Here is a 144,179-nt window from a genome sequence, read left to right on the forward strand (position 1 = left end):
AACTACTTCATTTTCTGTGTCATCCTGCTTTGAAGATGTCCCTGAGGTGGTCTGATCATCTGAAGCAGAGGCTGGCTTGGTGTCATGATCCTCCCCCAGCTCTAGCTGAGTTTGTCTCAGTACACATGTTATGTGGACATAGGGTGCATGACAAGAAGGCAGCATAGCATTCTTTGTTCACACTTGGTCCTGGTCTGTCACAAGCCCAGGAAAGAGCCAGCATGATATTCGGAACACCTGGCTTTGGCTCTTGGCAACCATGTGAACCTGAGCAAGTCACTCTCCCCAGCTGTGCTTCCATCTACTCATCTGTTAATTGGTCCAACAAAGTAATTGTTCCAGAGGTGCCTTTGGCCCTAACATTCTGCAAGTTCACTGACAGCAGGCTGATTTCCTTGGCTCACAATGTCCCTTTAGGCTGGGCCTAGGACAAGATCAGCAAGGACTAAGCCAGGCCTGGAAACTATAAGCTCTCTCCTGGGCCTATGACAGCTGATTAATGGACATGACCTTGTTCTGGGATGGAACTTGAGGACAGCCAGGGAGGTGAGAATTCACAGGCACTAGAGAAGCAAACAGTTGTCCACAAAATCAGGGCCCAGCAAGGGTGTGGCCACTTTGGCTGCTGACAAACAGATAAACACAGCGACATAAATCAATCTTGCCTCTTAGACCTTCCCTTGAGGGAGCTACTGCCATGTCTTACACTGTGATGATTAGGTTAAGAATAAGCTATAGTGTAAATTTATGGTGGCTGCAAGTTCCCCATATTTTCCTGAAGAAGATTCCTTCACCAAACAGTCTCGCCTGTCCTGAGGCCCCAGGCTTAAGCCACATACACAAATCTTGATTTCATCAGAAGCTCTTTGTTCCCTCAGCTGCTCCTCCTTTTCCTCTGAATGCACACCCTTCCCTGGAAGTTTTATTGTTCCCCCACAGCCTAGTTTTCTCATGAGTTCCTTCCTGGGGAGCTGGGGCTTAGTCAGCCTCTTCTTATGGGAAATAGACCCTGACACCCACAAAAAAGCCCCCTTCTCTCTTCATGGTGTCTCTTTTTGTCATTAAAAAAAGAAAGACAATAAAAATCTCTCTTCCTCCTGGTGCTCTTTATAGATTTTCTCATTGAGAGAATTAAGAGCAGTCAAAGCCAAATCCATGGCTGCTTCTCTTTGAACAAATCATCTTGAAACTCTTTGCTCCTCAAGTGAAATATGATGATTGTTTGCTGCCAACACTAAACTCCCAGCGTAGGTTCCCATCATCTTCTCTGCAGTGCAGTCAGAGGAAAGGAGAAAAGCAGTTGGTGGTGTTTGAAGCTGCACGTTTCCACCCAACAGCCATATTCCTCTGATGTTTAAGGGGAAGGAGCTCCACACTAGGTTTCTGACTGGGCTCTGTAGAGGGCCTATACAATTGTTCCTTCTGGAAGCCATCCAGACCCAGAATGAGTAGAGATAATGAGCTTGCCATTCCTGGAAATATTTACAAAGAGGATGGCTGCTCCTCTATTATCTGATGAATTAGACTAAATGACCACTAAGTCCACTTCTGTTTGGAGTATCCTGAATCCAGGGTCCATTTGTCACTAGTCTTACAATGGTGTCTGAACAGCAGGTCCATCAAGGAAAAATCTGATGGGATATAGAGCCCAGGTACAGCCATCAGGAATGGGTAGGAAGAAACCCTCATGGCAGAGGATAGCTGTAATCCAGGTAGACGTGTCTAATCAAATTCTTTGCAGCCAGAAGAGAACTTCTCAGGGCAGTGGTAAACATTTCACAATATAACATGTAAAATGCAATAGGCACATTTTAGGCTTCCAGTACATACTGAAAACCAGCTTATACTGACATTAGTTTGATGACTGTGAGACATTAAATTATATTGGCGCATCCAAGGATCTGAGAGTCAGGAGAACTTGGTTGCTGTTCTTTTCCTCTGTGTCCTTTTTGAAAAGTTATTTTCCCATTCTATGCTTCAGTTGCCTCATTTGTAAAAATCTAGGATTGGTCTATATCTGCAGTCCCCAAAGAAGGTTCAAGGGAAACTAAGTCCTATTAGATACTTAACATGAAATTATATTATGGTATAATATGTTTAGAAACCCTGCATGTAACAATGTCCCTTAAAGAATGACAATGCTGATGTGCCTGTGAAAAGTTCCAAAAACTTCTGCAGTGAATACATCTATTTGTCTTTATTTAACCTTGTTTTTCTGGAATACATTTGAACACAGAAGTCTTTTATCCCAATACATACCTTTATCACCCAAGAAACCAATGCTCCTCAGCACACACTCTGGGAAATAGCGATCTAGATAATCTCTAGATAGTTTTTCTAACCCCTATGGCTCCGTAGTCCTAGGACATTATTTGCTGCTCTAATTAGCCAGAGAATCACCAATGTAAAGCTTTATCAAAATGTGCATGTGCAAGACCCATGCTGCCTGCATCCCTGGATTGCATCTCTGATTACCCTCTCTCTCTATGGGCTCTGCACACACTCTTTCCTCTGCCTAAAACACCTACCACATTTTTTGACTGGCTAACTCAACCTTCTCATCTCAGCCTCAGTGGTATTTTCTCTGGACTTCCATCTTCATTGCTCCGGTCTGGGATAGGTATACGTTGTATGTATCTTTTACTTTCCAAACCAAGTCTACAGGGGAATCAAAGCTCTGCGAAGGCTGGGGCCATGCATCTTGTGTTCTCCATTCTATCTCTAGTGCCTAGGAAAGTGTGAGACATATAGGAGGCCCTTGATTAATATGTATTTGAATGATTAGATATAAATCAAGTGACTTTTGGGACTGCTTTCTTAATTGGAATCGGGGGAGAGTGATGATCTCTTATGGGAAACTTATTTTTTCTTGTCCCAGTTAGGAAGTTACAGATAGGAAGACATCAGAGTTGTTCAAGACAGAACTGGCTGCCTCTGTAGGAGACAGTATCTCATAATTGAACACCTTTACCATAAACACAAAAGAGAACATCATCTATTGAAATTTTGACTTAAATGACTTTGACATCCTCTTCTAATGCAAAGAATCTATAATTTAATTCTTCTTTAATCAGCATTCTGTATAATTTACAGATCCCTATAAAATAAGGCCTATTTGGTTAAATGTCTGGTTTTTAAGAACAACTAAATTTAAACAATAACTAGTTTGCTAGCAGTCTATTACATTAACAATAGCAATCTAATGCATTAATAAAGTGAAGCTTAAATGCTAGAGTCAAGAAACAAACTATATTATACAGTTATCAATTATGATAGAGATTGTAACTTTTTAAAAGTTTGTGATATAATGTTCATTGAAAATATACAGACTCAAACTAGTATTATATAGACAGAATGATCACAACCTGGTTACATGCAGAAGAAAAAAGATGGGAAGGAAACAAACACAAAAGCAGAGTATTTGGGTAAGGACAATGGGATCAGAAGTAGTTTGTCTATTCTGTTTTTTAATTTGCTCCTGCAAAATTTGTCTCTTTTTAATGTGCTTGTCTTAACTGTAAATTTTTCATAGATAAAAATAAGACTGGAAACAACAGAAGATACGTTCTTTGGCTTTGCAAACTTTATCTTGATTTTTTTCCAGCTGAGGTTTTGGGACCTTGTTCAAAGATGACTGGACCACAAGAAAGAATAATTCTGGCCTCCCTCTTATTTCCAAGCTGTTTTGAAACGTCCTTCATAACAAGATAGAATGACAACATCACCTCCAAATTTAAATACTTCATTAAATCATTGACAACCCCTGAGGAACCCAAGGTGGAAACTAAGCTGAGGTTGAAAATTTGATGTGTTTGGCCTTTGTCTGCCCTCATTTTGGGGTTAAGTTGATTTTTTATTTATTTTTTGAGAGGATGAGGGGTAGGAGGGTGGCAGTTAGCCCAGGTCAGGAACCTTTATTCTTTGTCCTAAGATAAATCCCAAAAGCTATTACCAGGAAAAAGAAAAAAAGTTTCTGTTTGGCTTTTTGCTGTTCTGGCCATAAACAGCAGTCTGAGATCACGGGGGTTGTGGGTGCACAGGATTTAATCTCCACCAGGTTTTCTCCCCATAAACATCCTTTCAGCTGTCCTGGCCCAAGACATCTTTCCCTTTCTGAGGCTGACACCTAGTTCTCAATGGAGTGGCTTGCTGCAGCACTCTCAATGGACCCAACTACCTGGTCTGACCCTTCATGCCTGGAAAATTTCAGTTCATTCATGCTTGAGATATTTGGACCCAAGACAGTCTCTCACTTGGCAGTTAAATATAATTTGATGGAACAGTGAAGCCTGGCATAGTAGAAAGACTGTGGCTTTGGGGAGTCAGACAATCTAAGTTTGAGTCCCAGTGCCTCTGCTTGCAAACAATTTGACTTTGGTTAGACAAGTTACTTAACTTCCAGAAGGCTTCATTTCTTCTTGAGAAAATGGTATAATGATTTCTACCTGAAGGTTGTTTCGTAGATTGAAGAAAATATCAGATGCCTAATACAGTAAACCTGAGTTCCCATTCCTTTGGTAACTATAGTCACAGACTGAAGTGTTGAGCCACATTTTTGAATACCACTGAGGAACTAGACTGAGTCCTGAAGAAACCACCCAAGATGGTGAGACGTCTGGAACCCAGGTCCTATAAAGAACAAGTAAAACAACTGGGCACATTTGGTGTACAGAAGACCAGGGTGCTGTAATAACTGACTTCAAATCTGTGATTCACTCAAATCTGAAAAGGGGAATGACTTGTTCTGTCTTTATTTTTTCTTAGTTACTGAATAAATATTTGTTGGATGCCTTTGCTGTGCCAGATGCTGTGTTTATTACTGAGGATGAACTAGGGAACCGGAGATTTCCTACCTGCCTTGAGCTTGTGATCTAATTAGAAAGATGAACTTTGAATGAGCGATTTGAAGTATAATTGGTAATAAAAAGGGGAGAGGCAAGGGCACTGTGTGGTTTTATAATCTGTCAGAATTAGGACCAATAGATAGTAACTATAGGGATGTTGGTTTCAACATCATAACCCAAAGAGAATCATATTATTGGACAGTTTATGTACTTCACAAAGTTCCAAGTGAGGGATGATTGAAGACTGGAATCTCAGTCTTATTTTATTCCTCAACCATGCATTTGCTTAGAGGTGACACCTTTTTTTTAGATTTGCACAGAAGTACCATATAGTCTAGAAAAGGTTCTGAATTGAAATCTCCAAATGGTGACCCATGAAAATATCTGGACTCTAGACATTCTTTGTTGGTCTATATATATATATACACACACATATATATATACACATATATATATATATCTCACTGTTGTTTTTGTTTTTAGTTCAAACTAGTCAGATTTTATAAAGTTCAGGAGGTTTCACATTAGAACCTAGATTTCTGGGTCCTTTGGATAAATTGGGAAGTCTGATTACAGGGCCACATGTTTCTTCATGGAGAATATTAGCTGGAGATGATTGATCCCTGCTACCCTTAAAAAACTAGAGATGTCTTCCCCTTCTATTACCCCACTGCCTCAATCCTTTCATTCAAGTGATTTTTCTTCTCTGAGTCCTGGGTGTTTACATTTGCTATCCCTTCTCTTTTTGTGCCCAGAGCTGGAGGGAATGGGCTGCCCATTGAGGTGATGGATTTCATCCCTGGTGCTATTCAAGCAATGGCTGTGGGCTTCCAGTCAGGGATCCAGTGAAGTAGCCTCTTATACCAGGTAAGAATTTTGACTGACCTTGAAGTTTTGTAGGTACCTGAAACTCTTTGGATGATAGTCTATCCTTGGTCTCAGGACACACTCATTATGTATACAGTACCAAAGTATATGGATCAAAAGGAGCTTTCCTTTATATGTTTTTTATATGGCTATGCCAAACACCTGAATTTATTCAATAAACCTTTAGGGAGTTCCTGATTTGCGCCTAACACTGCATTACACAATATGGAAGTGCTCATTCCAGTCAGAGCCTGACACCAGCCAAATATTCACAAACGTAGTTTATTTTAGCTTTGTTATTCAGCCTACTAAATGACTGAATAATCAACTAACTAACTCGGTAATTGTTATGGGCTGAATTATGACCCCCAAAATTCACATGTTAAAGTCCTACCTGTATGACCTTACAATGTGACTGTGTTTGGAAATAGGGCCTTTAAAATGGTAATTAAGTTAAAATGAAGTCGTTGGGATGGGGCCTAATTCTATATAACTGGTGTCCTTATAGGAAGAGGAGGTTAGGACAGAGGGATGACCATGTGAGGATATAGCAAGAAGGTGGCTATCTCCAAGTCAAGGAGAGGGGTTTCAGAAGAAACCAAACCTGCCGACACCTTGATCTTGAATTTCTAGTCTCTAGAATTATGAGAAAATAAATTTCCATTACTTAAGCTACCCAGCCTAGGGTATTTTAGTGCAGCAGTTCTTGAAAACTAATATGCTAACAAACTAAGAAAGAAAAGTAAAAATCATATTTCCTGCCCTGGAAGAGCTGATATAATAAGAAGGGAGGCTTGACTTGTAAACATTTCCACCAATAGTCAGAATGATCTTACAGCGACAGCTGGATCACATTGCTTCCCTATTCTCAACCCTCTAGTGGCTTCTCCTTATACTTAAAATAAAAACCAAGCTGTGTCCTACAAAGATCCTAGTGTGACCCAGCATCTGCCTAATGGCTACCTCGTTTTGTGTTCCCCACCTCTCCTCATAACACATGCCCCCCTTTCCCTTTTCTGCTCCTCTCACAAGCCTAACAAGCACGCCAAGGTCTGAGAATGTTCTGCTTTTTCTACGTAGTTCAAGCCCTCTTCTCATCACTCCCTGCTAGGGCTGCAGGAAGGGGAGGCAGAGGAAGAAGGGGGAGGAATGTCAGTTTTCTAAGCTACAGATGCATAGGAGGCAATGTGCTTGGTGCTTTGCATACATTATCTGGAATATTAACCTCACTTAACAGATGAGAAAACTGAGGTTCAGAGAAGTCACAAAACCTAAGTAGGAAGAGTGGATTGTATTTGAACCTAAGTCTTCCTGGACTGGAATGCCCAGCCTGACCCTGCCTAGTCATGCTTCTTGGTCACCTGCTTGAGGGGATGTGGAGGGGCTTGTTGGCCTTTTTCTTACAACTGTGAAGTCTTTGTGTTAAACAAGCCCCTCTATAGGCTTTCTTGTTAAATGCACATGACCATTGACATCCCTCCCCTCCCCTCCTCTTTGCTGAACTTAATGAATAAAGCTGTTCTTTTATTTAACCTGGCATCTTCAGAAGAGTTTCTGCCTGCGGCTAGACCAAGAAGAAAGGAGATTGAGCAGAGCAAATGAAAGAGTAAAGGAGAGGAGACGCTGGGTAGGACACAAAGCTGAGGTGACTGAAGCAGCAGGAAGTAGGCAGGGCAAGAAGAATTGGGATTCATAGCCCTTGAATTTAGTCCCCAACTTCACTTATGGGGTAATGCTCCAAGTCACTCAGTCCCCCTGAACTTCAGCTGGAGAAGGGGAACAGGAATAATGCCTATCTTCCAGGAGCGTTCTGCATAAAACTGAAAGCACGGGTTAAAAAGTACTTTGCAAATTATAAGGTATCATAAAAATGAGAGGTGTTGATATTATTATAATTTATATTGTTATTTTCTAAAAATACTGAGGGTGAAAGGAACCTAAACTCAGTCCCTTTGACCAGAGACAAGGCTCAAAGATTTTGACTTGGTTATAGAGTCATTGTGACCTGAGTGGGGCCCAGTGCATGGAGTCCATGGGTACGGAAATTAAGCTTTATTCTAGCTAGGGTCAGTGTCCAAGGAGGTCCCAGCTGACAAAGCGAGCTATACCTTCTAAGCAGCCAGTAATGACCAAAATCCAGCAGGTACTGTCATTGAGGTCTGAAGTGATCATTCCAGTCAGAGCCTGACACCAGCCAATGAGCCAGGATGGTGATTCTGTTTCCCAAAGAGAGAGGTCAGAAAGAACTGGACAGTTGTTGGGCCGTAGCCAAATAAGCTGGTGTTTGAGGTAGGCTTAAATAACCAGTACACTGAATAAAATCTGAAGCCAAAGCCCAGTAAGATTGACGGCATACTGGGTAGTGTCCTCTAGGTGAAGAACTTGTTGCCTCAGCTGCTGAAAGTTTTGCTGGCAGAAGGTTCTTCAGTTGTTGGTCCTCTCATAGACTGCTCAAGGTACCCAGGATCACACCCTGCCCATGGATCCCATATTCAGTGATTGATCAGTGAAGGAGTATAAAGTCCTGGCTATCTTGACCCGACTAGGACAACCCTAAAGGGCCCTCCTATCTCCATAGCTTCCAGAGGGTGGTCTGAGGCTGTCCTGGGACTGCATCACAGCTAGACTTTTCCCTCTGCCCCTCCCTTTCACAGGTGTGGACCCCAAGGCCACTTCTCAATAAACACCCTATGTCCTAGACTCTGTCTTAGAGTCTGCTTTCTTGGGAATTCAACCTACAACAAATACCCGTTGGGATTTAAATAAATGTACAGATTGGTGGGAAAGTAGAGCCAGGGTTCCTCTCAGGAAGAGAGGACACCAAGTCAATGATGGCACGACTCATTCCAAGCCCAAGAGGCTGGTTCAGCAGCTGGGCAACTTTGGGTGTGGAGTGGAATTCTCAGTAAATGTATATGTGCAAGGCTCAGAAGACAGAAACAGACAGGAGCGAATGCACACAGATTCACCATCTCACACGCTCAGAGTTTCATGCATAGAAACCATGTAAGCCCAGGGCTGGAGATTATGTTTCAGAGTGCTAACTACTGAAGGCTAGGGCTTCTGGGCTGAGAGGGGTTGCAAATATTCCTTCTGAACTGCCAGGATGCAGGTGGACTAAACTTTGAATTGACGGAACTAAGATATCTCCAGGTGCCATATTAACTCCTTCTGATCAGAGCTACTAACAAGTAGCCTTATTATCAGCCAGACACTCTGCTAAGTACACACCATAGGTGATCTCACTTAATGCTCACAACAAGTCTATGGGGTAGTATGCTTCTGGTTTCCACTGTATGGATGCTGTGATTTGAATGCATGTGTCTCTACAGAATTCATTAGTTGGAGCTTAACCTCCAAGGTGATAGTATTAAGAGGTGGGGCCCATTGGAGGTGATTATGAATGAGATTGGTGTCCTTTTTTATAAGGCTCAAGTGGACTAGTCAGCTCTTCTGTCCCTTCCATACTGTGAGGACACTGTATCTGTTCTCTCTAGAGGATGCAGCAATAAGGTGCCATTTCAGAAGCAGAACACAAGCCCTCTTCAGACACTTGCCTTGATCTTGGACTTCCCAGCCTCTAGAACTGTGAGAAAAGAAAAAGAAATTCTGTTGTTTATAAACTACCTTGAGTATTTTGTCTTAGGCATTTTGTTGAAGCAGCAGAAATTGACTAAGACAACAGATGAAAAACATGAAGTTCAGAGAAGAAAAAGACTCACACTCAAGTACTCTTTTGCTTATACGGGACTTGTCCCATTAGACCCTTCAAGTTCGCATATAGTATCTTCATAAGAGGTTTCTTTATTGCCTTTATGCCTTGGAAGTGGCTAATGGAATTATTACAGGCATCAGGGCACCCTGGGTAATAAAGACATGGGCTTCCTTGGCTTTTGGACCCAATAGTTGTCATCCTGCCTGTCCAGAAAGAGATTGCATTTGGTTCTTTTTACATCATAGTAGCATAAGTCAAAGCCCTTATAAGAGGCAGTAAGTATATAAAAAAGGAAACAAGTTGGGGCAAAATTTAGTAGGCTTATCTGTTAGAATGAAATAAATAATTTTTAAATAAAATACTGAATGAATGGATAAATTTACTTGAGTTTAAATGAGTAAGAGGTTTGCTATATATGTGGGTGTGTGTGAATTATTGGTCTAACTCTGGTTCTCCACAAACTGTGAGATAAATCCAGGACAAATTTAATATCAAAGCAGTATTTGGTTTGAGCTCTCCCCCGATAACATTCATTCATTTGACAAAATTTTTATTAAAGTTCCTACTCTGTGTCAGGTGCAGCTCTAGATGATTGAAATGTATCAGTGAATAAGACAAAGAAAAGTCTCTACACTCAGGAACTTACATTCTAGCGTGTATGCATGGAGCAGGGGAGAGACGCCACATTAAAAATACACAAAATAAACAAATCCAATGAGATATTTTAGGAAATAAGAACTGTCAAGAGAAAACAAAAATAGAGCTGGGAATCAGGGATATGGTGTGGGAATTTTTTGTATTAAAAGGCACAGTCAGGGAGGGCTCATTAAGATGACATTGAGCAGAGACTTGAAAGAGGGGGAGGGTATGCACCACACAGATATCCAGGGAAAAGTGTCTCAGGCAGCAGGAACAGCCAGCGTCAAAGCCCTAAGGTGGGAGCATGTTGGGAGCATTCTAGTAAGGAAGCTAACCTGGCTGAGAGGAAGGGGGCAATCAGAAGATTAAGAGAACAAGCAGAAAGGTAACAACCGCAGGATCACGTAGTCCACACTGGCCTCTGTTAGCTCTTTGGCTTTTCCTCTGTGTGCTCTGGAGCCTGTGGAGGGTAATAGAATGGGGAGTGACATGATCTAATGTTTTAGAAGTATCCTTCCAGCTGCTGTGTTGAGACAGATGGCAGAAGTGCATGAGTCATAGGCATCGCTGTCCATCCTGGAGATGTTCCTCAATCAGAGAGGAGGGTCCACTCCTTCACTGCAAGCTTTTGGACTCTCATGGAGTTCTGGGGTTTCCGCAGGCTCGGGGTCCCTGGGGCCAGACTTCATCTGCAGGGATGGTCTGCTCCCTACCTATGGAAGCCACATTGCATAGTTTGCCCTTGTTCTCTGCAGACTCAGCTGCTGGCCCTTTCTCAGACTCCAGCGGATACCTCTGCTGGATTCTTGCTGCCTGTATCACAGGCATACTAAACTGAAACTACATACTAAACTGCATACTAAGCTGAAATAACTGACATTTCTGTCTGTCTTCCTAACTGATCTTGGAAATAGAAGCTTCCTTATTATTACTTTAATTTCAAACACAAAGTGTCTTATACAACTATGTATTCATTATGTGCTTGATAACTGGCCCTATTCATTAATGTATAGGGCCAATGGGCAAACATTACAGGACATTTGAGCCTATTGGAAAAAAATTATAACAGCCAGAGCTGTCCAACAATGGAAAAGGCTGCCTTCTAAGGTAGAGAACTCCCCATCGTCAGACAGTCCAAGCAGAGGCTAGGTAACAATTTGGCAGGGCTATTAAAGATGATACAGGGAGTGTTGAATTAGGTCTCCTGGAGCAGCATTCATTAATGAGGATCTGCGTAAGCTTCAGTTTAAGGATGCAGTAAAAATATAACATTTCATCTGTGTGTTCAGAGGTGAGCTTCAGGGATTGGGAACATCCTGTTCGGTAGTAAGGTCTTGGGGGTAATACACTTATCTCACACCTCTTCATACTGTAGGTCAGACCATTTGAGAAAGCTGCTGGAGTCAGAGAGGTGGAGATAAAAATTTGTTAAAAGCTGATGGGAGAAAATGGCTTGGATCTCTATCTCAGCTGGCTCCCTAATTCCAGTCCCCACAAACCGAACTTCTTGACCCATTTATGATGGATGGGCAGTCCCAGACCTTTCTGATAAAGACTCTAATGAGAGAAAACTTGAAGGGCAGATCCACACGTGCTGGTGTCCTTCTTCCTCATCTCATCTGCTTTGTGGGGAGCAATTCATGGGCTGAGGAAGGGGTCACAATTTCCCTACCTTGAAACTAAAATAGAAATTTGTTCCCTGCAATGAATAGTTGAGAATGGGGAGTCAGTGTACTGTTCTAGGCACCACAAATGCAACAAGACGGCACACCAGGCTCTAAAGTGGGGGCTGCTTGCTGGCCCCCCTTGCCCTGAGGCGGCTGAGTCCTGTGGAGGGTTAGCAGACAAGCGCTATGCTTCTGTTTGATGGGGGAGAAAGACTCTTACAACTGAAGCTTTTACTTTAAGATACAATAAAAGACACTGACATGCTGTGTAAGCATTGTTCCTGGCTGTAGTTATTCCAATTATTTTTTATGTTTTCTCCTTAAATGAGAAACATATCAGACACTAACTCAAACACGGAGATACCTATTTATGCTTCAGAACAAACAGTTTAAGGGCATTATATACAGATGTCTAAATATTTAGAAAGTGTCTGTTTATGGGAGCAAAATGAAAAGTACCTGTTTTCATTTGAAGGATTTTATGTGAAATTTGCATGTAACAAAAGACAGCCCCAGTGGCAAAGGGGTGTTAGAGATGAGAAGTGTGTGCAGGCGTGAAGTTGTGGAGGAGGGGGACACGGGAGCATTGTGGGGTGGGGGCTGTCCTTTGCACTGACCCAGAACTGGGGGGAACTGGCAAACTTGGGCTGGGGTGATGTTTCCCCTTTGGCTGGGGTGTAAATAAATTCCTTGAAGACATCAGAGTGTTTTAATGACCTAAAATGGGCTTCTGAACTCACAACTTTATCTTCTTATTAGACATTCTTCTTAGCCCCAAAGGGGCATTTGAAGAGTAATAGGATCCTGATCATTTTAGAAAAATGTAGTAAACTGGGGATTATTAGACTATCTGGGGATGCTGTGGGCATCATGGGAGTTTAGATGGAGGAATTGAGAGATCATCTAACTCTTTATCTGACATGGAAGCAGGCTTCAGCTCAATTTAAGAAAGAGCACAATGTGTGAAGACACTGCGTATGGTTTTGGGAAGTAGAGAGGTCTCTGTTGACCGAGGTGTTCTAAAATAAAAAGACCTTCTATCAGAGATGTTTTAGGAGATTAGCTAGATTGCAATTTTTCTCTGGCCTTTTTAGTCCTCATGATTCTGAGATTAGGTGATTCACAAGAGTTCCAAAGGCACTCTTCTTCCGCGACTTTGTTTCCTAGGGACGTACTGCCAGCCCTGCAACTCCTGGAGCTGGGGACTCCTCAGCAGCTGATTGAATCTGCACTGAGAAAGTCAGAGCTATTTCTTGAGTGATCAGGAGCAGAACCTCACTAACTGGAGAGGGGTTGACAGGAACAAAGCAGGTCCCTCTTGCCCCTTAGAGGAAATTGGTGGCTAGAGAAGCTACCAGAACTTGGGACCAAACAGGCTAGTCCTATACCAGGAAGCACCTAGTAAAAAGTCCTAGCTCAAAACCTGAGTTATCTAGAGGTGCCCTAGCTAATTGGAGGTGATGGGGAGGGCAGCACAGAAACTTGATGGTTAACACAAACCACCCCCAGGCCAGACCAATGGGGAGGCAACTTAGGAAAAACAGTGGACTCCTGAACTCAGTGCCTGGGAAATGACTCACAGATGAAGCTAATAAACAGAGACAATCAACATTAAGCCCCATTGGACTGGATTCTGAAGATGCTTGAGGACTTCCTGCCTTAGTCAGATTTGGTTTGGAACTGGGGCAGGGCCAGGCCTGCAGGTGGAAGCAACATCAGCCCCAGCTGTGGGTCCTTCTGACCTCTTTTTCTCTCTACCAGAGAACTGGCTATTTTTACCTGTCAATTGGTAAGGTTTTAGGGAGATTGAGTTCAATTGACATTTACTTTGTGCGTGTCTTCACACCCAGACCTAGAGATAAAAGAGACAGCCTCTGCACTAGAAGAGACAATGCCTCGTGGGGAGCAGGCCTTCTAAACAGCCAATTGCAGTGCAAAGTGGCAAGGGCTTATAATGGATTTGGATAAAGAGCTTGGGAGTCACGTAGAGGAAGAAGCCCATAAACATGCTATAGAACAGGCCCCTGACCATATGCTCATGAATGAATTAACAATCTGTTATTAGTTTTTCCTTTTTTGTGTGTTTTTTGGTTCAGAGAAGAATGGATAGAGAAAAGCATCATTACAAAAGGTGAAATTTGTGAATTTTATCCTGGCTTTCAACATTGAGTAGATGAAGAAGACAATTCCAGACAGAGGAAACTCCACAACGAATATCATGGAAATTTGAAAGAACACAGTGGGCTTGGGAAGAGGTGAGTTGTTTTGTATGGCTAAAAAGAGATGAGGCTAGAGAGAGTAGGTGAAGTGCAAGGATCTTGAACACAGTGTTAGGTAGTTTTGCTGTGTAGCAAGCAACCACAGGATTTCAGGACACAAAAAAAGCTAGCATTGATGTCTATCACATGCATTCACAAGGGGCTGGGATGGGTGTTTCAGGCTTGAGGTCAAGTTCAACTCTGTCCCACATATCTTACTGTGGGCCCAGGCTATCTGGTAGCAGTTTCCTGGGGTATGTTCTTCTCATGGAGCAGGTTGGAAGCTCTTAGAGGAGTAAGTGGAAATATATAATGTTACTCAAATTCTAGGCTCAGAACTTAGACACTGTTACTTCTACCAGTACAGAATCATGCCCCATGCCCAAGATGAATGGGGGCAAAAGAGCACTTTTCCAATAGAAGGTGATAGAGGGAGTGAGTTAAAATAGTTGTTTAACAATTCTCTTACCTGCCTTAAATACTATGCAATACTATTTTGTTTTGATTGTGGAAAAAATCGAGGATGTTACCAAGTCTTCTTTGTAGTTGAGATGGTTCCATTTTAATAGGAGTGTTCAGAAACACTCACCATAATGCAAGGGGACGTTTTATTCACACCTGAATGTAGTTAATATTCTTCACTTTGTTTACATATTGGAGTATCTGAAAGACGGGCACTGTGATTCATTTATCTCTATAGCTTCAACACTAAGCATAGCTTACAGCACACAGTAAGTGCTCATAACATTTGTTGAATAGAATGGCCTTACATTGTTCTCAATGTACGATTAAAATTTAATGGGCAATGAACATTTCTCTACCTCCATTGACAGTTCAATGTAAGGATGGGGTAATGAGTGAAGAGCAGACATGACCCACTTGAGGTGGGAATGAAAATGCTAATCAGAGAAGCCAACAGCAGTCGGAAGCAGGTGGCCCAAACCCCAGCTGCTATAGTCAAGAGGCCACTTGATGTCGAGAGCCAAGAAGGACTTTGAATAATGGGACTTCTTCCAGGTAACCGTGGATTTGAAAGATATGTATATATTTCTAATGATAATGACTGACATATATTGGGTGCCTCCTATATGCCTGACACAATCTTAAAATGTTGTATTTATTATTTCATTTAATTGATTCTTCCTTTGGTCCACAGTTATTAATGAGAGATATCATTGAAGAGAATCATAGTCTATTTCTATTGTACTAGAGTTGCATTTTTATGTGCTGGTTCAGTGGCAAACAGGGACAAAAGAGGCTCAAGCAATGTAAATACAATTGAGTATTGTAAGCACAGCTGATGAAGTCAGTAAAACTGAGCAATTGCCGATGAAAGACTGAGAATGCACTGCAAATAGTTTCAGTTCTCAAATAAAAACATGACCAGATCAGTGAACAACAAAGAATGAGGACAAAAGAATGAAGGAGCCAGAATGACTGATTCCCTCTCTGCCACTTTTGGTTCAGAATTCCATTGATAATTCTGGTGAGGAAGCACTTAGGTCTCAGGGATCCTGTACAGTGTATCTGGGCCTGCAGACCCTTGAGAGCAGGAATGTGATTGTTCACTTTTGATGCCCCAGAGCCTAGCATGGTGCTTGGCAAATAGTGCAAACTCAACATTCTTTAAAGACCTGAACTCTAGCCTATTATAGGGTGGAAAGAAGCTTAAGGAAATTTACCAACCTCTTGACCAAGTTTCCACAGACAATGCCTCTTTCTGTTCCTCTCTGTTAGAGATCTCAGTGGTGGAAGCACCATCATCCCAAGGAGACTTAGGGTAAGTAACTACTCTTCAGTTCTCTCCTTTAATATCTGAATATAATCTTTTCTCCATCCCTGTACCTGCGCTTCATATCTGGCCCAAGATCTTGGTCTGCAGGAAGCAGGCAGATGTCAAGAGGCCATTGAGCAAAGGCCTCTTGTGCTCTGAGTAGTGCTAAATTGTGGGGATGTGACTTTGAAGGCTGCCATGGGAATTACATGAGGCTGTGACCGGTGAATGGTACAAGCTTTCAACTCATTACCAGAAAGAGTATGCACTGGGGCCGGGTGCGGTGGCTCACGCCTGTAATCCCAGCACTTTGGGAGGCCAAGGCAGGCGGATCACAAGATCAGGAGATGGAGACCATCCTGGCTAACACGGTGAAACACCATCTCTACTAAAAATACAAACAATTAGCTGGGCGTGGTGGCACACACCTGTAGTTCCAGCTACTCGGGAGGTTGAGGCAGGAGAATTGCTTGAACCCGGGAGGCGAGGTTGCAGTGAGCCAAGGTTGTGCCACTGCACTCCAGCCTGGGCAACAGAGTGAGACTCCATCTCAAAGAAAAAAAAAGAAAAAAAGAGTATGCTTCGCTCCCAAGCCATCAGGAATTACCAAAGATTGTGCAAAAAACACCCCTCAATTTTTTAAAAAAATTTCCTTCTTAGATCTAGTTCTGTCAAGTTCACCTTGAATGGGGAGGAAAGGGAAGACTTTTCATATCTATCTCCCTAACCCAATTCCTATAATATATATAGTAGAAATTGGCTATTAGACTGAGTAATTTCTAAAGAAAGGGGGCTTATTTGGCTTGCAGTTCTACACGCTGTACAAGCACAGCACCAGCATCTGCTACTGGTGAGACTGTCTCACGTGGCCGTGTGAAGAGACCACCAAACAGGCTTTGTGTGAGCAACGTGGCTGTTTATTTCACCTGTGTGTAGGCGGGCTGAGTCCGAAAAGAGTCAGCAAAGGGTGGTGGATTATCATTAGTTCTTATAGGTTTTGGGATAGGGGTGGAGTTAAGAGCCATGTTTTGGGGGCAGGGGGTGGATCTCACAAAGTACATTCTCAAGGGTGGGGGAGATGATAAAGAAACTTCTTAAGGGTAGGGGAGATTACAAAGTACATTGATCAGTTAGGGTGGGGCAGAAACAAATCATAATGGTGGAATGTCATCAGTTAAGGCTATTTTCACTTCTGTGAATCTTCAGTTGCTTCAGGCCATCTAGATGCATACGTGCAGGTCACTGGGGATCTGATGGCATAGCTTGGGCTCAGAGGCCTGACAGAGACTTCAGGAAGCTTTTAGTCATGGTGGAAGCTGAAGGGGGAGCAAGTGTGTCCAACCTGCTCTCATGTGAACTATGAAAGTGAGAACTCATTACTATAGGCAGGGCATTTCATGAGGGATTTGCCTCCATGACCCAAATACCTCCCACCAGACTTCCACCTCCAACATTGGAGACTGTATTTCAATCTGAGATTTGATATCTGAACCACATCATGGGATTAGTGCCCTTATAAAAGAGGCCCAGGGTTGCTTGTTTGCCCCTTCCACCATGTGAGGCACATAGCAGGCACCATGTATGAGGAACAGACCTTTACCAGACTCCGAATTGGCTGGCACCTTGATCTTGGACTTCCCAGCATCCAGAAATGTGAGCAAAAAATTCTGTTGTTTATAAATTACCCAGCTTAAGGTACTTTATTGTTGCAGCCAAAATGGACTATGGCCCTCTGGGTGATGGATTATGATGCAAGCATCTCTACGGCATTATGCAGGCAGAAATAAAAGGGTGTAGAATTGTGTACAGTCTTCAGAGGAGAGGTGCCCTTTTTCACTCGTGTCCATGTAAAGAGACCACCAAACAGGCTTTGTGTGAGCAACAAAGCTGTTTATTTCACCTGGGTGTAGGCGGGCTGAGTCCGAAAAGAGAGTCAGTGAAGGGAGATAGGGGTGTGGCCGTTTTATAGGATTTGGGTATGTAGTGGAAAATTACAGTCAAAGGGGTTCTCTGGCGGGCACTGGCGGGTGGGGGGGGGGCACAAGGCACTCAGTGGGGGAGCTTTTGAGCCAGGATGAGCCAGGAGAAGGAATTTCACAAGGTAATGTCATCAGTGTAGGCAGAAACAGGCCATTTTCACTTCTTTTGTGATTCTTCAGTTACTTCAGGCCATCTGGATGTATACCTGCAGGTCACAGGGGATATGATGGCTTAGCTTGGGCTCAGAGGCCTGACACCCTTGAGTCCAGTTTAAAAATAAATGTCCATTTTCAACAGTCTGATGATAATATAAATTATTAAAAGGCAGGTAGAGGGAAGAGCATTTACACGGGCATGGAGGAATAATAGAAAATGACGCATTTGGGGGAGCTTGAAGTATCTCTATTTGGCTAGAGTGTATGATCTCTACATGAAGGCAAAACAGGAGACAAGTTTTTTTTGTGTGTGTGTGTGTTTTTTGTTTTTTTTTTTTTTTTGAGATGGAGTCTCACTCTGTTGCCCAGGCTAGAGTGTAGTGGCGTGATCTCGGCTCACTGCACCCTCTGCCTCCCGGGTTCAAGCAATGCTCCTGCCTCAGCCTCCTGAGTAGCTGGGATTACAGGCATGTGCCACCATGCCCGGATAATTGTTTTTGTATTTTTAGTAGAGACAGGGTTTCATCATGTTGGCCAGGCCGGTCTTGAACTCCTGACCTCAGGTGATTCACCAGCCTCCGCCTCCCAAAGTGCTGGGATTACAGGCATGAGCCACTGTGCCCAGCCAGGAGACAAGATTTAAAAGTAAGATAAACAGAGTCTGCCCTACATCTTGGGTAAATCATTTTCCATTTCTAACTTTTAATTAGTTCCTTTATATAACTGGACCAGAGTCCCTGCCTTCCCTGATTCCTAGGGCTTAGCTTTAGAGTTTATTTTAATTATTTTAGAGACAAAGTCTCACTATGTTGCCCAGGCTGGTCTCAAACCCCTGGCCTTCAGTGGTCCTCCCTCCTTGGTCTCCTGAAGCACTGGGGTTTCTGGCATGAGTCACCTTGCCTGGCAATTTTAGAATTATAAAGGGAGACAATATCAGCCAGATGGTGGAGTAGGAGGCTCCGTATTTTCTCTCTTCCTACAGATACATGGAATAAACAGCTACACATGGATCAATTTTCTGTGTGATAAATCTAGAATTACAAAGGTGAAGAAAGGGGCTCTTAAATATCATCTAGTCCACAGGTTTTAAACTGTGTTGCCAGGGCTTCTTTGGGGTCTTGGGGGTCAGCTGCCCTCAGGATGGGGGCCAAATAGGCTGAGATCCCTGTCTCCAGCTTCAGTCAGAGCAGCTGTGCTTTGCTTTGAGTATTGGGCTTCTGCATATGAATAAAGAAAAAAGATGAGGTTCTTTATGTTAAAGTTTGAAAAATCACTGGACTGGTCCAACCTTCCCACTTTGTAGATGAAGAAAATTGAGAGGCAGGAAAAGTAAGGAAATGACTTGCGTGGGGTCAAGAATGAGTCAATTAATGGGCTTTAAGAGGAGACTGGGCTTCCTATTATTGAAGACACATTTTCATGCTCATTTTCTTCTTCAGATCAATCAAGGTGTCCCCCTCCTTCTTCTTGGAGGAGTCAGGCTCCTGCCAGCCAGATCTTCCACAACACTTGAAAGACAAAGGATCAAAGTGAAAAAACAAATGCTAATGCTCCCAACCCTGCTGACCACCTACTGGGCCCAAGAGGTTCAAAGCTTCAAACCCTGGAGGAAAAGCCCAGCCCCCTCCTATCACCTGGGCTCTCTGCAGCTTCTAGGACAACTCTCCAGCTTCCCCTTCCACATGGCTTGCTAGAGCCACTCAGGCCTCCTGACACACTTAGTCCAAAGAGGCTCCCAGAAGGCTCTGACCCCTAAATAGTCCCCATACCAGGACGACTACGTGTTTGCCTGGGGTTAACTGTGGTGGATAACTGTTGCATCTGTTCAAAATATGTTTACAGGGTATAGGCAGAGAAAAGGATTGGTAAGTACACACACTTCAAACTGCTGAAGAATTTTGTGAAAGTGTTCTGTGTGTTTTTAGGCAAACCACTCCAGTTTTCTGGGTCTCAGCTTTCCACTTTTAGAAATGAACAGCTGGAGGAGTTATTTCGAAGGCCCTTATCGGCTGACAAATGCCGCTCAGCCTTGTTGTTTTCTATTCTCTTAAGACATTCTTTGAAGAGAGTTTTCCCGTGAGGAAAGTGCTTCAGAGAAGAAAATACACCAGGTATGTGTTCCTAGCGGAACACATGTTTAGGACAGTTAGGAGCGTAAGACATTGTAAAAGATGGAAAGAGAATGGGGACAGAAGACTCATGCTGAGTCTGCAGCAGGGATTTGCTGCTCCTTTTAAAGAATGTAAAGAGCCACTGTGCCAGGAGTTGGGCTCTGAGCCCTGTTGGGAATCCAGGGAGGCCCATGGTGGCTTGATCTGCAGCAGGCTCAAATTCACCCCATGCCTGGCCCCTGGGAACTCTGACACCCTTAGACTCCAGTAAAATTTGAGTAGGGATGCATTCCAAGATTAAGTAGCAAAGAGTGCAAAGTGAAAGATAGTGAGAGGGCACCACCTGTGCCTTGTGCTTTTGTAATTCCTGCTTTGAACCTTTCCCTTTTAATGGTAATTTAAAAACACAGGTAAGTAAGTCACTTTTATGTTGTCATTTCCAAGACCCTCCTCCAGGCAGGACTGATATATAGTGGGTCCACATACCAAATGGGTTGTTTACTCCATTTCTGACCTGATTAGTCAGTCCTGTGCAATACTGGATTGTTAAATATTTTGAATACCACTCAAAATTCTAGGACTTTTTACTTGGGGTTTTGGAGCAGAGAGACAGAAACCCTCAGGAAGACTTCTTTTCATCAAAATTCAACTAAGCACCTACCATGTGTCAGATTCTTAGACATGTCTGCAGTCCCCAAACATCAGGTCTGCTAGGTGTGGTGCTGTCAAGAAGGAGCTATGATTTCCCAGTATTATCAGATCCAGTAAAGAACTCAGTGAGAATAAAGGCTGTAGAACTAACCGCAACCAAGTCCTAGTGCTCCTTAGGCTGCAATAATGCCATCGCCCTATTGTCTTTTGGAGGGCAGGAAGTATTGGGCAGGAGGGAGAATGGAGGAGAAGCCCAATTGGGGTTATTATTTATATAGAATATAATTAAATTCTATAATTATATAGACTATATAGAATATATAAATTATATAGCATATAATTAAAAATTATTATTCTAAATAATTTTTTGCAATTATCTGAAAGGGAAAGGAATTGCAATAGCAGGGAATCAAATCCTCCTGACCTTTGCTTATCCGAAATTTCCTTCTTTACCTATTTTCTGAGAAGGAGGTTACCTCTTTCATGAAGTTTTGGTTTTCAGATTTTAGAATGGACTTCACTCTCTTTTTTGCTTCTATTGCTATTTGTAAGGTCAGCTACTACAGTCTCATAGCGCTTTACTATATTTATCTATTTAAAATACTGTCTTCCCCAGCCAGACCCAGATCTTCTCTAAGAAAGGACTGAGTCCATTTATCCTTTCCTTCTCAATGCCTAAGAGTGCCTGGTACATAATGGAGCTTTGTAAATACTTGTTAAATGAAAAAATGAATGACTAAGTGAAAATGAATGAATAAATAAACACATTCCTAGACTCTGACTCTCTGTAGGCATCACTAAATTATGTTGCCTATCTGGCTCCTGGTGGCATTTGTGTTCTAGCCCCTGCTGTAGGTGATAATTAATTAAAATTAGGATCAGCTGGAGTGTTAGGAAATCCTGAAATAGCAGTGGCTTAATAAGAATCAAAGTTTCTTTCTTTCTCATCGAAAGTCTGAAAGAAACAGCCAGGGTTTGCATGGTGTTCCATGGTTTGTTTCTATCTTGCTGTGCATGACCTCCACTGCTAAGGTCTTTTATGGTCCAAGATGATTACTCCAGCTCCAGCCATCACGTCTGTATTCCATCCTGCAGAAAGGAAGAAAGAAGGTAAAGAGCACGTTATCACTCTTTAAGGACACTGTTTAAAGTTGCACCTTCCATTTCTATGTAAATCCCATTGATTGTAACAGGATGAAGTCACATGGTCACACCTTGCTCAGAAGAGGTTGGAAGATACAGTTTTTGTTGTTAATAGCCACCGAAAATGTGGGAGTTTTATTACTATTGAAGAATGGTGATTGAAGAACAATACACAATGTCTGCTATAGTAACCACTTATGGTTTTTTTCTCTGTTTTTTGGCAAGAGAGTGGACGGATGAAATCAATAGTATAGAAAGATCAATATGGTGGCTGGAAGGAATAAGACATTAGAGAAAGAAGATACTGGAGTCAAGCAGACCAGTAGGAGGCAGTTTCACAAAAGTCTAGATAGATGAGATGAAATAGGACAGTAGCAGATAGGATGGGAGGGTAGATGCAGATTGGTAAAGCAGTTTGGTAGTGAACTAGTCAATGCCATGTGAATATCACTGGGGTGAGGAAAAAGAAGGAGTCTAGAATTAGGCTCCCTTTGTGATTGGTGCCCTCTGAAATGGAGCTGTCACTGATTGATTTGGGGAATTTCAGGAAGACCTCAGCAGGTGAGGTAGATAAGTACTGAGAGCAATGACTTTGATTTGGGACGCTTAAAGAGCTTAGCACTGACTGATTCAGGTAATCCCTAGAGATCTAGGTAACTCCCTAGAGTTTCCCAGAGTGCACCCCCAGAAGGAAACTCTAGGGGTTATTTGGATCAGTCAGTAAGAATGGACAGTTAGTCCAATTGGAATGAGTATAGTGGAGTAGGAAACACAGTTGGAGGGTGAGGGTAGGGTCATCTTCGTGTCTTCTCTCTGGTACTCGTGGTCATTGCCCTGTTAGAAGGGCCCTCATTATCGTAGGGGCTACCGACCAATTCTCAGAAGAGTTTGAAGACAGAAGTGATTTCAAATTCTCGCTAATTAAAATGGAGGCTATCAGCATGTGCCTGAAGTCCTGCTGCTGCTGCAGAGGAAGTAGGGAGGGGTTCTCAAATCCACAGCCAAGCCTCTAGGCATCATCCTGACTCCAGGGGGAGGTGCTGGGAAGCTGGGGAGGGGCAGCCACGTGCCAGCTGGCTGTGCCAAGTGAGGGAGCCACACGCCTGGGGTTCTGCCATGTGTTTGTTTATTTGGTTTGGCTGATGTAAAACATACACACACAGACTCACAGCCTTAGGGCCTGTGTGCAGAGCCCATGTTTAATCCTCAACTAAAATCAGGAACAGTGCAGGAAAAAAGAAGGAAGCCAAAATAGCAGAATACAACCAGGTAGCAGAGTTTGTTCATTCATTCATTCATTTATTCATTCACTCATTTAGCAAACGAATACCAGGCAGTATTCAAGGCACTGGGGCAATAACATGAATACAACATTTCCCCAAGGAGCTCCAAGACAGGGTCTGGGAACAGAGACAAGGGAAGAGGTCATTTTAGTACAAAGTGAAAGGTGCATGATACAGATTTATAGCACAGCTCTAATCTGGTCATTTCCTGGCTCAAAATCCGACAGGGCTCCCCTCATATCTAAGAGGCTTTCATAGGCACGATAATGACACCCTTAAGCCTTCACCCATGCTCCAAGTTCAGGGGAATTCAAGCAGCTCCGGGATCATGCTGCCTCTCACATCTCCTGACCTGCTCACGCTCTGTTTCTCCTGCTTGTTAGGGCCTTCTTTCTTCTGATCTTTGTTGCTTCCCACTCAGCCTTGAAGGTCAAGTGTCATCATCTCCCAGTGACCATCCTCTGAGTCCTCACTACATGCCCTGCAGCCTTTATTGCTGGCACTGCTCAACTGCTACTTTCACCTGCCCATCTCCCCTGTGGCCTGTGAGCAACTCCAGCAGAGATGGATCTTGTCCACGTGTGTATCCTGGCAGCTAATCGATGCCTGGCACAGAAACACTCTTAATAAATGCCTGTCCAAATGAACGGACATAATTTAGTGCCACTATGGATAGCCTCAATGTGCCATAATTAAAATACACTTGGATTCTGGAGTCAAACCCTGAGCTCTGTCACCTCCACCTTATTGTTCCCTTCTCTGAGCCTCAGTTTTCTTATTCTTCAGCTTAAGCTGATAGTATTTCTGAGTATGTCTTATATGAAAATGCTTTCTTTGGTGTGTGTTCACCTTTCTTTCTTTAATGGGATAAACATGGAGCATTTATTTATTACTTTTATGATTATCTTCCTAAGAAAAAGACAAGGCCCTGCTCTGAGGAGTGAAGACACAATCCAGCAGGCAGGAGGGATGGCTAAGTTCAGTCTTGAGAATTGCCCCTCATGGACACCCCAGGGTGCCCATCTCCAGGTTACCACCAGGTAATATGGCCTTTCAGGTCATTACAAAGATGCATTTGATAATATGAAAGAGTGAAAACATTCTATTCATCAAGTTTTCTTTCTTGACATGTAACATTTAAATATTTAGATGTATGGTGCTTGAGTCTCTAGTTAGCTTGGGCTGCGTTTTAGTAAGTTTTGGCTGCCACAACAAAATATCATAGATGGAGTAATTTATAAACAATACAAATTTATTCCTCATGGTTCTGGAGGCTATGAAGTTTAAGATCAAAGTGCTGGCTAATTTGGTTTTTGGCGAGAGCTCTCCTTGCTGTGGCCACACTTTTGCAGTGTCCTCACATGGCAGGGGGCAAGAGGGGAGTCTCTTTTTACAAGGATGCTAATCCCAACATGAGGGATGCATCCTCATAACCTAATTACCTCCCAAAAGCCCTGCTTCCAATTACCATCACATTAGGGATTAAGGAATAAACATATGACTTCTGGGGAACACAGCTTAGTCTGCAGCAGCCTGCCTTGGTATCCTTGCTCTAGGTGCCATAGACGTTAGGGATGGGCCTTGGATGATGGAAGTGCAGGGGAGTTAGCTTCCCATGGGGGGGATCCCTCGGACCAGTGAGAAAAGGGAAAGGGAAAAAGAAGGAGCCAAATGCATAAATACCCAGTTAAAAGAAAAAACTTTAGACAAATTAAACTTTACACAGTTTAATTGGGCAAAGAACGATTTGCGAATCGGCCAGCCCCCAGAACCAGAATAGGTTCAGAGCTACTCCACATGGTCGAATATTTATGGACAGAAAAAGGAAAGTGACCTAGCAAAACCAGAAGTGAGGTACAGAAACAGCTGGATTGGTTACAGCTGGGCCTTTGCCTTATTTGAACCTGCTTTGAACAGTCAGCTGCCTGCGGTTGGCTGAGACTCTGGTACTTGTTACAAGAGTAGGTTACAGTCTGTTTACACATTAAGTTAGTTTATGGTTCACTGTGTATGGAGAAACCTTTAGGCCAAACTTAAAATATGTATGGAGGCAGCTGTAAGGAAACTTAGTTCAGCAACTCCTTCCCTTCTCTCCCCTTCCCTTCTCCATTACCCTTAGAGGTGGTATCTCCTTGCAAATGATCTAGAGGAATTCCAAGTTCTGCAACTTACCTACCCAGCAAGCTGCTGTATCTCAGAAAGGATCATGGGGAGGTGGTGGCCAGCTGCTGTGCATCACATTGCGTCTTTTCTTGCCTCATTTCCCTTTTCAACTCATTCTCACCCTGGGCCTTACCCTCAAGGCCCTGGTTTTGCTTCTCCTAAATGTCAACACTTTAACCTTGGACTTTGCTTTCTAGAGGACTGAGAGTGAAGAAACTGCCTCTGTCACTCACTTGCTAGTTATGACTTTAAAGCAGGTTACTTGACCTCTTGTGCCTCAGTTTTCCCCTCTGTAAAACAGTGATAAATGATAATATCTCCCATAGAGAGTTTCTGTGAAGAGAAGACTAAATGAGTTATTAATATGTAAATTTACTGGCCCATAACTGTCAGGTTTTATAATTCTTCTTTCTTCAAGGATATTGTATTAGTTTGCTCAAGGCTGCCATAACAAACTACAGACTGGGTGGCTTAAACAACAGGAATTTATTTTCGCATAATTTTGGAGACTGGAAGTCCAAGGTCAAGGTGTTGACAGGGTTGGTTTCTTCTGAGGCCTCGCTCCTTGGCTTGCAGCTGGCTGTCTTCTCGCCATGTCTTCACATGGTCTTTTCTCGGTGTGTCCCCATTCCTGGTCCCTCTTTTCCTCTTCAAATTTCCTCTTCCTGTAAGGACACCAGTCAGATTGGAATAGAGCCCACCCTGAGGGCCTCTTTTTAACTTAATCACCTCTTTCAAAGCCCCATCTTTGAATACAGTCACATTCTAAAGTACTGAGTCTTCAACATATGAGTTTTGGAGGGACACCATTATAGCCCGGGACAGACACTCGTTAAGTGCTACCTCTGTGTAGGGTGACCAACTCAACCTCAACCAGGTTTGCCTTGGATTTTCTTTGTTTTAGTACAGAAATTCCGGCATCCCAAGGAATCCCTCGGTCCTGGGTAAGCCAGGAAGATTGGTCAGCCTAACCTCTTCCAGAAGCTTTACCCAAGTCTTTTGCAATATGTAAGGACTAGAGGAACTCAATATGTATCTAGAACTCCATCCTTCCCAGTGGACTTTGACAGCCATAACTTGCTTAATCCTCACTTCAGCCTCGTGAGATAGGTGGGGAAAGAAACAATATTCCAGTTACATAAAGGAAGAAATAGGCTCAGAAAGATTCATCTTGGCTCCCTTGGTCCTGTTTATCTTTCTCTGGGTTCTTTCATTACTAGGTGCTTCCAAGACCAAGATAACCAGGCAATCATAGTAGATGCATTAGTACATCTTTGCCCAAGGGACAAGAGGTAAGTAACCATGATGTATCAGTGAGTGAGTCCTGAAATTTCTCTTGTGCAATTTGAATTAAACAAATTACACAGATAATCAAACCTGTACTACTTGGGTAGCGGTGATAGGTGGGCCACAGCCTGGGCCTTAGAGCAAATGCCTCTGGCTGGAAAACTGAAGAGTGGGAGGGAAGCAGGGAGAGATGCAGGCTATGTTTGAGGATCTGCTCTGAAAGGCAGGGAGGGAAGCCATTGATTAGTGAGCTTTGTTTGATCTGCTCAAGGATCAAAGGGACAAATACCATGTGGGAAGATAAAAGTTGACCTGGAAACCCTGTGTCCCAGCCTGCTGGGATCCAGTCTGCCTTAGGCCCATGGCTCAGGCTGGAAGACTCTCATAGGAACCACGGGCAAGACTGCAAGCTCACTTTTTCCTCAATCTGACCCCTGACCCCTCCCTTACCCATTGCCTTTAAGAAGAGCTTTCTCCTATCTCTTGGGCACTCTCTGGGGTAAGGGGTGCTCAAGGGTAAAAGGGGGCCCAGAGATCAAGCATTATTTCTGGCCTTTGAAGAATATGGAGAAGTCACCAGATGATATGTGATGAATGCTGTGATTAAGCTGGGCTTGGAATACTGAAGGTATACCACTGAGAAATCCCTAAACCTACCCTGTGGGGCACAGAGGAAGGCAGCCAGCATATGTCTCAGGGAATAAATTGATAGAGGAGATGGTTTCTGGTTTTCCTTTGGGAGGAGGGAGAGGAGGAGCACATACACAAAGCTAAGGAGGTGATTAACAACATAGTACAGTAAGGACCAGCCAATATTAACTGAATTTCTAATCTGTGCCAGGACCTCCATCATCTCATGGAATCCCAATGGCATTAAATGAAGCAGCCTTGGGATTCTTCCATTTCATAATGGAATGAGAGAAATGAGGCTCACAGAGGTTTGATAACTTGCCTGAGGTCGTACAATTGACATACAGCAGAGCCGGAATGTGAACACAGATCTGCCTACTTGAAAACCTGGCTTCTCACCCATAAAGGTGTGGTTATATCCATGTTTTCGAAAGTTCCCTCTGGTTGCTGGGGGTAGACTGCAGGAGCTAGAAGTAGTGTCTGAGGAACCAGTTAGGACTGTATTGCAATAGTTTCAGATAGCTGGTATAGTTTCCTAACCCACAAGATCAGGTGTGCAAAACTGAAGCGAATTTTATATAAACTTGAACCCAAGTCCAGTGTTGACAGATATTTAATCTTAGTTCAGGGATTTCTCCATGTTTCACCACCTTGGCCTCTGTGACAAGCCTCTCTTCCTTCTCCTTGTAGTAGCATCTAAGTTCCACATGAGGAAGGGATTGTATAGCATCAAGTCATGGAATGAGGATGAATGAGAGTTACAGTTGAGGGTTGGCAAGGGCTATCATCTATTCACACTTTGACATCCAGGGCCTTCCTGGTCACTTTTTCACTAAGATCATCATGTGACCTTTTCATTTTCTAGACAGGGAGATCTAGACACTACTTTTTTGAGGACTCTCCAGCTATGCTTTTTGGGGAATACAATGGGTCTGAATTAGATCCTAAACCTAGATGTCTGAAGCAACTACACCTAACCTTACTGTTCTGTTCCCTGATAGCTAACAGGAGAATTCTGGAGGTTGCCATCTTTCCAGGCAGAAGATGGGCAGGGGAGCACAGGCTCTCTGTGTCCTCAGATCCTTGAAATAAAAGGGAGAACTATTTTCTACTTCCCACCCTTGGGCTCAGACTAGGCATGCAGGACACAGAGACCCCTCTCAGGGGTCCAAACAGGTATTCACTTGATTAATCTTCTGACTATCTGCCAATTCTACCAGCTCTTTAAACATTATGCTTTCTGTAAGTATTCTTTCCAGTCTATTGTTCAGGCTAGGATTTTGGCTGCTGCATCCGTAATTAATTTGCTCTTTGTATTTCTGTTATAGCTACCTTTCTCTGAGGCAATGGATGCTCAGGCTTTATGTTCTAGTTTTAATGGAGGAAAGACCATGGATGTGTAGAAATAATAATGGGAACAAAAGCACTGGAGTTAATGTTTCAAATTACTATTCTGTTAAACATACAGGATATCTGAAGGTCTGGATCATGGCAGTGGCAGTAGGGGAGGCAATGAGGGAGTAGATTAGAGAGAGCTTTGAGGATCAGAATCCAAATGTTTTGGCGATTGGTAAAGTCTGGAGGATAAAGAAGAGAGATGTTTTCTGTATCTCTTTCAGGTGTTGTTTAGCTTCACATGAATTTTATCACCTTGCCTAGAATCAGCCACCATCTAACAGGGTAGGCTGTGGCTGGGCCATATCATGTAGAACCGAATCAAGGGTACCAAATTATTGTGGACTTACCCAATATCTGGCCTCCTTTTGTTATTTACTTAGGCCGCTGACTTTTTCTGAAATTACTAGACACTAAAACCTGCTGAGGAATTTCATGTATATCAAGATGACTCAACCCAGAGTCCATTTCAAGGCTAGGATGCTAGAGGACCCCAACAATGGAGTAAGGAAGTGAAACAGATCAGCTCACATCCAAGTCCTTGCATGATCAATCCTGTAGTAGGACTGCTGCTCAGTTGGAACTCGTGACAGCCTGGAAGAGGAAAAGACAGCTCTAAGTATAGCAAGGAAACTGTTATGGAAAAGACCCAAATGTTAAAATGGTGGACATAGTAAAGTGTTTGTTCTACTTAGGGGAATCTAGATCCCCACATTTGGACCTCCACTGGAATCTCAGAAGAACAAGTGCCCGGGGGGCTTGTCACAGAGGCCAAGGTGGTGAATATCGGGCACATCACAGTCCCCAAGATGGGGTGAAGACTGAGATGCAGAGTAACAACTGAAATCCATTCACGGGAGCCATGTTTATCTTAAATCATTGACAGTGAGATGAGGATCATGTCAGCCTTCATACCTTTGATGATGATCCCAGGCTGCAACAGTGACACATAGAACTGGATTCAGTAACTAACTACAAATTCCATCAACCAGGGCTAGTAAAGTGAAAGGCAGAAATTGGGAGGAGGGGCTTCTTTCTTGCTTATAAAACTTTATTTGGTTGTGTTGAGTATGTGCATGTATGTATGAAATCCCATAAAGCAGTCTTCTTAGGAACAAACCAGCATGCCACAAAGTAGGAGATCTTTGGAGCACTGGCCTAAATGGGCAGAGAGCTCAAGGTACTCTGCTTTGTACATGGCATGATTTGTACCACCACCACTATCCCTATTTCAGAGCACTGTTGAATTGTTCCAAGCCCGGATTTCTACGTCAGTTACTTGTCTATAGGGCTTGACTAATAAAAGCTAGTTTCTGAAATCTGTTTTGGTTCTGGAATTTATTAGAGGGCTTTTTCTTCTCATTTTATTACTTGTTTTTATTGTCATTGGTATATTCTCTTTTATAGTGAAAACATTCACAGGCTGATTGAAGAGAAGATCTGAAATTATTAGGCAGCAAGCATACAAAGCCACTGCTTTATAAAGATAGTATCTTAAAGGCCTAATGTCTATAGTTTAATATAGCCTGGAGATGTTGGCTAAATCTTCCATCATGGAGCCCTCATGGGATCTGGAAGTCCTGTTTGAATTACTGATTTATCTTCCTTCAGGCCCAGTAAGTTGGTTTTCCACAGCTATAGGTTCCACAACCAACCCTGGATCAAAAAATTTGAAAAAATAATAATATAACAATAAATAATAATACACATAAAGAAGATAATACAACTATTTACATAGCATTTGCATTGTATTAGGTATTATAAGTAATCTAGAGGTGATTTAAAGTATATGAGAGAATGTGTGGGAGTTATATGCAAATACTATACCATTTTATATAAGGAACTTGAGTATGAACAAATTTCAGTGTCTGCAAGGGGGCCTGGAACCAATTTGCCATGGATGCCATTACACAAAGACTAATTAGGAACTTTTGCATGGATATGGCACCCTTGGCTATTTAGAAGTGACTTTGAGGTTGGTAGAGTACATTATTAACTTTTAACAAAAACCTCTTGAGGTAGATAGGGTGTATGGTAGTATCATTTTTATTTAACATAGAACAGTGAGGTCAAAGAGGACCAATGTTGCTTGCTGCAGGCCATGTCATTAGTCTCAACCATTTGTTCATTCATTTATCTCAAATATTATTGCTTGCCTAGCCTACCATGTTCCAGGCTCTGGGCTTGGTACTTACTATGATGAAAGAAACAAGATCCAGTACTGAGCTCAGCTGCTCACAGTCCAGTGAAGGATACAGACACACAAAAGAACATTATAAACCAATTAATTTATTCAACAAATATTTATTGAGATCTTACTCGATGTCTGGTACTGGGAACATAGCAACAAGTAGGTCAAAGTCCATGCTCTCCTTTTTGGGAGACACAGATAATAAATGATTATGTAATATGTTAGGTGGTGGTAAGTCCTATGAAGAAATGTCAGGTAGGAAAGGGGACAGAGTGTGGCAGGTGTGGAACTGTGGCATTTTAGATAAGCCAGAGAAGGCCTCTCAGATAAGGTGGCGTTTGGGAGAGAATCAAGTGCAAAGATCCTGAGGCAGGAGCGGGCCTTGTGTGTTGAAGGAACAGCAGGAAAGGCAGTGGGCCTGGAGGGGAACGAATGAAGGAGGACAAAGGAGGAGATGAAGGCATAGAAGGAGAAGAGGGCCAGGTCATGGAGAGTGGAGGTCCAGCAGGCATGGTAAGGACTTTGGATATTTTTCAAAAAAGATAGGAAGCCACAAAAAGATTTTGAGCGAAGAATTGACATGACTAAATGATGTTTTGACAGGGTTACCCTGTAACTGTGCTGTGAATAGACTGTGAAGGTCAGGAGCAGAAGTAGAGCAGCCAGTTTGGAGATTGTTGCAAATGGGCCAGGGGAGAGGTCATGGTGCCTGGTACCAGAGCGGTAGCCAAGGAGGCAATGAGAGATGAGGTTAGGGATAGTTCTGTGACACATTTACTGACGTTTGGGTATTGGCTGTGAGAAAAGGAGAGGAATACACAAAAACATGGGCACACTGAGGAAAGACGCTGCTGTTGGTCAAGTTAGGTGGGAGACAGTTTCTAAGTCTTTTAAGCTTTGGGTGCAGGAGGTTTATTGGGGTACATTCTCAGAAACAACACCTTTGAAGGAGCGAATGCAGTCCAGAGGGGAAGAAGTTGTGCTGTGATGCAGTCACAACAGAGGCTGCAGCTGATCCTACAGGAAGCTTGGGAACTGGGACAACCCTTTCTTATTGTCTCATTTAAGCAAAAGGGCCAGAAGTTTGTAGCCCCACATCAACCAGTCACTATTAACGGCACACTGCCCCAGGGATGGGGCATAACCATGGGTGAGGTGGCTTCTTTTTGCTGAGAGCGAGTGCTGGAGAGAGATTCTCCTGTGACTTCTTAGCACCCAATCCTATCAGCAGCCCAGGGGGTGAGAGCCTATGTCCTGAAAGGTGCCTGGGTGCCACACCACACACACACTGTCAACTGCAAATGCCCACTCCAGTCTAGGCAGGGAAGAGTCAGGGAGGACTTCCTGGAGGAGATGATACCTAGGCTGGTTTCAAAGCACCCCATGCTACTTTTCTTAGTTATGTGATTTTATTATGAGCAAGAAGGTGCTTAAACACTATCCTAACTCAAATACCCTAATTATGCTCATTTGTTAAATCTTCAATGAAACTGAACTCTGATGTTAATTGCCTTTTAAACTAAAGCATTTTCAGCTCCCCAAATTATAAATAAATCCCTCTGATTTACAGCTAGGCCATTATATATTTTTAAAAATGTACTGATTCAAAACATATAACTATTTTTAAAAATCTATTAATTCAGAGCATACAACTGAGGCAAAATTGATATTCCAATTGTTCAAATTTCTGGCAAACAAATATTCCTCAATAAACAGAATTCTAACATGCTGATATTTTTATTAGCTCTTATTGGCAGGAAATCCCTTCCAAGAGCTAACATAAATCCTGTTTGGTACAATTTGGGACATTTCCTCTAGATTTTTCTGCAGAGGAGTTGGAGAATGGCTAGCAGCCGGATCTATGTGATAGGCTATTCCTGCACTTAAAGTCTTTTTATTTGGATGATTCTCATCGTTTTGAGAGAAAAATGTTAGAGTTAGACCCTGGCAACTGGCAGAATATATTATAAAATATATGCCCCATGAATGAGCAGGCATGTATATGTGTGTGGCTACATATTTGCATCTGTAAGTATGTATAGTGCTGTGTGTATATATGCATACACGTGTATGTAGGCAAGTATGATGAGTATTAGGAGAATGTGTATATGAACATTTTTGCTTGTGTTTGTGTGAGAATCTTCATGTGTAGGGATACGTTTATAATGTATGTATGTCTGGGCAAGTGATTCAGGTGTGTGTATATATTGAGGTTTGTGCATGTGTGTGCATGAGAATAAAAACATGTGGGCATGTCAGCAGTTCTTCCCAGACACATGAAGTAATCAGATCTCATGGTTCCATGGCAAGAATGTAAATGCCAAGGTCAGGTTTCTTGCCTGTATCAACTTTACTCTAGTGATCTCGTTCCAAACATTTTCCTTAGGGGCCTCTCTAGTTCCTCCCTCTCTTCCCACCAGGGGTGCAGGCCCAGAGGGTCTCAGACATCTTCCCAGCCTTTGGAGTTGTGCTCTGATGTCTGCCCCAGGAGCCTTCGCTGTGGCAGTCTTGTCATGTTGGACTCTGCTGTCACTGCCAAAGTGACAATCGATGATCAGAACTGGAGCTGCCCAGAAACCCAACTTCTGTGCGGGGCCCTTTGATCTGCCCAGGCTTGGAATGGAGCAGAGTCTGGCACAGGTGCCTTTGATGAGGCCAGGCCAATGAGGGGGCTGTAGGCTGATCCCACCCAGTCCCCACAGCCTTTGATGCCCACCTGCCCTGCAAGGATCAGGCTACAGAAGCAGGCTAGTTGGAGTAGGAGCCAGCCGCACTACACTCTGCTCCTCAGCTTCGTGGAAAATCACCATCTGGGTGTTTGGCCTGGAGATGCTCGGATCTTGGGGCTGCAGAAGCCAATTCTTAGAAATATTGTTCTTGCAACCACCCATCTATCAATTCAGCTAGTATTTATGGAAAACTTACAGAGTCAGCAGAGCTGACAAGTTATTACATACACAGCCTTTCGAGTCAGAATGCTTGGATTAAATTTGGCCACTTATTAGTTGTTCCAACTTGGGCGAGTTAAATAACTTGCATGTGCCCCTCTGTGTCTCCATTTTCTCATCTGTTATGAGGTTGTTATGAAGACCAAATTAGATAGTGCAAATAAGGCGCCTGATACCTATTAAGACTCCACAAATGTATCTATTATTATTTCAGGGGGCCTGCATATTTGAGTGGAGAAGTCTTATCAGCTCTGAAGCCCTGACTTGGGTTCAAATCCCAGCTCCAGGTCCTGGCCCAGTCGTTTTCCAGTTAACTTATCTCATGGGGTTATTATGAGGAGTAAATGAGCAAATATATATAAAGTACTTAGAATAGTGTCTGGTACTGAGTAAGTGCTTCATCAAAGTTAGTTTTTAATAATGATAATGACTTGATACGAGGCTAACCTGGGCCAGAAGGTATGAAGTTCTTCGACTATCTCCGGAATAAATCTTCAATCTTTGATTGATTTATTTATTTATCTGAAAGATCAGATCTACTCCTATAATTTTGACTGCTATTCTCTGATTCCCAAATCCCAAATTCAATCATGCCACTTTCCTGCTTAAATTCCTCTAGTGGATTCCACTTTCCAGAGAATATTCCAAACCACTTAACGTAGCATTTGAGACTCTCTGCTATCTGTCCTCTGCTGATCTCCTCAGTGTTGTAACTCGTAACCCTTCCTGTTCCTACCTCCCATATCCACTGCCAAGCATACTGAGAATGCAGGCTCCATGCACCTTTATGTGCTTGTGCCCTCTACCTAGAATGCCCTTTCCTCCATTGCCTGTCTGTGAACTCCTTCTGTTCCTTCAAGACTCAGATCTCAGGTCCTTCCCACATAAAGCCTAAAGCCTTCTTTTTTCTTCTATCTTTTTTTTTTTTTTTTTTAACTATTCCCTGCCCAGTAGAGTTAGGTATTACTTCTTTTATGCTTCTGTCTTAGACTCAGGACATGCCTTGGCTTCTATGACATGGCAGGACACTTGCTGATCCACTTTCCTTATAGATTATGAGCTACCAGAATGGGATCTTGAACCATCCCACTCTAAATCAACAGCATTAAGCACAGGGCTTGGCACCTAGTAAACACTCCATAATCATCTGCTGAGCAGATTAACTCAAGCTATCTCTCCCGCTTCTCAGGTCCGCTGACCTCCCGGACAGCTTCCCCTTGGAATGTCATGGCTCCTCAAGTTCCACTGATACATGCCATTCCAATATCACTCTCCCTCACGCTGTTCCTCCTTAATTCAATGAATGCCACCATCCATCCATCCAATCTCCAGATATGGAAACTGGAGGGTCACTGGTAAAGTCCTTGCTCATAGTCATTACACACCCATCCCAAGCCATTTTGATGTCTTGGGACACCAAAAGCCCCAAGACATTTTTATTTGACCGCTTAAATGTTTCTTCTGTTTTTCCTTCTTCTCCATTTGCATCCCCATTTCCACTCTGGATGATGCCTATTGAAATCTTCTCACATTCCTCCAGGACTTGAAAAGTTTCCCATCATTTCCAGGATACCATCCAAGCTCCCTGGAGTCACTTGTATGGTCCTCCAGGATCTTACCCCGGCTTTATTCTCCACAGTTACATCTCCTCATTGCATCCAGTGCTCTTGTTATGCCAAACTCATTCTTCCAGAATATGCCAACTTTTACCCGCCACTAGCTCACTGGACAGTTGTTCCCTGGACTCCTTGGAATGCTGTTCTCCCACTTCCTCCCCTAGAATATGCTTCCTCTCCCTAGAAACTCAGCAAAAATGCCACCTCTGGACACCTTTCCAGACTATTCTCCTATATCCTCCTGCCATCTCCTGCTATGGCCACACTGAGACCATTGTTTCCTCCTGGGTGCTCTCACAGCTCTTAATGATCAGCTGACCATGCTGTACTGTATCTACTTATTTTAAAGAATGTGTTTATCCCCCGTCTAGACTAAGAGCCCTTTGAGAACAATTGTGTGAACTTAAGTTAGTAATTCTGTCTGACTCTTAGGTTCTTAATCTATCAAATGGGGATAATGTTAGCCATACCTTCTTGACAGGGCATTGTAAGGGTGAAATGACACAATGTGTGACAAGGGTCTGGGCTCATAAGAGGCACTCAGTAAACAAGCATATCTGTATGATCTTGCTGGCAGGAACAATACCTGTCATGAGAGAGTTCCAGAGATGAGAGCCCAGAGAGCACCCAGTCGCCCCAGCTGAGTTTTCAGCAGCTTAATGGTGCTTTCAAATAGACTTAGTGAAATGGCTCCATCAATTTCTTCAACTCTCTACAACTGAGTGACTTTGCACTTATTATCTTGCCTCTTTGTATCTCAGCTTCCTTGTTTGAAATATGGAGATAGTAATACTATACTTACCTCACAAGGAAGTTTGTTATGAGAATTTAATAAGATGCATGTAGGTATTTGTGTTAGCTATTGTTATTATTATTAATGAGTGAACATCGTGGAGCAGATGGATCTATGCTTGAATAATGCTTCATAAATAAATTATTAACATCTTAAAGGGGCTACTTAAAGATACAGGTATTTGAAGAGATGGAAACTGAGAGATTCAAAGCCAGTGGCAGTAATGGTTGCAAGGAGTTATAAAGGTGAACCATGAAATCCCAGTTCACAATGGAGAATTCCTACCCTGCTTGCAGGCTTGAAAACAGAGGGGTGAAATATGTAGCCATCAAGTAGCTCAAACCTAGAGAAGGTTAGGAAGACTTTTTTTAGTAATGCTAAAATGATGCTACCCACCTCCCTAATCCTGAAATTAGGGGTCAAACCTCACTTCCACTTCCTATTCTTAACCCCTCCCCTACCACAACACCCTGTGATGAACAAAGGGCCTCTGGGTGTTGGACCGTGCTCAAAAGCTCTGGCTGATGCTAGTCTTGCCTAGCCCTCAGCTCACCTAGCCAGCATCATGGTTAAATTCTGGGCATGGACGTGTCAGTCTGCATGGATCACATTAACAGCTATAAGGCTAAGACCTGGGGTAAGTAGGGGGAGTTACTTGGCCTTTTTCAATCTCTGTTTCCTAGCCTGTAAAATAGAGATATTATAAGGATCAACCTCATAAGGTTGCTATGAGGATTACATTATATAATGCATATAAAGATCACTGTTTGATATATAATAACTGTTCAATAAGTGCTAGCTCTTTTGATTAGTTGCCTGCCAGCTGCTACACAGTTTCTCCTGGAACCAACCAAAAACCTGCTGGTTCATATGTCAAAATACTTTCCCCCACTTCCTGTTAAGTGGGCCATAGTGTATCCTGAAGGCTATATCACTTCCAGCACCTCAATAGACCATGTCTCAAAGAAGAACAATGCCCAGGATCCACTTTCTGGCACCCAAGAGTTCCCAACACAGTCCTCACCTCCAGGTGTATCTTCAGTGACCTTCATTGCCACATCTGATGCCTCATCCCAACTGGGCTTTTCCCAGTGATCCTAGCCAGCCCTGCCCTTTCTTGTCCCTGGGCTCTCCTCACCTCACTTTGCTTTTCTCAAATTCCACCTCTTCTATGAAGCCCCTGTTGATTTTTCTTTTTCACTTTCTTTCTTTTCTTTCTTTCTTTCTTTTTTTTTTGACAGAGACTCGCTCTGTCACCCAGGCTGGAGGGCAATGGTGCGACCTTGGCTCACTGCAACCTCCACCTCCCAGTTCAAGCAATTCTCCTGCCTCAGCCACCCAACTAGCTGGCACTACAGGCACCCACCACCACACCCAGCTAATTTTTGTATTTTTAGTGGAGACGGGGTTTCACCATGTTGGCCAGGCTGGTCTTAAACTCCTGACCTCAGATGATCCACCCACCTCGGCCTCCCAGAGTGCTGGGATTACAGGTGTGAGTCACCATGCCTGGCTCCCCTGTTGATTTTTCTAATGAGAGGGAACCATTCTTTCCTTGGTCTCTTCCCACTTCACCTTTCAATGTGTATCTGATTCCTACTTCTTATCCTGGCCATCCACACTTACTGAATGCAAGCTTCCTCTGGGAAAAGATTTCAGTTTACTCATTGCTGTATCCCTGACATAGGTTCTAGCACACAGTAGGTTTTGACATATGACATTTTCCTTTTCATTATATACCCATCAAAGAGAATTTGTGAGCTGCCCACTTCCCCCAAAGTTCTCTGCTTTGAGAAAGATAAAGCTGTAGGGGATAGCAACAGCCACCTAGCTAATGTGGTACCTGGATATCTGGTCTCTCCCCAAGCAGAGCCTGAGAGAAGAACTTAGTTATAAGGAGATAATCCCAGTAAGCAGAGATTGGGGAGGAAAAGTCAATATAAAGGTATATTATTGAGGTTGCTGCTTTGGGCCTCAGGGGCTATATTCTGCTGCAGGCTTCTGAGTGGTGTCTAGACCACATCCCAGGATGACTCATCTGAGGGACAGGAAGCTGGATGATTTACCTCTCAGTTCCCATACCCCCTCAGTTTAGGTTTGCTCACTTGAGGTCAATAGTTCATCTGCGTTTCCAGGCTTTGCATATGTAAAGACCAAGTGACTTCTCACGGAGCAGATGAGGGCCCTAGATCCTCATGAAAGTGAATAGATGTGCAGCCCATGGTTGAGGTGGGGTCTGGTCAGTGTGAGGTGAGTCTGAGCTTGCATGGTGGTATTTGCTGAAGCTGTCCCTAAACTCAGAGGTGAGCTCAGAGGAGGTGACGTGGAACCCTGTTTTAGGTCAAGGTTCCTGGAAACAGACTGTAGGTGATATTGGACAGCGTTGTGAAGAATAACTCAGAGGATAAAGGAAGCAGAGTTGGACAGAGGCAGAAATTAAATGGTAATGCACTTGCAACAGGGGATCTGCCAATTCCAGAAGGATCCCTGGAGCTGGGATGGTCTTTCAGAGATGTTCCAAGTCAAGACAGGGTACCTTCACTTTGGTACCCTCACACCAACCAGTCATTGAATGTGTCTTGCTGTAGGGAGGGGGCATAAATTAGATTTTCCCTTCTACAAAAAGCAATTCCAAGGAAAGAAGCTCAGCAGAAGCCATCAGCATGTGACACTCTCAGCAGCTGGAGAAATAAGAGCTTTAGTCATGAAGCAGGGACCCAGTTGGTGCCCACAGAATCCACTGCAGACACCAAAGGCATCTCCAGACTCAATACACTTGGGGATTTTTAAGTAACTGTGATCATCTCTCTCTTCTTCCACCCATTTTAGATTTTCCTCACCTTTGGTAAACACTTCAGGTTGTTTGCCCTAAGCGATCTAGACAGTGATTTTGGTGATCTAGACTTTCATCTCAGAGGAGTCTGAGTCTTAGTGGTCTTGCTCTGGTTAGGCCTTGAATGCTGCCATTGTTGATTCACGATTTCCACTAGTTGTAGAAGAACCAAAAGACTCCCTTTGAACTTTCTGAGTTCTGGTCACATTCCTCTTTGCCCTCACTTTATAGCAGTAACCTAAGTGCCTCCAGCAGGTCCCATTCCTTTACTTCCTGCTCTCCCTGATGAGGAGCCCAAAGTGACCTGGTAGGAATCATAGTTTCAACTTTAGTGGAATACTTATTGTATCCTCTGGTGAAAATGCTCTTTCCCTGGGAAACAGAGCTATTAATCCAGCAGAAACTAAGGTTAGGGGGATGGGAAACACAAATACTGCAGGTGGGTCATGAGAGTGAGAGAGGATAATTCTACTTTCAAATTTGGTTCCTGGACTACAGGAACCAATAGTGGGCTAAGTCATGGCCCTAAAAGATATCAAGTTTTCATCTCTGGAATCAGAAAATGTAATCTTATATGGAAAAAGTGTCTTTGTAGATGTGGATTAAGTTAAGGATTTTGAGATGGAGAAATTACCCTGGATTATCTGAATGGATTCTAAATGTAATCAAAGCATCCTTAGAGAGGCAGAGATGCAGACAGAAGAGAAGGCAATGAGAAGCTCGTGGCAAACGTTGGAAAGATATGGCCACAAACCAAGAAAAGGTGGCAGGAACCAGGAAGATGAGAGAGGCAGGAAATGGATTTGCTTCTAGAGCTTCTGGGAGAGGCATGGTCTTGCCAACACCTTGACTTTGACTCAGTGATACTGATTTCAGACTTCTGGCCTCCAGAACTGTGAGAGAATAAATTTCTAAGTCACCAAGTTTATGGCAAGTTTTTACAGCAGCTGCGGGAAACTAATACAGAAACACAGCACAATATATTGCTGTTTGATTTATGCTGATACCACATACTAGAAAACAACAACCTTGCCCTTCAAGGTTTTACTCCAAACTGGTGCTTAGTTGAGTGTTTAATGGGCTCTTCCATTATTCCAGTAGACCTGTATTCACTGATTCATCACCAATATTTGTGAGAAAATACATCTTTATAGACATTTTGGCAACAACATTTCTGAGCCCACCAGATCTGAGGCTATGAGGACTAATATGAATTTATATAAGATGCCTCTCCCCCAAGGTTCAGAATGACCTTGCTAGGCTACAGGTAGACAAAGCGCAAATGAGACCTTGGGCCAGAATCTGTCTTCTACTTGGTTCACTTTCTCTGTAGAATGCTCAGATCAAGTGGGTTTCTGATTTTTTAGCTATAGAAACATGCCTGATGATAGCTGTTTCAGTTTTAGAAGTTTACACTTTGCATATGTTCTATTTTAAACTCAGATACCATGCTGAATTAAGAAGTAAAACATCTGAACCTCAGCAAGACCCTTTGTTTTCTCTTTTCCTTTCTTCCCTGCTACCCATCCCCCCCACCTCCCCACCATGTGGAAGGATCTTTATAGCTTAAACTTTCCTCTGCAAAGCAAAATGAGTCCATTTATTCTACCAGCCGACAAAGCCTGGGCCTGCCTTCCTCTGTAGCACAGAGTGCATGTCCTCCTTGGCAAGGAGAGAAAGAAAGGATATTGAATACTTTTATTCCCCGTCTGTTTGATAAAAAAGCATGTTTGTTTTTGTTCATAGATTTAAAGCCCAAAATGGGCCAGTACTGTAAATAAAACATGCAATCTCATTTGAAAAATTTATTATAAGGAATTTTGTTTATGATTTCATGTTCTCCAGTAATAATTAATTGGAGGTCTTCTGTGGTCCCCGCAGACCAACAATCATTCAGACGGTACAGAAAGGCGAGGATCCAACACAGCCTCTCTCCTGTCTCTAATCCATGGCCAAAGGAACCATCTCTGGTTTTGCTACCACTTTAGCCTATATCAAGGAAGTTAAATCCATAATATGACTTGCCTATTACAGTTTTTGGGGCATATTCACTGTCTGTGTGTGACGCTGATGTCAGAACACCCTCTTAGGAATCCCTCAGGTCAGGAAACTCTACCTTTAAACTGTACTGAGAGTTTGGATTATGGCTCACCTGACTTCTCAAGTGCTGAGAATGGAAGGTTGTTGAAACAGTTTGATCTAACAAAGGAAACACTCTTATATACACACATCCCTACCCACACAAATACAGCTGCCTCTCAAACAGTGAAGGAGTTGGGAGTGCTGACCCCCATACAGTCAAAAAATCTGTGTATAACTTTTGATGCCCCAGAACCTTAATACTAATAATCTACTGTTGACTGGAAGCCTTAATGATAAGATAAATAGTTGATTAAGACGTATTTTGTATGTTAAATTGTGTTCTTACAATAAGGCAAGCTAAAGAAAGAGAAACGTCATTAAGAAGATCATAAAGAAGAGAAAATCTATTTACTATTAATTAACTGGAAGTAGGTCTTCATAAAAATCTTAATCCTTGTCATCTTCATGTTGAATAGGCTGAGGAGGAGAAGGACGAGAAGGAATTGGTCTTGCTGTCTCAGGGTGGCAGAGGTGGAAGAAAATCCACCTATGAGAGGACCTGGGCAGTTCAAACCCATGTTGTTCAAGGGTGAACTATAATGATAAAAATAGTCCCAGTCATACAAATGATAATAACTAATGTTTATTGAGTATTTTTGATGGATTGGATAATGTACTAAGAGCTTTTCATATGAATTATCTCAGTCCTTACAACAGTTGCTTTAGTCAGTACAGGCTGGGTTGGGCTGTGTTAACAAACAATTTCAACATATGGTTTACCATGACAAGACTAATTTCTCTCTTTGTTCCCTGTTCATGGTGGATTGGTGGGGTCTGTGTTCCAAAGTTCTCAATCTGGGACTCAGGCAGCCAGTATCTGGAACATGGATGGCCTTAGTGGTAGAAGAAAGGAAAGTTCTAGAGGACCTCACATCAGCAGGTAAGTGGCACAGATGACTTCTGCTCACAACTTATTGGCCAGAAATAATCGCATGACGCTTCCTGCTCACAAAGGGGTCACCCCCTCCTTAACATAGTAGGTATAATCCTACTATGTTATAAACCTTATAAGGTAGGTACTTTTAAAAACATTGCTAATAGATTTACAGATGAGGAAACTGAGGAACAGAGAGGATATGTAACTTGTCCTAAGCCATGCATCTAGTAAGTGCTGGAGCCAAGATTGAGACTCAGGCAGTTTGATATTTTCCTGCCATGTGCACTCACACATGTGCATTCATATATACACACATTTAAACACATGCACTCACATGCACACTCATATCCCAGGGTACTGTGTAAGCGGCCAAATGCTGTTGGGTCAATGCATTCTGTATACGCATCCAGGAGTGAAAATAGAGTGGTGAATGTGAGCCAAAGTCCCTAGAGAGAATTGAAGGTCAAACAGGGAAACTATGTTTAGCCACTAAATCCAAAAGGAAGGATCAAGGCCAAGAAGAAAAAAACAAAAAACAAAAAAACAACTAAAAAGCAAGGGTCAAGAATAGGACAAACTGAAAGCGGAACATGGTTGGCAGCAAAGAGGAGCTGGTCAATGCTGGACACTGACCACAAAGAAGCCTTTGTGTTGCTGTAGCGTGGGTGGGCTTGGCTGAAAGGTCCAAGGAGGAAGCAGTGCATGACACATTCTCCCAAGGCTGCCTCTGCCAATCCGCATTTTCACTGGGGTGTGCATCCTTCCCAACATGCAGGAGGTGGGAAAGACCTCAAAGATGGAGTTGGAATCTTCTTTGGGAATCGGACTTGGCAGTGTTGTTACTCAAAGAGGTTCTCTGGCCCTGCCCCTTCATGTGAAACTGGCCTGACCCCTTTTCATAATGGATTTAGAGGCAGAAGCATCACTATGCCATGATTTCTTTTCTTTCTGGCTCTAATTCCTTGATCTCTTATTATTGATGCTAGTCCAATAATTTTTTGAGCTGTGTCTGGCAGGATTTTTCCTGTCTAAAAATGATTGAAAGAATTTAATGAAAGGACTATTTACAGTGGAGTGAGCAGGGTTGAGGCAACTCACAAGAGATGATAAGCACCCTGAGGCTGGCAGCTGTGGGATCCTGCCACTACCCCTAGGTCTGAAGGGGTAAAGGACAGGTGCACTTACCAGTCCTGGGCTGAGCTATGGCTTTAGGAGAGCATTTACTGATAGGGGTGAGGGCATCAGTAAAGAAACATGGCAAGGAGGGAGCTGGAAGAGTAAGTATTCAGACTTCTCCCTTTCCACCTCTGATCTGCTGATGAAGCACCCCACTGGCTGAACTCAACCAGAAGCCAAAGGAAAAAGTAATCTGAATAATGCCTCTATAAAGCCCATCTTTTCAGAATGTAGAGCAGGGTAGAAAAGGATGGAGAGGGGCAAAACTACTCAGGATATATGCTGTTCTTGAATCTTATGGTGCTTGGTTTCTAGTCTTGATGCTTCTGAGGAACCTTCTCCCATCAACTCACACTATTACCAGAATCTCCTGGGGTTACCCACTTCTATAACAGTAGCTGTGGTTCTTTGGCTGCTACTTTAGGGATTGTTGCTTACTCATCCATTTAGTAATTTGTTCAAAAACAAAATTTAGCACCAATTGTGAGCCAGGCCCTATTTTAGATTCTTGGGATCCCGCAGTGAATAGAACCAAGTGCCTGCTCTCATGGTGCTTACGTTCTGGTGAGGAAAACTGATAATAAACAAATTTACAAAGAGTGACGTTAGAGAATGCCAGCTAGGAAAATGGGGCAGGACAAGAAGGCAAAGAGTAATGGAAGCTGCTATGTTAGATGGGATTATCAGGAAAGTCCTCTCTGAAGAGGTGGCATGCTGAGTCACCACATACATGCACACAGGATTGCAGTAGCATGTGGTGCATACACTGTCTCTGTCATTTGGAAATTGCAATACTTTTGGGAACAAGGTATTACATTTTTAAAAAATGAAAAGACAAAGGATAATTAACAATTCAAGACCCAGTGCGGTGGCTCATGCCTGTAATCTGAACACTTCAGGAGGCCGAGGTGGGTGGATCATGAGGTGAGGAGTTCGAAACTAGCCTGCCCAGCATGGTGAAGCCCCATCTCTACTAAACATAAAAAAATGAGCTAGGCATGGTGGTGCACGTCTGTAGTCCCAACTACTCGGTAGGCTGAGGCAGGAGACTCGCTTGACCCTGGAAGGTTGCAGTGAGCCGAGATCATGCCACTGGACTCCAGCCTAGGCAACAGAGCAAGACTACGTCTCAAAAAAAAAAAAAAAAAAAAAAAATCAATTTAAAGGGGATTTTCCACAAGTTGAGAGAATGACTCAGGCATTCTTTAAGAACTTAGAGCTCAAAGGAGAAGTAATTACCTTAGACAGATCAGGGAAAGCTTCCTGGAGGAGACAGTGCTTTGTAGTTCAGTGATGGATAAGGTCATTGACGAGACAGAAAGGAGTAGGATAGTTTGGATGTTTGTCCCCTCCAAATCTCATGTTGAAATGTGATCCCCAGTGTTGGAGGTGGAACCTAGCGGGAGGTGTTTTGGTCATGGGGACAAATCCCTCATAAATAACATATTACCCTGCTTGTGGTAATGCGAGTGTTCTCACTCTATTAGTTACCTTGAGATCTGATTGTTTAAAAGGGCCTGGCCTCTCTTTTGCCTCCTCTCTCACTGTTTGACACATCTGCTCCCCTTTCCTTTAGTCATGAATAGAAGCTTCCTGAGGCCTCATTAGAAGCCTCAGATGCTGGTGCCATGCTTGTATAACCTGCAGAACTGTGAGCCAAATAACTTCTTTATAAATTACCCAGTCTCGGGTATTTCTCTGTAGCAATGCAAAACAGGCTAACAAAAATAGGGAGGACATTGGTGGTAGTAGGAGAAGCATGGCAGAGGGAGGTAGTTTGGTGGTTGGGAAGCCAGTGTGAGCAAAGTTGTAGAGATGACAGGGAGTTAGTGACAATGGGGGAGCACGTGGGAGAAAGTTAATGAATTTTGCAGGTTGCAGGCAAGAATTCTACAGATGCTTTGAATTACTCTCCAGCCAACTGGCAGCAAAATATTCTAGGATAACAGCTGATTTGGTAGAGGACCAGGCCTAGGTTGAAATTTTCTTGCTGCCTGAAACTTTCATGCAAGTTTCTCAACTTCCTTGAACTTCAGTTTATTGATCACTAAAGTTAGAAGAAAAACCTAATTGAGATGATATTGCCATGATTAGATGTGGAATATTTGGCACACTACTTAGCACACACTAAGCACTAAATGAATATTCTTCTTCTGCTTGGCCTAATCAATGAACATTAAAAGACAAGTTGCTTATCTGGAAAAAAAAAGAGCAATTAATTTTCAGGTAGGAAGCTGACTTTCATGGCAGTTATAAACACAGGCAATCTGCATTCAAAATTGGGTTTCTCCATTTTCCAGAGTGAACTGGGGTAAAATGGTAAGTAACCTCTTGGGGCTCCAGCGTTTTTTTAATTCATAAAATATGATGTTTGTAGTAGTTATTATAGCTTGTGAGGAGTCAATAAAACACTGAAGAGATAAGCAAGATCCCCAGTACAGAGTATATGTAGTTGGAGTGTCTTCATTGGATTAACTGTCACTTTTCACTCAGAATCATCTCAGCAGTGCTCTGATTCCCATCTGCACAGGGAGAGGGCTTCTATGCTGTGGCTGGGAAATGGTGGTTGGGGAGAGGATGTCAGATGTCTAGCTGTCATTCCTAAGATGTGAAAGGGAGATGTGTAGGTGTATTAGTCTGTTCTCACACTGCTGTAAAGAACTGCCTGAGACTGGGTGATTTATAAAGGAAAGAGGTTTAATCGACTTACAGTTCTGCAGGGTTGGAGAGGCCTCAGGAAACTTATAATCATGGTGGAAAGGGAAGCCAACATGTCCTTCTTCACATGGCAGCAGGAGAGAGAAACAAGTGCCCAGCATAGGGGGAAGCCCCTTTTGAAACCATCAGATCTCATGAGAACTAACTCACTATCACAAGAACAGGATGAGGGAAACCACCCCTATGATTCAATTATCTCCACCTGGTCCCTCCCACATGTGGGTGTTATGGGAACTACAATTCAAGATGAGATTTGGGTAGGGACACAGCCAAACCATATCAATAGGAGAGAAGAGTGTATGTGTGCAAGGGTGTGTAAACATAGCCCCATCCACTGCCTGAGCATTCCCATTCCTACCTCAGCCCTTACCCAGCCAACAAATTGCAGAGTTGGAAGCACCCTTGGGAAACCACTTGCTCACATTACAAAAATAGGATTCAGCAGAATTCCAGTGCACTGAGTTTGAGTACATAGAGGCATACAAGGTAAACACACCAATGTGCATTGGGGGGGTATGTGTGTGTGTGTGTTCACTTTAAAACACTACATGCTCCTTCACCCCAGGGTGCTTCTGCAGCCTGGCATGAGAATCTGACAGATCAAGAAAAGGGCAGTCTTGTCCAACTCAAAAATAGTATGTTTGCTGGACACAGCCCTACCCAGTAGCAACATTGCTTGGGTGAAGATCAATCACATTCCATTTTCAGAATGTATAAGCTTTAATTATTCAGGGAAGTTGCAAAAGCAAGAATAGTTCAAGCATTTCACATTAGTTTTGAAGCACAGTCAGAAATAGCTTTATCTCTAAGTACATATATATTTATCTCAGAATCTATGCCTCATCAGCATTTTTTAAATTAAAAAAGTATTTTATGAGGTGTAATTTATGTAGTAAATTATAAATTATTTACAATAAAATATACAGGTCTAAGTATTGAGTTTGACAAGTTTTGGCAATTGTGTACTCGTTAGTAACCACTACCCAAAGCAAAATATAGAACATTAGATCATCTCAGAAAGTTTCTTCATGGTTCTTTCCAGGCAATTCTTGCCTCCACTGGAGACAACTGCTGCTTTGACTTCTATCACTATAGATTAGTTTTGTTTATTCTTAGATGTCTTATCAGGGGAATACTACAATATGTATTTTTAACATTTGGCTTCTTTCACACAACGCATTTTTGAGAGTCATGTATGTTGTGCATATCAGTAGAGACTGTAAAACAATGATCCAATGTGGTACCATGTTATACTCCAACAAAGTATGAGAACTCCAGATGCTCCACACCCTCAGCAGGGCTCGGCATAGTCAGTCTTTTAAATTTTATTCATTCTAATGAGTATGTAGTGAAATCACATTATGGTTTGCCTTGTCATTTATTTGTTGAGTATCTTTTTGTATGTTTATTTGCCATCCATATTGATCTTTTGTAAAGGTATATTCAAATATTTTGCCATATTTTTACTGGTTTATTTATTTTTTATTATTTGCATTGTAGGAGTTCTTTATACATCCTGGATATCTATTCCTTTGTTAGATATATGTATTAGAAATATTTTCTCCTAGTCTCTGGCTTGCCTTTTCATTTTCTTCATAGTGTTTTTTAAATAACAGACATTTAATATTGATGAAGTCTGGGTTATATTTTCCTTCTGAAGTTCATACACTTTGTGTCTCATCTAAGAAATGTTGTTACCCCCAAGGTTTTAAATATTTTTCTCCTAAATTTTCTTCTAAAATGTTTATAATTTTCACTTTTAAATTTAGGTTACTGATTAATTTAGAGTTAGCCTTTGTGTATGGATTGAAGTGGGAGTTGAGATTCATTTTTTTCAACATTGATATCTAGTTGTTCAGCATCATTTGTAAACAGACGAAAAGACACTTTTCTTTCCCCCATTGAATTTACTTGGTAGTTCAGTTGAAAATTGATTGACAATATAAATATGGGTTTATTTCTTAACTATATATTTTGTTTCATTGGCCTATTTGCTGAAATAAATTATTATTTTGCCCAGGCCATACTGTCTTAACTACTGTAGGGTTACCATAAGTCTAAAAATCAGCTACTCTAAGTCCCCCAATTTTGTTTTTCCTTTTAAAAGCTTTTTTAGGCTATTTTAGAGCCTTTGAATTTCCATATGAATGCTAGAGTCTCCTTGTTAATTCCTTTAAAAAGGCTGCTCATACTTCAAATGAGATTACATTGAATCGAAAGATCAATATGAGGACTTAAACTTCTTAACAATATTGTATCTTTCAATCTATGAACATGGTATATATCTGTATTTATTCAGATTTTTATGATTTTATTGCCAAATATCTGTCCAAAATAATTTGTGGTTTTTAGTGTAGAGGTCTTGTATGCCTTTTGTTGAATTTTTTACTATAAGTTTGATGTCTTGCCATGCTACAGTAAACCTTAAAAATTATATTTCATTTTGTTTACTTCTTATACATAGAAATAAAATTGATTTTTGTATATGAACTTTGTATCCTGTAATTCTGCTAAATAGGTTTATTAGTTCCAGTAGTTTTGTTTGTAGATTTCATGTTTTCTATGTATACAATTATTGCACATGCAAATAAAAACAAGTTTACTTTTTTATTTTTAAACTTTACACTTTTAATTTTACTTCTTGCCTTATTACATCAGTTAGGCTTCCAGGATAAAATTAATTGAAGTAGTGAGAGCAGACATATATCATTGCTCTAATTCTGATATTAGGGCGAAAGTGGGCAATGCTTCACCATTAAGATGCTATTCATAGGTGTTTTACAGACTCATTTTATCATTGAAGAGGTTGTCTTCTGTTTCTAATTTGCTGGGAATTTTTTCATGAATGTGTGTTGAATTTTGTCAAATGCTTTTTCTGTGTCTATTGAGACAACATATGGTTTTTCTTCTTTAGTTTGTTTTTGTGGTGAATTATATTAATTTATTTTTGAATTTTACCTCTACTTTGAATTCGTAGGATAAATCCTACTTGATCATGGTGTAGTGTGCCTTTCACATATTGCTGGATTGGATTTGTAGTATTTTATTTAAAATGTTCGTGTTTATGTTTATGAGGAACATTTTTTAAAATTTTCTTGTAATATCTTTGTTTGGTTTGGGTCTCTATGTAATGCTGGCCTCATAAAAGAAGCTGATAATGTTCACTTCTCTGGAAGAATTTTTGCAAAATAGTTTTTCTGCATTCCTTAAATGTTTCATAGAATTCACCAGTAAAAGCCTCTGGAGTTTATGTTTACTTTGTGAAAAGTTTTTTTGTTTTGCTTTGTTTTTTGGTTTTTTTTTTTTTTTTTTTTTTTTTTTTTTTTTTTTTTTTTTTTTTTTGTGAAAGCAATTACTTTGATAGATATAGGGCAATTTATATTTTTCTATTTCATCTTGTGTCCATTTCTGTTTGTGTTATTTTGAATTTACTGGCATAAAGTTTTTCAGAACCTTCCTTTATTATCCTTTAAGATCTCTAGGATTTGTAGGGATATCTCCCCATACATTGATGAAATTGATTGTGATTTTTTTCACCTTTTCTTTAGTAGTCTTGTTAAGGAACGATCAATTATATCAAAGAACCAGAGTTTGTTGATTTTTCTGCTGTTTGAACGTTATCTATTTTATCAGTTTATTCTATTGTTTTACTTCTTTTCTTCTATTTATTTTGGGTTTAATTTGCTTTTCTTTATCTAGATACTCGAGGAGGAATCTTAGATCATTATTTTTACAACTTTCTTTATTCTTAATAGAGACTTTAAGTTTTTTCTTTTAAAATTAACATATAGTAAAATTGAACCTGCTTTTGCTGTACATTTCTATGAGTTTTAATACATGCACAGATTTGTATAACCACCACACCACCAGACACTAAACAGCCGCATCACACACCCCCAAAATTCCTTCATGCTTCCTTTTTGTAGTCACCCTCCTATGACTTCCAACTCCTGACAACCACTGATCTGTACTCCATCACTATACTTTTGTATTTTAGAGACTATCATGTAAATGAAATAATGCAGTCTGTAACCTGCTAAAACTGACTTCTTTTACTCAACATAATAATTTTAAGATTTATCTCAGTTTTTTCGTGTATCAATAGTTCATTTCTTTATATTGCTGAGTGATGTACCACAATTTGCTTATCCAATCACCTCTTGAAGGATATTTGGATTGTTTTTAGATTTGGTGATTATAAATAGAGCTTCTATAAACACGAACATATAGATTTGTGTGTAAATATAATTTTTTGCATGGTAAATAACTAGGAGTGGGACTCCTGGATCATAAGGTAAGTGCGTGTTTAACTTTATAAGAAACTGCCAAACCTTGCCACACCAAAATGGCTATGCCATTTTGGATTCCCACCAACAATATATGACAATTCCAGTTGCACTGAATCTTCACAAACACTTTGCATTGACAGAATTTTTTATTTTAGCTATTCTATTAGGTTTACCAGTGGAAACTCATCATGATTTTTATTTTTCATTTTCCTGATAATGATATTAAATATTTTTCATGTCATTTGTAATCCTCTTTCATGAAGTGCCTGTGTAGGTTTTTTGTCCATTTTAGAATTAATGTTTTTTGTTTTGTTTATCATTTGTTTTTCACCTTTTGTTTTATTTATATTTTGTTTTTCATCTTTTGTTTTATTTTCTGTTAAGTTTCAAATATTCTTTATAAAATCGACTTACAATGCCTTTGTCATATATGTGATTTACAAATATTTTTTCCTAGTCTGTGGTTTTACAGTATCTTTAACAGAGAAAAAGTATTTAAATTGGTGAAATTCTATTAACAATCTTTATTTTATATAATGAATGTTTGGGGTTATATCTAAAAATTCATCACCAAAACCAAAATCACACAGACTTTCCTTGACATTTTCTTCTAAAATTGTATAGTTTTATTTTTTTGCATTTAGATCTGTGATCCAATTCTAGGTAATTTTTCTGTAAGATGTGAGGTTTAAGTGTAAGTTTATTTGCAAATGGACTTGAAGTTGTTTCAATGCAATTTGTTGAAAAACTATCTTTTTTCCATTCTACCTTTTGCAACTTTGTCAAAAATAAGTTACCCATATTTATGTGGATCTATCTCTAGACTCTCTATGCAACTTAATTATCTTTGTGTCAGTTCCTATACTACATTGTCTTCATTACTGTAGCTTCATAGTAAATCTTAAAAAGAGATAGTGTGATTTCTCTAACACTTTTCTGTTTCAAAATTGTTCTGGCAGTTTTAGGTCTTTTGCATCCTGTATATATTTTAGTCTTAGCTTGCTTATAGTTACAAAAAATCCTGTTGGAATTTTTATTGGAATTGCATTAAATCTATTTATCCATTTTGAGACAATTGACATCCTACTATATTGAGTTCTCCCAATTCACGACCTTGGTGTGCCTACCTACTTATTTATGTTTTCTTCTATTTCTGTCATCAGTGTTCAGTAATTTTAAACACACAGATACTATATACATTGCTCGATTTATACCTAATTTTTCTTTTTTTGAGTTATTGAAAATGTTATTATCCTTATGACTTTGATTTATAATTGTTCATTGCTTATTGCCAGTGTATAAAAATTTGATTGATTTTTTGTTTGCCTTGTATATTGTGGATTGTTAAAGTCTTATATTAGTTCTTGAGTTCCAGAAGATCTTTTTCTTTTACTTTCTTTCTTCCCTTTAGGGGGAGATATGCTTATGTATCTTCAACATAGATGATAATATCACCTGTGGATAAGGATAGCTTTATTTCTTCCTTTCCAAACTGTGTGCCTTTTATTTATTTTTATTGCCTTATTTCACTGGTTAAGTCTTCCAAAGTGATACTGAATAAGAGTGGTGACAGTATACATCCCTCCTCTGTTCTCGATCATTGAGGAAAAGTGTTTAGTCTTTCACTATTGAGCATGATGGTAGCTGTAGGTTCTTTGTAAATGTCCTTTATATTGTTGAAGGAGTTTTCTTCTATTCCTAGTTAGTTGAGAGATTTTATCATAACTTGATGTTGAATGTTGTCAAATGTATAGATCATATAGGTTTTTTATTTAGAATATTAATATGGTGAATTATGTTATTTGAGGTTTAGATATTGGGCCAGTGCTGAATTCCCAGGATAAGTCCTCATTGGTCATGTTTAATAATTTATTTGAATTCAGTTCGATAATGTTATGTTGAAAATTTTTGCATTTTTGTTCATGAGAGGTTTTTGAGTTTTGAGTTTCTTTTCTTGTAATGTCTTTGGTTTTGGTGTCAGGGTAATATGGGCCTCACAAAATGAGTTGTAAATCTACCCTCCTCTTCTGTTTTTGAGGAAAAAAGCATGTAGAATTGGTACTATTTTTTCTTTAAATATTTGCTAGATGTGTTATTGAAATCATACATGCCTGAAGATTTCTTTTTTCAAAGATATTAGTGTAAATTCATATTTTTTAATAGTTATAGGACTACTTAAGTGATCTATTTCATCTTGGGTGAGCTTTGGTAATTTATGGTTTTCAAGAAATTGTTCTATTTTATCTAGGTTGTCAAATTTATATGGGTAGAGTAGTTGCTTTTAGAATACACTTATTAGCTTTTCAAAGTCTGTAGAGTCCGTTGTGATATCCTCTCTTTTACTTCTAATGTTGATAACTTGTAGTCTTTTAACGTTTTTTGTCAATGTTAGTAGAGGTGTATTAATTTTATTGCTCTTCCCAAAGAATAAGGTTTTTATTTCAAATCCTCTGTTGTTTTTCTAGTGTGAATTTTATTTATTTATGTTCTTATCTTTTATTTTGTTCTTCTGCTTGTCTTGGGGATTTTTTTCTTCTTTTTTTGCTCTTTTAGTAGCTTCTTAAAGTGGAAGCTTAGATTATTGACTTAAGATCTTTCTTCTTTGCTAATATAAGCATCCAATGCTCTAGACAACCCTCTAAGCAATGCTTTAGCTGTATCTCACAAATTTTGATATGTTGTATTTTCATTTTCAACCAGTTCAAAATATTTTTCATTTGTTCATGAGACTGCCTTTTTGACCCATGGATTTCTTTTAGAAGTGTATTATTTAATTTCTGAGGGTTTAGAGACTCTCTTGTTATCTTTCCGTTATAAATTTCAAGTTTAATTCAATTTTGGTCAGAAAATATACTTTGTATGATTTTAGTGCTTTTACATTTGTGAAAGTTTGCTTTATGACACAGAATATGGTCTATCTTGGTAAAAGATCCTTGTGCACTTGTGCTGTGGGGTGTAATGTTCTCTAAATGTCAGTTAGATCAAGCTAGTCTATGGTGTTATTTAGCACTTACATACCCTTGCTGATTTTCCATCTACTTGCTCTATCAATTATTGAAAGAAAAGTATTGATGTCTGTAACTACAATTGTGAATTTGTCTATAATTTCAGTTTAGTTCATTGTTGCTTCATATATTTTAAAGCTCTGTTGTCAGGTTTGTACACTTTGGGGATTATCATAACTTCTCAGTGAAATGACTCTTATATCATAGCATAATATCTTTCCATATCTCTTAATATTTTCTTTGCTTTGAAATCTATTTCTTCTGATACTGTTTAGCCATTCCAGCTTCCTTTTGACAAGTATTTATATGGTATGTCTTTTCCTATCTTTTTACATTTAACCTTTCTATATTACTATATATGAAGAGCTCTTTCATAAAAGTAGATTTTTGAAAAATCCATTCTGATGATCCCTGACTTTTAATTGGTGTGTTTAGAAAATTTGCATTTCATATAATTATTGATATGTTTGGATTTAGGCCTAACATATTATTATTTGTTTTCTATTTGTTCCTTCTGATTTATTTCCTCCTTTTCTCCTTCTTTTGAATAATTTGAAACATGCTCTCATTATTCCAATTTAACTCATTTCTTGTGTTTTTGACTATATAAGTTTGTCTATTTTTATTTAGTAGTTATTAAGGAATTTAAATATGCATACTTACCTTTCCATAGACTACTTTGAATGTTTTCTACTTCAAACGAAATGTAGAAACCTTGACACCATATAAGTTCCTTACCCTTTTCACTTATGTTGTACTTGTTCTGTATTATATCCACATGCATTGAAAGCCCCATCAGACAATTTTATGATCTTTGTTTTCAACCATCATATATTTTAAATAATTCAAGAGGAAGACAATTTACTTACCATTACTGTTGCTCTTCCTTTGTTTGGGATGTTCCAGGTTTGCTTCTGGTATCATTATCCTCTGTCCAAAGAACTATTTATATCAATTATTTTAGGGCAAGTCAAGTGGCAACAAATTCTCTCAGCTTTCGTTCATCTAAAGATGTCTTTATTCCTCCTTTATTCCTAATGGACATTCTCACTAGATGTAGAACTCTATGTTTACAGTTCCTTTCTCTCAGCAACTTGTAAGTGTTGTATTACTTCCTTCTGCTATGATACACATGTCAGAACCTTTGTTTTTAATCTTACATGTCCCTAGGGATCTATTTATTTTAATTAATTCATTCTTTTTTAGCTCTGTTTTTCAAGTTGGGTAATTTTTCAAGCTCACTGACTTTTTTCTTTGTGCTATTGATGCCATCTAGTGAGTTTTTGAATTTTGTTTAGCACATTTTCAGTTCTGAAACTTCCAGTTCTTCTTTGTGACTTATATTTCTTTTCTGAGAATTTTTGTCTTTCTACTTGGTTCAAGAGTACTCACCCTTAATTCTTGGAATATTTTTGTAATGGCTGCTTTATAGACTTTGATTATTTCAACATCCATGTTATCTCAGCAAGGGATTGTTTATCTATTCCCCTGTAACTTTAGATTTTCCTAGTTATTCATACATTGAACATTTTGGATTGTATCCTGCTCATTTTGAATATTATGTTATGAGAATCTAGGTCTTGAATAACACTATGGAGAAAGTGTTTATTTTAGGTTTATCAATCAGCTTGGTTGGGTTCAGGCCACAAGTTCCAAACAGGATTTTATGAGTTTTTGTGTTAATATGAGTTCTTTTTTTAAAGATCTTGCAATGATATTTGGATCTGTCCCGTGTGTGCAGCACTACCCAGTAACCTATCTGGATCTGGATGGTGGGCTATCCTATAGTTCAGTTCTTAAAGTCTTTGGTATTCTGTTTAAGGTCAGATGAACTCCCTCAAGGAGAATTCTGATTGATGGAGTCCACTTCCAGGATGACTGTGGAGGATGCCTGTATGTTCTGCACTGGAAAATGGTAAACCATTTGTGAGTCTATAGTGGTATTGCCCAGGTGGCATGTGGGACCTGGCTAATGTGGTACTGATTCCAAGTTTACTTTTTCTTAGCTGTCTAATTCAGACTCCCTCCTCAGCTTTTACACTTTGAAAATGCAGATATTATTTATCTAATAGGCATGTGGAACATATTAAATGGGATACATGATGTAAAGTGCCTAGTCTAGTGTGTGACACATTGGAAGATCTCAGTTACCGTTGAGAATTCATCTGACCTAGTGAAGAAGAGCTGGTATGTCAGTAGGCAGAAGTTAAGAACTAGTTCTGAATTGCTCCAATGCATTTCCTCTGCTTTTCTGTGGATATTGTTAGAATGGTAAAAGAGTCCTAGTCTTTCTATTCCCACTCCTTGCATCAGTCTGAATCACAACCACTGCACAGCTGCTGCTTCATAGAGTTGCAGTGGGAGCCACACTGTGCAAAAGGCATGCCAGGCAGCTTTTGAACTCTTTGGGTAACCACGGGCTGGAGCCCTAACACACAGCTCTGGGGAGTCCTTCAAGGCATCTTTCCATTTGAGATAAAGATGATGAACTCAGCCCTGTAAGTAAAGTCTTAATGGGAATCATGAGGGTCACAACACCAAAAAGTATTATCAATGACCCCAAGGTATTTTATGGCTGAATAAGAGCCAAAGGGATAGGATGAGGAGGAGAAACAGGTGTATGCGTGGTCCCTGTCTTGACTAATAAGTTAACTGGACTATAGAAAAGTAACTTGATGAAGACTGAGCACTATTCCTCTAGTTTCTGAATAATGATATACACTTAGAGATTATTAGAAACTGAATGGTCAGAAACATCCTTATTCTGGGCTTAAGTCAGACACTATTAACCAAACATGGCACTCTTCCCTTTTGAGCCTATTCATAGCCTCAGAACACTCCTCAACAGAACCATCAGAGATGAAGCTGAGAAGAAAGTTGTCATCCTGGGTCCAGACCAATACTTTAGCAAGAGAGAGGCAAAATTGGGATGAGAATCTAAATCTTGTAATCCCTAGTTATTTGCTCTTTTACTTTCAACACATTGTCTTTCTGTTTCTAAAACTCATAAATAATGGTGCTAATCCTACATGTTGGTAGGCACTTTACAGCTTCCAAAGGAATTGAGAACAGTTTCCATCTATTTTTTTATCAGAGATGTGCAGGGAAGACAAGGAAGCTCTAATCCAAATGATGAAAACACTTACGATTACTTTTGGTCTCAGGAAGACTTTCGGAATCATTGAAGAAGATACAAACCCTCTTCAATGAGAGATACGTTTCATGTGCTTATATAACTTTCACCATCCATACTGGACTTAATTTTTTATGCGTCAGTGTATACTTAGAAATGTAAGTGCATGTGTGTGCCCATGAGCGTGCATGGCTTTGTATGTATGTCAGATCTGTGATTCTTGCTCAGTGTGACATGTGCAGGTATCACGTCAACATGCATATTTTACATGGCGATCTATGTGAATACCACCAGCAGCATATGAGAGCACATATGCTGGTGTCTACACACATATGCATGTGAGAATATGTGGATTTGACCCACAGTGCTTGTCTCCGAAGCTATGGGTATAGGAAGTGTTGTGGCAGATGCCACCACGTTGCTTCTTGGCTGATTCCCCAGCCCTCATTAACACCCACAATTGCTGTACATTCTTCCTATCACTAGGCTGTCCCAGTATCTGGACGCCTGCCAATTAGAAGCTGAAACTCCTGACAGTATCCTGGGGATCCACATATCTGTCCCTGTCAGCCACTTAGAGAGCCAGGAATCCTTCCAGGGTCAGCAGGAGGGAATTCACAGAGTTTAGTCACTCCACATCTTAAGTGCCTCTTCAGCTGGGCCCTTTATTTGGCATCTTAAGCATCAGACTCCTGTGCCTATCTCAGCCCTACAGTGAGCCTGTACTAAGGAGGGGCTGAGCCATGGATGGCAGGCCAGCATTTGCCAGACTTGTCCTGGAGCCTGGGCCTCATTGCAGACAGAGATGTGACCCTGGTGATAGGCATGCCTTGCATGGGAGCAGCTAAGGAGGAATTTCTTCATCCAAAGGGCCTTTCCTCCCATTACTATTTCCAGTGCCTAATACATAGTTCTCAGTATATATGTCATAAATTACTGAGTGACTTACTGAAAATATATAGATAACATAAGCTGAGATAAAAGATGTGGCAACATTTAGGAACAGGGGCTGTTCTCTCTCTGATGTGCATGTTCTACTTGAGGCTGATAGAGTTGGATTTAAATGTGACCTGCTGTTTCATTCAGTTTAGCCTTGATTAAGCACCTTCTATGTGTCAAACACTGTGCCAGATACTCAAGAAGGGGTCCTTCCCCCTCAAAGAATGTCACAGTGTTTGGGGTTGGAGTGATGCCTAGTGAAGCACCCCAGAGTGAGTGGCTTACACGACAGAAATGTATTTTCTCATAGTTCTTGAGGCTGGAAAGTTGAGATTAAGGTGACAGCAGGATTGGTTTATACTGAGGGCCCTGAGGAAAGTGTCCGCTCCAGGCCTCTCTCCTTGATTTGAAGATGGGTCTTCCCCCTGTGACTCAACAGCATCCTCTGTCCCTGTCTGTGTTTAAATTTCCTCTTCTTATAAAAACGTCTGTCAGATTGGATTAGGACTGAGCCTAATAACCTCATTTTAACTTAATTATCTCTTAAAGACAATGTCTCCAAGTCTGGAGACTTCAACATAGGAATTTGGGAGGGGACACAATTCAGCCCATAATATAGCCCAGGTCTATATTATGAAAGATACCTTTCATGTGCTCATGTCTTTACTAAACATCACTTTCTCCATGAAGACTTTTGAGCTTTCTTGGATGGAATTTGATATACTCTCCTTGGAGCTACTGCTTGGACAACTGCTTTTCTGAATTTGTAGTAGTAGTTATGTGTTTAGACAAGTATCTTCCTTATTAGTCCAAGAACTTCCAAGGAGGCTGCAGGAGCTCAATACTCTAATACCTGGGGTAAACTTGGCATCTAGGAGTAAAGGAGAGCTCTGTTGTATGGGTGCATAGATAGATGGATGGAACTGATAAAAGTTGAAAAAGGAAAGACAGTACCCAGGGAACACATCTGGAGGATTTCATGGCACCAGTGATGAGAATAAGGGGGCAACAGAGAGGACAGTTTGGCACACCTTCTCAGAGAGATCCCCTGCACCAGAATTGATCCGCAAAGTTAATCCTGATGTGCAAAGCAGTCAGTAAGAAAAAAGTGTCCCCAAACCAGAGGTAACTCCTCCAATTAAGGGTGCATTGTTCTGGACTTCTCTAGCTTCAACAGGAGGATTGGTCTGATCGGCCCATGACTGCTGAGATCACCTGGCAGAACATCTCTCATCCTGTCCCAGGCGTAGCCCTCCTGTTGCCACGTTCCTTTCCTGGAACCAGTATGGGGGCAGTCCAACAAGGGTTTTTACATTTTAAAAACCAGAAGAGAGGTTGAAAATAGTCACTGATGCTCCTCCCCTTGGAATGAAGCCCTAAGTGTGTGAAGATTGTTACTGAGTGGTAGCCGCCTTTCCACACCCCACGTCCAGAATACTTCTCTGGTACAGCCAGGCTACCCAGTGGACCCAGTGGCTCTACTCCCCTACATTTCTGGGGTTGCTGTCTTCACTTTGCCTCCTCCTCGGAAGGTCTCAGGATCTAGGACAGGAGAAGTCCTGTCTGCACCCCACCACATCATGGGGCTAGTTTCCTTAGACTCTTGCCAGCCTTATCACACAAGACCTGGACTTCTTTCATGCCTGTTGCCTTCCTTCTGGCTGAAATTCCCAGAAACACCAGGCTTGGTACCCAATGCCATTCAATGCTCTCTACTCTACCCTTCTGAAGCTGCACCCTCATCCCTCATCCTGGTGGCTTCCTGCTGGGATGCCTGGCCCCAAATAGAATTGGAGCTGCTTCTTTCCGGTTAGGACACCTCCTGTGATTGCTTACTCCCTGAAAAGGTCCTGCTCCAGTTCTTCCTGAACACCTTCCCCTTGACCTGGGGCTCTCTGGGCCTGCTGAAGCCTGGGTTCAGGGGAAGGAGTGGATTGACAGTCGTGGAGTGTGACTTCAGGTGGCCCTGAAGTGTAGTGGCACCAGGAGCACCCTGGCACTGCTCTCAGTCCTGCCTAGGGACCTCCCTAGCAAATAGAACTCTGGGTCAGACAAAAGTCATTAGAAATCATGATGACATCCATACCTTGCCATGTCCCTGGCATAAAGGGCCTGGCTAAATACCTTTGCAAAGCTTGTATTGTGCTGTATCCTGCGCCGCCTTCCCAAACATCCCTGCACTATCAAATCTTTCTAGGGCCCTTTGTTGTGAAACCAAATATAGCACTACATTGTCTGGCCTTCCACCCATTCTGGCTGGATAAAGAGGCCCAGTCCCCAGACTGGGGGCACATGGCTTCAGGCGGCCTCTCAATGCTATCTCACCGCCACAGCCCACGCCAGGAGCCTGCGGCTCCCCCACCCACCCTCTCTGCTCCCGGGCCGGCGGCTGCTTCATTGATATGGTGTGTATTCTTTTCCATAGGTTCCCACGAGCATGTCACTAACCATTTCCTGGGCCTTATCACTGGGAGGAAAAAAAGGAGCGCCTTTGAAAAGTGGGAACAAAACATCAAGCCCCATTGTTGTGTGACTTCCCTGGCCACAATCTGGGCTCTCCATCGCTCGACACGCAGAGACTACAAACACAGCCTAATACAGATACTCCAATCGGCAATTTGAAGAGGACATTTATTGTTCTGTATCTGCAATCTCTGCTCTGCTTGTTTGTGTCTTTTAAATCATCCTTTTCATTTCTCTCTGTTGACTCAGAGCAAGTCAAAAGCCTCTAACGGCCGTAGTCACTGGGAAAGGCAACTGAGTCAATTTGCAAACTTTGATGTGCCTTCTTGTTCCTTGGGAACTCACAGTGGATACAGCCTTGTTCACCAAGTTCACTTTGTCCTTTTTCACCCCTCTTCTCTTCCTCACATTTTTTTTTTAACTTTTTCTCTTTCTTCCATTCTGTCTCAGTCTTTCCCTCTCTGATCCATTTGTTAACTCTCACTCCTTACCTAAATGATCAAGTAGCAGAGGGCACTTCTGGTTAATCTCTCAGAATGAATGAAAGGGGAGAGAGGACTTTATTCATATTGCCCTAAGGAGCCTACACTGAGGGAGGTTTCCCAGGGGCAGCACCTGAAGGAGCAAAACTTTCCCAAGCCAGTATCATTGCCTCTCTTGGGCTGGGCCTGTCAGTGAATTTCTATATCCTTCCAGCATAGTGATCTTTTCAAACATAAGATGCACATGATTCTAGACTATTTTATATGAGAAACTTCAGACGTGAACTAGTCAAAGCCCTTATTTTTATGGAGGAAGAGTCAGCAGACGCTCTGAGAGTATAGTGACTGGTTCAACACCATACAGTGACTTGGCGGTTGCCAGGACTAGAAACCAGGTCTACTCAGCTGCCTGACCATTGCCAGGAAATGCTGTGCCCTAGCTGTCTCTCGGAATCTCTCTGAGAGTCTTCATGATACATTCCCATTTTAGATGTCTATCTGAGATGGGGACTTAAAAGTCATCCATTTGTCCCACCCTAGGGATCACTAAGGAGCATTTCCTAGCATAGCACAAAATGGCTAAGAGCACAGACATTGCACACAGAAAACCCAGGCTAGAATCTTGGCTCTGCCATTTACTAGCTGTGTGAACCTGGGTAAGTCACTAAACCCCGCTGTGTCCCACATTCTTTATTTGCACAAGTAGAATTTGCCTCCTAGAGTCTTTGAGAATTAAGTGCATTCAATTATATATAGTGCCTGGTACATAGCACACACTGTACACACTTTTTAAATTTATTTTATTTTATTTTATTTATTTTATTTTTTTGAGATGGAGTTTCGTTCTTGTTGCCCAGGCTGGAGTGCATTAGTGTCATCTCAGCTGACTGCAACCTGCACCTCCCAGTTCAAGTGATTCTCTTGCCTCGGCTTCCCAAATAGCTGGGATTACAAGCATGAGCCATCACGCCCGGCTAATTTTGTATTTTTAGTAGAGACAGGGTTTCTCCATGTTGGCCAGGCTGGTCTTAAACTCCCGTGATCGGCCTGCCTTGGCCTCCCAAAGTGCTGGGATTACAGGTGTGAGCCACTGAGCCAGGCCACACTGTATAAATTTTAACTATTGACGAGTTCCCAGGAGTTCCCAGGAGAAAATCTTGTGTTAAAATCCATTTTTATATCAACCATACACCCATCTTGTTATCTTATAAATACTGACTTCTCAGAACTTTTCATACAGTAGAGTTCTTGTATATGCACACTCTAGTTGATTCCAAAGCTAGGACTCCTGCTCACCCTTGCAACATAGGCGCTTTGCCGGTAAACATGTATTTATCTGTTCAACGGTATATGTGGAACACATACTCTGTACTAGTCACTGTGCATACTCCTTGTCCCTGTGGTCAGGTGCAAGAGATAACATTAAACAAATAACCACACTAATAAATATGCAAGTACAAAGTGTGACATGAAGGAAAAGTAGAGAGTGTGATTAGAAGTTACATTAGGGGACCAGTTCTAAGTTGAGAGTTTAGGGAAGGCATCCCTGAGAGAGTGAAATTTAAGTTTAGGTTTAGAAGAATGACAGAAGGTAGCCAAGTCAGTAGCCAGAGAGCACCCGGGCAGAGGCAGGATGGGACCACCTGAAGACCTGACCAGGGATGAAAGGAAGGCTGGCATAAGGGGAGCACAGAGAGAAGAGGAAGGCCGAGAGGTCCACCGAGGGTACACTGATCACTCAAGGCTGCAACTGATTTTGGAATTTCCCCTTTTAAAGTCAGTACAAATACTTTAATAGTTTCTGAGTAGACTGTGGCTGGTGAGTTAGCCAACGGATAGAGCAAGGCAATTAGGAGTGCAAGAAAGAAGCTCTAGATCTAGTCCAGGTTAGAGAGAAGAGGAGCTTGGACTGGCATGATGGATGTGGAAATAGAGACAAAAACTCCAGGGATATTTTGAGTAGAATCTATAAAACTTGGTGATGATTAGACTATGGTGGGGAAGAGAGAGGTTTGAGTTAAGGATGCTTCTGAGATGAGCATCTGGACTCATGGAGCCTCCACCTACTGAAAAGGGGAAGCCTAGAGGGAGATTTGGGGATCAAGGGCTCTAGCTGTGTTTGAGATGCCAAGTAGGCAGTGGAATTCTTGAATCTGGAGCTCGGAGTAGCAGTCCAGGCTGGAGACATACATTTGGGTATTAATTACGTTTTATGCACTATGAATGAAAGACTGAATGAACAAAGTGATCATGCTAAGATCTGAACTCAGATTTGCCTGGCTTACAAGTTAATATTGTATGCACTATTCAATCACCTTCCAGTCAACTGAATTCAATTAAAATTTTGGTTTTTCCAGTATCCAGAGACTGTCAAGTCCAGGGGGAAATGTGATGAATGCCAAGTCCAGAGAGAAGGCTAGATTCTTAGAAGAATTCTTGAGAACAGGCAGAATCTGAGAGTGCCAAGGGCCAGGGGTTCTGGCATAACTTCTGGAGATGCATAGGAAGAAGCTAAGTCTTGGGGGATGTAGGGATCCTTCACACCCTCAAAGTTCACTAGGCCAAAACTCTCCTAGAGTAGACATTCATAAGATTGTTTTGAGATAGTTTGCTGGAAAGAACCTAATACAGTGCTGGGCACATAGAAGATGCTCAGTTGTCAGGCTGGACTACACTAGATGGGAAGAACAAACAATTCCAAAATCTCAGTGACTTAATAGAGTCCATATGAGTCAGGCAGTGTTCGGGAAGGCACTTTTCCAACAGTGACTCAGGGATCAGGGATATTTTCATCTTTCAACTCTGATTATCTCAACTGTCTTCACTTCTCCCACTGGCAAGAAACTGGAGAATTTACACCTGTTCTTACCAGCTTTGAACTGGAGGCAACACAAATGACTTCTACTCCCAGCCTGCTGATCTGGCAAGCATTCCAACATAGCTGCAAAGGAGGCTGGGCAAAGGGCTAGGGGAGCACGTAGAGATTCTGTGAGGCTTCGTTGTCTGTGCCTACTCAGCAAATGCTCGTGCTCTGTCCTTCTTCTGGTGAAAGGATGAAGCAAGGAAGACGACTGGAAGATCCAAGTGGGAGATGAGGTGGTCAAGGCTGAGGATGATGGGGTTGGAGCAGGAACCCTAGACCCTAGTCAGATCTTTGACTCTAAGAGCTAGGGTCAGAAATCTGTGCCTAGAACTTAGTCCGTTTCTAAGCATAAAAAATGTGTTTTCTCCTATTCTCTATGTTTGTCTCTCTCAACATTCTCATTGGAAAATACTGGAAAATAAAGGGGAGGGTAATTTTAATTTACTGTCACAGTCTGAGGTCTGTGCCCTCCAGTGACTTTTGCCACCCATGATTCATAAAGAAAGGATGTCTGAGAGATTGGGACAAGACCATTCCCTGACAGCCGGATCCTAAGGAGCCCACATCCAGGAAACTGCCCAGGGGCATCACCTGAAGGAGCAAAACCTTCCCAAGCCAGTATCATTGTCTCTCTCTTGGGCTGGGCCTGGCGATGAGTTTCTATATCCTTCCAGCATAGTGATCTTATCAAAGCAGATTAAAAATGAGAATGGGCCCATAAAACGTGCATTATGGGTTCTCGTAACCTCATAAAACCAGATAAATGTTCTGTTCCAGAGAACCCTAGATCGAGTTTACACTTCTCTCCCTCCCCATAATGGAATTATCAACAGCAGATAATTGAAGTTAAAAAACAAATCAGTAACTTGTAAAGTTCAACTCAGTGGATTGATTGTTTGGCCTCATGAGTTGCCTGGAGAAAAAGCAGATTATGCCAGAGACACCTGCCTTTCCTTGACCCCAAAGAGCTGCTCCATGTTTTCCATGAGGCATGAGGTTTGGATAAAAGGTACAGAAAGAAATCTGGGTTATTCTCTCTTTCCAGGTGGTCCGTCTACTCTGCCCATCTGCCCACTGACACCTGAGTCCCCAGCCCCAAGCTGAAGTGTTTTGATTCAGTTAGATATCAGGCTTGCTATGAATCTACCTCCGCGATTTGGACACTTTCCTGGGACTTGTCTTTGACTGAAAGAAGGGGGAGCTGACAATCATACAGCAGGTTCTCTGTCCCTGTCTCACCCATTTCAGCTCATCCTTCCCTTTCTGCTCTCAGGTAGGGAGGATTGAAGGTGCTGGTTTTGAACAATGGGCCTCATTATTTCTGTGCCCCAAGCTTGACAAGTGGTTATGCTCCAGCTGCACTCAAGTCATTGAATAAAAACTGTGCCCTCTGAGAATGGAGACTGTCCCCGGGATGGGAATCCTGCCTGGGCTTAACCAGTCCAACTACTGGGACTTCCACCCAAACCCTGCTTTCCAGTGAAAGCTCACTTTGCAGAAGACAGTTGCTTATTCCTGATGTTTGTTTGTTTGTCTGTTTGTTTTTGAGACAGAGTCTTACCCTGTCACCCAGGCTGGAGTGCAGTGATGTGATCTCGGCTCACTGCAGCCTCCACCTCCTGGGTTCAAGTGATTCTTGTGTCTTAGCCTCCCAAGTAGCTGGTACTACAAGCATGCACCACAACATCTGGCTAATTCTTGTATTTTTAGTAGAGACAGAGTTTTGCCATGTTGTCCTCAAGCCCCTGGCCTCAGGTGATCCACCTGCCTCAGCCTCCCAAAGTGCTGGGATTGTGAACCACCACTCCCGGTCTATTCCTGATGTTTGAATAAATCCTTCCATCAACCATCCTCTCTATGCTTATCCTAAGCCCTGACCCGAACTAGTTTGGTGCCCCTCACCCTACAGAACTCTGAGCCCCTATTATGGGCAGAGACAGTGAGGAAGGAAGATAACTCCTGTGAGGATTTTGGGTCTAGTTTCATGGCTTTCCTTTGGGCTGAGTGTGGCAGTTCAGCCAACATAGATGTCAGCCCAAGTTCCCCCACCAGGCTAGAGGAAGACACATTCTTCCCAAGCATAGTGTTTGTGCCCTCTGTACCCACTGTCCTGACTGTGGAGATGGGCAGGCCTCTCTTCTCACAAGAGCCTCTGTTCTCTCTCAGACCTAAAGCTTAGATAGCAACTGGAGGAAATATCCTCCATACCCGGCCATCCAACTGCAACCACAATCTCCAGATTGGTCCCTAGTCCTATAGCACTGCATGAAGACCACTGACTTATCTCCAGTTATACTTTATTGTCATTATTTGCTTGTACATCTGCTTCCTGACTAAACCATATGGGAATGTGAAAGCAAAGGCCAGCTTTGGCTTATCTTTGTTATCTCCAGTGCCTTACACAATGCCTGACACATAGTAAGTGCTCAATAAATATTTGTGGCATGAGTAACAATACTTACTTGTGTCTGCTTAGTTCAATTCTAAGCAGGCAAGAACTTTTGCAATGTGTTGTGATTGTTTTCCTGTAAACGGCACAGGGAGGCACTCTGACTCTGTGACCTCCTCAATGGGTTCTACAGTACAACTGAGACAGAATAAATGTCTGACTGCTCTGTTTTGACTGGTGACAAGAGTTGCAAGCTGATTAATACATTTAAAGTGGTGATCAATTTGTCTTATTCATATCCTCTTATCCTGATTGTAATGAGTAGATCTTTTAACATAATGAAAACTGCATATTTCACTCAAATTCACAGTTTTGCATTCCAGAGGAGTTGAAATGCTGTTCTTTATTTAATGTTAAAATGAAGTATAAGCTCTTGTCTTGGGAGGCCAGGAAAGGTGACAAGCTGTCTCTCCTCTTGAAGGCCAAATGTGTGGAATCAACTGAAACCTTTGAATTTGACTATGAAAATAGATTTCAGAACTGTGAAATGGGAAGGCACATCTATCTCTTGCCTGGTTTATGGGTACATCGGCCCTGAGTGGAGATCATCTAGTTTTGGCTTGAATACTCTCCGATGATAGAGGGCTCACCACTGCTCATTTTATTTTTCAAAGCCTCCAAGTGAAAAAATAGTTCTTATATCGGTTCAGCATTGACCCCCCTGTTGTTTCCATTTGTTTCTGTTTCTGTGGACTTACCTGCTTCTCTTCCTTCTTCTCTCCCTCCCTCCTTTTTTTTTCCATTTTAAACTTCTTATAGTTTTCCCTTAAAATGTCTAATATCATAATAACCTCTTATACTTTGCAAAAGCTTCGAACTTTACTTGTGCTTTTCACATAGCTTTGCAGTGGTTTTCTGTTGATTCTGTGGCATTGCTGCTTCTCTTGGAACAGCCTCTAAGAGTGGCCTCTCTGATCCACACACCTTTCTCCCTCACTCACTGCCATATATCTAGCACCCAGAACCTTGCCTGACACACAGTGAGCTCTCAGTCAATGGTCCTTCAATGGATGAATGAATGAATACATAAATTCATGGTGGTGCCTAGAAAGCATTTTATTGACTGTGACCCTGAAACCCTGTCCATGGTTGCTTGGTATCCCTCCACTAAACAGTCAGCATCACACAGGGGCAACATGGAAATGGAGACAAATATATTCCCACTGTCTTCTATGGTTGAACCTGTGTCAGAAAAGCTCAGGAGTTTTGAGGAGGCTGTGATTTTGCCAGGGGACCAAAGAAGTAGGGGAAATCTGAAAACAGAGGAAAAGAACAGCAGGTGCGCAGAGAGGAGTGGAGATGAGAAGCAGAGAAGGTGCAGAGGGCTTAGCAGCCCTGGCTTCCCGGGGTGCCTGAGGCCTAGCGCTGTCCCTGTCAGGGCTCCAGAAGATGACCTGGCCTCCTTCCCCAAATTCCCCTTTATTGCTCAAGCCAACTCAGAATAGTTTATTTACTTGCAACCAGACATGTCCAACTAAATACAGGTAGACACAAAGACGTCTGCTTCTTAGCCTTGGAAAGGAGGCTCTGAATGGTAAGAAACTCTCCCAAGGCCACAGGAACAGGAGTGGCAGAATCAGGTCCACAGCCAGTTTTCCAATTGAATCGTAACCCGATGCCCTCCCACTGTGCTTTGTTCTATGCAGTCACTGAAGCGCGTCCCTGGCCCTGGCTTGTGCTCTGCCCCTGCATCTTGCTTCTAACAAAAGAAAGAGTCACTTCTGGAGCAGCCAGATGTAGCAGAGCAGTGGGAACCCAAACCAAGAGGAATTCACTCTCCATAAATTATGCTTTAATAGATGTCAATTATTAATTCCTAAATAAATATTTGTTAATATTCAAAAGAGTTTGCCTACCAAGAAAAACTCAGGCTACACAGAATAATTAGTGCTTCTTACTGTGCGATGGATGCAGCCCATAATGATTTTTTTTCCCTGTTCTGCATCTTTATTTTTTCTGAAGTGTGAATGCCTGAGTATGCTGGGTTTCCTGCGGGGGTTGGCTGGCCCTCCTCTGAGCAGTCTTGGTTTGAGGTATGTGCACAGAAAGAATGCAAGGAGCTGAATGTTTCCACAGAAGCTGCCATACTGGCCAGTGGTTCTTTCTCTTTCTTCTTTGTAAAGGGAGATTTTAAGAAGAACTGAAGCTGAAACATGTCTAATGAGAGAAAGTTGTAGATTTAGCCAAAAATTGGCATGTGGGGAAGCCATTCAATTGAACAAAAATCTCATGTCATGTATCACAGTTTTGAGCACTGTGCTAGGGCTGGGTCAGCAGGCAAGGGTGGGAGTGGCCACAGAACAGAATAGACGTGTCTCCAGGGTTCAAGGAGTATTCAAGACTAATAGGAGAGAGCATCGTGCTAAGTTCTTTGCTCAGGGGAGAATGAAATTAGTCCACAAAAAGTTCAACAAAATGCCAGGGGTGGCTTGGAGAAGCTAGAAAACACATTAACCTGGGGACAAGGGAAAGGAGTGATTCATGAAAGGAAGTCAAATTTGAGTCAGAGCTTGAAGAATGGATACATTTTGATGGGGCAAAGATGGCTTTGGCATTTGAGTTTTGAGCAGGCATTCATTTGTTTTTTCATCCATTTAAGATACATTTATTTGGTGCAACTGGTAGGTGCCAGCCAGCCTGGTCTAGATGCTGGAGATTTATTTTTTAATTCAAAAAATCCTGTGTCTGTGAACTTAGAGTTTACAGTTCAGTGATATATATTAATAACAATGACACATATAATGTTACCTAATAATTTCACATAGAACATAAAAAATAATTGCAATGCAGTGAGACATGGATCCAATAGAATGACCACCTCCACTGGTGACATCAGAGAATTCTTCAAGTGGTGGAGACTCTTGGTATAAATCCCAAAGGAGTCATTTATCCAATTACTCATTCACAGCAAATATTTACTGAGTACCTACACATACCAGACACACTTTGTGTATCCGGATAGTACGATAAACAAAACAAAGTCTTTTTCTCATGATGTTTATATCCTAAAAGTTTAGCAAATGAGGGGAGGGAAAGCCATTCCTCTCAGAGAGAATAGAACCGTGATGTCCTGGGGTGAAGCTACAGTTAAAGTTGCACAAGGAAGGGGGTTGTCAGGAGGTGAGACTGGAGAAGGAATTAGGGGCCACATTTCAAAGGACCTTACAACTGGGCTAAACATTTAGAACTTTATCTACAGCCGATAAAAAAGGTTTGGTTAAAACAAAGTTAGAAGAAAGTGATGTTGAAGGCTCTGTGGAAGCTGGATTGGAGGAATATGAGGCTGGGGGCAAGACACCAGTTAGGAAGTGATTGCAATAGCCCAAAACACTCATGACAAGGGCCTGGATCAGTGTGGGGATAGAGCAAGGACGTGTTTAAATTGGAAGAGTGGCTCTTAGCTTTGTGTGTACATGTGTGTGTCCAAGCTTTTTGAGAATAAAATGGAAGCTTCTGCGCCCAGGAAAATGCTCATACTCACCTACACATATTATTTTGCAAGCAACTTCAAAGGGCATGAATTCCAGATTAAGAATCCCTGAGTTATAGGAAACAGTTGGGGTGAGTGGGGGTCAGGAGGTGTACACATAAAATAAGAGGCTACAGCAATGGTTTGGACATGAATCCAGTGCTATTCTAGTTCCCCTTTCAGAATCCACCTTCTTGGGTCCTTCTAACTGTCCACATCCCATGACTTGGGTGGCTCCTGGTCGACAGAAACTTTCAGCTACCCATGAACTTGCCTGTCCCTCATTCCTTCTAGACCAAGCTTGTGCCTGTCTCCATCACTCAGATGCCCACCAGAGTCAGAGGCCAAGGAGACAAGTTCCTTCCGGTCTTTTCAGTCCTGGGGGAAAGTTAGAGTATTCCTCAGTGGTGTCAGTACCTCATGGTCCAGATCAAAGAGCACCTCCTTATAAGATGCCAGAGTACTAGAGGTGGGAGGACCCTCAGACATCAACAAATCTTGTTCCTTCATTGCACACATGAGAAAGTTAAGGGACAGAGAGGGGAAGAAATTTTTCCAGAGCCATGCAGAGTAAATGGGTGAGCTGGAACTAGAGCTCTCACCTGCTAATACAATGTCTTTTGCCCCTCACAGAAGGTAATGGCTCCCTTCATTCTTCTAGAAAAGCAGCATGTGCCTTATTAATGGTACTGATTGCAGCCATGACCTGAACCAATATCAGTAGATAGCAAGCTCTGTCTATGAGTGTGTGCACACTCAAGAGTATTGAATGCAAACCATGACAGAGGAGAGATTGGATGCCTTTAGGTGCTCACCAGTTTTCTCTGCCTACATCACCATTCCATGTAGGGAAAATAACAGCCCATGCATTTATTTTTCCTGGGCTCCCAGATGCCTTTGCAGTACCACGAGGATGATGATACCCAATTCCCAGGGGTGTTGCATACACGAAAGGGGAAGAACACGTGAACAGACTCCCACTGCCCTCTCAGAAAACACTCTTTTCTGCTTTTCTTCTTGGCACCTCTTCCCACACTCACCTTAAATAGTGCTGTGGGAAGAGCTGGGGCTGGGGTAGGTCAAGTTAGTGGTCAGAGAAGAAGGCAGAGGCTGAGTTTTGCCTTTGTTGTGGCCTAGGGCAGCATCATTTTCCATATATTCTATCTCCACATAAACCCACACAGACACCTTTACAGGGTCATTCAGAACTGAAGTCAGAAAGAGCAGTAAGCAAAAGAAGATAGAACTGGGATGTCCCTGGCAGATGCCACAGGGATGGCAAGGCCCAAGCAGGCTGGCTGGGCCTGGACTTGTCAGGGAACATAGAGAAAATCATGTTTTTGCCAGACTGAGTGAGCAACTTGTAGTCACTGAGAGCCCTGGCCCTCACCAAGAGTTTTCCCAGGTTCATGGGTAGCCATGCTAGTGGGCAGGGACAAGAACTGGAACCTTCTTCCAGAGAAGTACAAATGCTGTCTACAGATGGGCAGAATCCAGAGAGGTGGGATCTGCATCCAAATCATAGGGAGTTGTGACTTCTGGGTGTCCCACATGGTCCCAATTACTTTGAGTCTGGATCATGGACCTGCACAGTGAGAGCTTGGGAGAGACACTGTTCAGGAGTCAGGTGGTAGCTTCTCACACAATGGCTGTGTGCATTTGGGAGAGTTAGACTCTCAAAGCCTCTGTTTCCCTAGTTTCTCCATCCACTGGATATGAACAATAATAGGTTCCACCTTGATGTTGGGCTGAGGAGTAAGTGAGATTAAGGAGAGCCTGTATTAGTGAGCAATCAAAAAGTCCACGACAAAAATTGGAGGGCAGGAGGGTAGACCCTCCTGAAGCCACCTGCTGTTGTCTTTGCCTGAACAATTGCCTGCATTCTTCTGCAGCCTTCTTCTTTTTTAAAGTAAACTTTTTAAGAAAGGAAAACATACATATAGAAAAGTGTGCAAATTGTAAGTTATAGTTTGATGAGTTTTCTAAAGTGAACACACCCATAAAACTGGCTCTCAGACGGAGAAAATGCCCCTCATGGGACTTTTAGGGCCATACCTATTCCCCTTTCTCACTCCTAGCATCATGGATTAGTACTGTTTGCTCTTGGAAATTTCTATAAATGGGATCATATAATATATATCCTTTTGTGTTTGGCTTCTTTCAATTAACGTTGCGTTTGTGAGATCCAGCCAAGTTGTTATATGGAGTTGTAATTTCTTTATTTTCATTGCATGTACTATTCTATTATAGGAACAAACCACAATTTATTTATGCATTTTATGGTTGACGGCCTTTTGGGTAGTGTCCAGCTTTTGACTATTATAAATAATGCTGCTAGACCGTTCTTATACATGACTTTTGATGAGCATATGTATGTTTTTCTGTTGGCTATAGATTAAATTGAATCAAATTAAGTTGACATTTTTGTAGATCAAAAATTCAAACACTGACAATTTAATATGGCTCAATCTAATACTTTGGAGTAAAAATGTTGGGCCATTAGGCATGTATAACATATGCAACTTTCATAGATACTGACAGTTTCCCAAAGTAATTGTAACAATGGACACTCCTACCAGTAGTGTGTAAGAGTTTCAATTTCTACAGTCTTTGAAACAAGGGGTACTCAGGTTCCTCTGCAGAGCCTTATGTACCCACTTCCTCTGTTCTGAAGGGTCATTTTGCAGAATGAATTTGCAGTATTCTCTGCATTTGCTTTCCCCTTGGGAAGGTCTTTTTGACAGTTCTAATCCTAACTGAGCCATGTTTTAGTGTATGAAGAATGTGGTTCCACATAGAACAAGCGTAACGCTGGCAGAAGGAATAAAATTGTGAGAACAAAGAACAAAGCTCATTCCCCTCCAGTGATAACCTTGAAGCACCTGAGTTTGAACGGTATTAAGAAGGGTGACTTCTCCTTATACCAATGGTTTTCAATCTGTCCCCAGACAGGCTATGGAAAGTAAGAGGACAGGAGCTAAGCCTCTTCTCTCTTGCCCAGATCCGAGGAAGCTAGATATTTCCAGGGTGTTGGTGTTGATCAGAATCCATCTGCCAAATGGAGGCAGAATGGGAGGCTCTTTCTCCTTGGGTCTGGCATGGCTGCTCTATCCATTAGCCACAGTAGACTGAGTGCCTAGGGTTGCAAACATTTAGAGGGCCTACAAAAATGTTGTAATTCTCTTAAAATCAGAGAATTTTAGGACATTGTAGGTCAAAGAAAATGCTTAAATTTATAATATTAGTATTTTCTTCTTTATATTAATGTAGTCATAAAATATAATTTGTTTATTTACTTATCTAAATGGAAGAAAGAACCCACAAAAATAAGAGTACCTAGGACCCACTAAGGTCATACTGTGACCCTGGGGCCTAAGCCACCTGCAGAGTGGATAATTCGAATTCATGGCACTTTCTGAGTTTAGTTCCCCTTCAGAATATCTTTTTGATAGTTCTATCCCTGTTTCACCATGCCTCGGGGTATAAAGAATCCTGTCTACATTTGAACCAGAGAGTAAAAGGAGAACACTGGGAAGTTCTTCATTTCACCTCGTTCCCAAAAGTAGGGTAAAGTCTAAGGGTTCCTTAGACCTACCTTCGGAATCAGTGTGAAATCTGAATCTTTAGACAGCATAGACATAACTCCCTTGGGGTGCAGGGCAAGGGGTCTGCTGAGGACAGGATTGTGTTCTCTAGCTCCCAAGAAGATCCCAATATGGGTATCTGGACCCTGGTCATGGCTAGACCTCAAGCCTGCTTTAGTTCCTGTTTGTTTACTCCTTTGTTCTTCCTCCTCCCGATATGCACATACCCAGAGTCTAATTTAGGGGCTGGAGACTGAGACATCAAGATCTTATTTCTTCCAAACATGTCTCTGTTGGGCTGGCCTTCAAGGAACTATCGAATGATGAATAGCTGTTTGCTAGCTGGAGGAATTTAGAAAGGACAAGCTATTTAAAGCTCTGTGAAGAGCAAACAGGTTGGGAATATATCTTTTATTAAATGGGGGGGAAAAGAATAATTTTGCAAAATACTAATGATGTAAAATATGAACAACATGAACCTGATCGATTTTATTTACATCTTTATGTTTGAATTAGAGAGAGAAATGGACAAGGAAAGAAGAAAAAAGCAGATGGTTGGATGCAGAATCAAGAAGAGAGGGTTCTACCAGTAGCTGTGCCACAAATTTGCTCCATGATCCATAAAAAAGCACCCAACCTCTCAGAATCTCAGTTCCTGTATCTGCAAAAGTAATGACTAGATTATCCTGGAGGTCTTTTTTAGCCTTCAAATTTTAACACACAGTAGGGGCTCCATCAGTAACTGCTGAGGTAGTGAGGGAATGCAGGATTGTGACTAGACCAATATTACACACGTGTGAAATCCAGCAACAGAGATGGTGAGCTCATCAACAATAGCAAGGAGGCTGGGAAGCAGAGCCCATCTGTAGACAGCATTTGTACTGCCATAAAAATAGCATAACAAGATTATATTGAAATATCCCACTATTTAACTTAATAATTTAAATGTTTGCCTAATGAGGTGGACTTGATTGGATTAGGGCATTCACAATTAATTTTGATAGATCACTTTACACATTAGAGGTGCATTCTTCTGAACCAGGAGGTGGAACGGAAGTGCAAAATGTTTACGTTCAAACGAGCATGTGATTTTGCAGAAAACATTAATCCCAGATCATGCACACTAAGTCAATTTCAGAAATGGCTTCTAGATATATTATTAGAAATTGCTCTTCAAATATAAAAAGCTTGTAATAGAGTTCTGTCCATTTTTCCTTTGGCTGATGGAAGTTGTTTTATAAATATGCCTATGATAGGATGTTTTCTTCATCCAAGCCTTTTGGTACTAATTGCAACTTTTTAAACACTGTAAGTAGTAGCTGTCATGAACACTTTGAATCCTATTACAAATATGTATTTCTGAACAATTTCACATTTAGGGGTGCATTCTTTCAACTATTTTTTGCTACTTTCCCCCCCTGTTTTTTAAAAAAGAGTTTGAATTGGAAACTGTGAATCCCCCTTTTTTGTTAAGGAAATAATTTTATTATGCAATAGAAAAATGGCATCAGCCCCCTCCTACATTCTCTCAAAAATTAAAGATCCAGGAGTGTTCACATCTGCCCCAGGAGTCAGGAATGAGCAGAGGCTAATGGCCTCTGGAAAGGTAAATTGGAATCAGGCCATAAAATCCATCCCAGAGTTCCAGGAAAAACACATTCCTCGATGCCATTGCTGTCAGATCAAAACTGCATCTCTGTTTTCTATCAGGAAATTATCTCATGTAGAGTGTCCATGGGCAAGGTGCTTCTTGAAGAATTCTTTGGGTCTCAAGCTACCCTTCTGAAAGATGGAGCTAAATCACCCACATCTCAAACCTGAGAAATGGAGGTCCTACATGTGGCAATGTTTAGTGAGAGAGCATGCAGTCATAAAAGCACTGGTTTGGGACCGAGTGACCATAGCTCAAATCCTGACTTTGCTCTTATTAGCTGGTTAACTTGGAGAAGGCACTAACCCTTTCTGAGACTCAAATTCATCATTTAGTAAATGGGGACAATCACACCTGATGGCGAGTGTTGTGAGAATCGAATGCTACATCCCCCAATGCATGATAGCAGCTCTACAAGTTTTAATTCCCGCCACTCCACACCCAGTCTCCTTCTCTGGTAGGGAAGCAGTCCAAAATTCAAGGCACCATTGCCATCTTGGTTTCCGCAAGTGCTCCTGACAAGTCTATGGCACTTAGGACATGGGGGCCCTGTTCTTCCTGGTCTTGGGAAACATGATGTCTGCTCTGAAGGCTCCAAGCCACCTTTGTTAGCAGAAGCACCTGAATCTTCCTCCCTTCTCCTCCTCTGAGGTCCAAGCTCTATAATGAGACTTCATTAAACTCACCCAATGTGAGGTTTCAGTGACCTTCATAATGAAATCCAAGTACTTTGCAAGGTGCTCCGATTTGAATACATTCCCCAAAAGTTCATGTGTTGGAACCTTAATTCTTAATGCAGCAGTGCTGCAATGTGGGGCCTTTAGATGGTCATTGGGTCATGAGGGTGGAGCCCTCCTGAATGGATTCTTGCCATTACCATGGGAGTGAAGTACAGATTGCTGTAAAAAGGGAGCTCTGGAGCATCGCGATGTCTTCCGCACCTGCTTGCTTTGCCCTTCTGCCTTTCCGCAACAGGATGACGCAGCAGCTTTCCACAGTTCAGTTACCCGTGGTAAACTGCGGTCCGAAAATATTAATTGGAAAATTCCAGAGATAAATAATTCACAAGTTTTAAATTGCATGCCGTTCTGAGCAGCATGATGAAATCTTGGCCCTGCCCGGGTCATGAACCATCTTCTGTGCAGTGCATACCCTACCTGCCCGACAGTCACTTAGTAGCCCTCTGGGTTATCAGACCGACTGTCACAGTGCTTGTGTTGAAATAACCCTTGTTTTACTTACAGTGCAATGCAACAAGATATTTTGAGAAAGAGTGATGACATTCACCTAATTTTTATTATATTGTTATTATTGTTCTATTTTATTATTAGTTGTTGCTAAACTCTTACTGTGTCTAATATATAAATTAAACTTTATCATAGGAATATGTATAGGAAAAATGTCTTTTATACAGGGTTTCGTACTATCCATGGATTCAGGCATTCTTGACGGAGAAGGGAGCACTACTGCATTCTGAACGCATGAACTCTCTCCAACCCGGGTGCTTTGCTTATTTTTGCTGAGGGCTCACTCATCCTGGGATGCCCTTTCCTCTATTCTGCAACTAGGAAAGTTCTTATATTTCAATATCTAGCTCAAATGTCTCCTCCTCCCTTGTGGGTATAGCCACCATGGCTTTTTCTGGTCCTCTTTGGGTTTGTAATCTGTCCTGACACAGATATTATTCTGATATTAAGGCATTACAGGCTCCCTCAGAAAACCTCCATGCCTTTCCATCTCTGTGTCCCTGGGATCCTCAGAAACCAGGCTGATTATAAAGCTCTTAAAATCCTCCCAAGAATCCTACTGAGTTAGGCACTATTATTGAAGAAATCAAGCTTCAGAGACACTAAGTAGCTTGTCTATAGTCACACAGCCAGTGGGTGTAGAACAAGGATTTGAACCTTGAGAACGTCACTTCCAAGTCTGTGCTCTTTCCACTGCTCTATAAGCCTCTCCATGATCTCCTTAAATCTCCCACCAACCCAGAAGGCAGGCAGGGAAGGCCTCTTTATAGAAGAGGGAACTGAGGCTGATGGAAATGGTCACTTCCGAAGGCTTCCTGACTCATTCTGGGAACTGACTAAAGTTCTGGGTTTCTGATTCCAAAACTGGGCCCCTGCACAGCCGCAGGCTCCTGTCAGTGACCTGCTGAGTCACCCGCTCCAGAAAGCCACCTGCAGCAGGGTAGGTGGAGCCTGGGCTATGGCAATACCTGACAAATTCATGTGCCTCTCAGGGCCCTTCTAAGCCCCCTCACCACAGAGGTGACGAGTAAATGACAAGGGGCATCTCTGCTCCCAAGGGATTCCAGTCACGCGAACTCCGCCAATTAAGGCTGGAACGATGTCATCTCCTGAAATAGCATTTTAATGAGTGATGGTTCTGGGATAAATTGTTATCTTGTGATCCCTCATTAGAGAGCTTAATTAGATCCATCATAAAACATATTGATCAATGGCACTGTGCAGGTCCACAGGACATTCACCGTCTGCTGGAACATTCCTGCTCACCCTTTGGCAGAGCCTGGTGGGACCAGTCCCTGGGTCCTAAGAGCTGCTTGGGTGCAAGTTCTTTTTGAGTACCTGGGCACCATTATCCTGGTTCTTTCCTTCCTCCCTTATTTTCTTTCACAAATATTTATTTTAGCACCGTCCGTGTGCCAGGCACTGTGCTGGCTGCTTATGCTTTAACTTAGTTTATCCTCATGAATATCTGTTATTTCCTTATTTTGAAAATGGTGAAACAAACACCCCAAGCTGTCAACTGGGTGTAGCCCCAACAAACTGAGTTATATTTCAGGTAACTTCTAGGGAGTGGCTAATGCAAGATGGACAAAAGTAAAACTGAAGGGAAGAGTAGACTTGATTAAACTCCTAATCCCTGCTGAGACTCTCTGCTGGGTGGTATATATATGTCACATTTAACCTTCATATCAATGGTGAGAATTTTCATCTTCATTTTATAGTTAAGAGAACCGAGTCTCAGAAATGTTACTTGCTCAAAGTAATACAGCCAGTGAATATCAGAGCTGGAATTAGAACATGGCTCCAGGAACCTCAAATCCAGACAGGTGTGGGTTCAAACTCCAGTGCTATTATATATGTGCTATATAATTGTGTAATTTCTCAAGTTACATAAACCTTCTGAATATCAGACTCTGCATCTATAATACTGAGGGTAATAACTGGACCCATCTCATACAGTTATTTTGAGGATTCAATGAAATAATGCCTGTCAAGCATTTAAATAGTATCTGACCCACCCTAAGTGTTCAGTAAAGATTTTTCACTGAACATCCCAATTGTTTCCCCTTGGAAAGAAGTGACCTGTTTCCTTATCTATAAAGTGAGTATAGTAACCCTTGCCCTTAAACAATTCATAGGAGAGCACTTTAAAAAAGGTAAAGTATTCAAACTGGTTGGTCACCTTCTGTATACCTGTGTGCTGGCAAAAACTGGAGTCAGCATCTATTTTATGGAAGTTTTTTTTTTTTTTATCTCAGCTTACTGCAAACTCTGCTTCCTGGGCTCAAGCCATCCTCCTACCTCAGCCTCCCGAGTAGCTGGGACCACAGGCACACGCCACCAAATCTGACTAATCTTTTGTATTTTTGGTAGAGATGGGGTTTCACCATGTTGCCCAGGCTGTTCTTAAACTCCTGAGCTCAAGCAATGCACCTGCCTCAGCTTCCCAAAGTGCTGGAATAACAGGCATGAGCCACTGAGCCCAGCCTGGAAGAATTTTAAATTATTATTTTTATTATTAAAATAATGCACTAGCACAATGGTGGTGGGGATGGGAAGATGGATCAAGAGAAAAAGGTGGGGGTGGGTAATAAAATCAGAGTATTGAGACTTCAGTGGAAGGTAGAGGTTACTTTGGTGGCCCAGGAAGTGGCCTGGGGAGTCTAACCAATGGGGCATGACTGCATTGATTCAAGGGTCTGGGCTCCACAGGGTGTGCGTGCAGTGATGGTATGTGCACATATCTGCATTGTGCATGTGTGTGTGTGTGTGTATGTGTGTTGAACATAATGCATATAGGATTGTAGAACTTTGCTATACAAAAGAAAGGACTCTGGAGACTCATCCATGGATTGTGCAAGCAGGTGTTTGTGTGTGTGTGTGTGTGTGTGTTTCTCCTTTTGTGTATTGAGGCCGGTTTCCACGAGAGGGTGACTTTTTTCACCTGTGTACACTTGGAGTTTTTTTCCTTTTTTATTATAGTAAATGTAGCTTGAAAGCTGGGGATAGCATAGCTTTTCCCTGAACACAGATCACATCACATAATTTTTCTTTCAGAGAAAAGTGCTGCAAAATAACCTGCAGATGGTGAGTCTCTTTCTCTTTCTGTCCTGCTCTTGCGTGCTCTCTCTGTCTATCTGACTCTTTGTTTTTCTCCGTCTGTCTCCATGTCTCTCTGTATCTCTGTCTCTGAGGCCCTATTTATAGCTTAAAATGCTTTCATATTTTAACACTTGGCATGTAAAATGCCCCCGTATTACACAACATAGCATGCATTCGGGTTTGTAATTAGATCATTGTTTCATCCCAAGTTCCACACATAATGATGCTGGACCTTGTTCCTTATTCCCTAGTACTACCTGCAAATACTGCCAGGTCTGGGTATCCTGCCCTTACCCCTTTCCCAGTTTTGTTTTTGCCAACTCCCAATGACAATCCTGCAACCTCACTGCTCCCTGCTCCCTTGCTGATCCTCTCCTGCAGCCTTCGCGATGGGTTCAGTGTTCCTCGGCGACGGCTCAGAGCAGCCCCTACCTCCTCTCCCTCTTTCTCTCTCTCTCTCTCTCTCTCTCTGGCATAGCCTGAACAATCGCTTCACTCTGTTAGCAAGGCCATCAGAATTTCTGAACACAGTCACAAAATTTACATCCCTCCAACTGTCCCAATATAAACACTACCCAGAGGAAAGGGAGGAAAGGTCTCTTTTCTCTAAAATAAGAAGATGCAATTTTTAAAAAAAAGAAAGTAGGGAGGAATCAATATTCATTTTTAACCAATCTGGACATGTGTTAGAGGATATTGCTGAGAACAATTAGGGATGTATGAGTGAGAGGTTTATTTCTCACTTGCTTGTCAGGTCAGAAGACAATCTGTTTATTTTCCTGCTACAATTTTATTCGATAAACTGAAAGGATGGGAGCTAGGAAAAAGGGTATGAACAGGATGTGTGCTATCAATTTGTCAAATAAATAATCGTCCTTGGAAACAACAGATTTTATTAATTAGACAGGATGGTGTATTATTACCATTAAAGTGTTATATTGCATTAATTTTTGTATTTTACTCGGCTACTAATTACTGTAAAAGATTTCGGGAATGAAGCAAAATAAAATCATGCCGCATTATAGATAATGTAAAGATAGCGTGAATTAATTTGTCGGCCGCTCCCCGCCTGCCTCCGGGAGACGAAGAGGCATGGAAGGGCCTCCGCTGCTCGGCTTGCCGGCCGCTCCAGAGCTCCGCACCAGCGCTGCTCCCGCCTTGTCGCAGGAGGCAGCTGTGAAGACCTGAGGTTCAAGACCTGGCTCAGCGGCGAACTTGCTTGGTACCCTTTGGCAAATCACTTCTCTGAGGCCTCGGTTTCCTCTTCTGTAAATGTAAACATCCCTTCTTTTTTTAACCTTACGGGGTGGTTATAAAGATCTAACGAATTCCCGAGAGTAAAAGTGCTTTCAAATGTCAGAGATGGGAAGACGGGTTGAGATCTAGTACAGTAAGAAGAGGCAGACAGAGGTGGGGGGCATCCAGTGTTCAGACCCTGCAGGGCCAGCTCTGGTCAGACTTAATGCTCAGAGACTGCCAGAGTCGGGGGCCCGGATAGTTAGGGCTTGGGGAGGGAATTAGGGCTCTCCAAGGCCATCCAGCGGTCGTCTCAGCCACCCCCTCACTGGGCAGTGCCTGGGAGTGGGGGCCCATGGCCACACCCTGGCTGAGCCGAGTTCCTCACTGTAAATGCAGACTAGAATACACCTCCGTTGTCCCCAGGTGCTCACACCAGGGAATCCCTCACTGGGTATTGGCACAGTGGAAAAAAGCACGATTCTCGTCAGACAGGACCGGGTTTTAATCCCTGCACAGCCACGCAAGAGCCATGTGGCCACAGCCAAGTCCCTTAACCTCTCTGAAGGGCAGTTTCTTCTTCAGTTTAAAAAAAAACAAAAAACAAAAACTTGTTTGCTCAGGAATAAAATTCCCACGCTGGGCACAAGTTCTGGCTAAGGAGGCGGCGGCTGGGCCCTCACGAGGGTGCCAGGGTCCCCAGGGCTCCCCATGACAGCACAGCCTCATGGGGACTAGGAGCCCCAGCAGAGCCCTCCCCGTCCAGCTCCATCCAGGCGCTGCCTCCCGGGTCCTCGCTGACCTCCGCTCGGGCAGAAGCCACCAAGTCCCAGGGCGGCCCCCAAGCCCCACCCCGGGGGCGCGGTTCTCCCTCGCTCGGCGGCCGAAGCCCAGCCACGTTTTTCTCCAGGCTGGGTCTCCGCAGCCAGGGCCGGACGAGGGCCATTTCTCACGACCCACTGCCACCTACTGTCCGCAGCGGAGAACTGCAGACCGAGCGCGGCAGGCCTCTGGGAAGCTGCCACCGGGAGGGGCCAGAGCCCCAGGCGGCGCTCAGGCCCCTTGGCCTGGAGCCCCAGTTCCCAATGTGTTACGGATACGTGTTGCAGCCCTGTGGGAACAACTCAGCTGGCCACCTGAAGCCCTGATGCTCTGGCTTGCACTATTACTGGGGTAACTGGACCCCTGGGGACACAGGAGCACTAGGGCAAGGGCCTCCCTCCCCATTCGGCTACAGTCCGCTTTAGAGGCCTGAAAATCCTGCCCGTGGGTTTGGAGGGCTGTCTCTGGCTGCTTGAACTGGACCTGATGTAGGGCTTCCAGAGACAATTGTCCCTGTTTCCAGTTTCCAGATTAGAACTTCGCCTGTCCTGCAAGTCTGACCTGAGCCTGAGCTGGGCCTGCCTTCAGCTTTCTCCCTATTCTCTGGATGCCTTATGTGACCTTCTCTTGGGGCATGGATCAGGCAGCCCTGCATAAAAGCATGGTCCCAAATCTTGACTTCTCCACTCACAAGCTGGCTGATCTGAGGTAAGTGACTCAGCCTTCTTGTGCCTAGTTTTCCTCATCTTTAAACCAGCAATATCAATAGTAACTTCCATATAGGGTTGTCATGAGGATAAAATGAGTGGATATATATACACACACATACACACACACAAAGGAATTAGAACAAGGCCTGGCACACAGTAAATGCCTTATACGTACATAGTAGTGCATTATCCAAACATTAGGGATTATCTGTGTCAGTGTTATCTGTGTGCCTGTCGCAAGACTTCCATTTGATTGTGAGCTCCGTAAGTGCAGAAATCATCTCTGATTCAGCCATGAATCCTCAGCTACTTGCACACAGAAGGTTGCAGTACCAGTTATCCATGCATTCATTCATGCATTTAATAAATATTTATTCTACTAAGTGCCAAGCACTCTGTCCCGGGTTTACAAATATTAAGAAAGACAAAGACCCTTCCCTCATGGAGCTTGTGTTGTTTGGAGAAGACAGAAAGAGAGCAAACAAGTAAGTTGATAAAATGGGTACATCTTGTAAAAGGTGCTAGAAAGAGAACAGCCAGACTCTTTGGAAGAGGATGATGGAGGAGGAGCGTGGAAGAGAGCTTTTGGATGGTCAGGGAAGGCATTGCTTCTAAAGGCCTCTGAAGAAGTGATAATTAAGCTGAAATTTAAATGAAAAGGAAGAAGCTGGTGGATGCCTGGGGTATAGGCCAAAGATGGACTGCAAAGGAGGAAACTTCCTAAGGTGATGGAAATGTAACAGTGGTTACCTAAGTATATTTATATAGTTGTCAAAACTCATCAAACTGAACCCTGAAAAGGAGTGAATTTTATTCATAAAAATTATGCTTCAGGATGGGCACAGTGGCTCATGCCTATAATCCCAGCACTTTGGGCCAACGTGGGTGGATCACCTGATGTCAGGCGTTCAAGACCAGCCTGGTTAACATGGTGAAACTTAGTCTCTACTGAAAATACAAAAAGTAGCCAGGCCTGGTGGTGTGTGCCTGTAATCCCAGCTACTTGGGAGACTGAGGCAGGAGAATCGCTTGACCCCGACAGGCAGAGGTTACAGTGAGCTGAGATCACACCATTACACTCCAGCCTGGGCAATAAGAGTGAAACTCCATCTCAATAATAATAATAATAATAATGCCTCAATAAAGCTGATTTAAAAATAAAAGGTGGTAGCCAAGTAAAAAATCAAGGAAGAGCATTCCAGACATTGCAAAGAAGAGCTGATGCTTAGCCTCTGAAGCAGGGAAAATCTTTTTGCATCCTGGGAAGGCCTGTATGGATGAAGCATGGTAAAGAAGAGGGAAGGTAGCAAGAGATGAGGCAAAACCATGACATGCTGGACTTGGTGAGGTTAGGATTTTATTCTGTGTGAATAGAAAAAGCCCTTGATTTGCTATCAAAAGTCCTAAACCCTGGTCTGGACTTTCTAGCTGTATTGTCTTGGATGAATCATTGAACTATTGTGAACATTTTTTAAATGTGTAAAATAGGACTACAAATGATATGCAGGGATCCCATCAAAGGGGGCTGCAGCCAGGGCTGACTATGAAGGCAGGCTGACTGACACCTGACACCTGGGGATATACCCACATACTTTTATTGGGCACTCAAAAGATTGCTTATTGAATTAAAATAGTACATGCCTGTACGGAGTAGAGACCTATGACCTTTCAAATAGCAGTTGGTGAGTGGTGGGGTGGAAGAATGGGAATTATTCCCATAATTAGGGCATTGACTAATTAGGGCATTGAGTCCTTCAGTGTGTCCTCACTTACCCAATACTTTTTTTCTCTCTTATAGGCAATTCTTCTTTTCCTTGGTCTCATAGCATGTGTCACAGTTTATTATTATGCATTTAAATTCTGTACATCTTTGTTCAGTGTCTGACTTTCTGTGGACTGCAAGTTCCATGAGGACCAGGACTGTGTCTGTTCTCTAAACCAATGTACCCCAGTATCTAACACTATCATTGGTACATAGGAGGCACTCAGTAAATACTACTTGAATGAATGAATGAATGAATGAATGAATGAATATAACCATTTATCCAAAGACAATTAACTATCCACAGTGCCCTTTCTGGTTCTTCCCAAATAATCCACCTTCTGCCCATTACCCTCTGGAAGCTCATCGCTTAAGCCTTCCTTTTTGGGTTTTCTCCATCATCCTCATTCTAAATTCAGCACTGACCAACCCCACAGAGTTTCTTTCTATTTTAATAAACATCTACACAAAATTAAGGAGATAAAGACTGGTGGTTGTGTTTGATTTCACACTGGTTTTGGCCTTGGATATTGTAAACTACCTTCACTTTAATTTGTTTTTCTGAAGTACATAGGGTTGAATCGACTATAATTCCCATTTTCCACATGAGGAGCCACACAGTTGACGAGATGGATTGACTCATCCCATGGCATAGCTAGGGAGTGGCAGGGACACAGATAAACCCCGGGTCCCATGGCTCTAAATTCCATGATCCTTTTCCCTGCAGGTTCCTCTGCTTGATGGTTCTATGTGCAATACATTTCTCCCTTCACACCTTAGGCACTGATGGTGCATGACAAACCGTGGTGATGGTTCTCCACTGAGAAAAGATGATAAAGTCTCTCAGAAGCAATACTCTTCTTACCGTATCTAATCCACTTCCAGTGGCCATCAGAGCAAATGGAGGACATTATAACACGATTACGTGCATAGATCCCAAGTAAGGCCTCTAGAGCCAGATCTGCCAGGTTTGCATATTGGCCTTGCCACCTTCCAGCCCTCCAACCTTGGGTGATTTATTTCAGGTCTCTGTGCTACAGGCTCTTCATCCTAAATTGGAGATAAGAATAGTGACTACCATATAGGGTTTCTGGGTGAATTAAATGAGTTAATACATGTAAAATGCTTGGAAAAGTGCTTATCCAATAGAAAGTGGCCAATTGATGTTGTCCTTCCTTCCTTCCCTCCCTCTCTTCATCCCTCCCTCCCTTCCTCTCCTTCCTTCCTTTCTTCCTTCCTTCCTTCCTTCTACCTTCCTTCCCTCCTCCCTCCCTCCTACCTTCCTTCCNTCCTTCCTTCCTTCCTTCTACCTTCCTTCCCTCCTCCCTCCCTCCTACCTTCCTTCCCTCCTTCCTTCCTTCTCTCCCTCCTTCCTTCCTCCCTCCTTCCTTCCTTCCTTCCTTCCCTCCTTCCTTCTTTCCCTCCTTCCTTCCTTCCCTCCTTCCTTCCTTTCTTCCTTCTCTTTCTGTATTTCTCTCTCCACTTCTTTCTCTGTTACTTTTTTTGTTCTTCTCTTTTCTTTTTACTCTCTTGCTCTATATTATTCTTCCTAAATTCCTGTCTCTTCTCTGAATGTAACTTCACAATAGTGCATTGATAAATATTTGCTGAACCAATACATAAATGAGTAAAGAAAAAGGAAAGGGAAGGAGGGAGCTGATGCCTGGCACAAGATGTGAAAAAGTGAGGATAGAACAAAACAAGATAATCTTGTGTTTTTATATGTTTGTTTTTAATCTTAATGTATGAGCTATAACAGGTAAGACATTCTCATCCTGTTTTACCATGGGAAAGTCAACCAACCTCTCTGCACCTCCCTTTCTGCATCTGTATGGGAGCAGCATTGAACTAAATAGTCCTTATGTTTTCTGTCTCTGAGTCTACAATTCCATCTATATGAAATGTGATGTTGACTTTTCCTAGCATTTGAAATGAGATGGGGAGGGGATGAAATGAGCCAAATGTACATTTCCAAATGAAACCTGTTTCACCTGTGGCACCCATACAAGACTTCACAGGTGAGTACTTGCTTTGATCTCACCCTGGTGTTGACTTCTATCTCCTACTCTGCCTCTTAATAGCAATGGGACTTTGAGCAAGACACTCAACATCTCCAAGCTTCCCTTTCCTCATCTTATTATGAGACTAAATGAGATAATGCATTGTAAGATGCTTAGCACAGTGATCAACATGTAGTAAATGTTCATTAAATTACCACTGATGTACATTGTTAAAGTGTATATATGACCTCAAGCCTTGACAAAACCCATTCTAAGGCCCAATGATGAGTTTCCTATTAGCTGGTATTTTGGGCATTTTATGATTAAGCATTCATCGAAAATCCACTATGTGTTAGAAATTGAACCTCATGATAGCATAGGGAAGTCAAGGTTCAAAGGATTACATGCATTTTTTCAGGTCCCAATATATTTCTCGTACTTTGCTATATTATGCCCTTTAGTCCTTCTAACAACCCTGTAGGTAAGTTTTGTTGGGGTTGCAGGAATGAATTGAACTCAGGAAGTTGAGAAGTAGAGCCTGCAGGGAGCAGGTGTGATGGGAATTCACAGGACTCAACCTGGACCACACCCAGCTCCTTCCCCTCTGTAAGCCACAGTCAGCAAATATTCTGATTGCACAGTGCCAAGGATGGGAGTGCTGTTGAGACGCTCATCAACCCTGCAGAGTGGGAAAAAATATGAGTACCTCCCTCATGAATTCTCAGTCCTTGCTTCTGGCTTCCTGTCCCTTCCCTTCTTTGACTTCTTCCACGCAAGGCTTGGGCATAAATAATGTACCTGAGCATGAATAAACACTGTGACTGGCTTCTCTCTCCCAGGGGATGTTTTGCTTTTGCAGCTGGATCTCTCATATCTTCTGGACCCAAACTCCAAGCCTCCACATTCTTACTTAATTAGAATCCAAAGGCCTTAACCCAGCACGTGGGCTCTTCCCCAGCCTCCCTCCCTCTCTCCCTCCCACCTGAGTCAACTTGCCTGTGGTTGTCTTCTCTTATTCCAGCCCGAAGACCCTGGTCTATTCGACCCCTCCTCATACTCCCCATCTCCAGGATTCTACTGATGCTGCTTGCTGCTTCTGCTGGAATACTTCACATACCCAAATACTGCCTCTATTTTAGGTCTCAGTTCAGAGATCACCTCCTCCAAGAAGGCCTCTGTGATTTTACAGCTGGAAATAGTTTCTCTCTCAGAGAAATCATTACAGCAGTGGTTCACAACTTTGAATATGAATTTTTGCACATGAATCAGCCCAGATATTTTGTTAAAATGCAGATTCACAGACAGTAGGTCGGGGATGGGGTCTGAGATTCTGCATTTCCAACTTGCCCACCCGTGATGTTTGCTGATGCTTCTGGTCTGTGAATTACCCATTGAGTAGCAAGTCATTGACCAATCTGGCTGTGTATCAGAATCACTTGACAAGCTTATTGAAACTGTGGATCCTGGGGCCAGAGGTTGATCCAGGTTTTGTGGGGCCTGAATTTATTCCATCTAGAGAGTCCTTTTAAAAGTATATATATAAAGTTATGAATAAGAAATTGCCACCTATTGTTCCAGCTGCTTGGGAAGCTGAGGTGGGAGGATCACTTGAACCTGGCAGGTAGAGGTTGCAGTGAGCTGAGATCGCGCCACCGCCCTCCAGGCTGGGCAAGAGAGCAAGAGCCTGTCTAAAAAAAAAGGAATTGCTGGATCTTCTCCCAGGTCCCTGGAAGGAGCTGTGCAAGTGAAGGGTCTTGACGTATAAACTTCACTAGCTGCAAGGTAAATCCATTTTTGCCTGGGGCCCACACAACAGCAGAATCTTGGAAGGCAGGAACTATATGTGTGTTTTGTTTTTAGAATTTCTCCAGGTTATTCATAGTGACCAATCCTAGACCTACCCCCACGCCACTTCTAGGAATAGAGCACTTGAACTCCTGTCCATCCACTTACCTCCCTCTATTCCTTCCATCTCCAAAGCTGCTGTGCCAGGCACTGGGATAGACCCCACAGAAACAAGGATCAAGGACAGGCAGGCTCCTCCCCTCAGCAAGCTCATGGTCTACTGGAAAACTGGTCACAGCTTCACAAAATGAACTCCTATCAGCTGTTCGTCCAAGTGCTGCAGGGATCAGAGGAGAGAACAAAACTCAGTCCTGATAAAAAGACAAGACTGGGAGGTCTCCCAGAGGGGCTGACATCGAGCGAGCTCTTACCAAATTACTGGGGCTTCTCCAAGCAGAGGGCACACTCTGTGCAAAGGCAGGGAGGCCTGAGAGAATATGTTCTCTTCAAGAACTAGCCAATCAAATCCATGTGTGGCAGAAGAGCAGGGCATATTTTGGGGGTTGGGGGCAGGGGGTAGGGCTGTGAGGAACGGGTATGGAGAGGTGGCTAGGCTCTCAGGAGTTGGGGCTCTTTGGGAGTGGATGGTGGGCAGTGGATGTTTTCAGGCAGGGGACTAGCATGATCAGGTCTTTTTTTTACACGTGCATGCATTACTTTCAACTTCCAACAATAACTAGTTCTTTCCATGACATCACATTATTAGATCCAGAGACCTTTATTTCTTTTTTAAAGACATCTTTAGTTCTTTAATGACTATTTCTTTTAAAGTAATTGTTGAATGTCAGATAGCCTGCAAAGTATTTTGATCTTATTTATTCCTCCTACAAACTCTGGGAGGCATAACGGATGATGTCTATTTAACAGATATATGAACTGAGGACAGGAAAGTTTAAGGGACTTGCCCAAGGTAACAGAAATAGAAAATCTGAAAAGCCTTAAGACCCATAGACAAGCATGGTGCCAGGCACACCGCAAGGACCAAAAATGTTCGGTGAATTAAGAGATGAATGCTGAGGTTAAAGAGTTTCACTTGTTAAGGCAATTTAGGGAAGCACATGCCAGGAAGTTTGAGGGATGTGAGGCCTCCTTTCTGTTTCCCTGGAAATCCCAGGTTCTTGCTCCTGGGGGAGAAAAATTCTTCCTAATATCCACGCATGTGCCCTCCTACCATTCCCTTCCAGAAGCCGTGCCTTCCTCATGCACTCTGCCTCAGTCAGAGAAAAGATACAGCAGAAGCACAGACTGTGGAACATAGTGAAGAAAGTTGTTTTGGTGATTTTATGTGATTGCATGGCAGGTGGATTTTAATAGGGCTTTTCGAAACCATTGCATTCAATACAATTCAATTCCATTATTCCAATTAGGACAAATGAACTTGACTTTAAAAATATTTAGTGAGTGCCTAATATTGCTACTGGCAAGTGATAGTGAGTGAGAATCCCCAGGATGCTGGAGGCCTCTGGAAACAGGAGTTGAACTTGACATAGATCCTTGATTTTAGTTTTCCCTCTGGAATACATTCTAATCTATAGCAAAATGTGGCTCCTCGTTCATGGCTGGGACCTTCAGCCATTTCCTCCAGTGAGTTCAGCCTCATTTCCCTGCTCTCCTTGCCAAAAATGATGATGGTCATGACGTTTCATAAGGAATGTGACAGTATTTTCTGGACTTGACAATAGTACAGGGTAAAAGAAAAGTTAGATCATTATGATTCTTCTCCTACAGAAGTTCAGAGAAGTTCAAAAACCTGCACAGTTAGGAAGTTGTGGCACTGGGGCCAGAACCCGATTTTCTAATGCCTGGTGGGGACAATTTCAATATGACATTATTGCTAGGTCACCAATCTGGCAGTTAATTAACATCTTTGTGATGATATGTTCACATGTTAGTCTCTCATCTGCTCACACTTGTCAGTGTTTTCTTTCCAAATAAGCTGTAAACAAGTTATAGGAAGGAAGCTATGATTTCACTCCTATTCTCTTATATGCCAAACACTGTGAGGTATCGTTATGGGGGGTACTAGGGTTACAATTACGAACAAAATAAATATACTTCCTGTCCTCTGACAGTGTATCATCTAACTGAATAACATATTTTATGACGTTTTGAATTTTTACTATGTCTTAAGTATTGCGTTCTCCACTTTACAGATGAGTACATTGAGATCCAGAAAGTAACCAGGAACTTGTCTAGAAGGGGAGAGCTGGGATTCCCACAGATTCCTGGATTTCTGCTTCCCAGAAGCTGGCCCAGGGCTGAGCCAACACAGTATGCTATGGCAGTTTAAACACATGGCTTTTGAAGTCAGACAGATTCAAATCTCAGCCCAGCTAATTACTTGTGTGATCTTAGACAGGCTGTTTCCCTTTAAACCTCAGTTTCTACATCTGTAAAGTAGGGGTCATGACAACTGGCTCCCAGTTATTTTGTTACATGGGTCAGTTGAAAATATGAAGAATGTGAGACTCTTAAATGAATACCTGGTGCAGCGCAAGGGCTCAATAAACAGTAGCTATTCTCACTATTACTATTAATCATTGGCAGACACAGCACCACTCTGCCTGCCGTTATGTGCACGGTGCTTTAGTAGTTTCTTTCCCCCTGAGTTGTTGAGAGTAAAATACTCTGTCCTCCCCGCTTCAGCTCCCCACATTCCAGAAACAGAGACCACTTACACAAGCAGCAACAGGGTCCATTTCTGTGACCAGTGGAGCCAATGGCCCACTCGTTGGAAACACCAGCAAGCAAAGTGTCAGGACTCAGAAGCCGCCAACAGGCTTCAGGACCCTGCCAAGCCCTCATGCCCACTCGAGCAGCCAGGGGGAGGGGGTGACTATGGCATAAACACACGTTTGCTTTCATTTGGCTTAGCTGACTGTGTGTTTTGTTAAACAAATTTAGGTTTGGAAAAGATTATTTTTGGTACACTGCTGCATAATTAGATGAATTTTCATGAGTTTATTCTTGAAATAAACTTTGAAATTGTCCGTGTTTTACTGTTTTTTAATCATCTGCAGATACTGTTTTTTGAGACTTAGCATGAAAAAAAAACCTTGTTACATATCAGTTTAATTTAGATTCAAATAAAATAATTTTTTGAATTTGCAGCAACAACAAGTCTGCGAAAGTGGTTGTAACTGGTGCTGAGTTGTTTGAGGATCAAGATAATTACAGTATAAAGGATAAGAGAGAATATAATATCCTGGCATCCAGTGCCTATTCAGCTAATCCCCAGCCCTTGACAGATGTTCAAACACAGTATTTTTAAAAGCTGACTTTTAAAAAAACAGGGCAATTCACTTATTAGATATAAACAACATGATAAGAAATTCAAAGTCTGACATCCATTACGAACCGTCCGTGTTGAGAAGCGTGAGAGACAAGGCAGAAAGTCAAATGCGCTGTGCTCATTGCTGTAATGGGTGTCCAAGCAGGGCTGGGATTGCAGAAAGACCAGGCCCCCACTTTGCCAGGGGCACAGGTTTCATCTGTACCAGCCCCCAAGAAGCAGAGGCCCAAAGGCAGCTTCGATGATGCTGTAAGCCTACGCAGCAGCCTTTCTGGCGGCTGCTTGAAGCCCAGGCTGCCAGCAGCCAGCACCAGGACAGTTTGGCCGGCTTTAAACAATAGCCACGTAGTGATAGGTGGTCCATAAAGATGGTCAGGCAGATAGAGGGTTAATGAGTGAGGAGTCTGTTGGCTCAAAGATCACTCTTGTCGCTGGCCTCTGACACTCCTCCACTCTCATTCATCAAACATACTACTGAGCCTGAGTATCTGTTGAGAATCAAGGCTGACTGCTAGCCTCTGGGTTCAGAGATGAATAAGACCTCATTCATGCCCTGCCTCCAAAATCCCACAGTGCAGCAAAGGAGATAAATTATATCCATCGACAACAACTACAATTATTATTATTATCATTATCATTATTAAACTTTGTTTATATGCTAAGCTTAATTCTAAGTGCTCTTCCTAATTCCCACAATAATCTTATGGAATAGGTGTTATTATTATGCCCATCTTACAGATGAGAAAGCTATGGCACCGAATGAATAAGTATGTGATGAAGTTATTTCTGACTGTGGCTGGTAGCAGTGGTGGAGGAGGAACCACAGAAGACTTTATGGAAAGGGTAGGGTTTGGATTGAGTCTGTATGGACAGTGGGGTTTGAAACGTGGAGATCCAGAAAAAGGACATTCAAGGCAGAGAGAACAATGGAGAGAGAAGAGCAAAAATATTATCTGGTGAAGTAAGATACCAAGCTGCACTGAGGATGGCATGAGATTGTCTTTTTTGCCTTCCTATTGGAAAGAAATTCTTTATAAAAAGCCCTTGGCACCCTGGGAAGCACAGGCTCAACTGTGGATGCTGATGCTTCTTCCCTTTCTGTCAAATATTTTTTCTGGGGTCCTTAAAACTGCCTCTGTAATAGCAGTGGTTCCAAGGTGGCCAAGTGCAGAGGTTCAGGGGAAACTCCAGCAGATGCTTCTCTCCTGGCCTGGACTTATATGTCCAGGCCCAGGAAGAGCCAGGCTTCAGCATCAGAGGGTGCCAGTACTGTGGATTATTCCAAGTGCAAGCACATTCAAAAGGCAGACCACCTGTTCCACTTGTCTCTTGGTTTTCATTGCATGCTTCAATGATACATATCATTTCACTACCGCTAATCTGTTTTTAGTATTATGTTAAGAATTACCTTATCCGCATAGTACTTTAATTAACTAATTTATTTATCTTTAGAGACAGAGTCTTGATCTTTCACCCAGGCTGGAGTGCAATGTTGTGATCATGGCTCACTGCAGCCTGGAACTCCTGGACTTAAGTGATCCTTCGCCTCAGCCTCCCAAGTAGTAGAGATTATAGGCACATACCACCATGCTCAGCTAAGTTTCCTTCCTTCCTTCCTTCCTTCCTTTTTCTTTTTCTTTTTTTTTTTTTTGAAACAGTGTCTCACTATGTTGCCCAGGCTGGTCTCCAACTCTTGACCTCAAACAATCTTCCTGCTCCCAAAGTGCTGGGACTACAGACGTAAGCCACCACGCCTGGATCAACTTTAAAACAATTGCTGAAAAGGATCTTCTTTCAGAAAATATTCCCTTTTCTCCCACCCCACCCATCCCCGACGTGCACACAGAGCACATCTTTCCATGAGGACATGCATGCAAGGCAAGGGAGAGGGGTCTGAAGATCATGCGAAGAGCCTGCTCTCCGTCCCCTGCTGCAGGGTGGCCAGGGCTGACACACTTAGAATTCAAATGGGCCCACCCTAGACTGGCTAGCTGTCATGGCCTCAGAGCCAAGGAGAAAGTGGTCAGCTGCTGGGTGTGACCTGTACTCCAGGAGTTTGCCAGACAAGTATTACTTGAGTATTTTCTAGAGACCAGATGTCAGCCACTCATGAGAGACAGTCTGTGTTGGGCTGTTTTAGCTCTTGCCCAAGAGGGCCATCAGGAGTGGGTGTGGGAGCATAAAGCAGGAAGAAAGGATTAACTTCTCTATCTCATGCTTACCCTGGGCTCCACCTCAAGGAAGCATGGGTCCCCACTCTGGTTTCAGCCACACACTCTCTTGGCAGCCTTCAGAAATGTACAAGGCTTCCAAAGAGCAGCCTCTTTCAAGGAACTTCTCAGCCCTGGCTTAGTTCTAGGGGAGGAGGTGAGCCTGGGCAGGGTGTGCCAGGGCTGTTCTCCTGCTCCTTCAGCTCCCCTGAGGTGGCCTCTACTCAGGATGTCCTCATGCTCCTGGGGATTCCTGAAACAACCACAGGATTCAAGGATGTGGAGCTGTGGTCATTGCCCTCTCACTCTTTACATGTTTATGACCAGACATCTCAGATTCTCTGAACTCAGGCTCAATTTCAAAAGCTTCATGCCTTTTCTCCCAATATAATAATATTAACTAGCCTTCATGGAGTGTTTTCCAGGTACCTGATGCTGCTCTAAGAATTTTACATATATTATCTAATTTAATTCTCACCCAATCTTAAGGTCTGTAAGATGAGATGCACCCATGTCCTGGGGCTAGTACATGCCTATCCTTCCCCACATTTAACAGAGATTTAATTAAGGATGAAGATCAAATGACAGACAGACTGAACAAATGAATGAATGATGGGAGGAAAGAAAGAAGGTCGCCAAGAACATGAAAAGAACCACTGAGCTGAAAGTGAAAGAAACACTCAGCCACTTACTAGTTGGGAGTGACTTTGAGCAAAATCTGTAAGCCTTAGTTTTCCCTTTGTAAAAAGGAGTTACTGGCACTAGAGTAAAGGAAGGTATAAGTTGTGAAAGTACTTTAATTTGTTTATAGTAAGTGCTCACTTGTTAAATGCATATATATATATATATATATATATATATTTTTTTTTTTTTTACCTAATACAGGGACAGATTCCACTCTTCTGTATGGCCTGTCTTGGGGAGGGCATCGGAATTCTTGGAAGCAATATAAACATTCTGATGTCTCCTTACACAAATAGAATTAGAACCACAGCTTTTGATTATCTTTTAAAATGTCTGTCCAGTCTGTGCTTGATCACCTTCAGTAACAGGGAGGTCACTACTTCTTGAGACATTTTAATCCATGGTTATGTCACACAGTCTTCATGGTTGACCAGTTGCTCTTTGCATTGTGCTGTCCTGACTGCCTCACTGGACAAGAAACAGAGCTTTCTTGTCCTGGGCTTCAGCTCTTCTCAAATTGGAATGGAAAAGTACAGATTCATAGAATGTCAGAGTTTAAAGAGACTTAGAAACCCCCTATTCTGGGTCTTTAATTCACAGGAAACCAGGAAATCTCTATGCGAGAGACAGCATTTCAATTGGTTGGTAAGTGGAAAATTCTTTATTCAGCCTTTGTCCAGAGTGTTGTACTGAATAATTTCTCCTTGGAATATATTAAGAGGAAAGGCACTTTGGCTTCATATGTATGTACAAGATGCCTATTTCAGAAATGAATTATTTCTCCTAAAACATGTTCTATGGTGATTGTGGTAGATTGTTGCAGTAATGGATTTGAATTGTTCACATCATCCTATACACCCTTGGGAAGTGCCCTTTATACTATTCTGGTGGCTATGTGACTTGCTTCGACCATTGTGATGCAAGAGGAAACTTGAGACGTGTTTGTGCATTGAGACATCCTTTCTTACTTCTCCCATAACCCCATGACTGCCTTCTCTAGCTTGATGAATGTTGCTCCGTGGCCCCACCAGTAGCCAGCTAATCCCCAGAAACAGAGCCACCTCACTGACTGGCAGTTAACTGCAGATACTTGAGTGAACCCATTTGAGACTAGCAGAAGAACTGCCCAGCTGAGCCCAGACCAAATTAGCAACCCTCAGAGTCATCAGCTAAATAAATGGTTATTGGTTTAAGCTAAATAAATGGTTGTTGGTTTAAGCCACTAAAGTTTGGGATGGTTTTTTATGCAGTCCTCCTCCAAATAAAAGCATATGGATCATTTCTCTAACTAGCCTGTCAGCTCAGAACAACCTTGTAACTGACAAAACCACTGGTCACAAAGTTTAAAGCTAAACAACGAAGAGTTCTTTTACTTGAGCTTTTACTTGAGTTTTTACTCTTCAGTTAGTAAAAATTTAACAACCATGTTAAATGCATCATTTAACAACAAGGATATATTCCGAGAAATGCATCAGTAGGTGATTTTATCATGGTAGGAATGTCATAGAATGTACTTAGACAAACCTAAATGGTATAGGCTACTACACACCTAGGCTATACGGTATGGCCTATGCTCCTGGGCTACAAACCTGTAGAGCCTGTTACCATACTGAATACTATAAGCAATTGTAACACAATGGTAAGTTTTGTGTACCTAAATATATCTAAACATAAAAAAGGTATAGTAAAAAATACAGTACTCTAATCTTATGGGACCACCATTGTATATGTGGTCCATCATTGACCAAACTGCAGTTATTCAATACATGACAGTACATGTCTATTCTGAGGTCCTGAGAGCTTGCTGAAGGTCACAGAGCCAGCTGGTCATCAGAGAAATCAGAATTTAAACCCAAGTAGGCCTGGTTCCAAAGTTTACACTCTAATCTTTTAAGGGAAGCCTACCAGATCTTTCTTCAGGGCCTTTATCTCCATAGAGCCTATGGGCTGTGCTCCTGACTTCCTTATGAAGCCTACTTTGCTACCACCACACAAGACTGGGACCCACCGTGATGGAGCTGTCACAGAAGGAAGGGGAAGAAGGAAATTATGCCATACTCTGCACTAATAATTATAATCACTAACACTGACCTCTAATTATTAACCACTAACTATGTGCTAGACATTCTTCTAGCCCCCTACGTGTATTATCTGATTGAACCCTCACCACAGTCAACTATAGGTATTACTAACCCCGTTTTACAAATATTTAACTAAAATGGCCCAGTAAATAAAGAGCAAGAATTTAAACCCAGGTCAACTGGCATTGGAGCCAAGATGTTCACTTCTGTGCTGTGCTGCTTCTTGACAGTGATCCTGGGGTTAAGAGATTTACTTAGGTGGGCTTCTGAAAACCAGGTAGTTGGAAAATCTGCAAGGTTATTTGCAGATACTGGAGCCAATGCTTCCTGCTCTGCGCCTGGGTTGCTTAGGGCAATGGAGAGTTTATTGCTTTTTTCTGTTCATTGTTTTTTAAACGGTCTCTGTATGTTCTAAAGACTGCTCCCCAAAGGCCGGAAGAGAAAACACAGTGGCCAGTCCTTGGTCCTCAGGGCCCCATAAAAGAATACAAGCATATCTCAACATATTTTTATCACTGTGGCAGTCGCTGTGCTAGGTCACCCCCGTATGGTGTTTTAGTTAGCATGTTCCTTGCCACTACCTTGAGACATCAGTGTGCTATCCCCATTTTACAGATCAAATTAATAATACACCTCAATTGATAGAACTCTGGATAAACTGTATTTTCATGTAATTGGTACTTTTCCAGGGTTGCAAAATAATTTAGCTCAGTAAACATTTTTCCAACAATTTTGTTTGCTTCATTCATTTACTTAGCAAACCCTTTTCCACAGAGGTAAAATCCCATTAATAGAAAACTCTAGGGATATCCAAATTGTTTTCTTGACAGAAATTCTGATAAGATGAGTAAGTGACTGCAATTCTTGTTACCAACCTGTGAGATCCTGTAATGTAAACAGGTGAAATGTCTTGGTCACAGAGTTCCACCGCCAGTTGAGTGAGTGGACCCTTTAACATCTGTGATTTACCATATGGATTCTCTAACCCCACCCCCAGAGTGTCTTCATTTTCTTGTTGCCCTTCAAGTTCTGTTGGTTTTGTTCAGATGTTTTTAATGAGTTTGTCCTGCGGCAGCCAGGGAATGGCTAACAAGTCTTCTGGGCCCTTAAAAACCCATTAGAATGTTATTTCTTACAAAGTGAAAAACTAACCTCATGCCAGATGCAAATAGGGCTCAAGCCATCAGAAATAAAGTTTGATTCTGAAGGAAAATTCCACTGAGACATGAAAGTTCTTCAGCTTGGGGAAAATAGTCTTTGATGTCTAGTCTGACTCGGCAGTCTAATATGATTATTAAGAGCATGAGTGTTGCAGAAGTTGGAATGGGTTCAAACCCAGTCTCTTTTCTCTTATATACTAGCTCAGTGATCTAGGGCATGTTGCTTAACCTCTCTGTGTTTCAATGATCTCACCTGAAAGACCTAGGAATAAAAATAATACTACATAAAACTATTGTAGGATTAAATAAGAAATTATAGGTATAGCAATTAAGATTATATTCAAGTATAATTACAAAAGCAACAGAAAAGTAACTTGAATTAGTAGAGGCTTATTCCTCCCTCATTTAAAATAATTTTAAAGATTGGCAATCCAGTATTGACAAGGCAGTTCCACAGTTGTCAGGAGTCTAAGGTTACCTCTACTTTTCTACTGCACCATTTTTAGCACTGGCTTTCATTCTCAAGGTCACCTCATGCACCTCATGGTTCAAAATGGCTGCCAGGTACCAACTCTCAGTCCACATTCTAGACCAGAAGCAGAAAGAAAGGTGGAGGGACAGAGGACATGAAGTCATATCTCTCACATGGTTATTTCAGGACATTTCCTGGTAGTTCCAACCAACACTTCCTCAGATCTTTTGGGTCCTCCTTAACTGCCAAGGAAATTGGGAAATGCTGATCTGTGGTTAGACATTCGCTACTCACAGTTAAAACTTGGGATTTTGTTTGTAAAGAAGGGGAGAATGGAAGTGGATAGTTAACTAGCAGTCTTAGCTGTACCACTCAAAGTACTTAAAACAGTGCCTGTTACATACTTAGCTGTAAATCTGTGCCTGAAATAGGAGGTAGCCTCTGTATTGAATTGAACACAGCCTTTGGAGTTCAGCAGACTTGAATTAAACCCTACCTCCATCCCTAACTGGGGATGACATCGTAAGCAACTTATTGAATTTACCGATGAGCCTCAGCATTCTTGGTTATCAAATGTAGTTGTATATATTGGCCTTTTAGGATTTCTGGGAAAATAAAGTGAGAATGAGTATTTAAAGGGCCTGGCACATAGTAGATGTTTAGTAAATGTAAGTTCCCCTCTCTATGTCACCCCATTAAGGCTTAGACTTTCAGTGCAAAACAAGGATCAGAAGAATAATCCCCACCCTGACCTGGGAAGTGGTCAGAAACCTCCCAGAAAATAAAGCCATGCTTTGCCTCTCAGCTGCCTGCTCTCTGCCCACAAAGTGCTAAAGTCAGTGAAGCCAACCCTGTAATCAAACAATACCAGATACTTTAATTATAGTTTTTTTGCCATGATCTGAATCACTGTTTTCATGTGCATTGCTGTGAATTAATCTCATAACAGTGGAACAGTGGTGTTAATTCCTTGATGCATAAAGAAGTGTTTTAGCTATGGAGATATTCCACAGAGAAGGGAATGGCATTCACATTTAATTAGCTCCTACTCTCTGCCAGGCACTGAGCTGAGTGCTTTGTAAACCTTATGTCATTTTTTTTTCACAATAACTCTGTTTGATAGCTATTACCCTCCCATTTTATAAGCGAAAGCAGAGAGACTCAGAAATGTTAAGCAGCCTGGCCAATGGCACAGTTTGTGCAAATCCCAGACCTGAGATTTGAACCCATGTTTGTCTAATTCCAAAGCTCATGCTCTTGTCATCATATCCTGCTATTTTGCTGCCTTCTCAGACCCCAGACCAACCAGTCTTTAGAACTGGACTATTGTGGCTGGGCGCAGTGGCTCACACCAGTAATCCTAGCACTTTGTGAGGCTATGGTGGGCGGATCACCTAAGGTCAGGAGTTTGAGACCAGCCATGCTGGCCAGCATGGCAAAACCCCGTCTCTACTAAAAATACCAAAATTAACTAGGCATGGTGGCATGTGCCTGTAGTCCCAGCTACTTGGGAGGCTGAGGCAGGAGAATCACTTGAATCCAGGAGGCGGAGGTTGCAGTGAGCCAAGATCATGTCTGTGCACTCCAGCCTGGGCAACAGAGTGAGACTCTGTCTCAAAAAAAAAAAAAAAAAAAAAAAAAGAATTGGACTATGGATCTAGCTGGTAGAAGAAAGAAAAGAAGACTGGGCTGCAATTTGGCTCAGTTCTTCTGAGTCCTGGTTCTGATCTCACAGCTCAGAGACCTCTGGTGAGATATTGTCTCTGGGGCTTCATTTTTCTTGTCTGTAAAATAGTTGGCATTGGGATTTAATGGGATGGTCTGTGATCTCCCTTGAACATCTGAGAGTCAACAATTATAGAGGGACGGTATCCACCCTCATATCTGTACGTTCCAGTAAATATTCTCAACTATACCTGACTTGTTGAAAATAAAGAAAAAATAAGATGTAGTCTCTATCTTAGGAAAGCTAAAGTGAAGTTAGGAGAAAGAGCAGCAGATTTTATGTAAATATATGAAAATACTTGGAGGTGCTTTCTAGAAAATAAATCCATCCTAAGGTCTATGTCAGAGGGTAGTAGGCTTCTTGTCCCTGTCAGAGATCCTATACATATGGCTGGATCGCCATATAATAATAGTGCTATTACAATATTGAGCTTTTAGGCAAAAGGATATCTGAGACCAAACACCCACCTAAAACATGGTCATTAGAATAGAACGAGAAGATACAGACATAGCCAAATTGAAAGTCCCCGTTCTGTCTTTCCCCCAATTCCAGTCCCTAGGGTCAACAAATATAGTGGACTTCCCTCCAAATCCCTTTTCAAGATACTGTCCTACTAATCACATGTCCTGAAATTTCTATTCAGCATGACCATCTTTCCATGGTGACTCCTAAATGACTGACTGACTTCATTCCTTTTACCAGCGACACGGTGTTCCACAAATGAAAGGGACAAAGTTCATTACTACAGATATATTTTATGCATCCTGTTCTTTGCTCATTCCTCTATCTCACCCTTATCTGCTAAAGATATTTTTAAAATTATTGGCTCAGATTAATTTTTAAGCTTATTTATGGTGCTGTTTTCTTAAACATCCACATACAGCTTTAAAAATAGACATGGTCACTTTTGTCAGCATTTTCTCTTCTGACTTTGAACTTTGATAACTTGTTTCAGAAAATATCCTTCTGTCTTCTATATGTCTGTGGATTGAGTTTTAGCTGATACACTTGGGCTTGGCTGGGCTTTGCTTTAAGCTGTAGCTTGGGATCAGTTCTGCTCCAGGTGGCCCTTGTCCTCCTGGGATCAGTGAACTAGCTGGGCATGTTATCTTCATCGTGACTGTTGATGCACAAAATGCTTTATGTATTTGCTCATGTCGTGCCTACTAACATTCTACTGGAAAGCAAGTAGCAGGGCCAACCCCAGAGACCTGGGGTAGAGGATATTTAGATCCCACTGGGAAAAGAGGGAAATAAATATCACATGCCCATGATTTTTAAACAATAATTTCATATTCTTTAGTTGTTTTATAGTTTTGTTTTGTATAGATCTTTATCTGTATTGATTTATACATGCAAGTGTATGTGTATATGTGCACATTAGAGATCTAATGTTAAACAAGGGAGTGAGCATAAGATATGGTGTCAGGATGTGGGAAGTGAGCCACAGCATCCTCTGCTAATGATGGAGAATGATGAAACCACTAGATCACTACTTTCCAAACTGGAAGGCTGGTGCTCCATGGGGAGGGGTTTATTTGGAATTTATAGTTCATTGATCATAGAATATATGATGTGGGTTTAGGTATGGGAGAGCTTATCAAATTAAGATGCCTATATTAGATTAGTTTTAGGGCTTTGGTTAATGGTGGACAGTCTTACCCAGGTTTTAACCCTGACAAAACAAGCACTTTTTTTTTTTTTATAGAAAACCTGCAGGAAGGCAGTGGTAATAGACAAGGAATAATTTCAGGTTCAAATATAGGATATAAAAAAGCAAAAAAGAGACAATCAGATATGCTGAGGTACAGTTTTCTTCATTGTGTCTGTCCTGGGAAGAATGACAATGCACCCTCCCTTCCCTTCTACTCCAGGCTTCAGGTGTGAGGAGGCTGCTGAATATCTGTGAGCAGGACAGAACAAAGTATGGGGCTTTCCTTCAAGCCTACAGACTTGAAATATTCATTCAACACTTATTTACTAGGGAAGCTAATCACTACAGGGTAAACAGTGAAGAGTGAAGACTACCAGGGGTGGGGCTCTGCTTCTCCTCTACCACACTGAACTATTCCACCTGGCCGCAAATGTGCATACCTCCCTTAGCAAAATGAAGCCCCCCAGCTAACCAAACCCACTATTCTCAGGATGCTATTCAGCACAGGTCTTTGGGAAAGGTCCTACACTTTACTGAGAGGCTTATCAAATATTTTGTTTTCGAGGTATCCTAAGGTATATCTGTCTCACTGCTGCCCCCTGCAGATTGCTATCCAATTCAACAGCTCTCTAGAGTACAACACAGCCACTGACCTATTGCCCTCAGAAGTCTGAGAAATCAGCTACAGTTGCCTTCTAACTTGGGCTAATGCTAGGGTTTACTCTATTAAACAACACAGTGGCTGTCTGTGGCAGGAGCCTAACAAAATGGTAATAGAATATATGGGTGTTTCCTCCAGCTTAGAGACCCGGTTTACTTACTTTTCCTGTGTGATTCTATGTGCCCCATCCCTGTTCAGTGCCTCCATGCAAAGTCAAAGCCAGCAGGAAATCTTCCTGGGAATGTTACCATTTATTTCTCTTTTTTATATAGCTTATCTTTGGGGAAATGCAGAAAGATTGCAGAAATAAAGCATCTTGTCATGGGGGATTTTGTGGAGCAGGGCTTGTCAGTCTTGAAGTCTTAAAGAGTTTAGGCATGCACTTCTAAGAGTGTGTGCCAGGCCTCATATCTTCTCTGTATAGCTTTGTGCCTTTCAATCATACATAGTATTCTCTTTGAGAGGACTTCTCTCCAATACAATTTTCTTGATTTCCCTCCATTTCTCAAAACCTTTTAGCATTCCGTTTGGTACCCCTTGAAGACTGGCATCTTGGGCAACTTCCTACTGATCTATTTCTCCATTGCTTGAGGTGGAACCTTACAGGGTTGTCAGGGCCTCTGTAGCCAAAGTTTCTACCCTTTCAGCATCCTTGTGAAGGCTCAAAAGGAGCCCTGTGATTAGAATTGGGGTGGACAGGGAAATCATAGAGGTCTCAGCATTCAACCATTTTTGCTGAGTTCTCTCAGTATCCCAGCTGGGAGAGGAGCCCCTCAGGACCGAAAGCTTGGCATACGCAGTATCCCGTGGTAAATGCACAGTGCAGTCCATCACAAATTTGTTCCCTTTATTGAGAAGAGTAAGTGATCTAATACTTTTCATGTGGCTGTGGAAGTGCTTAACTGTGACACTTTGTAAACAGACTAACTGGCTGAAATAAGAGAAGCAAAGGATTCCTTCTAGTTTAGCAAGCGGCTATATTTGGAATTATGGATTTATCGATAAAGGCACTGCCTTAATATTCTGTCTTCTGGATTCCATTTAAATCATTTTTTCTTGACCCACAATTATTTGCTTTGATCAAGTATTGGTCAGGATACTCTTAGTTGCAAATGACAGAAACCTAACTCCTGCCAACTTGAGCAGAGAAGAGAATTTAAGTGGGGCTAGACTCAGAGACTCCAGGGTCTCCCACAACACCATCAGCACTTTTCCTACCCTTCCCTGCCATGCCTTCCCTCCCTCTTTGAATTGGCTCAGCTCCTCTGTGAGTTGGTCCTATTCTTTCCTCCTACAGCTTGGCTTCCTCCGTGTAGCCAGGAATGGTGGTGGTGTCGGCTGACATTGCTGAAGACAGCTGGAGGCTTACAGCACCTCGGCCAACACCAGAAAGAAAAGAAAATTTTTCTTTCTAAAGTTTGCATACCAAATCCTAAAGAAGGTTTCTAAGTTGCCCTGCTTGAGATGGACTCTCATCTTCAAAGGGTTGCTTCAGAGCCTTAGGTGAATGTTTATCTGGATGCTTTAAAAAGTGCCAATACCTGAGCCCTGTGCCCAGAGATTCTGATTCAATTGGTCTATGTGGAGCTTGGCTTTGTGTAAATGATTCTAATGGGTAGTCAAGAGCAAGAACCACTGCTTTAGACTCATTTGTTCACTTATTCCTCAAAAAACCCCACACATTTTTGAACTCCACCCCTGTGCTAGGCAGTATACTAGGTACTGATAGAGCAGTGAACGAGAGAGATAAAAGCATTCTCCTAAAGTTCACACACTACAGGGGAATACAGGCAATGCGCTCATTAATAAATAAATGGTGCTAGCAAATAAATAAGTGTCATCCAGAGAATTAAAACAGGACCAATGTTTGCATGATGGGATGGAGCCAGTCCTGAGCAACTTGGAGGGAAGAGTATTCTGGGCAGAGGGAACAGCTATTGCAAAGGCTGAGAGGCACAAACAGGCTTAACCTATCCCAGGAATGGAAAAAGGCCAACGTGGCTGAAATAGGATGAATGAAGGAAAGAGTGACATGGGATGAGGTCAGAGAGACCGAGAGCAGCCAGCTGCCATGAGGCTTAGTAAGCCAGGCTGAGGGAAGTGGATTTCATTCTATAGGCAATGGATTATTGGCAGATATGAAGGACTGATGGGATTTGATTTATATTTTTAAATGTTTATTCTGGCTGCTGTGTGGAAAAAGGACTAGAAGGGTAAGAGTGGAAGCAGGTGGACCAAGTAGGAGACAAATGCAAATGTCCAGATGAAAAATGCTGTTTGCTTGTACTAGGTTGGTTTTGGGGAGAAGTGAATGGATCCTGGCTAAGTTTGTGCAGTTGAGTTGACAGGACACTAGAATGTAAGCCCCTTTGTTATTCTTTTGATATCCCCAATATCTAGAGTGGGGATAAGGGGGTAATGTATATGAGCCAGTAAGTGCTCCAGAAATCCTTGTTAAATTAATAAAACCAGAGTCCAGAGGCATGAGGATGGAGGAGAAGGAATGGAAATAAGACTCTGAGCCTGCATAGCCAAAGAACAGACTCCTCTGATGGAGGCCTGTGCCCAGCACGGTGCTAACACATAGAAAAGAGGAGTGGAGGGGGACACAAGTGCTAGCTGGAGGAAAGTGTATTTAGTGCCTCTGAAGCTTGTCTAGGAAGCAAAAATATATAGGAGAGAGATCCAGAAAAGGCTTTCAGCTCTGCTCCCAGGCAAGAGGTTTGACAGAAGGAGACACCGCATCACCATCACAGTAATGAGATTTAACAACTCTACTAGTCCAAGTATAACTAGTACAACCAGTCAAGAGAGCTTAGTGAAATTAAGTAGGGATATATCCTGTGATCCAGTAATCCTAGTCTTTACCCTGTTACCCAGAAATCCTAGCCTGAGTTCATTTTTTAGAAAAATTCTTATGTGAGTCTAACTGGGACCCTGAACAAGGATGTCTGTCATGATAAAGCTCAGAGTAGAGTGAAGACAATACAAGAGTCCATCAGTGGAAAACTGGATACATAAAATGAAGTAGATGTTATGAAATAATATGCAGTTGTTAGGAGCATCAAACTCTGTATGTACAGAACAGCATGGGAGACTAAAAACATAGCATTGAAAGAAAAACATATGAGAACACCATAGATTAAACATAGAATAATACCAATATGTCGATTAAAAACATATACACTAATGGCATATTTACAAGGAAACGTGCATATTTAAGGGCATATGTCAAGCACATTAGAGTAGATGTCAATGAGGATAGGGAATAGGTGTAGAATTAGGGATTATGGTAGGAAGAATAACAACCTTCCTCCAAAGATGTCCACGTCTTAATTCCCAGAACCTGTGAATCTGTTTTGTTACATGACAAGTGGGAATTAAGGTTACAGATGGGATTAAAGTTGCTAATCAGCAGACAGAGAGCATATCCTGGGTTATCCAGGTGAGTTCAATGTAATCACAAAGGTCCTTAAAAATGGAAGAGGGAAACAGGAGTCAAAGGAAGATATGACTAAGAGAAGGCAGTGTAAGTGGGACTAGGCCCGAAGTTACTGGCTTTGAAGTTGGAGGAAGGAGCCATGAGCTAAAGAAAGTGGGAAGTTTCTAGAATCTGGAAAAGGCAAAGAAACAGATCGTCTCCTACAGCCTCCACAGAAGGAATGCACACTGCCAATACCGTCACCTTACCCCAGACCATCTCCTAGAGCCTCCACAGAGGAGTGCACCTGCCAATACCTTCATCTTATCCCAGTGAGATTTGAGTTGGACTTCCCATCTATAAAACTGTAAAGTAATATGTTTGTGTTGCTTTGAGCCACTCAGTTTGTTGTAATTTGTTACAGAAGCAATGGGAAACTCATACAAGGGTAGAGGGAGTCACAGGGACTGATGGGGTAACCAACATGCCATGAACCGAGGAGTCTGAATAACTCAGCTCTCCTCATCTAAGATTCAAAACAACAGCAGCAGCAGCAGCAACAACAACAACAATGTTCAAATTGAAGGGAGAGAACAAGAAAAGAAACACTCTCAAAATATAAAACCAGATTCCATGGAAAACCACATACCTGAAACTGAGCATTCACTGTGTTCTAAAGACCAAAGTAAGAACCTTATAAGCATGATCTCTTTGGAGCACGGGGTACTGGGACTGGCTTTCTGGTGCAGGGGAATGATTGATAATAATGATGATAATCCCACGAAGCCTGTGCCTGTCTCCCCCTCCAGTGAACATCATTGTCCACATCTTTAAACCTGCAGAGAGAGCCCTTCCTACTTCTCTTCTCTCCCCCTTGTCTCTAGCCTCAACCCTTGTTTCTGACTCACTTACAGCACCAAGCACAGCACCTGGGGCACAGTGAATCGAGATCTCATGTAGAGCTGAGCCCATTTTGATGCTTAGGAAAGCTTCCGACTATCCTGTTGCCCACCACACCCCAGAGATTTTGTATCAGCGAGTCCATTCATAAAAGAACCCTGGGACTTTCATGAGCTATTTCTTCTAAACAACTTAGAACAACCCTCAGGGCCCCAGTGTGATGTTTGTGTGTCTAATTTCCGTGAGCTATTGATAAGAGCCCACTCCAGCCAGCTAGTTGTCAGCCTCTACTCCAAGGGCCTGGAAAATGTACTATTTGCAATTACTTGAAAAGAAACTAATTAGCTCTAAGGAGGAAACCATAGGTAGAAATGACTAAAATCAGCTGTTCAACTGTGCTTGGCAAAAAATTAAAAGGAGTAGGTAATCATACCTCACATTTGTTTTATTTGAAAGAAAAGTAGGAAGAAGGGGGACCTAGGTAGAAGGGGTTTCCGTGGCATTTTCCCTGTAGGGACAGGCCTCTGAACACAAGCAGTGTCAGCCTACCTGTCAGGAGGATGAGGGTTGTGACGTGTCCTTGAATGCTACGTTTGAACTTCGTTCAGTGTCAGGCAAAGGAAGGTATTTGAAAGGAGGAGTGATGGTCAGCTCAGGACTCTCTAAGTGTGTGTTGCTCTTCAATATAAGTGTTGGACTTCTGCATTTGGTAAATAAGTTATGTGTTCTCTTTTAGAAGTAGCCATCGTGAATCATTTTTCAAAACAAATTTAAAAAACACAGTATTACCATTTCTTAAAGCCTGGCACTTGCCTGGTATACAGCAAGCAAATGGTAGCAGTGAAATAAGGGGTCAGCACCCTGGCCATGGTGCAGAAGCCACCTCGGATGAGAGAGGATTGCAACAATATGGAGGAGAGATGAAGAGGCAACAGCAAGAGAGCAGAGAAAAAATGCTTCCGACATGAGTCAGAGCAGTAACAATTCAATAATAATAACACTGGAACTGGACATTTATCAAGTGTTTGCCATATGCCATGCTTTACATGCATTCTCTACTGTTATTTCCATTTTACTCTTAAGAAAGCTGAAATTTAAGTACTTGTCCAAGGTCACATGGCTCCTAAGTGGTAAGGCGACTGTTCTGAGTGCAGAAGAAGACTCTGAGCAAAGGATCTGGGTGTCAATTCATTTGTGAGGTGACTCCATGAAATAACCAGTAAAGATGAGAAACATGAAATACAGAATGGAAAGAAGATAAACGTTGAGTTATCCAGCTACTTACCATGATGAGCAACTGGAGCTCTGTCTTGCTGGGGAACTCTCTGAGACAGAGCAAAACACTCTTGAGTTACTATTCCATCCTAGAGGCAAGAACACTACGGTGTTAATCTATAGATCCCTTATCTGCCACTGGTTGATGCTGCTTCAGGGACATTAACCCTCCACCCTTCCTGCTTATCCTGTGCTCAGGCTGCTTATGCTCCACAGGTACTTGCTATAAGCAGATCTCAGCACCAGAGAACCAAGGTCACCATCAGTATCTGCTACAATGATTCCACATCCAGTTTGCCTGGACAGTCTCAGTTTATGTCTATTGTCTGGGAATAATTATTAATTTCCCTTTTACTCTCAGAAGTGTCCTGCTTTGGATCATGATTTATATGGCCACTCCTGTAAGAAAAGGAACAGATTTTCAAATCCTGCTTCATGTGGTGCCAGAATCTCTGCTTTTTGCCTCTTTCTCATCCTCTGTGAGTGCAGTTGTGGCTTTCCTCATCAGGTGTTCGGCAGTAGCCCTGGGTGAGGTAGGAGGATGTGGGTCCTGGACGATACACGACTGCTCTCCAGAACCTAGAGCACTTCTCCAGGTAAGTCCTGGGTCACCATATCAGCATTGCATGTGGTGCTGATTAACACACAGCTTCCTGGGTCCTTTCCTTAACCTACTGAATCCAAATCTCTGGGGCTTAGGCCAGGTGATCTGCATTTTTAGCAATCTCTCTGGCTAATTCTTCTGCACAGTAAAGTTTGAAAACTACAGGGCTAGCAAAGGGAGACAATGAGTGTTAGCATTTTTTTTTTTTTTTTTAAAGCCGCCAAGTGGGGTGGTTTATAGCAGGGCCTCTGAGCTGGCTTGCCTTGTTCAAATCCCAGCTCTGTCTCTTACGGCTAAGTGATCTTGTGCAAGTTACTGAACTTATGTGTTTCTCATTGAAAAAACAGGGATAATAATAGCATCTACTGTAACAGGGCTGTTATGAGGATTAGAGAAGTTAATCTATACAAAGCCCTTAGAACAGTGCTGGGCACGTAGCAAACACTTGAAAATGTTAGTTAGTGTTATTACCTACTTTTAGCATTATGCCAGTGATCTTACCTAGGCTGTGGTATTAATCCTCAGAACAGCCACACAAGGAAGGCATTATAAAGGATTTGGGGTAAGTAACTGATGTCAGCTGCAGGGTTAAAACACAAATTGCGGGGTGGGGGTGAGGGGTGGGCTGAGACATGATCCCAAACCTTTTACCTCTACCTCCGAAGTCCCGGCTGTCTCCCTGAAATCAAGCTGCCCTTGGCAGTCTCATTCCCTGTATCCACTGTGGCATCCAGTTTTTTGCCCCAATCCTTGGGCCCACCAGGGACTTCTGGGCATGGGGAGGAGGGAAGCAGCATATTGGTAGCATTTACCTGCTGCATCCAGTCCGCCTTGGCTGAGCTGGAGCTGCTCTCTGGGATCTGGTTAGCAGCTAATGATCAGTGGGCTCTGGCTATAATGATCGGATTAGCTGCGCTTTAATCACTGTCTATTGTTTCAGCAGGGAGAGAATTTCACAGCTCATTGACTGCTCTGACTCCTAATCTACACGGAGGAAACAATGTTGCAGCTCATCAAATGCAATCAGCTGCTAATTGAAAGGAAATGGAATTTTACAATTACAGGCCACCTTTCAGTGCTCAGGATTTCTAAGCACTTCTCCCCACCCTCCTTTGCCAGCTCAGCACTGGCAGGAGCACTTGACAACCTGCTAGAGACTTCCCTAAAAGCTGCATTTAGGACCTGGCCCATTTCTCCCCAGCTCCAGAGCAGCAGCAAAGGGAAGCAGCATCCTCGCCAATTCCTGGGCTGTCCTTCAAGGCTCAGTGCAAGGAAAAACACCCCGGTTGGACACCAGGCGGGCTGAGTGCTGGTCCTTGTTCACCTTCCTCCACGCCTTGTGGCAGTGTGACCTTGGCATGCCCCCCTTTCCCTCTGTGCCCCACTCCCCTTCTCGCTAAAATCAAGAAGCTGAATTTGATGACCTCTTGGTTCTTATCAGCTCTGATGATTCTGTTTGTCCTGTTCTTGCCACTATCTTCATCCAATGGAAGACATCTAAATTGACACCCTCTTTCTTGCCCAGTTATCTGCTGTTCCAAATGCTTCCAGGGTGACTGTCTTAGGTCTCCCAAAAGATGTATCCTGATGAGATTTTAATGGGCCAGAAAGCAAATTTAGGAAACATCCTACTCAGTCTTCTGATCAGACATCTCTCTCCCCGTCCTGGATCCATTCACTTCCTTGGACAAATATCAATCATGATTAAATCTAAAGACAGTCACATAGATGTTTCTGGGTTCTGTCTTTTTCCCAGTGAGATCCTGTGGAGACAAGGCTGGGATGAGGGCTGCCAGCCAGAAAGAGCATTGCTGCTTTTGACCCTGTCTCAAAGCTCCATTTCCAGCCAGCTTTTCCTCTGAGAACAGGACTAACTAGCATCTGCTTTGAGGTCTGGTCTGTGTCATCCCACAATAACACTTGTTCTGTCCAGGAACACATCCGAGGCTCATGTAACCCTGCAGTGCCATTTTCTCTCGGTTCCCATGATCTGTGGGCTGGTCTAATGTGCTTATCGGATACTGGAATATCACCACTTTCCTTTAGGCTGATGAGTTATGGCGTATATATATAAAAAAAAAATTTAAGCACAGTCAAAAATATTTTTTGTTTGGCCAAGATTCAGTCTCAGTCCCATTTCCCTCGATCAGAGGAACACTCCATCGGGGTCTTAGTCTGACCTGTTGCCTAGAGAAATGGGCTACAAATGAGGAAAAGAAAAGCAGTGATGGGCTGGCTGGATCTCCCCTCTAACAACACTGCGATGAGCATGCTGGGTCCAGGAAGCTCCTGATGCGTTTCTGGAACTCTGTCTTTAGGGAAGGCTGGGGAGAGAGAGGACAAAGGTGGGGTCTCCATCAGGATGGGAGGGGAGGAGAGTGTGAAGGAAGCTCTGGAGCTGTGGGTTTGCACTGTAACGTAAATAGGACAGGAGCTGGAAGTGGGTGCAGGTTGGAGGCAGGAAGAGGACCACTTGGGCAGATCCCACCTATAGGTCTATTGGCCAAAGGGTCAGGGTTCAGACAGCCAGTGTGAAGGGAAGAGTGATTACCAAAGGTAAGAGTGATGGCCTAAAAAGGGAGGTTAAGAGCCTGAGAGATGTCAGAGGGCAGTGAAAAGCTGCTGTGTTCGAAGGGCCAGGCGACATGGCCTCATGTTGATACCGGTCACTGGTCAAAGCCCTGCCCATCCTGGAAGAAAAGTGCTGGTTGTTATGAGAGCTGGGATTGGTCTGTCCACTGTAGGTAGAGTGGACACCAGCAGAAATTCCACTGGTGGGCAAAATGTGGCATCTAGAAAGTATGAAAATAGGCACTCTATGGTATTTCAGAGATGTAGTTGGCACTTGAGGTCCTAACCCAGACCCTAGAATGTTCTGACGTGTAAATGGAACATGATGAAGGAGATTCAGACAGATTTTGATCAGGGAGGCAGCCCTGAGATGTCTAATGCTGTCTACATAAAAGTTGTTATTAAAAAAAGAAAGTAAGCAAAACAATTTATATTTCTAGGTTTTTAAAAATCTTTTTCTTTTTCTTTTTTGCCTTGATCATCATTCTGTTATGTATTATATGAAACTTCACATTAAAACATTGGTATTTTGACCAAGATTGGGATGCACTGAATTTAGAAGAGCCTGAGCAGTGTAGGTCAAGATACTTTTTTTTTTTTTTTTTTTTTTTTTAGAAAATCATGTTTTAAATATAACTGGAATATTTTGTGGGGCTACCAAATTTTGAGACACTATAGATAAGTCTCATAGATAAAATTTTCACATGTCTGCTTTCAGATTCGGGGTATCTTCATTCATTCAACAAACATTGATCAAGTACCTATTACCCGTTGGCTACACGTCAGTGAACAATACAGGCAAAATAATTCCCTGACTTCTGGAGCTTACCCGCTGGTGCTAATGCAGCATTTGTTTAAATTAGTCAATCTTCATTTCATTTTAAATACACTGTTTAACATTTTCTATCTTTTATTAATAAATAAATACTTTTAAACATGTGATGTAGAAATGGTCAAGTAGGTACATAGTTGTCAAAATATTTTAAGGCATACATAAATGAAAAACTTTGAAGTTTACTGTGATAGTCTATCTGCCATGCAGAGCAAAAATGTCCTCTATAATGTGCAATTGCCAAATTGTTGCCTGATTTTTGCTTGGTCTGTCATGATACTGAACCGTCATATTCTTTTCCACACAATTCTGAACAGGTGGAAAGTTCTTTAGCTAGGACTCCTGTACTTTAGTGTCCTCTAAAGGGCTCTCTTTCTTCCCTCAGGGACTACTTACAGCCTAGCTGCACAAAGTGTGGTCCTCAGACCAGCATATCGCATCACCTGGAGGCTTGTTAGAAATAAGGAATCTCAGGGCCCATCCCATTTCCCCTCAATTAGAATCTGAATTTCAATAAGATTTGCAGGTGATTTGTGTGCCCATTTAAGTTTCAGAAGTACTTATGGACTGTATGTCTGCTCTTCATTTCATAAAGAGCAGCTTTTCAGTTATTTGAATAGCTACTCAGCTTTTTGAGGTGAATCTTTTCTTCTCCAGGCCAATTTGGTGATGAGGTGGAACCTCCAGGTAGAAAACAATGTCTACATATTGGAGGAGTTCTGCACAAGTGAGGCTTGGGCCCAGCACTTGGAGAAGCTGGTTTTACAGACTGGGCAGTAGTTCTGTCTCTACCAATATTTGATCCCTGCTGCTGCTGCTGTGGGCCTTACTCTGGGCCAAAGCCAGTGGGCTTCATTCTTGACCAACATTGGTTAGTTCTGAGGTCCAACTGTTGAATAGAAAGGGCTCTGGCCTTTGAATCCTATGAGCACCATTGATTGAATAATGTACTTTGTATTTTAAATTAGACCATCCCAAATAGACCCTCTAGATTTAGCAGAAACACATTCTGTTGTTTTGGTATAATAAACAATGCAATAAGTGTGAAAACCAGAAAGTTGTTCGAGATCCAAGATGGCTCTAGAGACCGTCCCTCAGAGACCAGAGTTGATTGCTTCTACCCTCTTGCTGCTGCCATCTAATCACCCTATTTACACTCCATGCAAATTTCATCTTTGTCTTGCTCATTTCTGTTTACTCAGAACTTCTAATGTCTCATGGTGACCAAGTGGCCTTCTCCTTGTGTCTTTTACCTTCTGCTATTAACTGACGTTCTGTATCTCAAGTTCAGATATTTGTTTGCTCATGACTAACATGTTAGTGAACTCTGTTTATCAAAGTTCTCCTCATATGCAGTTCACGAGGTGCAATCCAGCTTCCAGAATAGCTGTCTTGGGTCTGTGCCCTCCCTAGATTCAATTAAATCCAAGGCTGATGACTTACGAGGAAGGAGCCCATAGAAAGAGCTCTGTGTATGGCAGTCCAGTTCAGTACATTCCTCATCTCATTTATTTGTTCTTCAAATATTTATTGAGCATATATTTATGCCAAGCACAGTACCTAGAATAAATACAAAGATGTATACACAAGACATAATCTCCTGTATTACAAGGTTCACAGTCTAGTGAGGGAGGGAAACAAGCAAATAAATACCTTTTACACAGGATAAATGCTATAATAGATATCTGTATAGTGTGCTACCACGATGAAAGAGAAGAGATCAATTCTACTTGAAGGTGATAAAGGAAGATTTCACAGCGGTGAAAATAAATGCACTAAGGAGTAAGGTTGAGTAGAAGATTTCAGGCTGGTAAGTTGCTCAGAGTGTGCTGGGGAGAAAGCTGGCTATGCCTTCCTGGTATGGTTAGAGGGTAAGGTTTGGGCTTCCAGGCCAGAGATGATTTAGCAGGGTAGAGATCAAGTTACTATGGGCTTTACTGGCTTTGCTGAGGAGTTCGGCTACATTCTGTGGAACAAGGAGAAAATCCCTGAGTGATTTCAGTAGGGGAATATCATGGTCAGATTTATGTTTCGGAAGGAGACCACTTAAGTGGCAGAAGTAAGAATGGATTGAAATGTGTGACAATGGAAGATGAAGACCAACTAGGAGGCTGTTATCTGGAATGAGAAAATGAGGGTCCAGGTGAAAAATGGCAAAACAAATGCACACATGCTGCTATTTCTTGAGCCAAGTCCATGGTAGATATTGTTAATTGATCATGGCACTGCCCCACTGGATCATGGATCCATCTGAATCCAGGTGAAATCTCACCATCCTATTCAACTTAGCATATGAGACAGACATTTCCAAAAGATCAATAGATGAAGCCTCTTCGCAGCCTAGGTCTCGTCCAAGTCACTGATAGAGACGGAATAGGAGAAAGAGGCTGGATATGTTTATGTTCCCCCAAACCATCCAGTGTTCTTTCTTTGAGTTGTCTCTCTTGCTGCTAGACAGATGTGTGATCACATCCTACATTGCATTCACTTAAAACTGGGTAGTGCTTTAAAGATTACAATAAAAGCCTCATATTTTAATTCTCACTCTAACCCTGCAAGCAAGGCTGGGAAAGAAAGCCCCACTTTTCTTTACATTCAGCCTAAAAAATTGAAGCTTAGAGCAGTTGGACATCTTTAGCACTTTGGGTTCTTAGGGCACTTTCATCCCTTCAGCAAGCATTGCCTGAGAGACTATTACCTTCAACGTGTCATGCACTAAGGATATAGCTAAATATGACTTGGTCTTAGTAATTTTTTTATTACCCATACTGGATTTATCTGAGTATATTTGTTTTATACCTTCTTCCAGATTGTCAGTTCCCTGAGGGCAAAATATCTGGAAAATATTGGTATTCCTAATCACAGCCTGGTCACCGCACACGAGAACGCCCCACAGAAACCAGGCATGTGGCCTGGATTTGCCTAACCTTGGCTGAAACATCAGAGCTCAGGGATCTAGTTGCAAAACAGCCTAGAAGTCTGTTTCTGATCAGCCTGGCAGCCATCTTTAATGCCTGCTAGTCATTTAGACTGGCAGAGAGTAAAGGCCTATCCCCCAAATAGAGTGTAAAACCACAACCACAACCCATAAGACGTTGAGACGTGCAAATCCAGCAATTACCCAATGGCAAGTACGGGTTTGCTGGAGGGCTCTCTCTTATAGAACCTCTACATCCAGATTCACTTGGATCACCCTTCACTGAACGGAGATGGACACCCATGGGATGATTGACCCTTCAGCTCCACTAACCCTGACAATCTCAGAATCCTGAGGATAACTTTGAACCTGAATGCTTTGTAGGTTTCATATTATCAAATCACTTGGGGGATTTGGCAAGAAAGAGGAGCAGTGGGATTGGCTGGCAGTGATGTAACAGCCATGCCAGCACCGCCTGTAAGTGGCTGTCGGCCTCTTTGACTAGCCCTCACCCCATCTTGATTTATACATGATATTTTATAATAGCCAAAGCAACACTCAAAGAAATTTCCTTAGCCTCAGCCTCCCACCACCACCCCAGGCATGTAATAATGTCCCAGAAATACACAGCCTGTCATGTCTTATTACTTAAATATAGGCCTGAGAAGCTTCTCTACACGACAGCATGATGTGAGTGCTACCCAGGAATGGCCCCGGGGAAGAGGGAGACAGAACACTATCATCTCAGCTTTCTTAAGCGGAGTTATCTCCCAGCATCATTCCAATTAAAGCTGGAAAACATGGAACCATGGTGCCCAACTCTCCTTTCTGGCATGTCAGTGTAGAAACACAGCAAAGAACGTGGGCCCAGAAGTCTGCTTTGTTCCCCATGTCTGCCACCCATTGCCTGAGTGTTTTGGGAGAGTCGCGCTTTCTGAGTGGCAGTTTCCTCCTCTGTAGAATGAGGCATAATGACACAACTTGCCGGACAGGTTTTGGATAGGATCAAGTGAAAACACTTTGTAAAGCAGAGCTGTGCAAAAGCAAATATTATTTAATGATAACGATAATCATCAATTTACATTCCTGTTAGCCTCTGTAAAACAGCTATTTCATACTGAATGGTATTATCAACATTAAGTGTATATTTTACAGTTTTGCAGAAGACTTCAATAGCCATCCTCTCATATTTATTATTTCCCATCTATAAAGAAGGAAGGTGTTTCTTGGACAGTTTTAGTGAATCGCCCAAGTCACACAAGCAGTGAAAGAGCAGAGAGGGGCATTAACTCCCATCCTCTGAGCCTAAATCTCATGCTCTTCTTCATGCACACTCCACAAGTAACAGTGGAAGCAATGGTTGGTGCCACCGTGTGTGGGGGTGCAGAAGGCAGAAAGGAAAAGACTGGCCAGTCTCCACCCCAGCCACGTGGGGCTCTATTACTCTGTGCCAAGCAAACCCCAGGCCTTGGTCCATCTACACGGAGGCAACTACAGTCTATACCTGAAGCTTCTATCTTAAGTAATTGTGTTCGTTGGTCTTATTGTGCCCGGGCCCCTAGTCCTCTGTGCTATGGTAACTGTCACCTGTACTAATTTTACTAAAGTAATCCTGTCCACTGGTTCTTTGGCACTGAAAAAATAATGTGTCAAGCACACACTTTGTGCTGAGATAGCTCTGCCCCCTGGTTAGTCTGTGCTTGGGCAACTGGGTCACCTCGTCCTTCTGCATGAAGGCATCCCTGGCTTCGTTCCCTTTGTTCTCGGGAATTCATGTGCTCTGGTTCTCCAAGTCAATGTTGCTGGGGCTGGAATGTTTCTGTGCCCCTTGCTTCTGGATGTGGGCAATTCCTGAGTTTCCCTGGAAACAAGAGTCTGAAGCAAATGCAATTGCATGTAGATATTTTATTTAGGAATGGAGGACACTTGAAAGAGAGGTGATAGAGTAGAATAGAGAGGTGACAGAAAGAGAGGTGACAGAGTAGAATAGCATAGGACAGAAGGCTAGTGCAAGTATATCGTGGGGAATTGGCTGCTGCTGCAAGCAACTGATGCTCATCTCACAGAGTCTTTGGAGAAGCTGCATGAAATGTGTCTTGAAACTGTTAACTAGGGGTATGAAGGGAGAACATATCTATCTATCACTTCCTTTGGTCAAGGGTAGCCCTTGGGTAATTTACTTGCCTGCATTTACAGTTGCACATGCATATGGGTAAGCAGGGCCCATGGTTACTTCTCCCCTTCAATCAGAGAAGCCCCAAGGCAGGAGAGGGAGTACATGATGTGTACCCAGGTGAAGAAAGCTCTGTCAGGTAACCCTGGGGAGAATCTGGTCAAGTTCCAAGCAGAACTGGTAGAGGTGGGAGGGGCTGGAATAGAATAAGAAGTGGAATTGAGCGGATAAGCAGCAGTGCACAGGAGATGTCCCGGACCATAAGAGAATCATCTGGTCCATCTGGAGCTCATGACTTCAAGGTAAATGTTCACCAGAGCCTGCCTCCCTGTGGGCATCTGAACTGACTAATGTAAGGCCATCAGAGGCACTATCCCTTAGGCTGCACATGCTCAAAGCTGTGGCCTAAAAGGACTATGCCTGGATGAATCCAGTCATGGAGTGAGTGTTTGATTCCAAGGTGACCAGTTCTCTCTGTGACCCGAATCAAACACCAGGAGCGGCACAAGCCATTAAGGGTTTAATAACATGATTATGACAAGGTGACATAGTGTGGGAAACAGAGAGGCACTCAGCAGCCTCAACAGCATGCTCCAGGCCTCACTGAGGGCCACTCCTTGAAATGAAGGGAGGTATTGAAAATGCAGAGCAGAAAGATTGATAATTATTTGAAACAAGCTTAAACATTTGGATTGCTCCAACCGCCTTAAATCACTCTGCCATATTTATACTTGACTAGTGTTCTACATAACAACTTCGAAATCAAAGACTTTTGAAAATTTTCAATCACTGTGTTTTGAAGTGATTGAGAGCTCAGGGCGTGAGCAGTGTAGAAATAAGGCATATTAACATTATTAGCGCAACAAATTTCCTGAAGTAGTTACATTAAGAAATGATCAAGGCCTTAGCCTCTATAAAGGAGAGGGAGCGGTATGTGGCTCAGGCATCTGGTTTTGAAAGAATCTTAACTCTTTTGATGCTGAAAGGAGATCAGTGGTCTGAAAATTGATGATTCCAAATGGATTCTGTTTTCAGGAAGAGCTCTTCTGTCATATTAGTGCAGTGGAAGAGAAGAAACTAGAGAGAGAGAGAAGGAGGAAGGAAAGAAATAATAAAAATAGCTATTACAACAGAACTTACTATATGTCAGGTGCTATTCTAAGTGCTTTACATATATTAATAACTTGTACTTATTCATCCAATTTATCTTATGGGGGTTAGCCAACCCCACGAAGTAAGTACTATTGTTACCCTGTTTTACAAAGTGGAAGGGGATTTAAGATTCTATATTTAGATAGTCAAGAAGTTGGGATATAAACCAGACTGACTCCAGAGTGTCTGCTTTTGAAAATGGGAAGGATAAGATGTATTTCTAGTCCCATAATGTGCCAGAAACATTTTCTCATTTAAACCTTTGAAGAACCTTCTGAAATTTTGCCTCTCATTCAGCAGATAAAACAGAAGCCCAAATAGACTGGCCAAGGTTACATGGCTTGTGAGTGGCAACTACAGGATTTTAATTCAGACCTATCTTTCTGGACCTCTAGTTCCTCTCTGGGATGTTTGTTAAGGGGTGGGTTACACTTGATATGCAGAAAGAACTAAATAATCATAACATTAACATGTGGAAGTCAAAGACGTCTTTCTATCTACTGATATCAGGCAACCAGCAAAGCCTACTGCCATGAAAACAACACTGTTGCCAACAATAATAATTGTAAGAATTCCAGGCTATCATACAAAACCATCTCACTAGTAGTTATGGCTCTACCCCCCGGAGGAAGTTAAAGTGAAATGTAAACTGTTAGCAGATAGGATCTCAAGAGGTTCTTGCCATGGGACTCAGATAAAGTGCCAGTTTAAACTTGACTCAGAAGGCAAAGTTTTCATAAACTGAACATTCTGGCCCCCTCCCATCTGTTCTGTCTCTTTCTGAATAGACTCCTGAGATGTCCTCTTCCTAGTAGGGTGGGCAGGGAAAGATGGAATAGATACCCAGTGGCCTGCACCTTAGTTCTGAGACATCTAGCCCTTCATCACCTGGTGCAAAAGGAAAGGTTTCCCTATCTCTGACGTCTTTAGATATTCTAAAAGGATTCTGGCAAGACTTCTGAACACATTTAGGCTGTCCACTCTTAATAATCTGGAGTTTCAGAATACTTGATAGAACAAATGCAATTTATTTGTTTTCCTTCTCTTGTTCAAGCAGGCTGAGACCTTAAACAAGGCTTAAAACATAACAGAGCTATTGATACTTTACCTATAGTGTCCAATTTAAACCTCACGCTCATTCTCAAGGATCAGAATTATTATCCTTGTTTCATGGGTAAGAAAACTACTGGACAATTATACCTCATCTATATATCAAGAATGATTTGATTTAAGCAGGTAATAATAGTTGCTCAATATTATTTTTAGAATGATCTGATGATTGATTATCAGATAAATTTCAAGCTGTGCCTGTAGTGCAAAGACCACCTTCCTTCAGATGTTGGATCACTATTGCTTTCTATGAATCACCCTGCAGCTACCCTGGGTTTGAGAGACTTGGGGGCCCTTGCTGGGCTGAGAAGCCTCCCTATGAAAGGATAAAATCTCAGTCTTTGTCAGAGGCAATCACGTGTTATAAACATTAATAATGTGGTCGGCTTCTATAGAATTAATGTCAAAGCTTCTCCAGATCAGTGGATTTTGTTAGCTATCCCTAACGTGAATATACCCCCTGAAATTGTTGGTTGCAGCAGTTACCAGTAACTTCCTCCGATAGCATTTGGGAAATCTGGATCACAACAACATCCCCCAGGACTGTAATTGCATGTTTCATGTCTCTCTTCCTTGATGAATTCTAAACCTCTTGAGGGAAGGGACTGTGTTTTATTACCCATAAGTATTAGTTCTATCAACTCACTTGATGATGGATGAACTGTAGCCTACCACACTTAACAGCTCTAGGATCCACTGGGTTCTGCTAGTTTCTCTTCTCCAGATTGCGGCATCCTTTACTGGGCGACCCTGCAGTGAACTATAGCACAGTGTGAATTTATGAAGCTTTTCTCAGATTTTTTGTTTTTTTCCCCAAAAGACTGACTTGCTTATCCTTTGGTACCCAGTGTCCTTTGGGCTAGGTTGAATAAGAAGACAATAACACTGAAGTACAGGGTAGTGAGGTTGTGGTTGATGTTAGGAGTTCAGGGTTCTAAAGGCACATCTTGGCTGGATGAGGGGGAGTATTTTGCGGGGAGGAAGGAAAGGGGGAATCAGTTGCAGCAGGTGGTCATGGCATTTGAAAGCTAGGTGAGCTGAAGGGTGTGGTTCAAGACCAAGCCTATGAGTAGAGATTATGTCCTAAGGTACAGCTTTTACATAGTATCTGCTCCATGCCACGAGTCAAGGTAAGGTGGTAATAGTCTGGGCACTCAGAAAATTATGAGGGGTGCTGCTCTATCTGCTAAGCCTTCTGCCAAATATCAGTGTAATGGGCTATATTCCAGTGACTGTAGTGAGATTTTGCATTTGTAGTAGTTGCAAGTGACTACACTTGTCAGATTTGCTGGACTTTGGTCAAGTTGTCCTGTGCATCACTTATGCCCAGGATTCTTGGAGAGAAAATGGGATGAGGAAGCAGCTAGCAATCAGTCCTACATCCCAGACCACACAGACCCCACCTTGGGACAAATGAATTAATGTAACAGTGCTTTGTAACACTCTGTAACAAGGTGTTACACAGATGTGAGGGCCTTTATGGCGAATATCACACAGGATCTGAACAGAAGTGTTGGCAAGACCCTTGGTACACAGTTCTATTTGAACAGTAAGTTCCTCTGCTGGGCTGAGATTGTGTGAATCTTTAGCCCAGAAAAACCAAGACCAAACCCTTGAACTTTTAGGCGAGTATAGAAATGCAGATGATTATTCAGCTTCATCTTTGTTTGTTTTGGGTTCTGTAAGAAAGGTTGCATACGGGAGGAGATGCACAGAAGGAGTTTTCCAGTGAAGACAACCCAAGGACATCTGCAGCCTTCACTCCCTCTCCCTCGTTTGTCATAGTTTCAGCCGTCTTCTTCATCAAGCTTTTTTCTTGGCAAGCTTCCTGGGATGACTTCTGTCGAAGTTGGATGATTATTGTAATATTGGATTCCTATAACTCTGGACAGAGCCCAGAGCCCACACTGCTGTTCCTGTTTGATCTCCCATTCCACTTTCTGGAAGAAGTTGACTGAACTGAGGATCAAAGATTTCTCCACTTGCTTCTCTTTCTCCCCTATGACAGCCTCAGTGCTAGCAGTTTAGCACAACAGCAAATTAACTCCTTGACTGATCATTTGCTCAGAATTTTTCAGATCCTTTTAGAAAAGGCTGCTGAAATGAACCTTAGATTGCATAGGAGGAGATTTTTATATCAGCTTGAATGTACCTTCAGGTAAACACATAGTTCAGTTTTCATCCACTCCGATGGGACCTCTCAGGGGAGCTTGCTCATTCTGGTGAAGTGATTTTGTTTGATGAACAAAACTCCTTATAAAAAATTGTCCTATAAACACAAATAACTTAGATGGTTCTGTGGAACCTCTTGAATTCTGAAATGCTCAGACTGGAAACTTAAGAATTTTCAATGATGACTTGGGCTTTCCAGAAAAGAGGCATATTCTTGTACAAAGAACACATGTATGATCAGAGAATCTTATTTTCTGTTAATAAGATTTAACTAATACTCTAGTAATTAATTATGTCATCTTTTCTCCCTCTGGGCCTCAGTTTTTTAAGTCAAGCCATCATTCAGGAAAAAAATCAATTCTTAACTTTCTATGATGTGTCTGGCAATGTGCTGGTTGGTGCTCTAGAAGCTTGAGCTCCAGAGCACGGCTCCTCAGTCCTGAAAATGTTTACTAATCATCTGAGGATCTTGTGAAAATACAGACTCCGATTCAATACGTCAAGAGTGGGACTTGAGATTCTGCGTTTTTAACTGGGTCCTGCATGGTGCTGATGCTGTCGGTCTGGAGAATGCACTTTGAGTAGAAAAGTGTTGGAGTGGCTAGTGTTCTTGTGTAGACCAGGAGAATTTACAGCAGATTTTAGCATCAGTTTAAAGGGAAATCTCACATGTAACAGATAGAAATTGAATTGTTTTGGTTGAAGGAGGGGAGTGTGGTAGAACCTTGAATCTATCCAGCTCAGCCCTCTTCCCTCACCCCTGCCTCTAGCCTCATTCACTGATGAGGGAACTCACAAGGCACTTCCATGGTGCCACAGAAGGTGCAGGTTGAAACTCAGAGCAGTGAGTGATCTCTGGACATGCTTCTCCCATTCTATGGCTGAAGATGAAAATGTAGAGAAATGTCAATAGCATTTTAAGGGAAGGAAGGAACATGGACCCAGAGACAGCTAATCTTATGTGTGGACTTGGCTAGGCCACAATACCCAGATATTTGATCAAACACAAGTCTGAATTTTCTTGTGAAGGTATTTTAAAGATGAGATTAACATCAAATCAATGGACTTTGAGTAAAGTAGATTACCCTCTATGATATGGGTGGGCCTTGTTCAATCAGTTGAAGGCATTAAGAGAAAACAAACTGAGGTCCCCTGAGGAAAAAGGAATTATGTATCCAGACTGCTTGGACTCAAGACTGCAATGTCAACTCTTCCCTAGGTTTCCAGCCTGCTGGTCTACCCTGAACATTTTGCACTTGCCAGCCCCTACAATCTCATAAGCCAATTCCTTAACTCACTTTCTCTTTCTGCTTTCACATCCTATTGCCTCTGTTTCTTTGGAGAATCCTGACTAATACAGCTCCTTCAAGCATAAAGGAGTTGACTAAAATAAAACCCTCTCTTCTAGCTTAAAGCACCCATGACCATCTGATTCTGCAAATGTGTGGTTTGTGATCTGTGATCCCAGGTGTGGTCCCTGTGGCACGAATCTGTGGAAAGCCCACGCTGGCCCTCTTACCACACCTTCCTTTGTTGTAGTGAAACATGGAATCTGGCCTACGTCTGAACTCAGCACAACTGGGTTGTGGTCTCTGCTATTAACATCCTGGGACTTGGGAGCAAGCTGCTCACCCTGACTGGGACTTGGTGTCTTCCTTTATAAAATAATATGACAATCTATCTCATCTTTTAAAATAATTTTCTGAAGAATATTAGGATCCTATGAAAAAAGAACGGTCACCAAGTAAGTTTGGAAAATGCTGCCTGCATCATCCTCTCCTTTGAGAGTCACAATGAACATCCATTTTAAAGGCCCTGAGAAAACTTGCAGCAAAGAAGCCTGCTTAATTCTTGTCCTCAAGCTTAGTTGATGCCCAAATGCTAACACCTAGCAAATCTAGCAGACATATTTTGGGAAATGTAATACTAGGTGGTTGTTGTGGCATACTTCAGCTCTCAGATGATTTATTCTTTTCATATGATTCACAGATTCAAAGACAGAAGCCAAGAGAAAAATTGTTCAAAATCTTTTCCATAATACTTGAAAGGGGGTCCTGCTTTTTACATCCCTAAAATAGGAATGTTAATAGAACTTACCACACTAGGTTGTTGTAGTGATTAAGTTAAATAATGCATGTAAAGCCCTTAGCATAGAGCCTAGCACCTACTAGGCAGCCAGTAACTTTGTTTAACCTTGAGCCAAAAATGCTCATATTTGAAAAGTTCAGTTCTAAGAGGAACTCAGGCATTCAATCCTTCAAACCAAACCCAAACCATTTTATGCTTGGATTATTTCACCCTGGGTGAGGGGCAACTTCCAGGCATTTGAAAGCTCTGACATCCTGCTGGCAACCCAGGAGCATTCTGAAGCCAAGATACTAATGATTTAAGCATTAATAAATCCAGAGATAGGTCATTCAATTTTCTTTTAAATCCAGATCATAAAAGAGGGAGGAATATTTGGGTAAAGATGTACTGAACTTTTTCCTGAATCTGAAGGCTTTGGAACATTTTGTAAGCAATGACTAGGGCTCCACTGCATTTTCTCTACTCCGGTGTTCGGAGGGGGGATATGTGAACCTTGAGCAACAGCCTACTTCGTTTCTGACCCTGAACATACTCAAAAAGTTATGTTATGCTTGCATCGTGTTTTCAGCCTATCCAAAGATTTCCACATCTATATTTTCTCTTCAACCTCTCAAAATCCACCGACTTAAGAAAAGCTGGCAGAATTGCCTATTTAACAGATGAGGAAACTGAGGTCCAGAAAGTTACAAGATTTGTTCAAAGTCCCAAAGTGAGTTGGCTGAGAGGCTGGACTAGAAATGCCACTCCCTGACCCCCAGTCCTGGGCTCTTGTCTACCGGACCTCACCGCTACACAGGTGATCCACTATAGCAGGAGCACAGCCCTGGAATCTGAGCAGCTCGCACGCGGGATGTAGCAGATTGGTATGCAAGCTTAGTGGGCTCTGGCTAATCTTGCAGGGAACCCTTCAATCTGAATAACAATCAACAAGATTTTAAAGAAATTTGGGCCAATTTCCTGGAAGTCTATGATTAATCTAATTGCTGGGTTTTCCTCTGTTTTTGTCTCCCACTGTTAATTTCATTTATTTTTTTTCTTTCTTCCCCGACACAGACTGCCTTGTCTCTGTGCGCGGTTTTGTCACTGTTGTTATTTGTCCATACATAGTTTATCATTGGCAATGCATTCAATGGGATTGTTGTACTCTATGTTTGGGGAAAGAGAATCTTTCAATAGAGACAACATCACACAGCAGGAAGAAAGAGCACTGGGCTGAATTTCAGAGACACTATTTCAAAGCTTCACTTTGCGGATACCTGCTATGCCTCCCTGGCTCCTCAGATACTCCAGGGTTAAGGAGACCTCCTGCTTTTCCTGGCCTATTCCCCCATTACATAATATCTGGAGTGTATGAGAAGCTTTAGGGGCTGCACTATGCTGCCAGCTATTGCAAATAAAGATTCAAAAATAGATTTCAGTCAAATATAATAGAAAATGTTCCCTTTTAGCAAGGGCGTTTGGTTCTCTAGAGGGCACGTCAAAGGGATGGGATGGTGATAATATTTTTATAACCAGATGGACACAGATATTCCCGCACTTGGATGAAGACAGAGGTGAAGGAATGAGTAGAGGAGAGATGGGGAGAGTAAAGGAAGGTGTCAGCAATGGCCATGGCTGTATGTGTTAGAAGAGTCAGAGGTGATCGAAGAGGTCTGGACAGAGAGAGCCAATCTAGTGTATTCATCGGGTGAATGACGAGTGCAGCCAACTTTTCTGTTGCCTGTGTCTGTTACCTTGCATGTGCCTAGCTTGGAAGCATAACTAGTCACTGGTTGGGACATGGGAGACCACTGATGAGCAACTGGTCTGACCAAATCAGACCAGCATCATCAGAAATGTTAAACTCTTTGGGATAGTAGAGTGGCATTGCTACTGGGGATTGGGTCACTAAGGAGAGGAGAAGGTGAACTTGACTGTAGGGCAACAGGTCACCCCTGGTCACCTCTCTGCAGTCTACCACATGTAGATTCTACTTCACACCCCATGGGATTTCTGGAAAAATGTGCCAGGAAGCCATCCAAGATCTTGATTCTTTATTCAGTCTAAGTCTTATTCAAGCATTATAGGGGCCTTGTGTTTTTTTTTTGTTGTTTTTTTTTTTGAGATGGAGTCTTGCTCTGTCACCCAGGCTGGAGTGTAGTGGTGTGATCTCGGCTCACTGCAAGCTCCACCTCCCGAGTTTACGTCATTCTCCTGCCTCAGCCTCCCGAGTAGCTGGGATTATGGGCGCCCGCCACCACGCCCAGCTAATTTTTTGTATTTTTAGTAGAGACAGGGTTTCACCGTGTTAGCCAGGATGGTCTCAATATCCTGACCTCGTGATCTACCCACCCTCGGCCTCCCAAAGTGCTGGGATTACAGGCGTGAGCCACCGCGCCTGGCCTGACGCCTTATTTTTGACTGTCATGGAAGACTAGAGCTGTCCTTTCTAACCAACTGGCTGCTGGAATGCTGGGGAGGCGTCTAGTTCTTGGTAGGTAACCCAGGAGGCAATAATAATAATGTCCCTTAATGTCAGACCCTCAATGTGTGCCAAGTACAGACCTGCCTTATCTCACTGTTCCTCACCCTGAGTATATGTTCTGGTAATAAATATTTATTTGGTATTTGATAATAAGAACCAGCTACTTAATTTGCAAGGTCCAGTGCAAAATGAAAATATAGAGCTACTTAAAAAAAATAATTGGGAATTTCAAGACGATAAGAGCAGAGTGTTAAACCAAGTTCAGGGCCTTTATGAAAATGGGGCCCTGGAGGAACACACAGGTCACATGCCCATGAAACAGGCTCTGCTTATACTTTTAACTGAGATGTAGAGATATGAAATAATTTCCCCAAGATGACAAAGTTAATAAGCTGAGGGTCTGGCTGCAAAACCTGAACTCTTAACCACTCTGCAGAATTGTCTCAAGCTAGATAGCTGGATAATGGGTGGATCCTCCAGCCCGGCCAACATTCCCCTGAATAGGCAACTCTGGGAGGAGCAGAGTTGATCCCCCTTGAGGAGCCTTGGTCCGGTTGAGCTCTGTCCACCACTCAGGAGACTCAGTGAATAGCCTGGGCTCCAGCCCCTGGTGCTCAGCACCCACGCCTGCACCCTTTGACTCTAGAGGCTGCAACTTCTGCCGAACCACAGTTGCTTCATCTAAAAACAACAATAGCTACAAAAGCAACAACAGTATTTACAAAAGCAACAGCAACAGCAATGAACAAACCTGCATATTTGGAAATGGCTTGCTCAGTTGGACTTGCTCAGTTGCAACTTCTGCTGAACCACAGTTGCTTCATCTAAAAATAACAATAGCTACAAAAGCAACAGCAACAGCAATGAACAAACCTGCATATTTGGAAATGGCTTGCTCAGTTGGACCACAGCTCTCCCCCAGAACTGATGAAAAGGAGACCTATGTACTTATAAACACACACACACACACACACACACACACACACACACACACACTCACATACTCACTCACTCCAGGCTATGTTCCTAGCTGGGGTCATTGGTCCCAATTGCTCTGCCTTTGCCCCTACAGCAGTGACAGAGATTGTATAGGGGTCTTTATCATTTCTTTTGGACTTCTTGTCCTGGAGTCCCAATTTCTCTTTTACATTTTCTTCCAGGGTCCCAGAGCTTCCTATGCCTCCATATCTCAGGGTTGTCGAGAGGTGGAAGCAGGCTAGGCTGTTGGCTCTTTCTTCACCTCTCACAATGTGGGAATGTCCATCTTCACTCTCCAAAATGCAAAGGGGAAGGCTGCCACCAGAATCTCTCCTAACTAGACTCTGTGACACTTGTATGACACTCGGTGATACTTGGCACAGTTACAAATGGGACTAGGGTGTGAAGTCAGGAGGCTGTCTGGCCTTTTGCCTAGAAGGGGAGGAACACTGCCATGGTGTGAGGTTGTTGAGAGGGCTGACCCTGCACTCTGCTAGGCATGGAAGATGCGGCAATGAGTAAGGCAGATGCGGCTCCTCCCCTCCTGGAGCTTGTAGTCTAGCAGGCAAAATAGATAGCAAACAAATAAGTTTTACAAACAATCACTTAATTAGAACTGTGAAAAGTTATGGGGAAATGCAAAATGAATAGAGAGTGTACACATAGATGGCTTGATCTAGTGTCAGGCATGGTCTGAAGAAGTGACATTTAAGCAGAAACCTCAGCAAAGAATAGGAGTTAGCCAGAAAGTGGGTGGAGGGGGTGGCTGGAGAGGATTCCTGCAAAGAAAACAGTGACCCTAAGCCAGTCATGTGACTGGCTCTGACCTCAGTGGCACCAGGGAGGGTCACCAGGAGAAATACTGCTATAAAGAGTGACCACTTGGTTGAAAAAGGAATATAGAAGAGTAGGGCAGATGGAGAGAGGAAAGAACAACTGGAAGAGGGACCAAAGAGAGCAGGGCTGGAGGAGAGGGCAAAGTGAGGGAGATGGGGATGACCCCTGTAGAGAGGAATGAGACAATTACCAACCCCATTTCTAAGTCAAATTCCAGGAACCAACCCTCAATCCTCAACTGCAGGAGAAGTAGCCCCAGGCAGAACTCGAAGCTTCCTGCTAGGCCGCAGCCTTCAATGGGAAGCACATTCAATCCCTCCTCTGCAGGGAATTATAACTTTCAGCACTTCTCACCTTGCATGAAGGTAATCGTGATTGCCCAGGTGTGGTGTGAGGATTGAGAGACGGAAAGCTTAGAGAGCACTGAGCATAGTTCTTAGCATGTGGGAACACCCCAGAGTGTCCGCCGCTTCTAACATTCCAGAATGGAAAAAAATATGTAAGCTTTGGTGTCAGAATAAACCTAAGTTTGAAACCTAACTGTCCCATTCGTTTTGTGATCTTGAGCTAATTACTTCACTTCTCTTAGTCCCAGTTTCATCATCTATAAAACAAGGACCATAAGGTTTACTAATGCAAAGATCTGTGGCACGCAGTTAATAACCATTCCTTCCTCTTCATTTGCTCTTAATTTCTTAATCTGTTTGTAAATTCAGCCTCTTTCAACATTTGAGGGAATCAGGGTCTTCATGCAAGCAGGATGCAATCCGCTCACTGTCCCTTCCAAAGGACCTTGGATCCTGTCTGGAAGATGAAGAGTTCTCACATCTACTGCCCCCAGTTTGTAAAGCCCATTTATATGCATCATCTCAGAATCATCTCAGAAAGGGGCCTGGAGGTAGGAGTTATCATCTGCATTTCCTGGAGAAGAAAACAGAAGCTCAGAAAGGTCTATTTACTCCTCCAAATCATCGAATCTATAACCCATCTACTCTTCATCTCTACACAGGAGAACACACCAATTTACCAGCTACAGAAAAAAAAAAAAAAAAAAAAAAAGCTGGGGTTTACACTCAGAAAAAAAGTTAAGTGAGTTTCCTTGAAAGGATTCTTCAATGGGAACCAGTTTGGGGTAGATGTGGATTGGTAGAGGTGACAGAGAGTGGGGCAAGGGAGGTGTGCCAGATCTAACCCGCTCATTATATTCAGGAAAAACTGAATCCACCAAAGGCCAGAAAGGGCTAAGAGTGTCTGTGGGGGCAGGCAGATTCCAGAGTTTTCTGCCACAAGAAGTAAACTCAGATGCCACTCCTGGCCCCTCCCTCCCTCCCCTGCAAGAAGAGCCTTCCTTCCCACTAACCCCTGGGGCTCTGCTCACCCTCCCACCTGGGCTCCATCCAATCCTGCTCTGCTCTTGCCAGGGGCTGGAGTGCTGGTGGCCGGCTCCTCCAGCTTGCCTCCATTGGCCTGAGTGCGTCCTAGCCCACTCTGGATATTAGAGCATTCTCTCATTTGAAAGGCTCCTTTATTTTTAGTGCTAAATCAACAAAGCTGTTACTGTCATTTTCCATCAGACCGTCATCTTCCACGGATTCAAAATTACACTCAGCTGCAAACTATTGACACTCCTCTTAACAAAAAAATGGTTTTAATAAATCTTTACATTAGCCTATGAGATAAAAAAAATCTTTACCATGAAATATACAAGTGTATAAGTGTTTTATGAAAGTTTTATTAACTTTACAAAAGAAAAATTGGCAGTGGACCATGAACATCCTGTACTCCTAACACGTGGTTATAAATTACATGTTCTTTCCAATAACATCTGAAAAAGAGACTGTAATTTAAATTTCAAAACCACTTGGCATACCTACTATATAGTGCTGACATGAAGTAAAAGGAGGAACTAGAGAGGCCCAGACAAAGAAGGGAAATATAAAGACGTCCTTAGCTAAAAAGCTGCTGATGGGTACAATCCCCCCTCCAGCTGGACAGGGATCAAGTACTTGCTTGTCATATCATTCAATGCACTGTTCAATCTGGGATTCTTCCTTTCAACAAAAAGAGAACTTAAGTGCTAGTAATCATCGCTTGCAGAACTTTATCTCCCAGATACCTTCTTTATGTCAGGATTTCTCAATGACCGCTGCCGCTGGCAGAGAGATCAAAGTTGTTATTAAACACAAATGCAAACCCCAGCCCATGCAGGAGGTGTGCGCCATGGCGCTCACTCCCTGGGATGTAAGCCTACCACTACCTTAGTGATTTTTCATTTTCTGTCTCTGCTTCTTAGGCTATTAAAGAAACTTCCTGTAGGGTCTGTCCAATACAGGGGTTGGGGTCCAGCTTTTCTTTGCAAGTGAGTGCTTCAGTGTCAACAATATTTTGGGACATTAAGGTTACCTGGTGGGATTTGAAGAAGACCCTCGTAAGTGAGCAGATGGCACAGATCTGACAGTGGCCTGCAAAGTTCACCACTTTGGGGAAATCAGATATCTACCAGGATCTCAGCAGCACTAAGCCTGCCTTCCAGGTAGCAACATTGCAGAAAGGCATAATATAAAGTCATGCAAACCTGGATTCAAAGTCCAATTTTGCTAGTTACTACCTATGTGATTCTGAGCAAGTTACGTAACCTCTCTCTTCTCTTTGAGTCATATTGATAAGGTATCAAAATCTGAAGCAGTTTTCTTTGGCCTTTAAGCTCACCATTTACACAGCTTGAAAATGGGGCCTAGGGCCACCCCTCCCAGATCCAAAAATTTGATATCTGTTGAAAATGGTTAGTGAGAGGTGCGAAGAGTGTCGTGCACACCAAGATGGCCCTGCAAAATACCCTCCCAAGGCCTAAGATTTCGTGGTTCCATTCAAGTGGTGAAATTTCCAGTTTGCCACTGACAAAAAGCTGAGCCTCTAAGACGTGTACCCAGGTTGGGGTGCCATGTCAGACAGCCCAGGCTGGGAACTAGAAAATAATCCTGGGAGACCCTCTTCGTTGGGTGGCGGGTGACACTGCAAAGTTCAGCAGGGATTCTGCATATAGAGCCAGGCCCAAGTCTTAGAAGGAGTGTCTTGGAGTTTTCCCATAGTAGAAAAAACTGAATTTCCACTCAGATAAGGGGTATTTTAATGGTTCTTATAGAAACACCTGAGATGGGAGATTCCTGCTAACAAACTTCCTCTGCTTTCACTTGGCATGGTTAATTTTTGAATGCATTTCCTTAGTTGTTGGATTCATTGATTGATTGAAATCAAATGAAGAAGAAAACCCTGTGCTGGAATGACTTTGGAGATTAGACTATGTGGGATCTAAAAGGCCCCATTTCCCATTACAAAAGGGGAATATGTGCCCTTAATGGAAAAGCACAACAACTTTTGACCAAATAAATTATTTTCTTCCAGTTCAAAATAAGTGACGGTCCTTACAAAGCAGAACTTGCCCTCCTTCCAAATGTGTTGAAGGAAAGTGACATGTGTCTTGGATGCAGAATTACAAGGACATCATGCTAATCTGCTGGGGTCACATCACCCCAGATAAGAAGGCAGCCAGACGATGGGGAGTGGGGGACTTGAAGCTCAGTGCCTGAGAACAGCTGTGACTGCATGGAGGTCACAGTTAGGGACTAGGCAGGAGCCGGCAATGGCCAGCCAGCACCGCCCAAACTTCATTATGTAGAAAAAATGCACCCAGTAGCAAGATGCTGAAGATCTGAGAATCGGTGAGAAAAGTTCATTTGGACTGAAGGGAACTTGATTAATTTTAAGCCTGGTGTGTTGCTACTGCCTCCCTGACTTAGTCTTCAGAATATTAATGAGTGGTTTGAGGAAAAGAAACAGCACGGAAGATGTACCTGAGGATGCAGCCCACTCTTCTTAATGACAATAGCAGCAACAACGGCAATAATGACAACAGCTATAGTGACATGGAAAAAGGCTCAGGTTTATTGAGGGCTCATGATGTACCAGGCCCTGAGGTTGATATGCATTATCCTATTTATTCTTCACAACAGTCCTCTGAGGTAGCTATTATATGTTCTTATCTCCAATTTGCAAATGAAAACTCTTTGGCACAGAGAGATAAAATGAGTTGTCCAAAGGCACATAGCCTGAGGTTTGCACCACATGTGATCTTTCATTTTCCATGGCCTCGTCAAATCTGAACACCCACCATGTGTGCTCACCTGCAGGCTGGGCCTTCACTGGAAATGATCTCCAGGGCTGACTGCCTTCTCCCAGCCCATCTCAGGATTTGGCTAGGCATGTCCAGATGCTCCCTGGCAGGCAGAAAGGCACTGGACTCTGACCTGGAGCTGTCTGAAGGAATGGGCATATGTCAGGGCATCTGACCCAGGGATAGGAGCTAACTTGAGGGGCTCCCGATATCAGGTAAAGCCTGGCATGTGAGGATGTCAGCCTCTCCCACCCATAATGGGAAGGCTGATGTAGTAAGTGGGTGGGACACAGAAGTGGGGAAACTAGGCTGATAGTTGTAATCTAAGAAGCCCTGATAGGCAGGAGGCAGGCCCTGTCACCAGCCAGGGAAGCAGGTGAGAGGCAGAGGACAGGAGCTGGGGAGAAGAATGGAGTTCCTTGGCCTGGAACAAGCTGGCCAGGGTAAGAGAGGGCCCACATCCTGGATGGGGGCTGGAGGCAGGGCAGAGCCCTGTCACAGAGACTTGGAGCCAAGCTCTAAGCCCAAATTCCAGCATCAGACACAGATTACGTGGTACAGGTATAAGATGCTAGGGCATAGGGCTATTGACCCCCATGGAGGCACAAAGTCAGCAGTGGAAGAACTGCAAGGATGAATTATTCTTAAGTCATGGACTCTGAAGCTGGGACCAAACAAAACCCTGAACTCATTCAGTGATGCTCTTTCAATCTCCCTTGCTCTCTCTCTTCATTCATTCATTAATGCATTCATTCCATAAGTATTATCTGAGCAATTATTCTCTGATAGACATGGGTAAAAAGATAAATTAGATACATGAGAGCTCCCAGTCTATCTACTAGGAGACAGTCCTATAATCAAATGTATATACCAGAGAAAAAAGGTCATAGTTGTGGTTTAGATGCAGGGCTATGAAAGCCTAGAGGAGGGAACACCTGATTCTGCCTGGGGTCATCTAGGAAGGCTTTCTGAAGGAGGTGAGGGATGATTGAGTAGAATCTTAGGGTTTAATTCTTAACCAGGTTAACACAGGGCAATGAGGGAGGTGATTGAGGAAGAGGGGACAGCTTGGGCAAAGGTACAGAGGACAGAGAGCATATGGCCCATCTGGAATTGGCCCTGAAACCTGAGTGCAGACATATGGGGTAAGAAGGGAAGGGACTCACCTCATTTTCAGAGGAGGAAATGGGTTCATGCACCGTGAACCAATGGTGAGCCAGTGCTAGAATCCAGGTCTCTCCACTCTCAGTGCCCAGTCAGACCACTTCAGAGAACAGTTAATATTGCAGAAGAGTCTTTGGTTGTAGACAGATCTGATGGGATCTCATACCTCAGCTATGTCCCCAACAAGGTGAGGAGTTGAAATTGCTTATTTCTTTGAGCCTGAGATTATCATTACAAGGGGGAGGGAGAGCTATTAACATGGTCCTTACAGATTGGTCTGAAATGAAAATGGAGAATTAAATCAGATAATGCTGGAACTGAATAGCTTGTTGTTAGTGGAGCTTTGCCATTTGTCTTGCTTAGTTCATTTGTTTAGGGGAAGATTAGGGTGACTGCACATGCCAGGGAGACAGTAACAGGGCTCTGGGACAGGGGACCCCACTAGAGGGGCTGAGTTAGTAACCCAGGCATGAGGTGATCAGGATGGCAGTTGCTGCAAATATGCTGTGCAGAAGGAGGGAAGCTTGTGGAGAAGCTAGCACTTATTAAACACCTATTGTGTGCCAGGAGTTGCATTAGGAATTTGATTTACATCATTTCATTCAATCTTTACCACAGCCCAGTGTCTCAATGTATGGTCTGGAAAATATGGCAGCTGGATGGAGAAGGGGGACTGATGTTTATTCAGTGACAGCTAGCAGGCACCAATTGTTTTTCATTCAATATCTCACATATGCTTTTTACATACACGTGATATGCACTCATATTAATCCTGTGACAGCAATACTATTCCCATTCTGTAGACGAGGAAATAAGACTGGAAGGAGTTAATGGTTTGTTCAAGATCACATAGTTACACAGTGGGCAGGCTTAGAATTCGAACTCAGCTTTCTTGGCTCCAAAGTCAACGTGTTCTCCATCTCACTGGGTGTCAGGTAGGAAGAGGAGCATCTCAGAAGATTTCTTTCCTTCCCACAGTCATTCATTTTCAATACTTTTCTCTGCCCTCATTTTGTCATGTTAGGCCCCAAATAACCTTGCTTTCCTGTCTCTAGCCCACATCAGCCAAGACTTCATAGCCAGGTTGAGACAGAAACGGTCCATTTAAAGACTGGAAGCCCAAGTACGTTATAGCTTCTCCAGGCCCTTGTTAACTGGTTTTCCTACTTATGACTGGTCTGCATGTGGGGTTGGGGCAGTGAGCAGGTAGGAGCTGGGCTTTTGTCATTAAGCCTGTCATTAAGGAGACCAGGAGTGGCTGGGCGTGGTGGCTCACACCAGTAATCCCAGCACCTTGGGAGGCTGAGGTGGGCAGATCATAAGGTCAGGAGTTCAAGATCAGCCTGACCAACATGGTGAAACCCCATCTCTACTGAAAATACAAAAATTAGTTGAGCATGGTGGCACGTGCCTGTAATCTCAGCTACTCAGGAGGCTGAGGCAGGAGAATTGCTTGAACCCGGGAGGTGGAGTTTGCAGTGAGCCAAGATGATGCCACTGTACTCCAGCCTAGGCGACAGAGCAAGACTCCTTCTCAAAAAAAAAAAAAAAAGACCAAGAGGGAAGAGGCATAATGGAGAAAGCAACCTGGTTTGCAATGCAAAGCTCGTACATTAAACTTTCTATTACTCTCCAACAGAGGTTTGCAATTTTCTATTTTCAACACTCAATTTCATTCTTAAAATGAAATTCTACTTGAAAGCCCAACATATAAAAGATATAAAAGAGATTTTGCTTTTGTTGAATTGGGAGGGGGTGGCCTGAGGGCCTGACCACTGACATCCATCACCCTTGAACCGCCCTACAGGACCTCAGTGTTTCTTCGAACCCAGTTTGAGAACTGTGGATCTGCTCTGTGACTCTGGATCCAGAATGTACAATATATAGTTAATTACTGCACAGGGAAATAAAATCCCTAATTTTGTAGGGATGTTTAGGTCCTGATGGAGTGAGATTAACCCTGGACACAACAGGTACAGCTCTTCAAGGGATAAAGGAAAGTAAACTCACATCTATTGCACACCTAGTAAATACTAGGTATTTTGTGTATCTGGTAAGTGCCGAAACATCGCCCCAGTTATTTTGTACAAAGGTCACGTGAGGTAGGACTTCTCCAACCTTATGCCCCTATTTCTCAGATGACTTAAAGTCTAAAGGGTTAGGTAACTTGGCTCAAGGTCACACAAGTCAGGAGTGGTCAGCACAGGAATTCAAGCCACACCTCTTTATGGAAAGAAGTACATTCAATCTCAGTTCTGTGTTAAGTGACATTTTATGTTAAGGAGGATGCAGAAGGTACCCAGGATCTGGAGGACCTTAAGGTACTTCCTTACAGCACCAGAGATATGAAAGGCACAAGATATGTATAACATAGTGTCACTCACAGAGCCCTGCAGTGGGAACCAAGAAATTGAGATTCTGGTCCCCCTGGCTCTGCCCTTGACTTACCAGGCAAGGGACCTTCCTGCTCAAGTTGCAGGGCTGGGCTGAGGAATGGGTAGATGGGATGGCACTTTGAAGACTTGTAGTTTCTTTGAACAGATGAGGGAATTTTTTAGGGTTGACTGTAGATAAGACCCATTGCTAAATCAGTTTCTAATAATTTTACATCATTCTAACCAACTCAAAAACTGCACAGTATGCCACAAATAAACTCCATGAATGTGCAGCTCCTATGGGCTACAGAAGCCAACAGCAGGGAAAGAGCCAGGGAGTTGGAGCCAAAAAAATTGGGATGGATTTCTGACCCCAGCACTTGGTAGCTGTGTGACCCTGAGTAAATTGTTCAGCTTACCCTTTTTGATCCTAAGTTTCCTCCCTGTGAAAACCCCATCTGAGAGGGTTATCATGAGAATTAAATGTGCAAATGGGCAAAGTGTCGAATGCAGCCTGGCAAATAGCATGTAGTGCATACAAGCACCCCTCTTCTTTCTTTTCTCCACTCTATAAATAGAAAAAGAAATCATCAAAAGTAGGTGGTAGTTCCTAAAAACTCCTGTTCATCCCTCAAAACCTAGATTTGTTGATACTTCTTTCAGCAAATCTTCCTTGAGCCTCCACAACAGAGCTGATACCACCTCCAAGTTATCTGGGGACTTTGTATTTGATTCTATTACCTCTTGTTAAAATATTACTTACATGTTGTCATTTCCTGTTTTTATTTCCATTCTCCCCAGGAGACTGTGAGCTCCCTAGTTGGAGCCTGGCACATATGAGTTTGCTAGACTCATCTGGGGAGTTGTCAATAACCCCTGAGTAACCCCCACATCAACCCAGCCAGCATTCCACTGATGATTGGGAAAGTTGGACAGGCCTCCACCCAAAACTGGACAATTCATTTAATCTGCTCTCCAGAAGAGCCCTGTGCTGTTAGCCCTCTTTTGTGAAAAGCAATTCTGCAGGATCCTTAGGAAAAAACTATAACACGGGGTGTGTGTGTGTGTGTGTGTGTGTGTTGTGTGTGTGTTTATGGAAAAACTCCACAGTCATTTTTTTGGCACTGAAATTCTTGGATTTTTAAGGAGGAAGATTTTTGCTCTTCTTGATGCCTGCATCCAATATGATGGAAACATAGTGAAATGTCAAGCACTGCTCCAGTGTTTTCTTTTTATTTTTTTCTTTTTAATTCCTGCTTTACTGGAGTAAGAAACTGGCCCTCGTCAAGACTAATCTGCAGAGAATGCTGGCAACCAGTCATACAGTGTCAGGTTGAGCTTGGATCTGGGCCCTGGGGCAAGCTTGTTTATCTGTAAAATGGGATCCTGGGTACTCACCTTGCAGGTTTGCTAAGGGAGGCTGTGGGTACCGCATGCTTAGCAGAGTGCCAGCACGTTGCAGATCCTTTTCCTATTCCCAGGTTACCTCATTACATTCTCACAATGCTCTGTTGTATATACAGAGCCATCTCTAAGTTCTAGGTAGCTTGTGTTAAATTTAACTAAACTTGGCTTGAAGATGCCTCTGTACCTTGAGTATTTACATAACAAACTGCACCTAACTTAGTATATAAACGAATGAAAGCCTAATTTAGGAGTATGTACTTTTTGTGACAAGTAACTGTGTCTCAGCCAATAACAGACGCTGAGGCTCAGCCAATCACGGGCAGTCAACTCATCACACCACATCCAAATAAGGCCAAGGCTGAGCTGTAACCAGTGAAGCTGTTGCTGTGCTTCACTTCCGTTTCTTGGTTCTGAGGGGGCTCAATTTGCGAATTGTTCTTGGCTCAACTAAACTTTGTTATATTTAATTTGCTGAAAAAATTTTTTTCACACCTGGAAGTGTGTGTAAAGTGCCTCTGTAGGTAGGCAGCAGAGCTAAGCCTGGAAGTCAGGATTGCTGGACTCCACAGCCCATGGAAAATGTAGGGACCTCCTTCATAGAGAAGCCTAAGAATTCTCATTGAGATTGTTCTCTTTAGCTGTGTAATGGGCTTGCCACAGTTGTCCTCTTAACTCATGCCCAGGTGCCACCTTTTGGCTCTCCAGTAACTGCCCCTGTTCCCTGGCTGAGTTAGACAGGAAACTCCCTTGGACCAGATGTAGAAGGATCGAAGAAGTGGAAAAATAAAGTAAGCAACAGTGACTTCTGATGGATGTGAAGAATGCAGCTGCAAAGCTGCAGAGATGGCCATGCTGGGGCTGGTAGGAAGCTCGGGCTCCTCAAGGAACTCACTGGTCAGTCTCAGGAGCAGCCTCAGCCAGGCGGCCTCCTCCCCAGCAATTTCTTTCCAGGACCCCCTGTGGAGCCAGTGAAATGAATGCCAATACAACTGCTTCCCAGGCACAAGCAGGTCTCCAGGGGGCTGGAGCCGCAGGATGTGGTGGACGCCATGGTGTGCTGCCCGCTTCCCCTGGAGGACCAAGGCACTGTCTCCCTTAGTTGACAGGCTGCTGCATCCCTCCCTGGGGGTTGCTCTCATCTGCAGGGTACTGCCCCACCCAACATCATGTCTTCTTGCTGGAGGCACAAAGCGTCGGCCCATATATTCATTTGGGACAACCTTGAAGGACCCTCTCAGCTCCAGAGCTCCCCATGAGCTCTGCTGAGGCCGCTGTCCCTCTGCTCTGTCCTGCTTTCTTTCCTCAAGTACTCCTCAGTGAACCCTTGCGTGCTAATCCCACAGTCTCGGCCAGCTTCCCAGGAGCTGCACCTAAGACCAGGGAGAATTCTGACCTGGAAGACTGAAAAACTTTGTTCTACACCCTGTTTTGCTACTAACTTGTTTTGTGACCTTAGGCAAGTCCCAGCTTCTCTCTGGGCCTTCAACTGCAAAATGAGGCGATTCTACCTGAAACTTCCTTTCAACTGAGACTGTCCTTGAGTTGGGCTGAAACAGGAGCTCAGGGCAAGTCCACATGATCTGGTTTCTCATGAGTAGGGACCATGAATTGCTGCTTGCCTGTGACGATCTCAGGTAATTCAGTGTAATTGTTGTTAATGTCCCTTTCGTTCTCAGAACTGTCTTGGTTTGGATGATTCATTTTTTTTTTTTTTGGTTATCCTATTGAAGATACCTGGGAGATGAGGAGGGAGATGCAGCCAGGAGGAGAAAGCAGAGAGTGAAATCAGAGGGTCCAGAGTGCTGTCCTTGTGTCTTCTGCACCCTCTCCCTGGCCCTGTGGCACCAGATAAGCTCCAGGCCTGCAGATTAAGCAGCTCTGCCTGACTCCTCTGTGGCCCTTTTGTTCCCCGGGATCTGCAGATGGAGGGCACACAGTACAGCCAGCCTTTATGGGGGCAGCAAAGAGTTAAAGCAGCTCCCTGAGCGCCAGACAACAGCCTCATCAGCAGGCCCTGATTCTGATTAAACAGCTGTGCAGAGAGGTATAGAATATATGTGTGAGTGAGCCAATGTGTGAGGGTGAGCAGGGTGGGGGAGACTGTTTGTAACGAAGCATGTCTGAGAATCCATGTGACATGTGTGAGTATGGCTGAGCGAGTGCACACAGGCACATAGGTGCCACTGTGTGCATTTGTATAAATGTGGGAACATGTGCACATAAAAGCATGTGTTTGAAAAGTAAGTATATATGTATGTGTAGGACTGGGAATGCAAGGATGTGTATCTGCAGATGAGTATATGGCCTATGTGAGTATGTGAAGCATATTGAAAATCATCAAGTATTTAAAAATAATAGTCATGATTAAAATATGTAGTATGGACACAAGAGGGTGCCTGTGCATACATGTGCAAAAGTCTTTGTGGATGAGAAGAGCTGGGAGGGGCGGTCATGTATGTGGGCATCCAGGGCAACTATTTCATTCTCCAGGTAAGGAAACTGGGGTTCATAGAAGTGACCCGAGGTCACAAGATTACCTGTGAGATGGAGTGGATTATTCTCAGTTCCTCACTCCTTCCTGCCATGTGACTTGCAGAAGAGGAGTATGAACAGTCTGTTTTCCTGCCCCATCACTGTTGGCCTTGACTATGAGACTTATTTTGACCAATGGGATGTGAGTTAAGTGAGGGGTTGCCAGCTAAAATCTAAGATCTTAAGGGGCACTTGCACTTCTATCAACACCTTGAAAATTCGTTGCAGGGAAAGATTTTGCTCCCAGAAATATGAGAGATCTGTAGAATTCCCTCAGTGACATGTCTAGAATGCAATGTCTAGAGTCAGCCTAAAGTCAGCCTAGAGTCAAACCCAGCTGACCCTGAAGCTGGAAGCAGAACTGCCACCAGCATTTACCTGCCAAATCACAGTTGATCTGCATTTCTGTGAGCATGGTAATAAATATTTTTTTGTAAGCCATCAAGAATTTGAAGTGGTCTGCGATGGAAACACCTAGCTAATACATCTGGTATGGCTGGAGCTTAGGATGTAGGCCCTATACCTGGGTTTCTAGTTTGGGGTCACCTGAGCAATTAGGTCCCATCTCAGAAATGGTGATTTAATTGGTCTGGGTGCTGGGCTGTGCTTTAGACATTCTAAAAGATCTCCAGGTGAATTTGAATGTGCAGACAAGTTTTTGGACCCCTGACCTACACTGTAGAGATGGGATGAGAGAGGTATAAGCACAGGCTTGATGAAGCTTTAAACACCAAGCCAAACAGCTTGGACTTCATTCTGAGAGTGACATGGAACCAGCAAAGGGTTTTAAGGAGGATGAGGACATGTTTATATTCATGTTTTAAAAGGATCACCCAGGCAGTTTCAGGGCATTCTGGAAGCCAGGCCTTTATCTGGCTGGGCTGCAGGGTTTCCTACTAACTTCTGCCTGACAAGGTATGGGATGTAGACTTCTTTCTGGCTCAGGACCTGTGTCCCAAGTGCTCAGTACACAGTCAGGTGGCCCCACAGCTGCTAATAACTGTCTTTAAAGAGGAGCAAGAAAACAATCTGCAACTTTTTCCAGAAATCCCATGGTTGCTACTAGAATTCAGGCCTCACCACCTCCTACTTGGAATATTACATCCCCTCCACTGGCCCTGTCTGCTCCCCTTCCACCTCTCCTTCCTCCGTGTGAAGCCCAGCTGGTCCTGTTTCTGCCCTACTGGAGAGGCAGCCCTGGCTCCTATTCCTGTAGGATAGATCCACACCCTTTCCCAGGGAGTCACGGCCCCTCCTACTGCAGCCCTGATCTGTCTTTCTAGCTTCATCTTCCATTGTAACCTTCCGGAGCCTTCGCATGAACTGAAACACATCTGCAATTGTCTTCCTCCATGTTTTTGAACACACCAATCTGTACCATGAATGCTCTCCTCTGACTCCTCCACCTGTCAAAGTCATGGTTGACTTTACGGCCTACTTACGGGCCTCATTCTCTAGGAAATAAATATTCCTTGACTCCCACAACCTCAGACAGAATGACTGCCTCCTTCCTCAGAGCACTAAAGCCTGTCCTTTGTCCCCTCTCATTTTCCACACAGGCAATTGATATCCACATCCTCCTCTACCTTTCTGAGTTCCCGCAACCTGGGATCCCTGCCCTCCCATCTCCTCCAGCACTCTGCCCCTAGCAGTGCCAGGCAGGAAAGAGCTTCCAGGTACATGTTTGCTGAGTTGGCCTGAATTTCTTGCTCCATATCTGGGCTGAAGGGTTAGCAAGGGCAATGGGGCTGGCTCCATGCCCTGGAGAGATCCTCCCACCAGCCTCCCCCGTCCTCTCTCCCTGCCAGATTCTCTGGGATGCTCAGTCTTTGAGGGCTTGAGACAAATGCATCTCCTGGAATGTTCCTGCCCTCCCTTATCAGAGCAAGGGCTGGGCCATTGACAGTTCTCTGGTCCACAGGCCAAAGTGTCCTAGAAGGTCGCAGGCTTTATCTTGTTTATGTCTGTGACTTTTCCTGAGGCTCCTCACTTCTTGACAGTGTCACGGAGCAGGCCTGCTGCCTGGGATGTGTCTGGAAAGTGGCCCACTCCTTCAGGGCCAGGGAAGAGGACCTAGTCATTGATGCTGGTAGGGCAATCCAGGACAGCCTGTGGAAGAACATGGTTTCTTCTTTAACTGCCTGTGATGACTAGCTCCTGAATTTTGTAAATATTTGGTGGGGGTAGGAAGGGAAGGGAACAATAGGAAAAGAAAGGGCACCAAGAACTAAGAATCCCTGTTGTGTGCCCAACAGTAAAGAAAAATAGCAAGTGCAAAGGCCCTGAGGTAGAAATATGCTTAGTGGGTTCTATGAATGCAAGATGGCCAGTGTGGCTGGAATGGGTAGGGCAAGAGGAAGAGTGTTAGGAGTTGAGGTTAAAAAAGGAAGAGGAAGGCAGTTCATGTAATGCCATAGTAGAGACTGTGGCTTTTACTTTGAATAGGCAATTCCATGACTCTATTGAGTTTCCTAAAGGATCATCCTGGCTGCTTTGGGAATCACAGTTCCCCCTTCCTCCACAGTGGAGTCCTTTCTTCTGTCTTGTTTCCACCAGTTCTCTAGCATCTAGGATGGTGCCTCTCACAGAGTTAGCACTCAATCATTATTTCCTGAATGTGTTGGCCAGAATTCTGTTTCAAGCTTTTTCTTAGGCTCATGACGAGTGTTGAAGTCATTGTGACTCTCACCCAGAGGGATACCATGTCTAGGAGCTTCTTCTCATGTGGGCCCCATTCTCCAGATGTCTGATGGGTAAGAAATTGGATTACAGTATCTTGCAGCTGGCAAAAGCACAGCTGGATGCAATGCTGTGCACATCTGCTACCCACATGTCTAACCATGGACTTGACAGTCAGCCAGATATCTGTGAACATACTGTATACCAGCAGGATAAATGGGAAGTCCTAAGTACTAGCAACAGATGGTGACTACAGGTGGCCTTCAGGATAGCCTGTGGCCATTTTCCAGAGTGACCTTGGTCAACAGGCAGGGTTTCAAGCCCATGGCACCTCAAGTCCCCCAAACTCAAACTCAAGTTTATCTAGTTAGGAGGATCCTGGGTGACTCCTTTCCTCGGCCTCAATTTCTTCATCTGTAAAATAGGAGATACCTGAGCTGGAACAATTAAAATCAGTGGGCTGGAGGGCCTCATAGGACAATTGGGTATATTTATGGTCTTGGAAGGGTCTTTTTTTTTTCTCTGTGCTTCAGTTCTACACAAAATAAGAATAATTGCAATAAGATCTCTTCCTCTCCCTAGGCAAAAAGGGGGACGGTATCCCTCCCTCAGAAACTCTGCCTGGGAACAGACTGCGCCTTGTACTTCAGTGGTTTGGGGGGAAAAAAAAAACTGACTTATTTTTGGTTTTCTTTTTTGTATCTTTCTCACTTTACTTATGAGGAGGCCACTTTCTTAAATGAAAATGGAGACTCAGGCGCAATTAATATGTACCATAATTTTAAAATGCAACATTATTGAAGCTATTTTTCTCTCAAACTGCTATTCAATTATAGGCATGGGTGAATTTGCAGGGACCTATTTTAAGCCTTGGAGTCTCCAGTACATTTTAGGGATGTTCTTTAAAAGACATGGCAACATGCAAAAATCCCAGATGTTTGCTCAATGCTCTGTCTTTGAGCTGAGTGGGGAAAGAAAATGTCAATCAGGCCTGTTTGGGGAAGAGAAATTTAGGTTGAAATGCCTCACATAGCTCTATATCAACAGTCCCAGAAAGAAAGGTGTTTCCTTTCCGGGAAAGGAGACTCTTGAAATCCAAAGATTCCTCAGGGAGGAGACCATCTAGGGAGTAAGAAGAAGGAATTGAAGGCTGGGAGGCATTTTACCTCAAATCCGCTGCGACTGGCCTTTCCTGTAGTCATTTCACGTAATCCTCACATAAACCCTTGACAGGAGATGGTGTCATCCCCGCTTTGCAGATAAGGAAATTGAGACTCAAAGAGGACCCCCATGGAGGAAGTAATGAAGCTTGAATTTGGACCCAGGGTCATGTTCCTTTCACTTCCTCAGCCAGCCCAGGAAGTTTACAGCATGCTCATGCCACAAACCCTGGAGCTGGATACCCGCTCAATTGGCTTGAAGACGTTGGGTAAGCTACTTACCCTCTATGTTTCTCAGTTTCCTCCTCTAAACTGGGACTTGTAACTGTAGCTACCTCACAGGGCTGTTGCAAAGATTAAAAGAGATAACGCCCCTAGGGTATTAGGTAGGTGCATGCTTGGCACATGGTAGGAGCTGCACTAAATTGTCTCTTCTTTTGATAACCCTGACACAAGCTGGAGTTGTCAGCTCTAGACTAGGGAGAAGGGGCGGAATTATCCTCACCAACTTCTCTGTGCTCTTCTCATGGTTCCACCATCCAAGCTCCCTAAGTTCCTTCAAAGTCTTCTTTTAAGTGCCTTCAAAGTCGTCTTTTCTGCCGCACCTTTCTCGATTCCACTCCCCTCCTTTACGGCCTGGGGTGTATGACCTGCCTCCCTCCTCTTCACTTGTCCCCTGTATCATTCAAATATTGAGCATAAGCTTGGCGCATCATTGTGGACTCAATCACCAAACTTGCCACTTAACATCTATATATACCGTGAGCAAGTTTCTCAAGATTTCAAAGACTTGGTTTCTCCATCTGTAAAGTGGAAATAATAGTATTATATCTTTTGTTTTGTTTTGTTTTGTTTGAGATGGAGTCTCACTCTGTCACCCAGGCTGGAGTGCAGTGGTACCATGTTGGCTTATTGCAACCTTCGCCTCTTGTGTTCAAGCAATTCTCCTGCCTCAGCCTCTTGAGTAGCTGGGATTATAGGCGCATGCCACCATGCCAGGCTAAGTTTTTTATTTTTAGTAGAGACAGGGTTTCACTGTGTTAGCCAGGATGGTCTTGATCTCCAGACCTTGTGATCTGCCCACCCCATCCTCCCAAAGTGCTAGGATTACAGGAGTCAGCCACTGTGCCCGGCCAATAGTATTATATCTTTTAGAGGACTGCTGTCATAATTAAATGTTATTAGCATACACAAAAGTCTTAGATGATTGATTGTTCAATTTTAGTTGTTATTATTATCTTTCAATGCCTAAAATGCTAAATTTAATTTCCTTTTCTAATTTCTACCCATCATTTTAAGAGCCAGCTAAAATTCTACATTTCATATCTATCCCTCATGCAACCTTCCCAGAATTAATCTTCTTTCTCCCATAAATTCCTTGTGGCAACACCTATCAGAGACTGCTGGGCCTTTTGGACTAGTATCTGTGCACCTTTCTACTTCTTGGGGGAGTACAGACAGACCCCCTTTTGTCCATTGGTAAGTTAAAGGCTGGCTTTTCCAGATGTGATTGCTTTGTATTTTATGGGTACAGTGGTCCTGGATCTTCAACCCCAAAGTGATGTAACTTTAGTAGAGAGGGATACTAGAGATGATTGAACCAATTTCTCCATTGTACTGAGGAGGCCATGGAGGTCCAGAAACAAAAACAATTTCCCCAAAATTACAAAAGCACAGGGAATCAGCATGGTATGTCTTAGAGCAGAGGATTTGGACTCAGAGAAGAAATCCTCAAATTTAAGCTACCCTACTAACCAATTATGACTTTGGGCAAATCACTAAAGCTCTCTGGACCTTGGCTTCTACTTCTGTTGAATGAGTATAAGAATACATGTCTTGCAGACTGTTATATTTAATGAGCTGACATAGAGATTTTATGGCACAGAGCAGGATAATCATTGTTATTACTCCATAGGGTTGTGGTATACTAGATGAGATAATTTCCTTCCACTGTTCCAAGCTAACTTGCTTTTCCCTGAACAATTGGCTTCCAGTAATGCCTTTGAGGGGGCACTGAGAGCCAACCTCCACCCAGAGCCCTGGTGATCATCCAGCACTTGATACCCAAATCCCAGCATCAGCCCTGTGGGTTACAGCATGTGGTACAAAGACCATGCTGGCCCCTTCAGCAATGTTGTCTCTACACTCATCTGATTTGGGTATTGTCTTTTTCACAGAAAGGATGAGATGCTTCTGTCTAACATATTTAAAATTTTTAAAAACAAACAAAAAGTGTGTTTCCCTGGATATTCCATTAGTGCTGATAACAGCCACCATACCACACCCACAGTGGAGGCCAGGGCAGATATTCTCTTGGAAGAGATATGTTTCCAAGCTCCTTTATGGTTAG

The 144,179-nt window shown here is 42.8% G+C and overlaps 1 protein-coding gene across 1 annotated transcript; it reads right to left on the reverse strand.

The window, feature by feature from the left end:
* Nucleotides 1–25,721: 25,721 nt before the first annotated feature.
* On the reverse strand, nt 25,722–87,166 carry LOC112607152. Its single transcript, XM_025358260.1, has 3 exons — nt 87,016–87,166; nt 26,628–26,753; nt 25,722–25,915 (listed from the first exon to the last, which is right to left on the reverse strand). Exons 1-3 carry the CDS (start codon nt 87,119–87,121, stop codon nt 25,737–25,739), a joined length of 411 nt encoding a protein of 136 aa, XP_025214045.1. The 5' UTR covers nt 87,122–87,166; the 3' UTR covers nt 25,722–25,736.
* Nucleotides 87,167–144,179: the final 57,013 nt, after the last annotated feature.

Source organism: Theropithecus gelada, chromosome 14 (genome assembly GCF_003255815.1).
Source record: "Theropithecus gelada isolate Dixy chromosome 14, Tgel_1.0, whole genome shotgun sequence".
NCBI lineage: Eukaryota > Metazoa > Chordata > Mammalia > Primates > Cercopithecidae > Theropithecus > Theropithecus gelada.

Bases quoted from the DNA above. Each gene is read 5' to 3' on its own strand.
- LOC112607152 (XM_025358260.1), bottom strand. From the start codon at position 87,121: ATGAGCTTGCTGAGGGGAGGAGCCTGCCTGTCCTTGATCCTTGTTTCT. The intron at 26,754-87,015 runs GTAAGTGGATGG...CCTGCCTTTCAG, and splicing joins GATGGAAGGAATAGAGGGAG to AGCAGATCCTCAAACATAGC. The intron at 25,916-26,627 runs GTTTGATTATCT...GTGTCCTTACAG, and splicing joins CCGCTACCCAAGTAGTACAG to GAAGAGGAAATTTGAAGAGG.